Source organism: Motacilla alba, chromosome 4, assembly GCF_015832195.1.
Source record: "Motacilla alba alba isolate MOTALB_02 chromosome 4, Motacilla_alba_V1.0_pri, whole genome shotgun sequence".
NCBI classification, from domain to species: domain Eukaryota; kingdom Metazoa; phylum Chordata; class Aves; order Passeriformes; family Motacillidae; genus Motacilla; species Motacilla alba.
Genome location: NC_052019.1, coordinates 7,214,943 through 7,346,338, shown reverse-complemented (window position 1 = coordinate 7,346,338; position 131,396 = coordinate 7,214,943). Strand labels below are relative to the sequence as shown.

At 42.4% G+C, this 131,396-nt stretch overlaps 1 protein-coding gene across 4 annotated transcripts; it reads left to right on the top strand.

Annotated features, from left to right (window-relative positions):
- Window positions 1-24,340: 24,340 nt before the first annotated feature.
- On the top strand, window positions 24,341-94,607 carry FAM53A (family with sequence similarity 53 member A). 4 transcript variants are annotated; one of them, XM_038134459.1, is made up of 5 exons: window positions 24,341-24,428; window positions 44,998-45,242; window positions 52,048-52,102; window positions 55,800-56,602; window positions 93,413-94,607. In XM_038134459.1, the coding sequence occupies exons 2-5, from the start codon at window positions 45,165-45,167 to the stop codon at window positions 93,734-93,736; spliced, it is 1,260 nt and encodes a 419-aa protein (XP_037990387.1). In that variant the 5' UTR covers window positions 24,341-24,428; window positions 44,998-45,164; the 3' UTR covers window positions 93,737-94,607. The 4 variants fall into 4 exon arrangements, with proteins under 4 accessions (XP_037990387.1, XP_037990390.1, XP_037990388.1 ...); XM_038134460.1 differs by lacking the exon at window positions 24,341-24,428 and adding an exon at window positions 32,908-32,929; XM_038134461.1 differs by lacking the exon at window positions 24,341-24,428 and adding an exon at window positions 43,462-43,483.
- The last annotated feature ends 36,789 nt before the right edge of the window (window positions 94,608-131,396 follow it).

Genomic DNA, 131,396 nt, shown 5'->3' with positions numbered 1-131,396 from the left:
GTGGAGTCACTTAGTGCCATTGCTCCTGTCTGACAGGGACAGTGTTTGACAGAGCAGGTGGGGAGGTCCCTGCTCCATGCAAAAGCCTGGGGTGGTGGTGTTGAAGTCATCAGGGATGTGCGCTCCTGGAGGAGCCGCGTGGATCAGGAGCAGGGCTGCGTTACCCACCTGCACTGCCACAGCTCCTGACGCTGCTGCATCGCCCTCAGCTGGCTCTGCTCCGGGCTCCTTGTGCCCTGGAGACCAGGAGTCAAGTGCCACGTAAAGGAGCGTACAAGCACCTCAAGGAATTGGGAATGAGCCAGGAAGCCACTGGGCTTGCAAGGGATCCCGATGCCCCAACTCATCGTTCTCATCTGGGTGCCATTCTGCTGTTTGCTCACAAAGCAAATCGGGTTGTGTTTGCACTGGTTAGGAAAGGTTTCTGGTATGCCATATTTGGGAGAGAAGGTGGGAGATGTGGTCATAAGAAGGAGGAAAATGAAGCATCAGTTGTTGTTGTGTGGGAATTTAGAACTGAGGTCTGCTGTGCAGGCAGGAGAGATTGACTTGAGAAGAGCCTGACCATGGAAACTTGATTTCTAATTAATAAAGCACAGGAAAACTATGCAGCTTCTGAAATAGAGCAAAATCATCTCAGTTACCCTCTCACAGCTGCACTATCAAAGGAATTACATTTAAATGTTCTGTTTGGACTCTTCCCCCTTTCTCCCTCCCCTCCCAAATCCCTGAGCTCTCACTCCCACATGCACAGAATATATAAACCATGCAGCAAGGGTATGAGGGTCCTGGTGCATGAGCTTTGCAATTGCAGAGAGGAAGGTAAGAAGCTTTTGCTGTACTCCAGATCACTGTTCTTGTAATTGGAACAAATTGTTCACTCATTGACTTAACCAACTTTTTCCAGGAAAACTTGGGCACCCTGTGCAGCAGCCGTGCTTTGTTTGTAGAGGTCTGTTTGCTCTACCAGCAGCCTGCAGTCCAGGGGAAATGGAAGCAAAGGGGGATTCCTTGTAAGACCTCCATTGGCTGAGGCTGCAGCACAGCTTATAGCCTTGCTCTGGTTTTTGGGGAGTCATCTGCTGCCACCCCTTCTGCTTCTTAGCTCTGTCTTCTTTTGAAGAGGGTGTCTTGTGTGGCCTGAGGACAGTGACGTGAGAGGGGAGAGCACGCCGCAACATGAGGACAGGAATTGCAAGACCCACCAGGTGCTTCTAGTAAAAGAGAATTATGTGCAACGCAGAAGATGCTGGCTGCTGGAAAGGTCCTTGGGGAAGAAAGTAAATCCAGACATCCCCTTCTCACAGCAGTATCCCAGTTAACACTCCTGCCCTGTGATGCTGCCAGTTTGCAAGTGATACGATGTGGCACGTCTGGCCAGCTCATGCATTGCCTAGCAGGGAGCAACATGCCTTCATTAATGTCACATTCCTCACGGTTTGGAAGGTGAGCATTTGTTTGATCACCATGGATATGCAGGGCTGTGGTTAACTGTGGAATTGGCTCAAATTGTAGGTACTGTCAGGGTTTTGACATAGAAAAACTGTGGAGTAAGATGGTGGCTTAAATAGGAGTCAGCTGGGCCTTTATCCAGGGTTTGGCTGGGGATTAGTGCATCCCATCAGCTGAGTGTTTTATGTTGACAAACAACTCAGTCTTACTTTTTACTTTTTTCTCATTTTGCTTGCAGAAGACAAACTATCTTTAAAAGGCAAAAAAACCCACCTCCGTAGCTCTGTAATATTGATATTACTTAAATACCTGATTTCTGCTCTTCCATGCAGAAAATGCAGACTTGTACCAAGCAGGGCCAGATAATGAAAAGTGTATTTCCCTTCATCACTTACATGTTCACAACTGGAATAGCCCCTCACAACACCAGCCTGGTGTAAAGGTTCTTTCACTCTGTAGATAAAAATAGTTGTTCACAGAATAAGTCACTTACGTTCTGTGACAGAGCCTAGATTATAAAAACCACACTTCTGCTGTTGCTGCAATAGCAACAGCCACAAATAGATCTATCCAGAACCAGTTGCACCAGCCAAGCCTCTTCCCCTTGATTAGTGGGCAGAATGTGGGTGAAATGATAAGGAGTGCATGGCAAATTGAAATAAAAATGATGCATTGTTCTGTATTTCTGGGGATTCACTTTCTGCATGTGTGCTCTTCATGCCATCATCTTTTCAGGGGAACAATATTCTCATTCCCTCAAAATGCTGGTGGTCACTCAACCATGGTGAGTGTATTTGAATCTTAAGATTTATGATCACAATCCTGTTATCTGCAGTGTCAGGATGATTATCCCAGCAGTCCTGCAGGATCAACCTAAAAATTGTTGGACAAGAAAATTATTTGTCAGAAATTACACCAAGAAGATGATTGGTTCTGAATTTGAAACAGACATAGTTATTTGCAGCTGCTCTGGCTGCCCCCCTCTCATCTTTCCCCTGCTGTCCAAACAAGATGAGGTACATGTTCTTGTTTTGTCAGCATGTGAGGAAGAAACTTTTTATATTCCCACTTATTTTCTTTATTTTGCAGCTGTGAATATGCAATAGCTTCACCATATATTAAATACAAATGAAATATATTTTATCTTCTGTGTCCAAGAATTTAATCAATTGTATTGGGGTGGGCATATATAATACTTGAATGAAATACAGAGGGGTCTCTTGTGACTAGAAGTCTGAAGTATCTCTTTGCCATGCAAAGCTTACCACTGCCTGAATTCTGATCTTTAACCAAACAAAAGACAAGCCCAGTGACAGCTACACTACCTGTTTCAGTATAATTTCTTAAAGCCTCTGACAGCTTTCTGCAGCACTTTCTCAGAAAATAAAAACTGGTCTTCAGACCAATGGAGTATGAAAAACTATGATTTTCCTGGCTATAGGAGAATCACTTTTATACTTTTAAAAGTAATTTTATTAAGATTCCTTCTCTAAGCACTCTCTCCCTTCAATTATGCCTAGACATCAAACTGGAAATCAGCTTAACATCTGTACAAATTTGACCAAGGCAGCAAGTTCTACAGACTTCAAGAACTGAAAGATACTCATATCCCACTGAAAGATACTCATATCCCAATGCTTTTTAGATAACTGGTCTGATATGAGATCTGCAGTAAATGGAAACCCCCCCACTGACTCCAGGTGGCTCCCAGATTAGGTGTTTGGGAAGGCCACAAACACCACCTGTGACACAGAAGTAATTCAAGTGATGTTATGCCAGGTTTCCTGCCTGTCTGCCTTCCCATTCTAGGCTATGGCAGTGTGTTACCTGTGCTGGGCTGCTTTTCTGCTGGACTTACTGAGTATGGTTTCTGAACACCGGGCTTCACCAGGCACCCACCTGGCCCATCTAGGGGCTGAGATCTGAATTCTTGCATCTGTGGTTGTGATCTGGTTGGCTTCAGCATCTCCCATGAACATCCAGGGACGAGGTGAGGATGGCTGTGATGCATCTCACAGCAATTGTCAGCAGACTTGTGGGAAGCTCTGTGAGATCTACAGGCACTTGCTCCTTCATCCTTCACCCTGGATTGCCAAAGAAGTGCAGCAGAGCGGTTTCCTCCTCTGTCCATGTTGCACACATACTCAGGACTGTGCTGTGCTGAAGGTCAGAGCCACTTGAAAACTCTTTACATAAGTCACCCACCCAAGAGAATTTACAACCTGTTATTTTCTTTTGCATTCTTATGGTCTTCACTGCTCCTTATACTCTGGCTATAATTTACAACCACATCTGTTTTGGGGAGTGGGGTGGAAGAGGTGAGTCGAATTCAACAGCTGCAACAAGGTCTAAGTAATACCCAACATCATTTAAGGCTGGAGGAGAGCTCAAGGCAACCACAGGGCCCTGCTGTTTTTGTACCACCACTTGTAGCTGTCAGGTCAGTGAGGATCAGGCTGAGAACATGAAGGCAGCACACAGCCAGTGTCCCTTCTGTGCTGGTTGCTGGAACAGAAAACAAGGACAGCACTACATACAGCTGAGATTTCTCTGGTACACTATCCCACTGCCCAGCCATCCATGGCTTAAAGGCTTCCTGAGTTAGACATCATGCTTTTGTGTTTCGTGGCCCTTGGCATGCCTTCCTCCTGGAAATTTATTTTTCATGTTTTTAAACCCATGAAAGCTTCAGCATGATAATTGATAAAAGATCCCTGGACGAAAAGAACCACAGTGATATAAAAACAGATCTTGCAGGATTTTTCCAGTGTGATGAAAAATTAATGTAAACAACACAAATGGTTTTCCTAGAATATGTGTATATATATATAAATCAAAACAAAGCCAAAGATATTCAAGTATTGGTAAAATCTATACACCTCTTGCAAAATCATTCCTCTGCTTTTCTCTTAACTGAAATAATGAGGATTTTGTTCTATTTATGCTGCCTCTACATGGCCTAAGGTGTTTTGCCCATATTAACAGTGACTCTTGTCTCTCTTCCTGCTGTGATGGAAATTCAGGAGCTGTGGCTGCTGCTAGAGGTGTAGGTACCATGGTGTGGTGCTACAGGTGTAGCTTTGAAGAGCCAGAACCAGCCAGCAGCCACCTACACCAACTCCCAGTCAGGGAGGGGAAAACCAAATTATATCATCACCACCCGCACCACCATCCAGTAACTTCCCAAGCCTAGGACCCACTCAGCAAGCAGGTGGATGCTCAGAAGCTTTCTGTAGGCTTCCAGTGTCCCACTTGCACGTTCCTGATGGAAAATCTTCTGTGTTGCCCCATGGAATTGTACTGCACCAACTGGCACCATTTTGCAGACACACAGGTCTCTTAATATTTTCCTTTTGCCTTCTCTCTTCAGGAAGAGTGAACACCTGGGTAATGGCCAGGTGAATTTACCAGCTGTGTGACTTTGGAACATCAGGAAAGCTGGCTTCAGAAAAGAAATTTCTGCTGTATTTTACTTGAATAAATCAGAATAAGTTGGCAGGGACTTAAAGCCACCAGATCAAACCTTCACCCTCCTGAGAAGACAGATAGCTTCTACACTAGATCAGGCTGTTTGGTGTCTTGTGTGGTTTAGTTTTGATTACCTCCATGGATGGAGATACCACCACCTCTCTGGCCTCCTCGGGTTTAACTGCTCTCATCATTAAGTAACTTATTAATATTGATTGGAATTTTGCTGATGGAGATTGGATTTGCTGCCTCCCATCCTCTCCCAGGCACATGTGAGAGGAATCTCTCCATGTTCTTTGTAGTCCTCATCAAGACTGACAACAGGTGATTCAGTCCTTTCCACTCACTGAAAACAGGGCAGAACCGTGAAACAAAAATGTTCCAGTCCCATCCCTCCCCTTTTCTTTTTGGGCTTATTTTCATTGAATAGTGATTTTCTGTGTGGCTTTGGGGTGGTGTTCCTTGCAATTCTTTCATTTTTTGGCTCCTGCTGACATTGCAGTTTTTCAGGTGACCTACACTTTACCTGGCTCCTTATACAGCCCCTGTTAACCATGGTATGAAAGCACTGGTGTGGCTTTATTACCACCTGCAGGGACACTGGCCAAAAAAGTGCAGACCTGCAGCAGAGCCCCTGGGTTGGGTGAGAGGTGACACCCCCTCAACACAGCCCAGCTCAAGGCTCACGGCCCTGGCTGTATGTTGGAGGCTCATGATGATTTTTATTTTTTTTTTTTTTGGTGGTTGCAATCTCTGCTGAATGTCTGAGCTTGTCCCTGCAGGGAGTGAGCAGCAGAGCTCTGCCAGTGAGAACTGCCTGGCGTGATTTGCATTGCTCTGTTCCATGTGCTCTGTAAAACCAGAGCAAACCTGTCCATGGGCGCTCCTTACTTTGGTTTAGTTTCTCACCAGATTAAAGCAAACCGATAGGAGCCCTGGGTTTAGCACGGGAGCATCCCTCCCTCTGCTCCGGGGTTTGCATTAGTTTAATGAATTGCTTTAAATTAACATCTGCTTGAATGGGTGCAACTCTTTCATGTAGATGAGGCCTGAGGCTACGAGATAAACAAGAGATGAGGTGAGAAGACCTTTAAATTACTCACAGCCCAGCAGAAGCCCGTATGAATGGACTGAGAGCTATTTTTGTCTTTATTCTCCTACCTTTTAAAAGATATCATAAAACGGCTAGAACAACTCTTAGCAAAAAGCCAGGGAGTGGGTGGAGAATGTCACAAGGTTATGGGTGCATTTCTTGGAGCTTGTACCTGTGAGTGCCTCATCCCAAACAAAGCCAGAGGAGCTGCCAGAGAGCTACACATGTGCAGCACATGAATGGGGAAAAAGAGGAAACGAAGGGAAAGGCTGCAGGGCTGAATCCCAATCCCATTTAAAGTTTTAAAGTCAGTGGCAGAGCTCCACTGACTAAGATTGGCCCTCAGCCCTGATTTCATTTGTTCTGAGGGTTTGCTTGTGCAATTGTTACTCTGCGCTGATGAGCAATAATTGCTACAGGAAGGGAAAAGTGAAGAGGAGGCAGCACAAAAGCTGTGGAATCTGTCCTGACCCTGCCTGGACTCGGCATTTCACTGCAGGGTTTCACTCCGCACATCGCTGGAGGGGAGCACCCTCCCTTTGCCAATGCCACATCAAAGTGCAGTGTGTGGAGCAGGATCTCAGCATCCCGGGGTTGCAGACAGTAACAGCCTGAGCTGCCTGTGAAATGAGCTGGGATATGGGACGAAGCGGGACAAAAGGCCCATGTTCCTTCTGGAGATGTCTGGGGAAATGTAAAACCTGGTCAGTCACACAGGGGGGGTCAGGAAACTCTTGCTGTAATGAATGTGACAGTGTGACAGTCACACGTGGGTTTTACGTATCAGTGCTTCCCCAAGAAGGTGGCTGACATCATCCCAGTGGGTGTAACAGGAGCCCAGCTGTCATTGGCAGGGGTCAGATGCAGTCTGGTGGTCAGGGATGATTCTCCTGGACAAGACTGTCCTCTCTCTATTGTCCTCTAACTCCATCACCCAGCTGGGTTTCTGCACTGGGGGTCTTTGTCCATCTCTGGCTGTGCTGGGCCACAGGCACAAATTCCATGGCCCGGGAGGCAGCACAGGACAAGAGCAGCTGTTTCCCCCTTTCCAAACTCCATCCCCTATGTGGAGGAGCTGGCAGGCTCCCATCTTTTATGAATGCCTGAGACTGCATAACTTCTAATCTTGGATATCTGGTGCATTTTCTTCTCCATATCTTCCCTTCCTCCCTCCAGCCAGTCAGCCTTAACATCTGGAGTGGAGTTGGGAAGATTACCAGCGTGCAAAGGCTTGAGATTGCTCTAAACCAGACCAGGGAGCAGGCTGTCCTGTACTGCTGCTTCCCCTTTTCTCAGAAAAACATCCCATCTAGTGTTTGCTGCAAACAGTAGGTAACTCTTTTTGGTCTCTAATGGGACTCTTCATATCCAGCCTTTATTTTCAAACTGGGATGAAAATACCAGTATTGCTTTAATTTGCACGAATAATCTTAGCAGCTGAAAGATTGGGCAGAACTTCTGCAAATGTTAGTTCAAAGTGTGTTTTCATACTTTTGGTTCTTCAGATAAACACCCAAACCAAGTTTTGCTCATGTTCTCTCTCGCTCTCATTTCAAACATTGAAAACACTATAAATACATAACAAAGAAAATAGAAAATATAATTAAAAACTGACTCTTTTAATAAACCTACAAACTTCTGATTTACCCAGAAGAGATCCGCCCACTGAAGCAAATTAACCTTTGCATTTTGTATCACACAGTTTAACAACTAATACTAAACAGCTGTACAGAAGTGTGCCAGAGTTTAAAGATTTTAGTTTTTATATAGGAATAACTTAAAATATTTATAGTCTGGCATTTATTTTCTTTGTTTCTGTGTCTGTCATATAACACTTCTGACTCCCAGGCCTGGTGTTTCATTGCTTCTGACAGTGAGGATGCTGCTCTTGGTTTATGTGGTTTACTTGGCAGTATTAAGGATGTAGAGGAGTGGAGAAAAGACCTGTTGATGATATTTCTGGGTAAATGAGAGGACAGGGCAAAAGGGACATTAAAGGGGGTAGAAAAATGAGACAGAATGGGCTTCCAACAGCCATGGAGGGCAGAGCAAGGAGGAAGATGACAGTCATTTGGAAAACTGCAAGCTGGAGAAACAGTGAGGAACTGGATTCAGCTCCTGGGCATCCTTGCAGAGGCTGGCAGCTTTTTGAAAAGCGGGAAACATGCTTTCCTCATTGACTGTTTTTCACTTCCCCCTCCTCCTGCTCTTGTGCAATAGGAATTGTTTTTCACTGAATGCACTGACCAAAAGTAAGGACTATTCCTGGATGGATTGTTATAAATCTTGTGATTTGGGCCTTTCTTACTCTTCTTACTCTTAAGGTATATAACCTAGTAAGGTTGGCCCACTCAGTTAGTGAAATTGTCCTTTTATTATATACAATGGAGCATTTTCAGAGAAACTTCAGTAATTCCTAGTTATAAGAAAAATCCCTAGAACTCAGTTTGCCAAGGTGTACTTAGTTTTCATTTGTTCTCCAATGTGTTGTTTCCCTCTTTGTGCACCTCTTTCAAACCTGAGCTAATCCATCAAAGGCTCATCTGTGTCTCTGTGTAGTCAAATATTCCAGTGGCCAGTGTTGGTCAGATGAGATCTCATTTTCCTCTGCAGTAGTTGGAAAATGCAAATCACAACAGGAAGACCAGAGCTCCTGTGGTCTCCTGCTTTGGTTGAAGTCTGAGTGGTTTTGCAGCTTTTATTCCTTTACATGCTTTATTTTTTCTTGCCTGGTTACAGCTGAGGGGCAAAGGCAATGCAATGCCCAAGAGTATGAAAAGGAACTGGTGTGACAGAGATAAAGGTTACAATCCATCTCCAGACCAATCCATCTCTGCATGGATGAGGAACATCCCTCACACAGTAATCACACAAGGCATCAGTAGGCTAATGGCCCTCTGTCATTTAGTAGAAGCATTATAATATTTTTTTTATTTTTCCATTCATCCAAGACTACTTTTATGCCATCAGCCATTCCTATCCATCTTCTAACCTCCCTGTTCTCTCTGCCTCAACCAACAGATGAGACCAAGTCTTACACTGTGTTTTTTAGTGTTTTAGATTCGGACTTTGCCCCCTGGTAAGTCCTAGGAGGTGAAAATGTTCCTTTCCGTGGTGACAGCCATGTTGCTAAATACAGCAGAGCAGATGTTGTTCTCAGCCCCAAAGAAAAGTGGCACAGCCAGTCGTGTACAGAAGGTCTGTGGTGCTGCGGTTTCCTCTGGGCCTATGTGTGGCCTTTAGGCCTAAGACACAAAGTGTCCAGAAATCCCTGCCTGTGCTGTGCATCCCATGCAGAAGGCTTTTCACAGGGTGAAACTGCAGGTGTGTGTTTGGTGAGCCCTGGTGTGCAGCGTGAGGAGGGACCAGACATCCCTGAGGATGCAAAGCCTGCTCAGCCAGTCCTGGAGGAGCATGGAGGGATCCAGAGCTGGCTCTGTGCTATCCATACTGCCTTTAAGGAATGGCTGCTGTTCCCCAAGCCATGCCAGGCATTCTCTGGGAAGGGCACAGGGCACAGCTTTATGATGAAAGGCACTGCCAGTTTAGCAGGGTGCACAGTTAATAGGTCCAGAGCTTAAGTCTAATTTGGTCCTGGAATTAAACACACTTGATCTATCTTCAGTAGAGATGACAGTCATTTTCTGGGATGTGATTTTGGGTTGAATTCATCACATGTGATGTTTTGTTAGTGGTACAGACTGACCCAGAGCACACTGCTCATCACAGGTATTGTGACATTTCTGTGGTCAGCCTGTGATGAAAGAGAGGTTTGATGGAGGGATTTTTTCAGGCTTGCTAAACACCTCCACCTGCTCCAAAAAAACTGATGAAGTTGTAGGGAATGGCAATTCTGAGGACTGGGCCTGAAGAAATTATTGTTAAGCATTTTGCTGTGCAAGGGAAGAAAAAGGGAGGGGATGGGAAAAGTGAGATAAGGCTTGTCATTCAAACGAAACACAGAATAGCCTCACCTTAAATCTTTAAATCTGCATCAATTATAATGCCTGGTTCACTTGCAAATTTCACTTTAAGATAAAGAATCGTGGCTGGTTTGTTTGCCATTCCTATAGCCAGAGACAAGCTTCACTTACTCCCCTTTTATTTTCAATGACTAAGACTGAAAGAGCTAAATTACATTTCCTCCCCGCTATGGAAACCTGATGAACCAGTGTGAACCTGCACCTGAGAAGCCCCGGGAACGCCGAGGATTTGGCCACACAGATCGGACAGTTGGATGCTTAATTGCGTTCCAGGCACAAAGCCTGCCTGAATGTGCGTCTTTTATGAAGTGCGTGGGAGGCCAGCACAAAAAATTAGACCCCAAAAAGGTGCCAGAAGGAGGGGAGTGGTGCAAAAGCCTTGCAGCGCCTGTCTCTGCTGTGCTGGGGAGCAGCACCAAGCTGGCCATGTCAGAAGCCCTCTGAAAATTGTACCCTGAGCATCAGCTGGGAGCTCCTAAGAAACACAGAAAGGTTTGCTGCAGGTGCTGGTAGAGACCTGGATGAACAGTTATTTATGGAGCTGATAAATAAGGCTGGTACCAGGAACAAAAGCAGAGCCAGACCTTAGGGAAAGAGAAGCAGAATGGATGTGAGGGGACAAGCAGAGCACAGGAGTAGCTGAAGTGTGCTGGGAGCACATACACCCTACAATGGAGATGATCCTTCAGTACAAGGATTCACCCAGAGATGGAGGTGAAAACTGAATTTTGGTCTAGACAGGGAAGTGAAGAACAAGGACTCGCTGGCATAATCGGATGAGTTCAGGAAGTGCAAATTTTGTCAGATAAAAGGGCCATGATTCTTCAGTTTGCTAAAGGATTAAATTAGCAGTGTATCATCCACTCCAGGTCTGTGTTTGCACTTTCCCAGGCTTTGCAAAAGTAGATGGTACAGAGCCCTTTTCTGGACGGGAGCCTCCTTAATCTGTGTATCCTTTCATGAATTGCTGTGGATTCCTGTAGCTGGAGCAAGATCTGTGCCTCCCAGACAAAACAGCCCCTTGTGTCTGCCCCCTCCTACCACCTTGGTGAAGACACATTACAGCACTGGCACACAGATGCTTGTTCTTGCTTCAGTCACGAACAAGCATAGTGTGGTATAAACAGGCATGTTAATATTTTGAGTTTCGGGACCTTTTCAATCACCTCCTCATTATATTTCGTAGTCGCAACCCAGCTGAAGCACAAAAAGCCAGCATAGTTAGTGTCCAATATATCTTACGGTGCTCACTCAGGATTTGTAACTCGGGGCCGTCCTTGGACTCTAAATCAGGACATGAGTGAAGCGCATTGAATGATCCCATTAATATAAATAGCACTAAAGTTAAAAGCAGGGCTCCGTGAAAGGACTTTTGATACACTGGCTGCCGTCGCCCTCGAGTCAGCAGGTGGCATTATAGAACAATCAGGAATCCCCAAACCTTGGCCGCTTCCCGCCCGCAGCCCCAGACCTGAGCCCACGGGGGAATGAGCATGAAACCCGCCTGTTCAGCGCAGCTGAGGCCGCACAATGAGCCCTTGCCAATTAGGGCCGGCCTATTGTCTGCGAAAGGTCAAGTGCTGGCCTTGCTGAAATCTTTCAACACCGGCTCCAGCGCGATCGGGACTTAAAATATTTCATACAGCTGAAAACTTGCTCGGCCCTAGGCAGGGCAGAGCCAGCCTTTCCTCTGCCCTTCCCCCGAATTCCCCAGGCTGGACATACGTGCTGGGAAACCTCGGCGAGGGAGGAACCTGGCTTTTTAATCTGCTACCACCTCCCTCCCTGTAGGTATTGTGGAAGAATTGAGTTGTTAGCAGGGCGGTGGAAAAGGAGGTGGTTTGGCAACGTGGGCCAGGGGAGGGTGTTTGGGACTGGGTTTGTTTTACCATCTCCCAAGAGATTTTCTTTCTAGCTCTGGTGGTACATGTTTTTACAGCTTACTACTTTTAGTATCTGTCACTTGAAAAGAATAGATGGTCTAGATACATGGGGAAAAAAAACAATGTGCAAGCAGCAACACGTAACCAAGAAAAAGAAAACTTTCCCATGAAATACCCAAGTGATACAGATGATGCAGGGTGTTAAGGAAGCGCGGGTTAGGGAAAGACTCAGCGCCTCTGGCTAGCTTCTGCATCCAGAGGCTGCAGATGAGAGCCTTCCAGCTGCCTCGGGTCGGATGCCAGATGATCCATCAGCCCAATGGCCATGCCAAGACACGGCACCTTCCAGCAGCTGTGGCTGGCAAGGATCTCTTCCCAGACTCCAACCCAGAAACGGGAACTCCACGAGTGCCTTTAGCCCCAGCGCTGTAATGAACCGCTGCGTGGGCCAGCATTGCCCGGCGGGTTCCTGGTGGCACAGGGGTTTCTGCACACAGAGGCAGAGCTGAATCCCCTCCCTCAATTCCCGGTGGAGATGAGCTCCTGGCGTCTATCACTCCTTTTGCCCCTTCATTTGGGGACAACCCTTATTAAAGCAGATGGTGGCTTTGATTCCCAGGCCCCAGTGATTAGTGACTGCGGTGTCCCCGCGGGCTCTGGGCCACCGTGTCCCCTTGGGGGTGCAAGTTCAACCTCTAAAGCCCTGCGCAGGAGCTGACCTTTGTTTCCACCAGTGGCACAATTAGGGTGGACTCAGGGTGGTCCTGGGAAGACCTCAGCCTCCCTGTAATTGCTGATGACAACAACCACAGGCCAGCCTGGACATGGCCCACATTCTTGTGTTGTCACCACTGTGCTGTGTGACTTTGTGAGGACGTTTTCCAGTGGGCATTGGCCGGGAGCCAGACCACAGCCCAAGTTACTGGTTAAACCCATGGTTTTAATGCGCTAATCCCCGAGTTTGAGCTACACGTACTGTGTGTCTGTGTGTGTGGTCTCGAAAACTCACCAGTCTACTTGCAAATAAAAAAAAAAAAAAACACCACTATAATATTTGCCCATTTGTTGCCATGGTGATGAAGGAGTGTGGGACAAAAGAAAGATATTCCGGTTGCCCCCGGGCCTGCGAACGAGCAGAATCAGAGAGAGTGGGTGAGAATGTGCTGTTAATTGTAACCAGAAATGCAGTAGGTCAGCCACCATCACTGCAAAGTGTTCTTCAAACCTCCTTTCATGTCCCAAAATGACATCCTGTAAAAGCTGGTGAAAGCACTGACTGCGGGACTCCCATTGCACCAGGCGAGACTTGGCCCATAAATTAAGCAAACTGAAACCCTCGCCTTGCTCCCTCCAGGTATTCGTTGTCCTCCCTCTATCGATAACCTGGCAGGAGCAGATCTTGAACCAAATGTTATCTGGGCGCTGCCAGGGCTTGCCGGCAGCTGCAGGGGGAAGGCAGCGCTGCTGCCTCCCGGAGATAACAGGTGGAATGCAGCAGGCGCTGCTTTTGTCTGCCGTAACTTGCACTTCAAGCTCTCGGATGCTGCCGGGCCCTTTGCTGTCCCAGCCTGCAGACTTTCCTGCCGGCCTGGACAAACGCATGTGAAAGAAATCCGAGACATTTCACAACTTCCAGGTTCTGACAGCATTGAAAAAATGCATAACTCCCTATAAACCCCTTCCCCCATGCATTTGTTGCGATAAGGAGGCACGTTGCTGCTTCTTGGGTACAGAACATGGGCTCAGAAATTTACTGTAATGGTTGGTTCTCGTTCTGTACGTGCACAACATTTGGCATGAAAAGCGTCTGCATCTTCTGTAAATCCCTCTTCAATTATGTGGAAGTGTTGAGTTTAATTTAAACCATGTCTGCTCCCACCAAGCTTAAAAATAAAATAACATAAAAACAGAACCACCCAAATCAGTCATAGTATCTTGGTCATGTTTTGTCATATATATATTGTTAAATTTGCCCCTATATAAATGGAAACCTGAAGCCCACTCTCAGAGTACCTAGTTTGTAAAGTTTCAAGAGGCTATTGGATCCATGTGTAGTTGGTTCTTCTGAGAAATTATTTTCCTGTCTCAACCTACATTCTTCTATTTGCAAGAACCCAGAAGGTAACACAACCTTCAGACCAATTCCACAACCACAAGAAAGCCAGCACCCTTGGTTCATGGCCACAAGGATACCCAGGCACAGTATTTTTAGAGGCAGTATTACATAGCTCTTGCTTGGTAAAGTGGATTTGTCAGAAATGAAAGAGCAGTGCCTTAAAAATGTCCCCAAATTAAATGCAGTCTTGTTGATGTAGTTTTAAACACAAAGCTGGTCAATATAAAGATCCCAGGATCTGGCTTACAGTCATCAGAGATGGAAAAATACCTATCAGACAAAGCTCTACAAGGGCAGAATCTGGTCCCTCCTAAAAGAGCACTGGCTCTCATCTTTCACTGTTCTTTCTTCCATTAACTTGATCTTTGATCTCAGTTCCTGTTGGAAATATCTGTAAACAGTGATGAAGTCCTAGGTCATTAACCAGATGTTTAACACAGTGAGAAGATCCCTGCATCCAACAGACCATCTGATAAAGAAGACAGATACAAGAGATAATAATAATAATAATAATAATAATAATAATAATAATAATAATAATAATAATAATAATAATAATGAAAGAAGACAGCATTTTCATTTCCTGAAGGATTTGTCTGTCACCTTTGAAGCAAATCAGGCTGCTGGAAATGTGGTCCACATTGCAGAATCATCCCTTTCAGAATCATCAGGCTCAAGCATCCAAAGCCAAGCTAATATTTTAGTTTAACAAATATGAGAGTTCAGTTAAACTCTATTAATTTGGTACTCAATCCACCACCAAGTTCTTGACCTAAAAGATACTTGAAGAACAGATATTACAGATATGACCTTGTAATGGGGTGTTGCAATTATTTCAGTTTAACCATGGTCAATACCGGGTTGAAATCCCTGAAGATTCCAGCCCCACACAGGTGATAAGCTAGGAGCTCCTGGACCGTGGCTAGTGCTGTGGTAAGACTGTGTTCCCAGGGAGAGCTGCCTGGAAAGCCTTCCCAGAAACCATCCACCTTAGCCCAGGCTGATGGTGTTCAGGGAAAACTGCAAAGTGCATTTTTAAATTCATAAAGTCTTCCCCACAAACCCACACTGGCAGTGTGTCACTGAGGAAGGAAGCAAGGAAAAAAAGCCAACAGTTTTATTTTATGTTTTTATAGCCCAGTAATTTTGTACAACATGTAGGAAATACATAAAGGAAAGGTGTGTGGAACCATCAGGTTAGAGAATTAAATTCTATGTGTTATATAGCCATGATTTATAAGCTATGGCTAAGGCATTATTTAGTCCCATTCACAGTCCTGAACATTTAAAAGTTAAAGCCTATCACTGCAAAAATAGGCAGAGAAGGAGATCTGCTTCAAATGTACTCCTAATTACTGCTAGAGAGCTTTTATGAAGAACAGACCACAGCACTTCCTATTGTTTTACATTTTGTCCTGTTTTAGAGCCTCTAAGAGTGAAGTCATAACAGGGGAAAACTTGTCACGGACACACATTAAACCCTGGACACAAGGAGAAGACCTTTGATAACAGATATTCAGATACATAAATGGGTAATTCAATAAGGGGAGAAAATGCTGAATTAAAGACATTTTTGAAGTTATTTATATGCATGTCTCAGAAATTCTACCTCTGTTCCGAGAGGCACATGCTGAACTGCAATCAAATTACTACGTCCAGCTCTGCAATTTCAATCATTTATCCCATTTATAGGGGTCTTTTTGTCTTGAATTAGGCAAAATGTGAGCCCAACAGGAAATTAAGCAACTAAGCAAAATCAGGAAATTCACTCAAGTGGCTTAGTCAGTGGAATGTCACTGCTATCTTCAAACTAAAACTCCAAAGAGGTTGAACTGCAGTTGGATTTATTTTCAAAGTGGTTAATGTGCTTTTAATTTGTACAAGGTTGGTAACCAGGAAAAAAATACATTGCTCTCATGAAGCTTGCCTTTAATTTTTTTCACAGAAGGCCTCAGCATACAGACATACATAATGAGTTTAAAAATGTAAAAAAATCAGTACAGCTATTTTAATGACAAAGTTTGAGATGCTTATTTTAAATAAGTACGCACTGTCTTTAGAACATTAAAAAAGAACTGAAACAGAAAAAAATACACTCGAAGATTAGACTTCTTCCTCAAAACACATATTAGATGATAGTTCTTGGGGTGGGGAGAGAGGAATTATTTTAGCTGTTCACAGTGCCTCCCTGCATTTGGGATCCACAGATCTGTATGCAGAGTATTTAAAGTGATTTTTCTGGGAGTACAAATCACATTTTTTGCTTCACAGAAAACACACCATTGCCCTGAACCCACAAAACAATTTCTTGCTTGCAGATTACCATTATTATTTATCTACCTAAAGTACCTAGGAACTCCTGTGATGGTGCAGGTCCCTGTTGTGCTGGGCAGTGCACCAACACAGAATAAGTGCATAATCCTTGCCAAGAGGCACACAGAAGCCAAGAGGTGCCTTTTTGTAGTTTTAAAAGAAGACAGAGGTACCATGGCTGATCTTTATTATAATTCTGGTTGTCCTCATTGTGTTGATCTATTGCAGTTTGAAATCAGACATTTTCTTGTGATTTTAAATAATTATTGCTGCTTACACAGCAATGCACTGCACTTGCCTTTGATTTAAACTAAGCCATGAGATGCTTCATTAGCTTCAAGAGGAGCCATGGAGCCTCGCCTTGTGGGTAACAGGTTTGGAGCTGGAGGGTTTCACTGCTGCTTTCTGAGCCCAGTACCTGTGTCACACTCCTCCTGCTCAATTCCCTCCCTCTGGGAGTAAGTCTTTGTGGGCAGCCTTTGCTGGACTTGTAACAACTCCTGTTCAGTATTCAAATAACAACTATAATTAAATCTTCTACTTTTAACCAACAGTATTAGAGATGAGGGAGGAAAAAAGAATAGATTTATATTAGATATAAGAATTTTTTTTCATGAGGCTGCTGAAGCACTGGCACAGGTTACCCGGAGGGGGAGGATGCTCCATCCCTGGCTGGTGGCCAGGTGGGCTGGAGCTCTGAGGAACCTGAGCAAGTTGAAGATGTCCCTGATCATTGCAGGGGGGTTGAACTAGACAGCTTTTAGGGGTCCCTTCCAAGCCAAGCCATTCTGTGCTTCTGTGATAACACACAGCCACTGCTGGGTGTCATCTGTGCCTGTCTGTGCATATCTGTACACGATGTAACAGATTTAAAACCAGTTAGGCAACTTCAACTGAATTTGGTAGGGGTTTAGGGACCTTCTGGAGATTGCACAAAATTCATGGAAGTACTCAACTGAATAGAAAACACCCCACAAGTATTTCTGCTGAAGACAAGGCCTCTTAATCAGCTCCTGTGGTTTCAGACAACAGAGAACACAGAAAAAAAAAAGCCAAATTTGTGAGGTTTTCTCCTACCCCAAGTGCAGAATAGATTTCAGCCAGGACTTGCATCTTAGTCAGTCAGCCTTGAAACACATTCAAAAGACACCAAGTTTCATTAAAACAGATTTTAAATTGTACTAGTTCCAGTACCTTCTTCAGAAGCATTCTAGATGTCCCATAGTTCAAAACACAGAACAGTGCTTGGAGGTGATGAGGAAACCCCTCTTGCTACAGGACTGATGGATGTCTCTTGCTCCCTTGCACAGGGTTGAATGGGGGTCAGGAAGACATTTCCCTCCCAGTCAGGGAAGGAGGGACATGAAGATTCATTTGTCTTTTTTTTTATCCCTTTCCTCTACAGCCAGCTGACTGGCTGACCTCCTGAATCAGTCAGGTCATCATAAAAAAGCCTCAGGTCATGGTGATCACTCTTGTTTTCTGCTTGTGAAACACAGGTTACTCTCCTGAGAATGAAAATGCTTTAGTTTAATTGAAACCTTTGGGCTTAATATATGAGTACCTTTGTTAAATGGAAAGGCCTGAGGTGAGCAGAGGTCACACTGGTGCACTTCAGTGTCGGGGGGGCTCGAGAGGAAGAACAGCTTTTGCTTTAGGGAGAGGTAGACAGAGGCACAACAGGCTGTGAAGGGCTTTGAATGAAAAGATGGGAGTTGGTGGCTGATACAACTAAAACAGAGCACAAAACCAGAGCCACCAGAGTTAGGAGGAGGAGGAGGCTCATATGGCCAAAGGACATGGCCAGACAGCCACTGCAGCAGCAGGGAGTGGGTCTGGATGAGGGAGTGGGTCTGGATGGGATAAGATTGTGTTGGTTGAGGGGAAAACAGAGAAAATGAAAAGTTCTGTTTGAAGCACAGCAGGCTTGACCTCCCATGTGTAGGGACAAGATTTCTGACAGGCTGGGATTTCAGCTGGAGCAGAGCAGGCAGGTCTGGGAGCATGAGTAGAAATGTGGTGTTTGAACTGCTTTCTGCATGGGAAAGTATCCAGAAATATAAGATGTAAAAGAAAACCCTTCAATACCTGAACATCACCCATGATTAGTATGCACAAATCTATGTGAAGAATTAATGGTTAAAATCTTGGGTACATATCACTCTGCTTGGCTGAAACACAAGGAAAATTCATCCCTATATTCCTGTCTTGATTTGAGGATTAAAATAGTCCCTGCTTTATCTAACCACAGTCAATTTAGGAATGAGATGAAGTGACATATAGATATTATTGGCTTGCAATCACTTTCTTCTCCAGTGAAGTTTCACATTTGAAAGATCTTTGTTTCCTGAGAAATGGTAAAAGATATTTAGGCCTGACACTGTGACACAGCCCACTGCACATCTTCTACCATTTCACAGCCAAGCTTGAGGCAGAATAAAAGAAAGTAATACCCATGCAGGTATTAACAATTATAACACTAACAAAATCTTTATCCAGTGTATTTCTACAGGAAAATTAATTTGCTAATTGCTCTCTCAGGTTCCTGGGTGAGTAAAAGCAGAAAGGCACTGGAACAGTGCTAAACTACCATCTCCTTGAAACAAAAACCAAAACAAACAAAACAAACAAAAAGCTGCCCAACAACAACGACAAAAAAACAAAAAAAAAAAATCCAAAATTAAGCAAAACCAACCATAACCAGCCCTAACCAAACAAAAAGCCCTCAACCTCAACTCATAAAAAACGAGAAGCAGATGAAATGGCTCATACAGAAATTCTGTACTGAGGATGGTGAACCATAACAAGTGTGGTATCCTGTGCAGAGTGGGCTTTAAGCAACAGGGCTGATTAACCAAATTTTTTTGTTAGTTATATGCCTTCCCTATGCCTGGTATTGGAAATCACTAGAAGAGTTTGTAGGAAGTCTGCAAGCCCTGTCCTGGAGGAAAAACTGCAAACCTGACATCTCCAGCAGCAGGATGCATGTACCTGATGCACTTTGTGGTACTTTTTGTGGCACTTCAGGTACTTTTTTCAAGGAGACACAAACTGGGGAAGAGCTCTGGGCTGAGAAAAAGCTCAGTCAAGAGATGAAAAAGCCATTTGGAAAAGCAGACAAGTGTTGGAAAGAGCTGTACACAGCAAAAAGAACAAGGCACTTGGAAATGCATGTAGGAAGGACTAGAAACTTGAGGAGGCAGAAGATGCTTTGGCTGAACTTGTAGTGGTTTAGAGTTCTCAGGAGCGGGGCTGTTCCTCAGGGACCACAGCGGGAAGCTGAACAATGCTGTATTGGCTCAGCACATGGAGCTGGAGTGGCCCTTTTTGAAAGCTGGTGGCTAACTCATACCCTGAAAAAGGAAGTATATCCTGGCCAGTTGGCTCAATTTAAGAAACAGGCAAGTGTGTAGCTGGAATAACAGGTAATGGAGGTGAAAGGCTGGGTGTAGGAAAAGTTAGCTGTGTGCAGGAGGCACAGGGTAGAGTCACCCATCCATGAAATCTAATAAAAACTGATCTGCTCATGATTAACTCAACATTTTCAAAATCCTTTTAAGAGTTCACAAGGAACATAATATCTAGCCAGCTCGTAGTGGTATGTGAGAGACCCCTAACTCTAATATCCCTGGATGTCAGCCCTCTGCTTGTTTCAGATTTTGATGCTGAACACTGCTCTGCTTCTCAGTTCCAGTTTATTTATTTAGCATTCTTATTGCTTTATCTCATTTATAGCAAGCTTGTGAATGTAAGTAAGGAAAAGTACCTTATACAATAACTTCATTTGTTTGAGCAGTCTGAGCAAGGTCTACATTAAACCCACCAACTGATAGATGTAAGTAGTGGCAGAACTTCCTCTTGTGCCCAGAATCTGTGAAACCACTCAACAGAGAGAATGGAGAAGTGTGAAAAGCAGCTTTGATGGGGCTCAGCCATGCTCAAACATCCCCTCAAAACAGGAAGAACATCACAGTGAACTCAACAGCCAGGCAGTGTCTCCTGTACCTGCTCTGTGTCAGACTCCAAAGTCATCCAGTGTCTTTCTTCACCCCCTGTGTGGGGACTCCCTGAGCTGGGAGATGGAATCCACGTTGCCCTCTTGCTCCTCAGGGGGAGTGCAAAGTGACCCTGAGGGAAACAGGATCAGTGAAGGATTTTATTGGATCTGGACTCTTTCTGACAAGCCTTCATAAACATGTCTTTTAAAACAGAGGCCCCTTTGCCACTATATACAGTTTATGGGGAAGCAGATGAATGGCCAACAGTGATTGCTGCAACAAGACAAATAGCATAATTTGGGGGAAATTTACCTGAGACTTGCTATCCCTTGTTAACCTGCTTGTCTTACTTCTGTAATTCCCTATTAAAAGAACACTGTGTGCAGTAAACACACTGAGTTTTGGCATACTAATGTTGACCTAATCAGTGTCCACAGCAAAACACTTTGCAATCAGTTTGAAACTGTGTTGGAAATGCTCATCTGACCTTTATAAGCAGTTGTGCACGTTACAGAGCGTCTCAACTATTTTTGTACTTCATGACCTTACATCAAATAGCTGCTGAGCTCCTTGTCTACAAACAGTATGAAAATAATAACAAAAAAAAAGAACTGAGTTGCACAGTCTCCTCTGCTTCCCTTCCTGATTTAGGTGGTAATTTGCCTAGATAGGCAGCAGCTTCCTTGTGACACACACCCAGAGCATTCAGGTCTGTCTGTTGTTTTCACCCAAGAGGCAAAGCCAAAGTGTCACTCATGTCTATCTGCCATGCTCTAAGGAAGGGAAAACATTCCCTTTCTTGAATACTTGCATCCATGACCTGGATGTGGAGACAGGAGGTTAGAGGAGCTGCTATTTCTTTATGGAACATGGGGGCAAGATGGACCAAACTCATCCTTCCATATTCTCAATGCAGCAGTTTAGGTGCATAAAATAATGCTCAGAAGGACATCTTAGAGAAGCCATGCCACCCATTGGTTCCTAGGTGAAAACTGTCTCCTGAGGTTCGTTCTGATTGCACCTATTTCAGCTTGTGCTTTATTTTTGTAAAGACAGCTTTGTGTCTCTCTTTAGTTTGTTTTCTTCCCTCCCCCTCTCTATTTTTTTTTATCTTTAATTTAGAAACCTGCCTACATTCGTGTCTCACTGTTTTGTTGGAAACAGATGGCCCTTCCTGAAGACACACAGTTGAGTGAACAGACACGGACCACTTTACCATGTGGTAGCATGTTTGTAATTAGATATTTAAAGTGCTAGACAATTACTATCAAACCTTGTCATGAGGGAAATTTAGGTCTGTGTTTACCAAGATCTGAATTATAAACTGGATCCCTGCCAGGGCTTTACTCTTGGGTATAAAATGAAAGAAGGCTCTGGTGGAATACTGAGTGACATTGATTAGAGCTACCACCTGCCCTGTCTCAGACATGATCACTCACTCCACTCTCCCACCCCATCCTGTAGTTTTTGCTGACCATTGTACCTGGTTTCCATCTGATAAATTTTGGGATCATAGGAGATACCATCTCTGTAACACCTCTAGTTAAAGGCTCATATTCCCACGTGATTTTGGACTACAGAGAGGTAGAAGCATTTCCATCCCAAAAGCAACCAGTACAGAACCATTATCCCATTGGGAAAAAAGCAGATAAAGCTGGAGAGGAGAATGGAAGGTGATAAATCAGGGGAGCATTACAGAACAAGAGAAAGAAGTTCAGGGATTTATCTAATGCATAAGATAGTTTAACTCCTGCAAAGTTTTGCCCTAGATGGGAATACCCAGCCTGTGGAAGCTGAGAGCAGCAGCCCTGGCTGCTGGGGAAGTGCAGCTGTGCCCCTTTCATGTGCCTCCCCCATGCTGCAGCCGTGGCTGTGATGGAACAGTTGCAATCAAGAAACTTCAATTTCAGATACACAGAGTTCACTCTGGCTTCACCCTGCTTGAAAAAGAAATAGAATAGGAGTCTGGAGGAAAGTATCATGGAAACACACATGTTTGCAAACTATGGAAATGGTTAAAGTCATAGGTAAATGAAAACCAGTTTTACATCGAAATCTCACACCTGAGCTGCTCTGTTCCAGTGGAATACTTATAATGGTTGTGAAAGACAAATTATATAATGACTTCATTTAAAAACAAACAAACAAACAAAATTGTTAATGCTAAATTTGGATATGGATTTAGCAACTAAATGCTTCAGGGATAACTTGTTTTCAATGGGGAATTCTGTGAACAAAAACTGATTACAGGATGGAGCCAAATCCCTGCCAAGGATACGAACAGGATCATGGAAGCAGATGAACTACAATTTCCCATGCACCAGAATCCACAACTGGGCCAGGAGCAAAACGAGCACAATTACAAAGCATTTCAAGAGCCAGGACTGAGCAATGGGAGAAAGCTGTGTACTTTCTTCTGTGTACCTGTAATCAGTTGCAAGATCTTTCTGAAGAGAGGTATGTGTTGATCTTACAGAGAACTGGAACACTGATTTAAATATTCATTGTATAATCAGGGGAAGGAATCTTGGAAAACTATGTGAAAAAAGTACTGTGGGGTTGTACAGAGTGCAAAAGATGGGAAAGCGATGACGACCAGCAGTAAAACCTGGTAATGTTGTTTAAAATAAAACTGGGTTTAATTTATTGGTCTCTTAAGGTTCAAATTTGAATGCAAGCTAGCCAAAGTAAGCATTTCCCAGAAAGACAGTTTTGGTTTGGACCCTTCATTGCGATGTTAACTTGGATATCTCTCGCAGCATTGTCCTGTAATTCGGCGAAATCTCCCAGGGAAATAAGGTAAATTCAGCTGAAAAATTCGTGGGTCGAAGGAAAGGTGAGTGAAATACAACTCCAGGTGCAAACTCAGGAGAACGGGTTGCAGAAGGCTGAAACAACAGATGGTTGTCACAGGCACAAGAAGAGCTTGATAACAGTGACGGCGAGTGAGAAATACCTGCACCGCGGTCATGTTAGGCCTGTGGGCAGCAGTAAATCACGCTTTGCTTTCTCATGACGCTGAGGATTAGGCACCCACATAAAGCAGCCTCTGCCCCGACAAGCGCACGGTGCGATCGCTGTCCGAACACACCCCGCTTCCTCGCTGCGGCTGACTCACGGCGGAGCTCGCAGCGGGGCGGCTCTGAGGGGCGGGCGGCGGCTGTGGGCCCGCGCTGTGCCCCCGCTGCGGGGCGACGCGGAGCGCCCGGCGCTGAGGCGGCAGCAGCGAGCGGGCAAGCAGAGGGCAGTGCAGGCACGCGGACACGGCAACGGGAACGGCGGGAGCGGCTCCGGCCGGGGCTCCGGGGGTCCCGCCGCGCCCCGGCCTGCTTGTGACAGGCGAACACAGTAGCGTCACCTCACTCTTATTAAAAAAAAAAAAAAATCTAATATGGATAGGATTTAGCAATGAAATGTTTCAGGGGATGAGTTGTTTTCAATTCTGCGAACAAAAAACTGATTACAGGGATGGAGCCAAATCCCTGCCAAGGATACGGACAAGGATCGGGGGAAGCAGATGAGCTCCAACTTCCCATGCACCAGAGCCCACCGCTGGGCCAGGAGCAAAGGGAGCACAGGTAGAAAGCGTGCCATGAGCCACAGAGAGGAGGAAGAGGAAGAGAAGGAGAAAGAGGAAAAGGAGGAAGAAGAGGAAGAAGCCGCGAAGGAAGATGAGGAAAAGGAAAAGGAGGAGGAGGAGGGTGCGCATCCCCCTTGCGGCTCTATCCGGGCACGCGATGACGTCATCACCCCCACGCGCGAAGCGCGTCTTCCCCTCCGCGCGCCCCCCGCCCCTCCGCACGCGCGCTGCTCAGCCAATGACAGCTGCGCGCCGCCGCAAGGCCTCCTGGGGGCTGTAGTCCAGCGCGCGTCCATCACCCCGCCCGGCACCACAGCTGCGCGTCCCTGCCGCGACCGGGGCAGCGCCCGCCTCCCGCCCCTTTGTGGGCGGGGCCCGACCGCGCCGCCGGCCAATGGCAGAGCGGGTCAAGGTTCGGCGGGCGGGCGGCTCGGCCAATGGGCGCGGGCGGGCGGTGGAGGGGGCGTGGCCGGCGGTGTTTTGTTCGGTTGCCATTGAGCAGCCCGGTCCATACGCACGGGGGAGGCGGCGCGGCCGCTCAGGTACCAGCGCCTGCCGTGTTGGGGGGAGAGCGGGGCGGGGGGGGCAACGAGCGCGGCCGGCAGGTAACAACAGTCGGGCGGGTAGCAGGTAGCAGCCGCGTAGGCAACAGCCGGCCAGGTAATAACAGCCCTGCGGGCAGCAGTCCGACAGGCAGCAGCCCCGCTGTCGGCCCGCAGGCAGTGCGGGGCAGAGGGGAGGCGGCCCGGCCATCCTCGGAGCCCTCGGCGGAGCCCGGGAGGCCGTGCGCACCGCGCAGCTCCGGGCGGGCGGGGCAGCGAGCGCGGCCCGGGGGACCCTGCGGGGCGGGGGTGTCACCCCGAGGCTGCGCTTCCCCGCAGCGGCACCTCCTGCTGCCGCAGGGCTGCGGGCCGCTCATCCCTCCGGTTACCTCGGCAGATAGGTAGAGCGGTGCGGATATCGTGCGTTTTGTTGTCATCGTCCGCGCTCGGCCCGGGCCGCGCTCCCCCCGCCCCGCCGGGGCCGCTGCTGCGCTCCCGCTGGGAGCTGGAGGCGGCCGCCCCGCCGGGAGGCAGCGGAGCCGGGACCCCAGCGGAGCTCTTGCCGTTCCTGGGCGCTGCTGGGGCGCCATCCGGGCCGGCGGCGCTGCCCTCTCTCCCTGGGGCCTGGCCCGGCCCGGCCGTGCGGGGAAGGGAAGGGAAGGTGCCCGGCCGCGGCGGGGCTCGGACATTCCTTTGTGCCGCTGCCCTGGAAACACATGTCTGCAGGCACGTACCCCGGCGATTTTGAGGCGATTCCCCCCTGTCTAGCTCAAGGATAGAGTTACCTCTGTGGAGGTGGCTGTTTTTCCACAATAGCTGCCTTCCATAATGATTCCAGGCTGGGAACAGTGGCTGTTTTCTTCCTTCCCCTCCCCACAGCAATAGGAAAGTTGATTTCTAGTTTATGGCCCCGAAGTGTAAGGACCAGTTGGGCTCAGTGGGCGAGTGAATGGGCTCTTTGTGTTATCCCAGCTTTTCTAAGGGCAGTAACATGGCTTTGTTCTGGTTATTTGGCTTATTAAATGTCTTCTGGCCTGCTGGAAGGCTGGATAGAAGTGTGGTTGAAATTCTGGGTGCTCTCTCAGGAGCTCGCTTTAGGTCCTATGGGATAGGGCAGGCACCCGCTGTGGAGGTTCTCAGGATTGGCGTTCAGGGATCTGAACTCCTGGGGGTAGGATGGAAAAGTTCAGGCCTTTTCCCTTAGGATAGGACATCCCCATGCCAGCATTCAGAAGTTTTGGAGCAGCACCCCAGCTTTGGGGTTGCAGGTTAGGAGGGACTTGGTGATTCTGTCCCTGGCTTTCACCAAGTCCTCTGCCTGGGCATGGGTTGAGCCAGCTGGTCAAATCCATTTTCTGCTTCGCTGTGCCTACCTTAAAATTGGCTCCTGAGAGCAGTTATTAGAGCCTTTGCTGTTGCATTGCCTCCCGTTCATTTGCCTGACTGATAGCAAATATTTTTGTCAGAAAAATTTGCCATTTTTGGCAAGAACCGGTAAGTTTGTATCTCTTGTGGCAAGCTGAAATGTTTCTGGGTGTGTTTTAATTGTGAATGGTCTGCTTGCTTCTAGTAGGGCATATGAAATGTGGAGCACAATGTTTGCTGAATAGCAAAAACTTTCCTGATGAAGCATGTTACTTGATCTGGTTTTATTGGAGGTGCAGTGTACTTGTTCAGGCCCAAAGAGCTTGTTATCCTTACAGTTACTGAGCTTCCAAAAATGTCTGGAAGAATTGCTCTCAGAGGCAGGAGACTAAAACATACATTTTAAGTAGCTCTGCATAAGCTGGTGGAACTCTGAGCTAGAAAATGGGTTCACTGCTCACTCACTTTGAATTTCCTTGAAGTACTGTTCATGTGAACATGTCTGCTATTTTTAATGAGCCCTGGTTTTTTTGCATCAGTAGCAAGATGCTGCTCTTCGTCATATGGAAGTAAATGCTGCCTGTTAGACACAAACTCCAAATAGTGATCTGCAAGATCAGCCCCCAGTGATATGATACCTTTTTGGGATGTTCCTGTGGTAATCTGGCAGTCCTCTAGTGGCCTTTACCTGCCAGTGCCTAACCCATAGTTATTGTCTCTCTAACTGGGGAATTAAAGTTGGTTAAATAATTGCGAAGGGTTATTTTAAGTTCAGGATGGTTAAACTTCCCTACTTCCTTTCAAAAAGCTGTTTTTTGCAGGGTACTACAAGTCAGAAGAATGAGGAGGCTGAAAGAAGAAATATTTATATTTGCAACCATTGTGTTAAGCTTTGGAAGTTTAGTAGAGGTGTAAAACTGTATTTATGAAAATATGGTGGGCAGATAAACTGAAGGCCTGACTGTGCTGAGAAGACTGCAATTTATTGCATGGATTGCTTTATTTAAAACAAAACCTTGAAGGATTTATTCTTTCCTTTAGGAATTCCTTGAGAGTCTGGTAGCCATTACTGTGGCTCCCTTTTTTTAGCTCCTTCTTTTCCCTTCCCTGTGCTTTCTCCCCCTTCCTCTGTTGCCTCCCCCCAATCTACATTCCTTTGTGTTAGCAGTGATGATGGCAGTTCTAGTCACCTCCTGTGGTTTGATAGATTATTCCCTTTAGAATCATGGTGTACTTAAAACTTTCCAAACACAATTCTTTCCTTGCTCCTCCACTTTTTTGATGCTGGCTTTGAGTTTTGTTCTAAAAATTTCTCCTCTGTGGTTCTGCTTTGAGTTGTCTTAAAAACTAGTAAGAAATCTCCTTAAGGCTTTAGTGGAAAATATTAGTATTTATGTTATAATTTACATTTCTTTTTGTGTTTGTTGATGGTCATAATATAAACAGAAATTTTGTGCTTTGGCAACAGGGAGCTTCTCTCTCCCCTGCAAGCTCACAAGTTTGGTGCTTTCTTTTTAGACAAAACTTTGCTTGCTTTAAACTGTCATTTTAATTTTTGTTAAATAAACTTCTTGGACTTTTTTATTACTACATTCTTGAGATCTGGTAGTTACCAGATGTTGCAGGTACTCTGTTTTTAACTCTTAGAAATTTCTGTCCATTGTGGAACTATCTCCAACTTTTACTTTAGATATTGTAACATAACCTTATTGGGGGGGTGAAACTACTCACAAAAACCTGTGGAGGGCTTTATGAGCACTCCTGAAGGAAGGGTTCATCAGCACAAGGAAGCCCTGTTCAGCTCTAGAAATGCAGCTGCTTGAAGTCAGTGCAGTGTCTGATACTTTCTTGGTAGGTAAATTTTAATCTCTTGACTCTACAAACCTGTGAGGGAGCCCCTTACATGGACAATCTGCTTTTTGGTTGTCATAAAGTTTGTGTCCTTGAGGAGATCTTAGCACTGAAGTACTGCAATCCAGTGATGAGTCTTAAAAAAACAAACAAAAAAACCCAACCACCTTCACTTTGATTTCTTTTAATTGTTAAACACTGTTTGGGGAATTGAGACAGTCATATTTTCAGAAAATGGTTTTCTTTAAGGATTTTCTTTTCACTCAAGAGGAGGCCTCTTAAAAAAAAAAGAGGGGTGTGGCATATTTTTTAACTCCTTTCTAGGCTGCTCTACATTTTTTTTGGTGATGATCCAACTGGATATTTTAGTACTGTTAAGTATAGAGAAACCTGAAATCAAGGTAACTGTCTACTCTTAACATAGCCCTTTCTACATTTGGTGCTGTTTTGTCTTTTTTGCTTGTTTTGGGGAATAATACATTAGCAGGCTGGCAAGAAGCTGCTCAGCTAACTGCTAATGCTTTGCAGTGGGTGTAAATAACTTCAGAAGGCCGTGTTGCTGCTAATTTTTAGGTTGAGGGGAGGAAGTAGGCAGGGTTGTTACTAAATACATTATCTGGGTTATGGCTCTCAGTTTACTGACAGCACTTTTTTTAAGCAAGCACTTGAATATTATGCTTTAAGGTAATAGGAAATGTTTCAATTAGGATATTTACTGAGTTATAAAAACAAAACTAATATAATTGGCTTTCTTCTGTTTGAACTTGAGTGTATTCTGGTAAAATGCAGCTCCTAGGCTTTGCAGGTTGGGTGTTAACAGTAAGATCAAGGGTTCTGATCAGCTGGTGTTCACTTCATTGCTCTGAACCTGATAGGACAGCATTGTTTTGAGCTCCTGTGAGAATTAAACTGTAGGAAAGCACTGGGGAGAGTTGTCAGTGATGTATCAGGCCCAGAGCTTGGGACACCCAGTGCCAGTGATGGCATCTGCCCTTCAGTGGGGGGGGGTCTGTCTGTGCAGATAGAGCCAAGGGTGTGAAATCAAACTGGAGCTTTTGATTTGGCCTGGAGCTTTCATTACAAGTGTCGTTTGCAAAACTGACTCTGTACCAAGATCTGCACATTGTTGTGGGGAGGGCATTTGAGCTGCAAGAAAGCTGTTCCTGCATTTGCTGAGCTTCAAAATTGGAGCACCCAGCTGGTACAGGAAATAGTTGAAGAAATAACTGCAGCATCACTCTCTGTACCTTTACTTTTGTGCTTTAGCCTGAGGTGTGTGATGCTGGAAGACAGAAGACAGGATCTGAATTCCATTTTTTTTAAAGGAATACCTGTTTCTCCTTAAGATTCCCCTCATCCAGCCACCCTTGTCAACCAACTTGCTGTTTATTTAATTCACTCCAGTTTTCTTGGGTTATGAAGGATCACATTTTTAACTTGCCCAGTTCTGCATTAAAGTGAAGGTATTAAAAATTAAGGAAAATGTGTGCTGTCCTAATAAGACCTCATATAACAGGGCTGTGGCTTTTCTTCTACTGTCACCTCCCCTTTAGCCATTAATAGGAATAATAGAAACTTCTGTTGGTGTTATATTAACTTTAGGTCCCTAATTTGCATCTCAAATAACATTGTGAACAGCATTAATGCCTTCGAGGGGTTTGGGAGGTTTTTTAATTTGTCGGGTAAATGTATTTTTTAACCTAATTGGGCAGTTCAGATTATTATTGCAGCATGTTTAATTTTTGCTCTGCACAGCTTGTGTTGATGTCAGTGGCTCTAAATCATTCCTTCAGTGCTGTGCACATGTTATGTTTCACCTTCTTAATTGTGGTTTTAGATTTTGGCTTGGTAAAGTACTCATCCATCTCACACACTTACTACTAGATACCCTATGATATTTTTGTTCTTTATTCTACCCTCAAAAGTTTGTTTAGAATGAAAATTCTTATTTTAAAGGTTCTTCTTCCTTTAACTCCCCGATGAAAAGTGCACTTCTCTGTCTTCCTTCAAGGTTTTTGTTGATCTGACCTCCTTTGGTTCTAGAGGGATGAAAGTTTATCGTGTTTAAGGAAGGGGCAAGTGACAAAAGCTGTGTGTCAAACCCTGTGGCATTATCAGCTGCCACTTTCCAAAAGCAGTACACAGAATATGGAAGAGGTTTAAGTTTGGAGCCTCAGGTGTTATGCAGGTTATGAAACAGAATTGTGGGAACATAGCTGAGACAGGATGATGGGTCTGACTCTGGGGTTCTGCCTTCTGCAGCTCAGCATTTCTTGGTCAATATGTAAATGGCCATTGAGGTTGCAGGTGGTTTTTGTATCATGTTGTGTTTTCATAATGTAGGAAACTTCTGATCTGTGGACTGTTTGGGGGTGTGATTTATTGATTTTTTTTTAAGTGCTGGTCTCCATTTAGATACCTGAGGCCTATTTGTATGTTTGTACAGTGTTTTTAATGAACTGACAGGTAAAGTTACAATCCTAGTTTAAAAAAAAAGAAACTTAGCCCAATTAGCCCTGTGTGATAGTAGTGCCAAATGATTCATTGCTGTCAGCTAGAATGGAGGGTACTGGTGTGTGAGCACGTGTCCAGACTACTAGTGCTTTAGAGTGTAATTTGATGCAGTATTTAGCAAACGAGAGGAGAGAGGGGTAATGAAAACAGCATTCAAGAACTACTTACATGAATTGACTAAAGTACAGCATGTATTTCTAGTAGTGGGAAAGGGGGAAAGGAACAAGTACCCAGCACTTCGTGTTTTCATTTCTTAAAAATGAAACATGAAATGAAACAACAGAGTTGAACCTTGATGAATTTGAGACATGTGAGTAACTTGGAGGCTAAACTGAAGTGCTGCTGCCTGTTGTAAGAGGCTCCCAAAGGTGAAGAGGCAACAGGAGTGTCGCTGGTTTGGAGATTGTGCTGGCACTGGAATGTGAGCTAGCATGTTCCAGTGCCAGCCTGGTACTTGGCCTGTTCCCTTCTCAGGATGCACAGCAGTCTGCTTGAGCTTGGCTGCATATGTGCCTGCTGACTTCATCCTGCTCTTCCATTAGCACCCCATCCTGACCAGACTTTTCTGGTTCAATATTTGGGTAAGAAATTACTGAACTGTGGGAGGGTAAGGTGGACTGCTCTTCTGTTTTCATGCTTCACAAATCAGAAGAATGTCCTTTAGTAAAGCAGATAAATACTGGATAACCTGGATAAATACTTGTAGTACCAAACTATTACAGAGGATGAAAAAGGATAGTGGTTTGTCTTGTTTTATGCTTTTTAGGTGGCCTATTTATGCTTGAGCTCTTAAGAGTTAATTCCTCTGTGCTTTATTTAGTGACTTTGGATTTTGCAGTTTAAATGTGACCTCTGGCTGTAACTAATACTCATTGCTTCAACTCCCCATCTGTAAAATGCTGCATATCTTTATTTTTGTTTTGGAGTATTTGGCTGCTGCCTGCAGCATTTTCCATCCTCAGGAAGTCCTAAGCCAGCCTGAGGCAGTGGGTGTAAAAGGTGCACACATGTTTGTGTGACAGTGCCTTGACACCACATCAGTGAAAGCCATTACATCACCCTGCTGGGTTGTTAGAAGGCAAAGCACGCCTGTCTTTCTGAAGTAATAGGTTTCTGGCTTCTCTTGGTCACAAGGAAGATGCAGCAGGATACTGCAATATTGCTGAAACTTGCATGCTGCCATAGGGAGGGGATTGGAGGGGATTTATTTCTTTGTGGAGAAAGTGTGGGGCAGGTATGACTTTCTTTGGTAATAATACAATAACCTGATTGTGCAAATCCTGATGTTTTAAATTGAAAAATCAGAAAAGTAACTTCTAGTCCACTGGAACTCATAAAACGTTATGGGAGGATAAGCAAAAACATTGAAACTGAGTTTGTCATTAAAAAATAAAGTAGAGCTGTGAAAGGTGCAGGCTGGTAGTGAGTCTCCTGCCCCAAACTGGTATTGCACATCTAATGTGATTCATAACAGAAGCCTGAGCAGCTCTTCTTTCTCCTTAGTCCAGTGCTTTGCTGTCCTCAGTATTAAAACTTGTTCTGAATATGAAACCAGACATCTTCCTTACTGCATGTCAAGCTTATTGCCTAATTCCCTGAACATAAGGGACAAATTCCTTCCCCTGTAGTAGGTCATCTTTAAAAAAATATTTGAACTGTTCTTTGCAATGTTCCTGTTTCCTTTGTCTTGCCCTCTACCTCTTGATACATTTGTCTTAAATAAAACCAGTGTATTCAGGTCTTCCTGAGAGATTGGTTTTTTTCAGCTCTGATCATTCCTGTTGTTCTCTGAAGTTAGTTTTAGTTCACATTTAGGCTTCAAGTGTGGCACTCAAAATCCAAGTCTGTAGCACAGCTGAGACTTCTGTGCAGAGTGGAGTGAAAAAATGGCTCCATGTGCCCTGGAGCTGATATTCCTGTTTATGCATCCCCATACACTGGACTTTTTTACACCAGCTTAACACTCATTTCAAGGTCAGCCTGTTGATCCCACCTAACTCACAGCCTTCTTCTGAAGAACTTGCCTTCCTGTTTGTTCATTTAATCCTGCCTGAGCGTGCCTTTCAGAACTCACTTGTATCCTATTATTACTTGCAGAAGAGTTTTCAAACTTGTCAGAGTTATGCGGGATTTTAAGGCTGTCTTGCAGTCCTTTCTGCTGTTCTCCTACATAGAACAAGGCTCCTGTGCCAACAGCAGATCACAGGAAGCACAGAAATGGAACTGAGCTGGGTTCCTGCTCTGGGTTCTCCCACACACCACTGGCAGCTGCTCTCTGGCTGTGATTGTCCCCCAAGGACTGCCTTTGCTTACCTCCCAGCAGCACAAGGCTGTAAAATGTAGGTGTGTGAGCTCACAGGTCTGTCCCTGTCCCTAAACCCTGTTGCACTGATGTCCCACTGAACCAGGTGGGTGCTGCACCCCTGTAGTGCTCACAAAAGGTTCCCACTCTTTCCAGAGATGCTGCTTAAATATAGGGGAATTAAAGACTCATTGCATGAATTTTGACCTTTTTCTTAATGCAGGCATAGAATGAAGACAGGCCCAACCTCAAGCTAATGTCCAAACCCTTCTTTGTTTGCTTGTTTTAAGAAACAACCATGTCCTGTTTCTGTCTGTATTTAAATATATCAAATAACAGCCTGAATCTGGTACCTTGCAAATAATTCCAGGTGCTGGAGAGTGACTGAAATCATCTGTAGTTAGAGTTCTTTGAAGCTGTCCATTCTTGAGATGAAATTGCTCTTTCGTTGCAAGCTGTGTGTTGAAGGGTAAGCTCCACTACTTGAAACAGCTTTTCTTTAAAGTATTTTTCTTGGATTTGTATTTGTAAGTATTTTTTGACATCTCTATAGGTGCAATTTTCTCTGTTTGAAATCTTAGTTCTCATATTATCGCCCCTGTCAAATTTGATGCACATAATAAATGTTGTGCTGCATAGAAATGGATTTTTCTGAGCCCTATCTCTGTTGGGGTTGTTTGACACAGTTCTATAAATGCTATTTGTTGTTTTTTCTCTAGCACCTCCTTCTCTAAACTTTCTTTACATCTCTGCCATTCAGAAATTCCCTTAGACTTGCTCTTCTCATTGCCTTATTTATAGTCCCTGCAGGTGTAGCAGTTTATTCTCATCACACATGTATTTGAGTGTAGTTAGAAATTTTATTGTGCCTGGCTATAGGCTGGAATAATAAGTCTTTCCCCTGGATGCTTTAAGGAGATGGACAGACACACTTTGAAACCATGCTGCAGTGTTAGATTGAGCAGGGGTTTAGAAAGTCTGATGGTCCTTTGCTAAAGACATCGAATGTTTGTTAGATGGGATTACCTCAGTGACCACTCTGAACCCAAGACTGTTACCAGAGCAGTAGGGCAGCATCACCTGGTGTTGGGAAGTTAAAGGCAAGGTGGATGGTGAAATTAGTGCTGAGTGTACTTTAGGTTCATAGTTGCTTGTAAGTGTTAGACCTTAAACAGGATTATGAGGAAGCTATGTTTAGAAAAGCTCTTTCAGGGTGTGTTCATGGCTGTGGCAGGTTTTTCTGTATAAAGTGTGATACTCCAATTGTACTAACAGAGTTGGCTGCAAAACTCCATGTGTTCTTGAGATTAAACTTTATAGTCCTGTTAAATATACCGTTTTAAACTTTGGAACTAGTTTGGGGGGACCTTCCCTTTGTCCTTTTTTCACTGGAGCACAAGCTGATCAAATAATACCAAACCTATTTCAGAGTTCTAATCAGTTGAACTTAACCAAACTGCCATGAAGTAAATGCCTGTTGCACCTGCAGAAAAGGCTGCAGCTGTCAGAAGCTTGTTTATCACTTCAGTTCTTCTTCAGTCCAGGTGCTCAGCCAGTGACTTCCCCTAACACAGTTGTTTGTTTCAGATCTTCAGCAGAAAAGATGTAACTGCTTTATGCTGATTGTGGTGTGCCTAACCTTTGCATGTGTGAAGATTTCAGGAACCCAGGTGTAATTTCAGAGGTTTCTTTTAAAGGAAGCTTAGATGGGTACGCTTTTTGTCAGCATTGAAAGATCATTTGAAAGACCACATCTCTCTTACTGTTGACTTAATCAGATAAATCTTTACTGTTTTGTGCTTCAGCTTGGTTATCAAAGCTCATCTTGTCAGAATGCTAATGTCTGTCAAGGTACCTGCCTAAGTGGGAGGTGCCAACACTCTTGGTCCTGTCCTCCTTTGCACAGTTGCTGTCTGTGAATGTTGCGTGCTGGACTTGCCAGGTGACTTACCTTGTGCCATTCAAAGCTGCTACATTTCTGTCTCAGCCAGAGAAGATTAAAAGTGAAGGCCTTCCTCAACACTCATTTTTCTGTTGGCATTTTTGTGCTCAAATAAAATAGTTATTTTGGTTTATACTGACTCAAGTATGGCCTATAATATTTGTGTACTAATTGGCACCTTGTGCCTGTTTGCTTCCTGTACCAGGGCATGGTTTTACATGAAGGCTTCCTAGCCCATCCTCTGTGAGTGAACTTTGTAATTTGGAGTTCTAGTGACTTCTGTGAATCCCCTTTGACAAGTAAAATTTTTCCATAGAATTTGCTGCTTGAAGTAATGAGCTGTTCATTGACCATCAGGTAGTGTTGAGGTAGTACACAGAAAATATTGAGCTGTTCCATCAAGCAAAGGTGATCTTCCAGTGTTTAAAGAAAAAGCAATCATACTAATGTAGCTAAAATAGGTCGCTGTTTTTCCCTTCTCTGACATGGTGTAACTTTGTCTCATGGAATTTCACTAGTTGATGTAATTGTTACAAATGCTTTTTCTAAATACCTGCTGCAGTTTGTAGCCCTCGGTTTGTGTCTTGACCTCTGCCAGGGCGTTTCCTGAATCCAGCTGTTCAGGGCTGACTGCATTGAGACAAAGTAGTTATCTGGCTTTTCAAATAGTCTAGTGAACTAGTAAGAGCTGCATAGCTCAACTGAACTAACTTTATTGGAGTACCTTTAATAGGTCTGGCAAGAGGGATGTCCCTGGTGACACTTGAAGTAATGTCTGAATTGAATGTTGAAAGCACACACAGTATTGATGTGTACTGCCCTTGTCTTTGTATTTCATTCCCTTATTTTAATGGGCTTTAATTTGTGGTCTGCTCATACTTGGGTCATTTGTGGACTGAGAGGTCACATGTAGTGCAGATTATATGTACTGCAGATCCCTTCAGAGACTTCACCATTCTAAAGCTTGTGGTATGTGCAAAACACAAGTTAGAAACCAAATATTAAGTTGATAGGAACCATAGTTTAGCAAAGTAAAGAGCAACAAGAAGAAATTCTTCAAACTACCACTCAGTTTTGCTATTTGTAGTGTGATAGCAAGACCTCTTTATTTACAAGAAAATTTTTTGCTATTTGAAAGCTGTGTGGTACTTGGGTTCTATTTTCTGGATGCGTTCTAATGGATCTGGTGACTAGATGGGTGTTGTACAACTTGGGATCTTTGTGTGCCACCTCTTGAGGTGGTATCTCCTGCCACATGAGTTAGGGTTTCTTCAGTGACAAATTGCAGATGGTGAGCCATGATAGAGAACAAGTTTGGGCCATGAGATGGAGCTTGGTTGTCAGCTGCACACCATATTTCATATCTGTTCAATGCATTTCCATGGTCTTTCCACACAGATAACATAGCAGCAAACTTTAACTATTTTATGCAAGCCTGTGTAGACTTTACTGTTGTGTAAACTCTTCCTGTAATTTGCTTTCTTTATCCTTTAGTGTTTTATATGAAAATATGTAAACAGTGAACTGCTAAAATAAGGGTACACGCATCCATATGCTCATTCATTATAGCTGCACAATGATCTTCTGGAGAGTTCCAATTTTGAGACAAAGACACACTTTTCTTAAGCTGCTAAATTGGGCATAATACTTTGTCATGAGAAGGAAATATTACTCATAGTATGAAAAATAAGTACAGTGAGGCTTGGAGAAATGTGCTTCGTGTTGCTGTAAGCATTGAGCTGTATGGATATTTACAGAATACTGCTCAGAACTTGAGTTCTAAATTTAGTGCTATCTGCAGTTCACCAGCTGTACTATTTACTGAAGACTATTTGGACTACCATAGGTTCCTCATTTTTAATTTCCATAGTTGTATACAAGCTAATGAAGGGAGACTTCCCTGTGTGCAGATTATATAGCTCATTAGATCCCTGAAATGCCATGAAGTAGCATCTTAACATAAGTGTTTTTCACCTGGCCTGAGGCCTCCAGCAAGAACATTTCACACTTGGGATCATAAAAACAAACCTACTAGTTGGGCTTTTTATTTTAAACAAGCCAACCAGATGTCTGAAACTCCTCAGAATGAACCTGAAGGCAAACAGGAGGAGGTTTATTAGCTGCGTGTGTTTTGGGAGCAGGATGTATGGAAGAGATTTGTATAATCCCTCAGCACCAAGCCCATAGGCTTTGGTAATAGAACAGTACCTCAGTGCTGGTGTTATTCCATTCTGTTGCAGGGAAGCAGGATGTGTGTGGGGTAATCATTGTCACTGCCATACAAGTGAAGGGTCAGTGCTGTTTTTTTCAGCCCTGGGTATTTTTAAAGTATGCATATGTGTCTGTTTTACTTCCCAGTTTTAAGGGCAAGCACTAAGCAAAAGTAGGTGATACTACTCATTATTTTTTTTCCCTTTGGCTTTTCTAACCAGTGGAGTGAAGCAACTATCTTGGTAGTAGGGCCAGTTGATATATTTTTTTTCATTCTTGAAGCCTTAGAAAAAAGTCTCATGGGTCTTGTACAGTCTGGATCACTTGCTTTAGTGAAAGTCTGGTAGATTTCTCCAAACCCTAATATTATCAGTATAAATTACTTCTTGAGTCTGAATTTTGTGTCTTACTGGAGGCTTAGTCTGTGAAGTAAATACTTCCATTGGTTTTAAATAGCATTTTTATAAAAGCAGTATGTGGAGGTGAAAGTAATTTGTGTAGGACATGAGCTTTGAGCTTTTAGTAATATTCACTGAACGTTACAGTAAAAAAGATGGAATTGCTCAGTAGGTTCTGTTCTGAATTGCTTAAACAGGCAAGAGCTCTTGGTTTGAGTAGTGTTGTCTTGAAATAATAACACATAATAATGTTAGCTCATTTAGTTCATAATTAGAACAAATGCCAAGGGCTTGGTGTTCATGTGGTCAAGCCTCAGTAGATCAGAGTTCTGTTTCTCAACATTGCCTTGTAGCCTTGGGCTTTCTGCAGTAGGGCTGAGGAGAAAGAGTCCAAGTCTCGCATTGCAGGGAGATGTCTGGTCATGGGCCAGCACTGATGGCTCATTCAAATGGAACTCCAAACAGAGTAGATGTAAATATTCTTCAGCAAAATTAATGAAATCCTTGCCTTGTCATTGTGGTGGATTATTTTAGGAAAGAGTTTAAGGAACATAAGCATCTTGGAACAGCATGTTTGTGCAGCATCAGACACAAGGCACAGCTCATCTGTTGTCCTGTCTGACAAAGATACTTTAAACGATGCAGGATGGCTTGTCTGCGATATGAGAATTTGGTCTTCATCAGGTCTGAAAAACAGGTTTAAACCTGAGAGACTGACTTCTTACTGATGAGTTGGCAATAAAAAATGCTTTAACCTCTGGCTGAGTTGAGTTCTTAGCCCTAGTTTTCTGTAGTGATATATTCCCTGCTTTAATTAGGTACGACCTGGAAAAAGTCTCTTGAGCTTACTTCACCACTTCTGTTGCTTTGAGAAGTGTACTTTATAAACTGTGACAAAGGTTTAACATTGCCTATCTCCACCCTTCTTTTTCCTTTCTGGAAGGTGACTCTCATCTTGTTTTAAAGCCAAACCCAAACTACTGACAGTAACTTGAGAAGTAAAAGGGAGTATATTTATTACAGACAACAGTTCATCATGTAAAGTATTTTGGTTCTAATTCAAAATGTATTAAGTTATTTTAGGTCTTTGTTTTGTATGTGTTCCTCAGCCAAGCTGAGTGAGTTGTGTAGCTGAGGATGGGAAACCATACCATCAAAGATAATACCAAAGTATTACCTTTAACTTCTTTCCAGCGTATCAGCTGTCTTTTCAAAGTAAAGTGGAATCCAGAGGCTGTGGGTGATGGTTGAGGCTTCCCTTCCTTCTCATAGGAGCTCTTGGATCTGAAGTGTGGGAGATGGAGTAGAAGTGAGTCTGTAGGATGCAGCTTTATTTTAGTAGCAGTTTATATTTTGTCTCAGCTGCCTCAGTGTCCATTTGGTCTTCGTGATGATGCTTAGGGTCAAAACAGTGAAATTCTGGGCTCAGTAGTGATTTTCTGCATTTGAGGTATTAGTTTCATCTGTCTCTGGGGGCATTAATAACCCAGACCCTAATTTTTAACCTCAGAGTGGTGGTCTGTAGTCCTGCCTTGCACATTAATGATATATATTCTTCAGCAGACAGTTTTGAACTCTTGATATTCCTTGTGTTTCCAGAGCCTGTGGAATATCTGAAATTTGTCTCCAATGGCCATAAGCTGATGGAAAGGATGTCTTCTAGCCTATTTTTCTTGTCCCTTCTTGGTGTTCTGTGCTGGAGTTGTGTCAACCTGAATCCAAGCTTGAACACTTCATAATATTGAAGTTTTCTTCTAATAAAAACTGGTTTATGAAAGCACTGAATGGAGAAAGAGAAGAGGTTCTGTAACTCATGAAATCTGTCTTCAGTCCTTTTAGAGAAACTCTAAATTTCTGGGTTCTTTGGTGGGTTTGTTCAGGGTTCTAGAATGTGTAGAGTGTGGTGTTAAGGCTTTGTCACATCTGGACTCTTCAGGGAGCAGAACTACCATTTAAACATAATTTTTTAGATAGATGTGAAACATTTTATACAGAATACAAACTAGGATTATAAGTTCTCTTCTCTTTGTTCCTTTTGGTCAGAAATTGTTACTCTAATGCACTGTTAAAAACTTCTTTGTAAAGAACCTCAGAAAATAAAGGGGTGCTAATTAATGGCATTGAGAGGATGCCTGAAATATAATATCTTGGAAATGGAGGTGTCCCCTTTTGGTACCAGTCCCCCAAAATGTTGATTGATAACTTTATAGCTGTAGGAAACTTTCTAATTAAAACATTTTTTTTTTACTTGATGTGGAATTTTGGAAGGTTTGCAGAATAACCACACTGCAGATTAATGCTGGAAAGGATAGAATCCAAATAATTCTCTTTTAAGTGCCTGCTCTCAACAACTTTTCTGGGCTAAAAGTTATTATTAATAGACTTATATTGTAAGGAATGCTTAGCCTCTCTATGAACTTCTTAGCACAGTAGTAAATATGTATTTTAAGAAATAGAATGTTCTCTTCCCTTTTGGAAGTTGGAATTTTGCATTGCAGGAAACGAGACATTTTGTAGCTTTTTGTCAGATGGCATAAAGTATTAGCTTAGCAGTTTCTGAGAAGCTGGTCTTCCAGCTTAGTTTTGCTTCAAGCATAAGTGGGATGGGACAGATGATGCTCTGTTAAAACTTGATCAGTTTTATGTGGTGGTTCAATTTTCAAATGCTTCTTGGATGCTGCAGAAAGTGCCAGGAGGCAGAAAAATCACATCACCTTTCATCTAGAGTCTAGGAGCAAAATCATCTCGATGTGGAGTTAGTACTGCTGCAGTGATTAGCTCCTTTGGCTTGCTGAAGCAGAGATAATATTTTAAAGGACCTGCTTATCCGAACTGGAATTTTGACTCCCGCTAATCCTTTTCTTCTGCTGGGAGCAAGCTAAGTGCATGTGTGGGATTGTTGGTGATAAAAGTTCCATGTAGCACTCAGAGCAAAGAACAGGAAATAATGTGAAGTAACAGAGGGAGCAACCCTCTGTGTTCTCACAGGTCATTTTAATGCCATAGGCAGAAAAAGAATGGAACAGTGATCACCAAGAAACACCTACATCTGTGTTATGGGGAAGTCATCTAAAAATCTTGTGATCTCTTCTTTATCCAAGATAGAACTTCCAGAAACAGAGAAGAAATTGTTAGGAGTGTTTCAAACAAATGTAAATTTTCCCATTGAGATGAGCTGTTGCTGGAACATTTTGTCCTGCAGGATGCAGAGGAGGAGGAGTGGGCTGGGAATGAGTCTGGCTGCCTTACTTTCTTAGAGCCAAGGAGAGATTTTTTTTTTGGTGTTGGCTTTGTGTTCTTCATCAGGACTCTTCATCTATTTGAAAGTAGCTTGTCAAACTGAATGAGTTTCTGACATCCTTAAATTGACTGGGAGGTTGGATAATCTGTATTTTTAGTAGTCTTCCCCAAAAAAGACACTAGTGATGTCACTGAGAAGATACAGAATTTGTGACATGAGCTCTTCTGTTCTATCTCCACTGTTAATTTTGGCAGAGATTTTACAAGTCATTACTACTTGTAGCTAAACTTTAGAGAAATAACCCCTCTCTCCTTTAATAGTACTATAGAGATATAATAATGAATCTTTACCTTTCTCAGCCTTCAGAATGAATAGAAAAGAACTTTAAATCAGAGACAGTGGTGATACTGATTCCATCACATCTCATTCTCCAGCTTTGAGGAATGTTAGCTTTGGCTTGTGTTTGGCGTTTGGAATTTGATTTTTATATTCCATTTATTCCTTTTGATTAGTCTACCTTTCAACAACAACAAAAAAGTAGTTTCTCTTCCTCCCCACCTCTCACCTCTGCCCCCCAGCTCAAGGAGATCATGTAGGAAGATTAAGTCTCTCCCCAGACAGAGACTGAGTAACATCTTTTGTTGTGTGTGTTTATCTTGGAGGTCTCAGCTTGCTCACTATCCTACCTAATCAGGCTCCACAAAGGATGGGGTGCTCAGGGAAAGATGGCCATAACCTTGTAGGACTCCATCCAACTTGGAGCTCCAAGGCCTATTGTTATCAGCTCAAGGCTTGGAGGATGTTCCTGTTTGAACTGGCAGCCCCTGGCTCTGCTGCTGCCTGTGGAGACGTGGTGACAGCAGAGGTGTGGCACCTGTGGGCTGTGCTTTCAGGCTCTCTGGAGGCTGGGGCAGGACTGGATTGTGCCAAGATCTCTGCCATGAGGCAGCTGAAAGCATGTAAATTCAGCAGCATCCTCGTTGCCCTAACAAGGATGGTCAAATGGTTCATATTACTGAAAATCCAATTAGTGTGAAGTGCTGAGCAGTTTGAGAGGGATTCAGCCTGGTAAGCATAAAGAGAATGATAAGGAGAGACTGAAAAATAAAGTTGGTTGCCTTTAACTAGCTCTAGAAAAACAGCATGGTGGAAAAAGTACATAAAGTAAACAGCTTGCTCTATTCTCTCTGTGGATCCATTAAATACATAACATAGCAGAGAGTCTTGAAATAAATAAACTAAACCCTCAAAAATAGGAAAATTAAGTGAGGAGCTTCCCTCTAGGAGGTACTGAGGGACAAAAAGCTTATAAATACATAATAACAAAGATTTAAAATGACCACAGCTGAGTCAAGTAATTGTGAAGACTCTCTTGTCTCCTGGCAGCCAATATTAATTAGCAAAGATGAGGGAAAGAATTCCTTGTAGAGTATATGTAACTTAACCAGAGTAAACCAGGAGTTTGGTCACTGAGTGAAGGTGCTGAGGCTGCAGGGAGGATTTCAGATCCCTTTGAGCTGGTAAGTTTTGACCAGTCAAAGGAGTACAAATTGGGAAAGGAAGATGGGAGCAAAACATGTTCAAACCATGCTTCAGAAGGAGGTATCTGATTTCTAATTAAAGAAGAATCTTCATGGCTCAGTGTAGGAAATGCTGATGTCAACTGGCTTTCTTGTGCTGGGAATTTCTTTTCTTTCTGGCTCTGTGGCTGGACAGGTACTTGGGACAGGCAGTGTCAGCATCCCACAATGCTCCCAGCAAGCATTTGTGTCCAGTTCATGGCAAACCACGCTGGGGAGCTGATCCAGCTGGAAAACAACATTTCCCAGAAACAAAAGGAAGTGTTTTGGTTTCATCCAGCTATAAAAATTCCTTGATCTAGTTTTCTGTGATGAGCAGAAACACTTGTGCTGGCACACTGCTGTGGGCCACAAATAGCCAGAGAAGAGCATGTGTTGGCAGTTGTGATGGCAGCTGAGGTACATCAAACTGCAACCTAGAATGGCTTTCGTGGTGGGAGTGTGATGGTGACATTTCAGTGGTGGGAGTGTGTTGGTGACATTTTGACCACTTGAAACATTTGTTGTGTCATCCCTAACAAGGAGTGCCCAGTGAGAACAGATTTCTGGTGTAAAACAGTTAATACCAAATGTAGTGATCAAGCACATTTAAGAAGGGTGAGAAGGGAATTCACTTGTGAAGTGTGCTTCTGATCTGAACTACAACCCCTGCTGTCAGGGTTGTGCTTCATCTTGAGAAATGGAATTTACTTGTGATGGGGAGCAGGAGAAAGTGGGAGCAGAAAGATGAAAGCTTTTTGGGCTAACAGCACTTTTTCATCCCTGCCTCATACTTAAAAATAAAACTTTATCAATGGAGTGTGTCTCCATTTGAAAAATTATTATTGTAAGTGTGAGCTGCTAAAATGAAACTTTTTGGGAGGGTTTTCCACATTGCCTGTGTTTCAGAGCTGATTGGGTCCCATGCTGTCAGAAAGGGCCTGAATGGTTGCAGTGCCCATTAATTCAGTAGCTGGTAGGATTTATGAATGTGGATAACTACAGTTCAGCATGATTCTGAAAGTGCTTTGCTTCTGTGATTTCATTTGCTTTCCCTTTATCCTTGGATTCAATTGGTTCATTAACTAAAGTCTACTGTCATTCTGTCTAGTCTCTCCTTATTTTAGCTTGGATTAAGCTGACTTAAAATTGCACTGAAACATTTAAAGATTTGAAGTACTAAGCAAAATATAATTAACTGATTACAGATTAGTTTTTCTCCCATCTTTGGTAGCTTGATTGGATTTTGATTTTTTTGCTTGAGGGAAATAAAAAAATCCAGAAATTCTTCTATGACCCTTCCAAATAGAAGTAACTAAACCTGTGCTGAACTTTTCAGCTGCTTCTTAGTAGTAGCCTCTTACTAGTGCAAACATTCATCCTTAACATGGGTCTGAAAGTCTTTGCACCAGTTATGAAGCTTTTCAGGATGTTTTCAACCTGTAGAGGAAAAACATCTGACCTCCAATCAGCCTTTCTTGTGACTCCTATTCTGGATTTCCTGATTTACTTTCAACTCCACCAGGTTCAAAAGGGGCACAGCAGTGTTGGATTGGGCTGCTCTAGATACAGCTGTGTTCACATGGCTGCCCTCAAACTTGGCTTCAGTGTTTCATGAGCCACCCTTTGCTTTGGCTGCTCACATTGAACGGTGTATGGGCCACCTCTACCAGTGAGTGTGTGAACTTGAGGGTTTTTTAATATTTGACCTGATGTAATGTCAGAACAAGATGTAAATATTTCAAGTTGTGTGCTTTCCTGAAAGATAGGGCGCATGAAGTGAAAGCAGACCAGTTGAATTTCCAGCTATCTGGATAGTCATTATTTGTGGTGGAAGAGCATTTTGAAGCATTCTATCTTAGAGGAAAACAAAAAAATACAAGAACAATGCCAAAAGTTTGGCAGAAGTTATTTATGGGATAGCTTTTAGGCTGAGGGAGGCTGGTGTGTAACAGACTGCTGTGAAGGTGAAATAGTGCATGGTTAGCATATGCAAATCATATTTGAGGATGTACTTAAAGGCAACAGGTTTAAAAGGTAGTCTATCATCACCATTACTAATATTAATACATTAGTTTTAAGTGGGTTTAACTTGACTCATAGCCTCAAGTTGCTTTTTTTCCTTGCTACTGCTGGTTATTTAAACAGCTAATTAGTAGTGGAGAAGAGGCAATATTTTATGGAAACATTATTTGAAAATAATTTTCTGCCTTTTTTTTAAACTGCAGATGTTAAAACTAGAAAATATAAGTTAAACTTACAGTCCTAGTAGCATCAATATTCCTTCCCAAAGCCACATGTTTGAATACCTCTAAGATGATCTCTTCCCACTTTATATTCCATAAGTGGTCCCTGAACATGCTTGGTCAACTTAAATCATCAAGAATGGTTAATGCAGGTCACTAGAGAGAAAATATGTGGAGGGTTTTTAAGATAAAGGGGTAGCTGCTGAACCTAGTGCTTTTGATTTAGATGATTGCTCACAGAATAAAGATATCAAAGCTGTTATCTGTGATACTTTTGTGTGTATGGGAATCTGTCCTGGTTACCAGATCTGGTGTTTGCTGACAGGTAACAATTATGTAACCTTTAAAGAAAAAGCTGAAAAAAACACAGGGCAAGATATTAAAAGTAGCTGAGGGTTTAGGAAGTGGGTATAATGTTTGTTACCAACTGCTTCACTTTTCTTTTTAAGAGGGGATTAGTGATGAAAAAATACAGTGCATTCAGTGCAAATACAGTGCAAATACTGAATGCTTTAACATGCCAAGTAGTGTTAAACATGCAGAGCAGTTTGGTGGGTAAGTGCCTGTGTCATGTGCTGTTCCAATATACCTGGCCTAGGCTTCAGTAGTTTAAATGAGGGAAAGCTTTCCCTCTGCCTTGAATTCAACTCCTAGGGAGAAGCAGTTCAGTAGCAGGAAACAGCCAAATAGTATACTCTGATCTGCACCATTAATGGGTCTCATCTCCTTTCTGAAATTTTAATCAGTGAAATCTCAAATAGGAGTATACTTTCATGAGTAGAGATATGTAATCTGCGATGCCAGGCCATCAGCATTGGTCACAAAGTGATATATTTGCATGAGGGAATAGTCCAAATAAGAGTTGTGTTATTACACTACTAATTATTATATATGTAAGAATTTTTCTGATTTTTTCCTTTTTTCTGTTCCAATTTTACAGGAAACCAGACATGATACACTGACAGCATTTGGAAATAAACTTTGGCAGTAAGATGGAAGCATAAATCTCAAGATTCTAGACCAAAACAGAAATGGCTCATGAGTATTGAAAGAAGAGACTGAAGAGCCTCCAACATTTGTGTGAGCAGTGGAAAAGGAACAACTACCATGGTAACACTAATAACAGAAAAGCTGCAGAACCAGAGCTTGGATGATCTGACCTGTAAAACATACAATATTAATCTGGTAAGGATCTACCAAAACAATATGAAATACATGTGAAATGCCAAGTAACTCACAACTGCATAACAAATTCAAGAATGCAGATCAGCCAGAATTCAGCTATTTATGTTAGGTTTGGTTTGCAAGGTTGGGTGAGAGTTGTAATGGGAAGGAAAAGTGGATCTTCAGTGTTTAGTCCATTTTTGAAGTGATGCTCTTTTACTTTAATGGTCTTTTTAACCTTGCTACTTGATTTTAAATAGCAAAAAGCCAGTTCTCTTCATGAAATAGTGTTCTAATGACTGAAAAGGATTGTCCAAGCTTCTCAGGATTCCTTTTTTACTAGCAAAATGCACACATATTTTTATGGGTTGAAGTTTTCTTCCCATACAGACCAGGTGTTTGATAGCTTTATATCTGACAAGAGTATTTACTTATAAAAATCCTTCACTGCCATGTAGGTAACTATGAGCACTGGGCAGAAGGAAGGCAGATCATCAAGTAAATACAGTTAAACTAAAAGTCAGGTTACTACCAGACTGTTGTTGGTGCTAGTAGAGTGGAGCCTGGCTTTTTCAGTGTCTCAGATGCCTGGTGCTCTGAAAAACTTGGTGGTTTATGGTGTTATTCTTTGCTGGTTAAATCTCTGGGTACATTGTGTGATTCAAACATACAATTCAGGCATGAAAGAATCTTCTCTTCACATCTCTCTTATGAATGAAATACCTACTCCAGAGTGAGTAATGCAGAACAATCTCTTGTCACTTCTAGGTGCCTACCTGAGAACCCTGAAACCATGTTCCAGATGGAATGCACTAATTTTGTTTTACTGACTTTAATTACAGTGGCACCCTTCTGTAGGTTAAACTTTTTTGTTCCAGTGGGACAAAAAAGAACTTGACTAAATGTCAAGGTGCTGTTCAACTCTAGTCTTGTTACTTTTTTAAATAATCAAATATTGGACCTGAAGTATGTCAGTTACTTTTAAATTCTGTGCTGTAACTCAAACAACTGAACTGCTTCCTTATTGATTTCAAGAGCACAAAGCAGGTGAAGTATACCTTGAATGTGGTGAAATTTATGCACAAGCACCTGCAGTTCTCATGTATGCAGTTCCTTGTCCAGTAAGGATATGTTACAGTAGACATTAATCAAACAGTTTTATTTTCAAAACTGTAGCAGGTCCATTTAGAATTCTTCCAATAATTGATTTTACTTTTATTTCACATTCCCCTTAAATATGTGCTATTCTTGAAAGGCAGATTTAAGGTGTTGAAATGATGTTAGCTCTCAGGAGAAGTGCATACTTAGCTTGCATTTTTTTGGTCTGGTTTGATGAAGCATTTGGGCCATTCAGTTTGTAGGAGAATCTGCTGTATCTGTGAACTGGCAAAGTCATCATTTGTAACTAAACTCTGGGACCTAATTGGGGGCCAGTAATGACTTTGCCAGTAGCAGTGTTTAGTGACAAACATGTAGCAGCACCTTGTAATTTCCAGTCTTTTTACCAATAGTCACTGAAAGTTTTAGACCACCGACCTCTAATAGCAGAGAAGGGCATGTTACTGCTTTTACACCGTGTGGAGTCTGTACAGGAGTGTGTTGGCATGCTGTAATGTGTTGTAGGTTGGTTGTTTTTTATTCCTCTCCTTATCTGGACTTACAATAAAGCATGAAAAAGAGCAAGTAGAGCGGAAAATGGCACATGATGTCTCATCAGTTGTTTCGTCCTCAGCCTTCTCCTGTTCCTCTCCTCCTTTTATCTGTCAAGTAATTGGTTTTGTAAGTGCTTTAGTTCTTACAGAAAATAGGTTCCAAGGACAGGCACAGGTTCTGTTTGTACACAGTGGCACCCTGAAAAAGTGTGGAAATTGCATAGTGAGGTGTGGAAATAGAGAAGCAAGTGTGAATAAAAGTGTGCAAGTAGGTTGCTCCCTACTAAAAAAGATTCATAGAAGCAAGTTATGACTTCCTGACTAAAATGTGAATCTAAAATGATAAAAAGTATGCTTTTTCCACTGGTGAAGCCAATTGCTAAATGTCACTGAGAGAAAAAGACTGCTGGTGATAGTCTGGTATCACTGCTAGCACATTTAGGCTTTTTGGCAAGAAGTTCAGGTTAATGCTGTAGTTTCTTCTAATAGCAGCAGCAGTTTGGAGCAATTCTGAAGTGATCTTGGCTACACCTTTTGTTACTTGTGCTGGCACAAAATTCTGTGACACCATGTGGTGAACCTCATTGTGAGCTGATTGAGGATTAAGACCAACTTTTCTTGCCTGGGTTAATGTAGTTAAACCTTATCAGTTTTGTGATACCTTTTGCTGTGCATCTGCACAAGTGTCTGGGGACAAGTAGATAAAATAGCTGGGGAAAAGCTATTCTGTTATACAGCTCATGAATGAGGGTTATAAAAGAAGAAAGAATGGCTCTTTCAAAGCTATGTACTGTGCAGCCGAACTGGGCACAAAGACAACATGTATAGGACATAGTACACTTTTTCATTTGTGTAAGCTGTGTGGTGACCAAGTACCTCTCCTTTATGTTGTAAAATACTGGCTGCAGCTTTTTACTGCTCTGTTAAATGGCATGCTAATTTTCCAAGCTGGTGTAATTCAGCCAGTGCATGCTCAGTGGTGTTGTACAGCCTTGTCCTGCACCTGCCTTCAGGAAAATGACTGAGTGATTTGCTGTACAAGCAGGAAGGTTTTCCCAAGCTTTTCTCTTCTCCTCTAGTTTGAGTTCTGTAGCTCACAAGGTAGTGTCCCTGGTTGTTCAACTGTACCTCACAAAAGAGGTGAGAAGTGTGAGCACATTGTGGCTTTCATGGGTTGACAGCAGCACTAAATCAAATAGTTGGTCTCCAGTCCCTTGAACTCTCAGAACCTTCATGGAACTCAAAAGTCTTGGATTTTTCTGTATTCTGACTAAACTTGTACCTTTTTTATATTGCTGTATAGAATCCCATGTTGGTTTGTGAAGTAACAGTATGTGAGCTGTAAGGCTTCAAGGTGTGGTATTGAGAGGGAAACATGAGCACTGCCTGTCAAGGATTTGTGAGAGAAACAAGTTTTACTGTAAAATCCCTTCCAGGCATGTGGAGTTTTGTTATTTTTAATTTTTGAGGCTTATTTATGTTGAAAGATGTAGAATTAGATTCTCTTCCTCAGAGGAAAAGCCACTGGTCAGACTACTTGACTTAATCACTTCTTTGCATGCTGAGAGAAGGTCAGAATATTCCTCCTTACTATTTCATATCCAGTCATATTTGGAGGATATTTGGTGGAGAATAGGCATGGCCTATTCAGACTGAGTCACATCTGTATGGTGGTGGTTAAATTAGTATTTGAATGATAAACAATGGCTTCCCTGTGGTTTGGAAAGGATGCTGATAAATTGGAGGAACTCAAATATACTTGGAAGCTGGAAAAAAAAAACAACCTTGAAATTAAAGCCATTAATTTTAAAAGTATGAAGATGAAGTTGTCATTCTGAGTATAATGAGGAGGGATAGCACAGGCTGTGAAGTCCTTAATGCAGTACATTGGAGTATAGAAGAATAGCCAGAATTATTTTTGTTACAGTTGGCTTCTGCTAGCAAAGACCACTTAAAATTAGTGATGTAAATTATAATTCATTTTCAGCCTTACTTGCACAGCTCTTCCACTTACTCAGTTCAGCTTAGGTGTCTTTTTGAGTGAGTATTTTAATGAAAGAGCAGCTGTTAAGATTCAGAAAACCAGCTGAAACTTGCAGCACTGTCCTAAATGTTTCCTTTCCTTTTGGACACACTGTCCAGCTGCACAAAAGAGATTCTAATTATGAACAAGCATTTCAAAGTAGTTCCACTTCTTGGCATGAAGCAAACAATTTTAACCTCAGGTGAAACTTGTAGTTTCATTGTTTTATGTGTCTATCTTAAAATATGCCATTATTTCCCTAATCAATTCTCCAGAAGCATGAGATCTTGGTGGATGTTTTAACATCTATTCAAAAAGCAGTAGTTGCAAGATGGATGCGTTTCCTCTTCAGGAAAGTGACCTTGTTGAATAATTTGGCCTTATTCTAAGGAAAATTACCTTCACACAGAGAGTAGCCGACTTCCCTGTCAAGGTTCTTAGCAATTGCGAGCTCTTTTCAAGCTTATAATCACAAAATAAAGTATTAATTGAGGAAGCTTCAGGTAGCTCCTAGCACAAAGGGAATGAGTGGGGGAGGATAGAGTGTGGCCAGCCCAGGAGAGCTGATAAACTGGTTTGGTGCCCTGTTACAGTAATATCTAGTGGGACTTGTGCCATGTGCTGTATAGATAAAAAAAAAAATCCTCCCTCCTATAAAGAATTTACAGCCTGACAGGGTCTTCTCAAGTTTGGGCTTTCAGACATTGTTAAAATACACCAGCGGACACTGTTTCCAAGTATTTTTGTTTCAGTTATAGAAAGCCAAGCATGTATTGTGAAGGAGATTTGTTACTTACTGTCCTCTTAGTCACTCAACCCTTATTTCAGTGCCTTGAGCTTTTGCTGGAAATAGTGCAGCTCACTCTCCCTTTTGGCATGTGATGTCACATGTCATGTTCTTGCAGTTTTTGGTCTGAATCTCCAAAGAATTAGCAAAGAATTTTTTTGTGACTTTGCAGGATTCTATGTAAAAGATCCCAAGTTGCAGAGGAGATGTGTCTGCTTTGTCATGGAACTGAGCACTAACTTCTCCAGAACCTGGTCAGAAATAGCTGGAAGGACAAGGTTACTCTCTGAGATGGAGAACATTGCAGTTCTCCAGGACAGATAGTCTATGTGTATGTGACCCTGCTTTTTTCATGGTCCCCCTGACAAATGGTTTCAGTGCTCTGCAGTTGTCAAAGATGAAGTTGTTTAGTCTCTAACTAATGGACAAGGCTGTTTAAGGTGGTAAAAGTACAGGTAATCAAATAACTTGGACACTCATGAAGAGAACCTTTTTAAAGATGCATTTGGCTGAAAACTGTAGAAACTAAGTATCAACTGCCATATAGATTGTCCTTGAGGTCCTTTTCATTATGGACATTGAATATCTTGGCCTCTGTGAATAAATAGTCTTTTAAACATCCCTAACTATTATGCCCATATTAACGCATCTTATTACTCTTTTCATCTGGCTCAGGATAAATCAGCTGTAAGACTTTTTGATATGGTATTTTGATAAGAAAACACATTTTCTGTAGCTTCTCTCTGATAGTTGAATACATTGATCTTGCCTTTTATTTGGGAAATAATGGAAAGGAAGAATTTGTTGGAAGACCTTATCTTTATGTCTCTAATTTGTCCATTTCCCCTTCAGGGACAGCTGAAATGTAGCTACTGTTACCTTAATGTGCTCCTGTGTTTCACATGAAGCTGGTACCTGAATAAAGTAAATTATGGGTACTGGCTTTTTAAATGTGAATTCTGTGGAACTGGCAAGTTGCAGACTTCAAATGGTTTGAATTGGACTAATTACAGCAGATTCAATGGAGGTTTAAACTTGGGGTTCTGCTCTTTACTCAGAATAGCTTCTTTAAAAGGAAGTTATAAATGCATCTACAGATGCATTTACCAAGTAAAAATGAAATGGTTTGTGTCATATGCAGATGCTGATAAAAAATAAGATTAAAAATCTCATTGCTGTCCTATCCTTTAATCTGTTCTGTTATTTCCTACCTGTGACACAATAACACCAAGGGAATATTACCACAGCTCAGTGTTTGTCTCTGTGGGGCTCAAGGATATAAAGTTGTCACTAGCACTATGTGCTGCTGTACAGAAAAAAAAAAAGAAAAAGCTTTGTAGCCCAAGGATGTTTGTTTAAAAATTGACTTTGTATCTGGAAAGGAAGTGTATGTACAATGCTATCTTCTTTAGCTATACACAAAGAACAATGTTCACATAAAGTGTGTTGCTGTTTTTTAAAGCAATCTTCCTCTCCATCCTGAGGTGGTGGTGGGGGAGTGAATAATGACCCTTGGCTTGATGGAGCTATGAGCCTCTTATTTATAGCTCCTTTATAGCATGCTGGATTTGCAAGGTCTGTGCTTTGTCTGAGAAATCTAGACCATTAAGAACGCCTTTGTAGTAATATTTTTTTAGGTAAATTTGTTACAAACTTGTCTTACTGTGTAGATGCTACTGATGAGGCTCAATTGAAGGCCTTTACCCACAGACCTTGTTTTAAGCATGGCTGTTATGTTGAGAGATTTTAAAAAGCAGTCAGTCTGCTAAAGATGTTTTTATGATAGGGAAGATATTTTTCAATGGCTTTTCTATTTTGAAGAAGTAAAACAAAAAATTCACTGCATTGATTGTAAGAAAATGTAAAATACTAATAAAGCCTGATTGCAACACTGTTCATGGTGGTCAACTTCAAGACCTTGTATATTTAATTTAGATAAAGCTATTCCTGTCCCTTAGTTGAAGATGAAGTGTTTTGCCTTCTAGCCTTAAGATTGAAAATGGAAACCCAACTGCCAGATTGTAATTTCCTCTCTGCTGAAATGAGAATTGGATCAAAGCTCTTTCATTAAGGATGAATTATCACTCTTAATTTTCCAGTTTATTCGCATGGGCTAATGTTGTAACTCTTGAAACAGTTTGATACTTAGCAATATATCAGAAAACATTCCAAATAATTAGGTGCCAGAGGCTTATTTATAAATATCAGCTGTTCAGGAATTTCTTCAAGTTATATTGGAAAACCCTATCTTTTAAAGGCATTTTTAACTGCGCATACAGGAAAACTAAAAACTGCATGCAGTTTTCTCGAAGTGAATGCTGACTCTTTCCACAGTTAAAACTTTTTTTTTCTGATTGATTTCAGTACTCATCTGAGAAGCTGAACAAAAGTGGCAGCTTGTTCCCTTTCGAAATCAATGGTAAGTTCTTCAGAAACCTTAGCTGTGTTTTACTGAGGTAATTGGTATAGCAAGCAGCCTTTCTTTTGTAAATAAGGTGAGGGGGATGGAGCATGCTGCTGTAGAGCCTGCTGGTTTAAGCTGGTCTTTGAACAATACTGGGAATAGCTGGTTGTTAGTTTTGTACTTGTGATCTGCTTTGCATAGTAAAAAGCCCGTGTAACACATTTTTTTGTTAAATATCTGCCTTGGTGTGCAGAAGCACACTAATGCTGTTTTTCATGTTAAACATCTTCAGATTCCTCAGCTAGTAGAAATCTTTGTACACCTTATATTCTTTGCCACACAGACCATCCAGCATGATGCAAACCAGAAGTTGAAGTCCAGTGCCCTCATAGAAGTGTTATTTGCTTTTATTCCCCCTTGGCCCTATTAGAATAAGTTTCATCTTGCAAAAAGAAGAGTTCCAGTTATTGATATGTGAACTTTATACTGCCTTATTAAGGCGGGGAGTTGAAATTTTGCATGTTATGTTTTCTCTGAGCAAGGAGGACTTTTATTTGCTCAGTGGGATTCCTCATAAAACGTGAATCTTGGTTTGTGAGAAGTTTCAAATGGTGCTTTGTGTGAATAGCATTACCAACTAGGCAGGTATCCTGGTGGGAGTCTGTTATGGGCCGCCCAACTAGGGTGAAGAGAGGCAGACAAAATACTCTGTAAGCAGCTGGGAGAAGCCTCACAATTGCTGGTCCTTGTTGTCACGGGGGACTTCAACTTACCAGATGTCTGCTGGAAATACAATACAGCAGAGAGGAAGCAGTCCAGGAGGTTCCTGGACTTTGTGGAAGAAAACTCCCTGATGCAGCTGCTGAGTGAGCTCAGCCAGGGGAGAGACCCTGCTGGTTTTAGCAGGGAAGGACTGGTGGTGTTGTGATCAGAGGCTGCCTGGGGTGTTTGATCCTTGGAGAAAGGAGGAGGCAGGGATTAGGAGAACTGCCACCTGGAACTTCTGGAGGGCAGGCTTCAGCCTGTGTAGGAGGCTGGTTGGCAGAATCCCTTGGGAGGCAGTCCTGAATGACAGAGGAGTCCAGGAAGGCTGGATGTGCTTTAAGAAGGAAATGTTAAAGGTGCTGTTGAAAGATGAGCCAGTGGGGAAGATGATTGGCCTGATTGAACAGAGAGCTTTGGCTGGAGCTCAAGGCTAAGAAAAAAAAACCAGGAGAGGTGACCTTTGGAGGGAGGGGAAGGCAACTCGGGAGGACTGTAAGGATGTTGTCAGGTTATGCAGGGAGACAGTTAGAAGGGCTGGACTTCAGCAAGAAGTTAATCTGGCTACTGCCATAAAACACAGTTAAAAATGTTTCTATAAATGCATCAGCAGCAAAAGGAGGGCTAAGGAGAACGTCCATCCTTTACTGGATGCAAGGAGGATATAGGGACAAAGGATGATGTAAGCTGAGATAGTTAATGCCTTCTTTGCCACAGTCTTTAACAGTTGTTCCCTGGGTACTCGGCCCCTTGAGGTGGGAGACAGGGATGGGGAGCAGAATGAAGCCCCCATAATCCAAGGGGAAATGGTCAGAGATCTGCTACATCACTGAGACCCACACAGGTCTGTGGGGCTGGATGGGATCCATCCAGGAGGGACTGAGGGAGTCACGGATGGACTCACTGAGCCACTCTGGCATTTACCAGCAGTCCTGGTCCCCTGGGGAGGTCCCAGGTGACTGGGACCACCAAATGTGACACTCATCTATCCCAAGGGCCTGGAGGAGGATCTGGGAGCTGCAGGCTTTATGAAAGGCAGGTCCTGCTTGACCAACTCAGTCTCCTTCTCTGACAAGGTGACCTATCTTGTGCATGAGGGAAAGGCTTCTCCTGAATAGCAGGTGACAGGAGAAGAGGAAATGGCCTCAAATTGCCCAAGGGGAGGCCTAGATTGGATGTTAGGAAAAATTTCTTCACTGGAGGGGTTGTCATATATGGGAACTAGCTGCCCAGGGCAATGGTCGAGTCACCATCCCTGCAGGTATTTAAAATACATGTGGATGTGGCACTTGGGACATGGTGTAGTGGTGGACTTGGTGGATTTAAGTTAATGGTTGAACTCTGATCTTAGAGCTGTTTTCCAGACTAAATTATTAGGTGATTCATGTAAACAAAACACAGATTCTAGACTTCTTTTTTTACATTAAGCTTTTAAATAAGTCTCCTAGCCTTGAAGAAAGCTTCCTAAGACTTTTAAAAAAATCAGGTGAGTTTCAGCTAGGAAATTGTCCTACAGTAGATGGTAAGAGTTTCATACATTAGCTGGACCCCATTGTGTTGGCTCTTTTACTTGCATTGAATTATGGATGGTCCCTGCCTTGAAGAGCTTGCATGCTTAAGGCAAAGCACAGTATGTGGTTGTACCCATCTGAAAGAATGGAGGAGGAAGGACAGAGGAATTCTAATAAAACATGTTTGAATAGGCCAGCTGTCTGCACAGTTAAATGATTTTGAGACAATAGGGTGTTCTTTAAATAAGATCCAAATAAACAGGATAATCCATGACATACTTTGGGCATGGAACATGTACAACTATTTGGGTTTGCAACTTTTAAAGCTACTCAGCAAGTCTTTTAGCTGTTTATTACTCTAAAACTTAGTTTAGAAAGTCAACCATAAGAATATACTAGTATTCAGAGTTTAGGCTCTATCTAGGTTCTTAAAATAGGTGTATGGGAAAAAATGGGTATTTTAAATATTCTTTCTTTAAAGCCAGGATAAGTGAAACTTATTTGGCTAATTGGTTTAAATTAGCAAATTTTCTAACCAAGCATGAAGCACTGTTAGCTGGCCAACAGTTTTGCTGCTTTTCAATTTGCAAATCCAAAGTCTGCTGTAGTTCTTCTTACACTTCATTGTATAATGTGGAGGAACAGCTGTAAAATGTGCAGAATGTTCTCAAAGAAACGCTTCACAAAAGAGTGAGAGGCTGCACTGGCAGACTGCTTTTAACCCAGCATTGCCACTTCAGATGAGAAGTTGTGCACTGTGTCTGCATTCACAGTAAGACTTGCAGGAGGTTATTAAGGGATACTTTATGCATTAAATTAAGATTTGGGGTTTTTTTCTTACAGTCATAGTATAAGGGGGGAAGCAACAGTCTTCAGTCTGATTTAACTTTATAGTGTTTCTAATTTAAAGTAAAGCTTTACAGAGCAGAGAATGTGAACACCCTTTGAAAGTTTTCTTTAATAAGGTGTTTTTAATAGAGAAGCATAAGAACTAAATGAAGAACAGCAGTCTGAAGTGATTATCTTGCTCTTGCATAAAAAAATAAAAGTTCTCTGATGGCTTCTCATGTTGTTAATCTGTTCTGGCTGTACCTGAGGTTGTTCACTATTCTATGGTTTAATTGTGGTGTGTGCTGTGCACTAGGAAACTGTCCTGTTGCTCACTGAAAAAAAAAAAAATTTTAGTTGTTTAGTGTAAAGGAAAAAGTATGAACAAGGTACATGTATATTGGAATGCCTGGATTGGTTCCCGATTAAATACTTGGTCTTTGTGTTTTTGAATTTTCTACTTTTTTTTATAGTGTGAAATTTTGATTAGGAACTGAGTATTTATGGCTCATCCTACTAAAGATGATTTTGATGGCTTTGCATTAAACTAGGTTTAACACAAATCGTTCTTTCCCCTTTCATCTCTCACCTGTATCTTTTCTTGCTTTCAGAAGACAGTCCTTGGAAAGCTTTAAATGGGGGTTACCCAATCCAGCCTGACACAACCAGGAATTCAGCTTACCCTTTCCCAGTGTGCCCGTTCAGCACCGGCGCTGCCAGCAATGGCAGCCTGCCGTGGCAGCAGGAGCCCTCCAGCACGTCCATGGTGTCGGGATGGATAAGCGAGTTGAACCTGAACGAGAACTCGGGCCAGCCGCTGGCGCCGCCCACCAAGCGCCACTGCCGCTCGCTGTCGGAGCCGGACGAGCTGGCTCGCTGCCGCTCTCCCTGGAAGCCCGGCAGCTCCAAGGTTTGGACTCCTGTGTCAAAGAGACGCTGTAACAGCGGCGGCAGCGCTACCTTGCAGCGCTGCAACAGCCACGGAAGTGCCACCTTGCAGAGAAGCACAAGCATCAGCCTGCCACAAAACATCCTGTCCCTAAACAACGTCTTCACCATCACCAGCTTCAACACCTCTCCGGTACCCAGACCTTCCTCTGCCAGCAGCGGGTTTGTGGACAGCAGCGAGGGCAGCACGAGCTCCAGCGCCCGCTGGAATTCCGGAGGCCCTTGTGACTTTAACCCAAGGCGCCGCCTGTCCCTCTCCCAGGAGCACATCACCGAGACGGGGTGTCTCTTGCCTTCAGCCAGCAGCACTCCCACCTCCACACCCGAGCTCAGCCGGCGGCAGGGCCTGCTCAGGTGCCGCTCGCAGCCCTGCGTGCTGAACGAAAAGAAAAGCCGGCTGAAGCGCAGACGGGAGGAGGATGTGCGATGGAACAGGCCATCCTTAGACTTTTTTAAAATGACACGGGTGAGATTTTGCTTTGCTCAGTGTGGGAAAGGGAGCTCTTGCAGAAAGGCTGTTTTAGGATCAGCAGCACTAATTTGTAGTTGTTGCAGATTTGCTTGTGCCCTGTGTCCATCACCTCTGGCAGGAGAGCGTGTTGCTTGCACCATTCCCTAAAGCAACTTTTAGGTTCTGCCTGTGAAACCCAGTTCTTGAAGTGCATTCTACTTGATACAGAATGCTGAGAGCTCTGAAAAGATGCTTAAAAGCAGAGGCCACAGAAAAAATGGCTTGCTTTTTGAAAAGCAAGGAAGCCACGGGGAATGGAGTAGACATGGTAGCAAAAAGTTGATACCACTGTGTTTCCCAATGCAATTATTTCTGAGTAATCTTACTGCAAATCTATTTGATTAAGCCTTCCCTTGATTTGACTAATTCTGTGAAGCTAAATAAGAGCAAGCAAACCCCTGTATAAATGGATTAACTAAAGAACCTGCAAATAAGCAGTTGGAAAGAGACAGTATTCTAACATGGCAACTACAGCTGCTCTAGCTCTATGGAGAGATGTTTTACTCCAAATTTTATTTAGAATTCTACTTCCCTCCTCATTAGAGTAGAGGTGCTGATTCAAGAACTAGAAAACTTCAGTTCATTCCTATACTTTGTATGTAATACAAATGTATAACAGAACTCACTTCTTTGGAGTTTCTTGGCCAACAGAGTTGAGTGCTACAGTTAAAAAAGTAAAACTGAATCTAATAGTATGGTCAGAGAACGCTTTGTGCTTGTGAATATAACCCTACTGCCTTCAGTAGAGGGCTTGGGAGGCTTGTGTGCTAGTTCTGTTATGACTAGTGGTGAGGAGGCAGTTTGCAGAAGTAGCAGTAAAATTGTAAGGAAGGGACATACTTGTGCACCAGTGTCCCTCTGTGTGATGCACTCCACAAAAGAAAAGCTGAATAGGACACAGTGTTGGCTAAAACATGCTGTTTCTGGTACCCCAGTATTGGTAGGTTTTACATCAAAACACCAGTAAGACAGATACTGGAACTATCTGATGCTAACTGATTTATATCCACTAGCTAAAGGTCTCTGTGATGACAACTGTCCTTCCCTTGTACTTTTTTGAAACAACTTCCTTATATCTTAAAGGATTTTCCTCTTTAAAAATACATTTTTGTATTTTTTATTTAAATACATTTTTTGTATTCTTTAAAAATGCATTTTTGGTGGAGCTGTGGGGGTAAAGCAATCTGTTTAGTTACTGATAATGTTGGTAACCACTTCTGTTCTAGATATGACTAGACAGTGTTCTAAGTTTTGGCTAAGATGCAAGTTTACTAGTTAGCTGATCAGATCTTACCTGTTTCTCTGTGTTAATCACTGTTGGGATTAGTTTGCTAATCTAGACCAGAAGTATTATTGGATTTGCCTTTCAACTGCCTGTGTGGTCTAATGCAGGTTTCTTGATGTAAAATTGAAAACCTGCCCCTTTTTTTGGCTAGGCTCAATGCTTGCATTCTTCAAGCTCTGGAGGTGAGATGCAATATTTCAGGCTACTGAATAGCTTCAGTTGCTCAGATCTTACACCTTTTAAGTAATCCATATAGCAGTGTGTATGGAGGAAACCTGTTACAGCCCATGTCTATAGGAAGTTTTTTGGCTGTTTAGAGTTGCTGAAGAATTTTATATGGCACTAATATTTAGCCAGTCTTGACTACTTTTTCCTGTAAGACTATTTTGAAGTGGTGATTTCTTGATGAGTAGTTTCTTCTGCAGTGTCAAGACCTGATGCTTTATTTCCAGCTATTTCAGTAGAATCCTCCTATTAAGATACTACTGTGTTTTTTATCAAAGGCACAAACTATAGCTTGGAAATGCATCAATTTCCAAACACACTAAACTTTAATGAAAGCATCTGTTAGAAAATGAGTCAAGTACTGGAAACATTTGAAGTAAAAATTGAATTAAGTTTCCAAGGAATATCAGGGCTTTTTAGAATGTCAGCTTGCTTACCCATTTTATTGTTAGAAGTCTTCTTATCTTACCCTCTCTGTGTGCCCCAAATCCTAGCAGATGTATATGCTTTGAAATTTACTTTGTGGTCTTAAGCAAAATTACTGCTGTGCAAAATGTCATGAGCTAATACTACAGAAGGCTTGTTTTGAAGTGTCATGCAAGATGTCCTTTATCTGCATAGAGCTCAGTGAAGATCAGGGCTACCATTAGGGAAAGTTCAGTAAGACCTTCCTTTCATCTATCTTGATGGCTCCTTATTGTTTCCAAAAATACTTTTTCTGTGATTTCAAATTCACTTCCAAGTCAGTTTATGAAAGACCTCTGTTGAAAACAAGCGCTTTTAAGGATTTTTGTTTTAAGCTTCACTGCAAATATTTTGATGTTCTCAAATCTTCCTGAAAAGCTCTACTTACCAAGTGGTTGCTCAAAACCAGGTCAGCAGTTAAATAATACTGCTTATGGAGAACTTAACATGGGGCAGATATGATTTATGATAGATCTGAAGGTGGTCTATTGGTGCCACAACTGCTCAAAGGTGAAAGTTTTGGGGCTGCAGACATTTCTGCCAATGCTCTGGTGTCCTGAGAGGTTTACACAAACACCTGCTAAAGTTGTAGAAGGCTTCTTAGCAAGGAATTCTCTCAAATCAGTATTTATCAGCACTAAATGATTTATTTATTTTAGTTTGAAGCAAGGGCTCTTATATCTTATATCTGAAGGAAGATCTTGAATAGCTGTGGTCAGGTGAAGCTTTAGAGGCAGAAGGGGATGAAAAGTGTGTTTTGGTTTGATGTGTTTTATTTTCTTGGTTTTGTTTTGGTGTTGATTTTTTTGCTTTGGGCTTTTTTTCATTACTGAACTGGGTTGTTTGCTAGTTGAGTTCTGAATATGTACTTGTTGGTTATTGCTTCAGTCTCTATTAATTTGAGAAATATTAGTGCTAGAAAATCAAAAGACTAATTCTGAAAGCAAAGTTTCCAGTGCCATTGCTTTTTAAGTTCAGAAAATTCAGATTATTAATTTATCCATGCCTGTTCTTAATGTCTGTCCTTATTTGTGGCTTGCTCCTTCCACTGTTGCATCTTTAATATTCTGATTTCCGCCTTTATTTAGGAAAGGTAAAGAAATTGGGCAGCTCTGAATACCATAAACTGTTTATTTCTGTGTACTTTGTTTTATTCTTACACAGACCTTCACATTTCACTGCACTCCCCCTCTGGCTTAGGTTTTCATGCCCTCTTGTAAGGAATATGCCATATCTTCAATTCTCTTGGAAAATCCTACATTAATATCCAGTAAAGTGAGTGATTCATGTTTGCAGAAGGAGATTGAAGTGTTCAGGCAGATTGCTGTACACGCCTGCTTAGCTCTCACGTAGTGCTAAATTTGGGAAGGATCTTTTTCTGCGATAGAAGCTGAAAATTCAAACTTGTGAAACATCAGACCTTCTAGGACATAAAGACAGCTGTAAAAACAAGTGGAAAAGACTGTAAGAAAAGATAACAGAAGCAATAGCTGTTTCCAGCCCCTGAAGGCTCAAAATTGCTTTCTCCATTCAGTTTTGTGAGCAAGGAGAGCTGTAGGAGTTGTAGCACAGCAGAACGCAGTGTCTGTGCTCTCTGAGTATTTGTTCACAACCAAATCAGAAAGAAGAATCAAAGAGAAGCTGGCTGCAGTGAGCAGTGTCAGCCCTCCTCCCTGGCAGCAGACATCCCGTCACCCTGCTGTTTGGAGATGGCTGAGCGTGGCCAAGAGCCTCTCTGGGCTTGTGCTCTCCTGCAGCAAATTCATTCTGTCTCAGAGGCTGCCACAGAATGAGTCAAGGTGGTGTTTAGACTGCTAGCTGCAGACTGAGGAGAGAAATGTTTCTTTACTGAAGTGGAAACTGCTGAGTTTTTTCCAGTGTTCTGCTTTGTGAGTTATGTCAGTTGATCCTGAGGTGCGACAAGGAAAGAGCAGCCAAGAGGTTGCATGTGTTTTTCTGGTGTGTAAGCAAGTTTTACTGTGACAGTGAGATTTAATTCTGTTTTAGATCAAACAACACACTGTAGTTTGAAGTCTTTCTGGTGTTCAACATTCTTGTGTTACTCCTCCCCCGGTGTGGTGGCATGAGGTTCCAGAAAGTAATAATCCTGGTAGCATACTTTAAAATCCCAAACTATTTGTGTCTTCTGTGAAGTGGTGCTTGGTCTGTTTAAGTAGTTAACACCAAATACCTGGCTTTATCTACATAAGTAATAGTTTCAACTGTTGAATCCTGGGGCATCTCATGCATTAATTAACATTAGACTGATAAGACAACACAATGAAGAGTTTTAAGGGTCTCTAAACAGTCAAATAACTCAAGGACTGAAGCTGTAATTTCCTAGTACAGGGTGCTTCTTTTCTAAGAAAATGCTTGAAAGTCGTCTGGAATTTCTACTACTGGATTTTCTTGGTACTGAGAGAGATCCTAAGTGCCACACCAGGTCAGGTCAAAGCTGCAGCTGGCACCCTGCCCAGCCAGAACAGCTGCTTTGAGGGATGCAGGAACAATGAATGTGCAATGTGATACTTCCTCCAGCATGGCCTGGCTCCTGCCAGTGTGCATCTTGGGGGTTTCAGAGTGTGCATCAGTGGTTCAAACTCTGACAACTACTGATAGAGCTATTTTCTACTGATAATCAACTTTTTTAATCCCATATCTTGCACCTCCATGTGTTGGGCAACAATTTCATTTTTGTAGGCAGTTCTTCATCACCTGCAACACCTGAATGCTTGATTTAGTCTTTCTGGAAGTTTCAGCTTGTCAGCATGCAAAACATTTGGATAACTTTGATCCTTAAAGTAAATTGAGCTAAAATTGCTTTATGACTATTGCCTTTATGCTGCAGATAGCAGTGATGTATGGCTCTGTATAGGAATGAGGGCTTCTCACAGGGTGAGTGTGAACAAATGAGTCAAATACATCAACTTTGACCAAAACAGCAAAATTAGTATCACTTACATGTGAGAATAAGCAGCAGGACTAGTTGGTAGTGATTTCAACCAACAGCAGTTGGTTGAAACAGCAGTTTAAAAACATATACAAAAGCAGAGGTGAATTTTGGGGGTGGATATGTGAAGGGTGGGAGGAGAAGGCAGTACTTAATAAAGGGCAGAGCACATCAGCAGTGTTGCAACTGAACTTGGGTCAGATTGCTGCTGCTTTTATTACAGAGACTTTCCTGGTAACTCCTGATCTCTATTGTGCAATCTCTACATCCACTTACTTGTTTCACTTTGTGTGGGCCAGTTTGTAGAAGCCATTGTGAATAGCTGCAAGGGTGAGCTGTAATACTAATTGTTTAGTTATATAAGCCAGGGTAACAAAATGTGTGGTTGCAGCCTGAGAACTACCAGGCAATGGCTGGGTTTTGACCTTTGAGGTTACTGTAGTGGTTAGTATGGGCACAGGTTTATGCATTGGCCATACTGGGACCTCACTAAGTTTAAGCAAAGTAGATGTGGAAGCATTCTTCTTGATTCTTTGAATTCTTGTTGTGATTAGTGTAGTGAAGGAGCTGCTCCCTTTTGTTAAGCTCTCTCCCAGGTTGCTGTTTTAGCACGTACAAGATAAAGAAGTGATATCAAGTCCCTCACTAAGCTCACAGGGTGCCTGCCCTGTGAGTCAGGGCTGCACTGGCTAAAGTAGGTTAAGTGCTGGCTCATGAAGTTCATTCAGATTGTGTTCTGGAAATAGTAAACATGTTGCTTTAAATAGCTTGAGATGCTTATGTAAAGCTTGTCTCCCGTAGCCTCCTGTCTAAATGGGAACAAACAGGTTATTTGGGGTAGATGTAGTTTCTGCTTGTGGAGTCAGCAAAGGCTGTTCTGTGCTCTGCACACGAGTGCAGGGTGATTTGGGGAGGGTCTTTAATTCCAACTGCAGCACGTCATCACTTCAGCTCTTGTGATTCACTTGCAAGATGTACTACAGCATCTCGTGGTCAGAATGTAGGTCTGGGTTTTCTGCCTGTGTCTGACGTGTTGCAGTTCAGTGGTGCATGGATGGTGCAGCACTGCTCAGATGAAATAGCTGGTACATGTCCTTGCACTACATGTGGGTATCTTGCTCTGCAGGGCACCCTCAGTGCCTTTGGGTTTTGGAATATGGTTTGTGGAAAATACAATACAGATGAGTAATGTGTACGGAAGGATTGGGCTGGGGTTGATTGGGATCAATAAAATGGTGGCAAATATAGATGTATAACAGTAGTAGTTTCCCCTTGTATAAGATTGAGACCAAAAAGAACAGCTATGAATGAAGCAATTGAGCCAGGAACAAAATTCCAGTTCTTTTTTGAAAATTAAATACCTATTACCAGGGGAGCCTTTAACTTCACATTTGAAAAATAGAACTAATCCTGGCCTACCTTTACTTTGAAAAACACTCTGGGGACTTGTTGGGCTTTTTTTTTCTTCCTGTGGTGGTAATTTCTGTAAGTGATCATAAACCAAGAAAGCAAAAGATAACATGATTTGTATTTCAAATATCAACATTGTATCAAAATTGCCCAGCTAAGTAAAACAGTGTTTTAAATCCATTTTGTGTAATTCTAGGCATAAACATAATTTATAGCTGGAAATAAATTGTGAGCAGTGAACCTCAAGAATAATTTTCCTACTCTTTGCCCATGCAGCGTCTCCCTGTGTGCAAGAGGCTAAAGACTTCAATATTTCAGTGTAGTTTTTCTTTAAGAGTAATCTAGTCTTGGAGGACAAATGTTTGAATGAAAACGAGTACAGTAAGGTATTTGCAGGTTCTCCAAGCTTCAGTAGAGCTAAGATAAACTCCTGCTATGCCTGCAGGAGTTTGAACAATGAAGTGCAAGTCAGCTTCAACCTGCTAGAGGTTGGTCAAGCTATATATGTTTGACATAAATCAGTCAGGAGGCCAGAGAATTGCTAAGATCAGGAAGCAATTCTCTTTGGAGAGGAACAGGTATGTGGACGGTAGGAGCAGTTTCTTGAGATGCCTCTTGTGGTATTTACTTCTTGAGCAAACTTCAGTGATGACGAGTGGCAGTCCCAGCACCACTCACTGCTGGAAGAGCACAGGTATTCCTGAGCTCTGCACCTCTCTGCACAGCAGATGTCTAATAAATTTCCAAGTATTTTAACTTGGACTGTGTGTTAAACTTGCCTCTCTGAAGTTAAGCAATATGCATCTGCTATGTACTGTGATGAAAGCTCCCATAATCTCAAATTAAATAAAAAATTGTGTACAGCAGTTTGAATCAAATTCTATGTGTGCAGCTATTTACATTTGGCTGTCAATCTGTAAAAAACAATTGTGGAAATCATGGCTGAGGAAAGATGTCCTAAATCATCTTGTCTCATTCTCTGTTCATGCATGATTATTTCCCACAATATATATTTTTCTAGTATTTGGTCCAGTATAGCCTTTTAAATGCCTCCAGGGATGTGGTTTCCTTAGCAGATAAAAGAGTCTTTTGTGGGGAGCAGAGGCAATTTTGCCTAAGCTGGAAAAGTTATTCCGACTCACTTAAGATAGTGTCATGTATTTTTGGACCTCTTTCCTACTGTCATGATAATATTTCATGGAAATAGAATTTTAATCTTCCTGATCCTCTAGTTAATAAAAACATGTGATGTCTTAGTCTCCATTTGAAAACAACTTCTGCAGGAGCAAGAGGAGGAATAGCAGATATTAAATGTGGTACCTAGAGCCTGGGAGCCTGTATCCAGCTACACTTCTCTGCTTTGTGAAAAATTTATGAATGACTCTGCTTTTTTGGCCTGGAATATTTTTTTTTCATGAGTTAGAGAATTACACATGAACAGGAGTTTTTTCTCTGAGAAATAATAGCCAGAGATGAGAGCTTCAAGGACTTGAGTCGTGCCAGCTGAGGTTCTGCTAGATCTCCATTTCCAGTCAGACATTTAGACTATTCCTCTCCCTAATAGTGAGGTCTCTTAATTTAAACCTCTTCAAAGTACTCCAGTAAAATAGGTTAATGAAATGAATATTTTGTAGAAACTGATGAACTTTTTGCAGTCATCTTAAGCTTTATTTGCCCTACTTGTGTAAGGTGTTATACAGATGCTACTTCCTATATTGAAGTACTTCTGTTAGAAATACTCCACTGCTGGTTTCAAAACTAAAAAGAAATTCTTTAACATGTATTGCATCAGAATAAAAAGCCTGTAAATGGGTTTAAGCTCCAAATATTTAAAAGAAACCCCAAACAACCAAAACAACACTCCCCATCACAACTTTATTTTATGGCATGATAAATCAGTACAGCATTATTCTAAACTTCTTAATCATATGTAGCAGCTACCACTTGTCTCTTTCTGTGTCCATTGTTTGAGCAGGAATTTGTTTAAATAACAGTAGTATTTTCAGGGGAGTATGAGAACTATTTTTAGAGTATGCATTTGTGTCATAAGTAGTTGACTTAAGCTTAAAGACAGCTTTTTAACCTTGTCAAAAATCTGTATTTTCCACTGGGCGTTATGTTACTATCTGACAATCAGTTTTGAGTTGGATTTTGTCATTTCAGGCATAGTTGTATGGCTCTTTTATCCTTCTAATCCTAAATAGATGAACTGCACATCTGTTGTGTGAAAGTAACGTAGGAGGTCTCTAAATTTTTCTATTTCAAGAGTGACTTTGTTAACATCAGTTAAAAGGCTTATCTATAATTACACAGTTCCTATTAACACTGTAGTGTTGCAAAACTGATGTTCATTTTCCATCCCTTCCCAGATGGTTTTTAATGTGAAGCATGTTAAAATCTTTATTTTTAAAACTGGGTATGATGCTTAATAACTAGCAAAGCAACACAGCAAAATTAAGCTTTACTTTTAAAAGTAAGTTCAGGCACTGTACCAGGTGAAAACAGAAGTACTCTTGTACAAAGAGCTGAGAATTTTCACCAAAATGTGTGTAGCAGCAGTGCCTAAGGACAACACTAGTGCCATGACTGACTTTAAAGGGCCTTTGGGGGAGCAAACATTAGGCACTTTCTCTGCTAGTGGGGAGGTGCAGAGACTTAAGTGTGGGTTTTAGTTCTTTAATTTGTTGTGATGAATTTTTGTGGAAGCAAGAAGAACAGTTTCTTAAAATGAAGAATGGTATCTAATCTAATAATTTTTTTTTCAGGAGGCAAACACTGTTTAAACCTTCCAACATCTGCCTATAAGAAAGGCAGGACAGGTCGTAACTTAATTTGACAGTGAATTTTGTAGGGCTTAAAATCCCAGATGGTGTCAATGGAGTGTAGCTACTGAACTGACTTGTGTGAGCTTTTCATGTAGAACTTGTGGGCTCTATCCAAGCAACATGTAACTCAGCTCAGAGTGGATTTAGTTGTCAGAGAGACACTGCCCTGTGGAATTCACTTTGCTTTTGAGCAGTCTGTGTGCACCTTTATGGCTGCAGTGTGAGGTAGATGGTGTAAGCCAGAGCAGGGCTGCCTTTGGAGTGTAGTTATTGCAAGGAGACTCTGTGGCAGCAGACTGGGGTGATGAGTTTGGGTGCTCTAGGCTTGTTCAATTAAACTGAGAGGGATGCTTGAATTTCAAGGTTTTCCGTATTTCAGATTTTCCTTAAAAAAATATTTTTTAAACTGACGTAGAAGCATCTGTAATAGCAATTAATGTTTGCTCTATCAATTTCTTGAACTTAACAGTTCAAATAATTCTGCAATTGAATGAAACTAGAGAAAAGGGCATGTGTAATTAAATATGAAATGAGATCATGAAGCTACTACTTCTCAGCTTCCTCCCAGTTCTTTTTGAATCTGGGATGTAACTGAGACTGCTCCTGCTCCATCCAATGAAATGTTTATTGGGAACCTGAATTAATTTTTTCAGGTAAGTTCTATAGGTGGAAAAAAAAGTAATTTAAACAGTATCCTTTTTTGTTCTGAATTACAGACCTTCATCACTTGCTGCTTTAGTTTTCTTGTGTTTTATGTCGATGAAGATGTGCTAACTGTGAAATACTTTTTTTCACAACCTCTATTGTGTAATTTGAAGTTTGGGCTCTCCAGCTACTTGAATTTTTGTTGTTTAAGGATGTCCTGAAGCAAATGGCAGTGTGCAAGGCACTGGTATAAGGCATTATCTTCCCTGAAGCTGTGCTTTCCTGTGGTCAATCTGCAGCATGTTAATGTCATGCTTTGAAATTATGGAGGGTTTGGTTATAGAAACCACTTCAGCATTTGTTTTTCCCTTCCTCACTCCCCTCCCTTTGCCACCCCTGTGGTTTGAGTTTTGTATGAGGAGGGCTCAGAGGAAGGGAAGCTGAATTCCTTTTCCTTGTTTTCCTCTTTCAAATACAATGGTGATTACAATGTCTGTATGAAACAGGCATTATATTTTGGTAATAATGTTTTGTCTCAAAGTGAGTGAGTCATCTTCTGACTGCCAGGCTTCAGAATATGACAGTCCTTAAGAACTTGCCATATGAGGAGGCAATAACAGATTTGTGGGATGGCTAATGAATCATGGATAATTAATGTCCTGGTCCTGCTAAGCTTTAGCATCTGACAGGTATTTTTACTTTCAGTGGGGTGGTTTAGAGAAACATTCTCTACCCAGTTTATAATTTGATCTAATATGTGAAAGCTTTAAATGCTAGCTTTTTATATCGTGGTACAAAAACAATATGAATTGATATCACATGGTAACCTTCTGGATTTTTTTTTATTTGCCTAGTTCTTGTGGGTATATTTTAGGGCATCACAGATCAAGCTGCAATCTATTAAAAATAAAACTGTAGTGTGTTAAAAAGTAATTATTGTTATAGTGAAGGGGACAAGTCACATATTTTGCCTGTATGGTTGTGCATGTAGTGCTAGCTTCATACTGATTTAGATGAGAAGAAGGATCCTTGATATATCAAAGACTATGTATTTTTAGCTTAGTTCAAAGTACTACAAATAATTACTTCAGTAAGCTAGAAGTTTCCAGTTGCCAGTATTTGGCTGCTTCTGAGAGTAGCCTGGGGCATTTAATCACCAGAGCTCACACTTGTGGGAGAGTCCTGCCCATAGCATTTGGTATCTGCTGAACATGAGTGGTCTCCAAATCCCTGCCATTTAAGGCATCTGATGTTGTTCATCTATAGCTCTGTGCCTGGTACAAAACTAGTGAAATTCCTTTGGTTATTGATGGTTTTTTTGACACCAGAACTGTTAGTCTTTGTACCTTGTCCAAGGAACAGCCATTTTTGAGAAGGAAAGCCTTTCAAAATAGGTGTTGCAGAAACAGGAAAGCTTTTCTTAAGAGCTCCAGGGCACATCTGAGGCTTCTTGGATAGTCTCAGACTTATGGGAGCAACTGTTCATATTGATGACAGATCCCTCAGGCAGGACCAGCAGGTCCTGTCCCAATACCTTCAACTTCTACAAGGCTTGAATTTAAACATGCTTTTAATTTTTCCAGTCCTGATTTAGTAAATCAGCCCAGTTAACTGAGACTTGATGTACTCTGGTATCAGTGTAAGTACCTGAGGATTCATCTGCAGTTTGCCAAGTTGCTGGAGATAATGTCAGACTTAAATTTGATGCTTTCACCTCTTCCTGCCATGAACAAGATGAATATCTAGGTAGCTTAAATAAGGGGAGGGAAGGGGGCTGGGAATTGCTATCCATCTAGGTCTCCACTTCAGATGCATCTGAGCTTGGCTAATCCAGATCTTGGGTAATTCCCTCCCTTCATTATGATGGAAAAGGTCCTTTACTTACAGCTGTAATTTCTAATTAATGGAGTCCTTAATTTGTTAGAAAAAACTTTTTTAGGTTGAGCAGTCTTAAGAGGGGGAACATACTTTTTCCAGTCTTGGTCCATAAAATGATCTTGCTGTCACAAACAGATTTAAGTTTCCTGTGCTGAAACATAACTGATAACTACATTCCAAACTGGAGTTACATGGGTCATAAAGTTTGTCAAGAAGTGGCCTTGTGGGTTTTTTCTAACCACAGCAGAGTATTTTCTTGACCTAGTTATTTTTCAAAGACAGATGACTGTTTTTCTTACCTTAAACATTGTTGCCTGAAGGGGTTAGTCTGGTTTGACACAGTTTGGAGAACCTCTAGTCCCTGCCTCTGATACTGTTGAATTTGGATGCTATTCTGCACAGCTGTGTTCTTAAAAAAAGTAAGATTCTTGAACTTGAAAAGCTCCTTCAGTAACAGGCCTTGAAAAAGGAAACCTTTGTTTGCACATAAGGCTTTTTCCTCTAGGATGAATCTTACATGGTACAAACCTACAGTGTGGAACTGTTCTACTGGGAATCAGTATTTTTTTCAGATGGTATTTAAGCATCTTTACTAAATGCGTGTTTGTGTTTACTGGGAATTGGCAACCCAGCATGGTGTCTGCTGGCTAATTTCACATGGTCTGAAAACTTTTTTCCTCCTAAATGTTGCCATTTTCTTTCCCTGTTGCTGTATCTGTGTGCTCCTGCATGTGTTTATGTTTTGTAGGGATGTTATGGACTATTACTTGCTGCTGTAAGCTCTTTCTTTTGGAGGAAGGACAGCAGAACTGAATGTTGGAAGTGAGAGTGATTCTTTGTCTATTACTGTGTGAGAACAGGACATGTGCAGAATTAAATAGTTTACACAGCTTGCCACTCCTCAGGTTCTGCTTCATGTAGATTGCTCTTCTGTGAGTCCCTTTGGCTTTGTTCTGAGTTATTTTTGCAGCTCTGCTCTGCTGCTTTCTGTTTAGGATTTTTTTTTCAAGTTCTTTGGTCTCGTGTCAAAATCCTGTTTAGATCCTTGTGGAGAATAACTGTCCAGAAAACCAACTGTCCATCCTAGTGCTGAGCATCCCTAAGTCTTGCTCTACTTTCATTATGGCAGTAAGGAATATTCTATGACTTGTAGCAGAAAGATGCAGCGGAACTGAGTTCTGCTGATCCTCTTGTGTGCTGGCATGACCCACAGTTAGTCCTGTATAAATACACTAAACTGTTCTTAGGCTACTGCAGAAGCTGCCTTATACAAAACATTCCCTGACTAGGTAGGTTTGGGTGCTAGTGAGCCTGATGTGTGCTGGGTGTTGCAGTCATGGCATATCTGAGGGCCAGGGCTTGAGAGTATCCAGCATCTGTGAATCCATGTGAATTCACTCAAACATCTCCCTGTCCCCTCTTTGCTCCCTGACACACAGGACATCCTTCTGCTAATGTGATCAACTTTTTTTATGGCTTGTACTTGTATGTTTTAGTGAATCTGCTTCTGCAATCAATGACTGTGGTTTTGAATTTTTAACATTACCATATTAAACTGAAATCCACTTAGTGTAGTTCTGGCTTTTTCTGTCTTAATACATATTCTGAAAAATATGAAGACCTCTGGGGAGCCATGAGACAAGTGTGGCAGTCAGCAGGTAGAGGATGGTGGCAAAAAGGTGAAAACTGCCCAAAAGGTCTGCTCCCAAGCAGAATTTGGGGGATATCTTTCTCTTTTTTCATTGCCACTGTCAGCAGTTTGATAACTGGAAGTTAGTGCCTTGAAGCTATGGGTTAAAAAAAGCGTGCTAGTGTACTTGAGGAGGGGATGCCAGAGTTTGAGGGGGAAGGAAGGAGTGTCCTCTGCAACCTTTTTTAGTGTGTGCTCTAGGTCTATGAATAGCTCTCAATGCCTGTCTCTTCCAATTATTAATTCCCTGAGCAGCGCTATTTGTAAAGCCGATGTTCTTGAGATGGCCTTTGGTTTCAGATTCTGTTTAGGCATAAATGCTGTTTTTTTTTTTATTCAGATATGAGTCTACCGATAGATGCTGGATCTTCTACTTTAGGAGTTCCTCATGTACCTGTGAAATAACTTCAGTTAAGATTCCTCTTCTCCTTAGTAGTGATGAAACCAAGTGTCAGTTACACAAAGCAAAAATCGATATACTGCCACGTTCCCTGCAAGTAATAGCAGCAATGTGAGGTGTTTCTCTGTCCTACAGTGTAACTTGTGGGAGTAGCAGGAGCTGTGACCTAAATAGAAAGGAGATTCAAACTAGTGCTACAACATATTGTCTGCAGAGTGTAACGAGTGACAGGTTTGGGACACTTTGAGCTTCTCCTCTGTTTATCTAAAAACAAAACAAAACCTTTTTTTTTTGCTTTGATATCTTACAGGAGATGTTGCAAGCAGTACTGCTTGGCTGATTTACCTGCTGTCATACGGGGTTGGTTTTTTTCTTCTGTTGTGGTGAAGCCTTTCCCTTGCTGTGAAACAGATTTCATCGTGTCTTCCATGGGGGGATCATTTGATCTATATTCATTCAGACTGAGGGTCAAGTCCAGTTCTGTAATGGTGATATAGTTTGTAATGCCTATTAGTGGTTTTACCTTTGAGTTACAGCAGAAATAACTTCATCCTTGAAGTTCATGTTTGGAAACTGTAAACCAAAGGATTACAGAGAGGAAATGAAGGAGGGGCAGGATGTTGAAATGCATTTTTAGTGAACAGTCGTACTTGTAATAACCTCTAATCTGTGAGAACAACCCTCAGTGGAACTGTTAGTGAACTATGAGTGCTGCTGTTAACTCCCTCTGTTTTAAACCTCCTTCCCCTTCTACATGTCAATTCCAAAGCAGTCATATTTAAATTCTTTAATGTGACTCACACCCACTTCGAGTTTTTTCTTCTCTCCATCTGAAAAGGTTTTGTGTACACAGAATAAGGCTACTTTCACAGTTCACTGGCCAGCTTGTGGTCAAAATATTTTTCTGTGATCTATTTAAATATGTCCTGAGATTTATGATAAATTTGTTCTTGTGTAACATTCCCCACCCTGCTAGTTTCTCTTCCTTAACCTTCTTTGTTAGGTTTATATACTGTGGAAGCATCAATTTCCAAGAAGTACCAACTGTCAGATGTATGGCCAAGCTGAAGTCTCTTGTTGAAAGGGATTACACAGGTTCCTGGGCTTCAGTATCCTATAAAAATCAAGTGAATATTGCAGAAGTTGCTGTGGTTTGTTTCATTTTACTTTAGGATTAGCACATGAGCACCATCTAACATGGATTTTAATTGGTTCTGGATTTTACTGTTCATTTCCAACATGGTTGGTTTGTGTTAGAAAACTGCCATGAAGAAGCAGGTTGTGAGTGATTTTTTAAAACTTACTCATGGCTGATCATACCATGTGTCCGTATCAAGTGTGTTTGTGCCCTGGAGCTGGTTCTTGAGCTCTTCCTTCCAGCTGATCCCTCTGTGCCTGCTTAGAGAAGGTTATTGCTGATGGTCTCTTTTGCCATGCTGTGTATTAAACCAGGCTCTGCTGAAGCGCACGGTGAACCTTCCCTACCTCTGACTACTATTTTTTTCTATTTGCTTTTATTCTCTCTCCTTTTACGGCTATTTTGTGTTGGTGACTGCAGTCGCTTGTTTTTCTTGTCCTGCTCTGACCCTTCCAACTGATTAATTCCTCGTGATGCAGTTTGATGGTGTGACCTTGTGCTTTTCTATAAATGTGCCCATGATATCATTTCAGTCAAGTTCATGAATATTCCAGCCTTCCCTTATGTGGCTGATGTCACTCAGCTTAAACTCATAAAGTATGTTAATATAATGTACTCTTTGGGGCATATTTTTTCCCTTTTTTTAAGCAGTCTTCAGATGCATTGTCACAAAGGTGTATTGCCACCATCTTTGAGCAGTTGTTTTGTGTGTTGATTGCATTTCTGCTCTGTAGAGGGTCTCAGTATTGCTGCACTCATAAATGATGATTGAGCTGGTCATGGAGGACAGCATTAGAGTTGGGAGCAGGTTTGTGTGCTACACTTCAGATAAACATACCAGTGCTATTAAGTACATGAAACTAGAAGAAATACATTTCTTAAAAAACTGTCTGATCATGATGAAGAAACAACAGTTATTCTCTTCTGGGCTTGTCTTTCTGTGTACTTTCCTGGAGTAAGCAATTGAGGTCCAATGTTTAGTTTATTTTTTGTAGGCAGTGCAAGTTTGTTGCTGTTAGGGCCTTTAGTACAGACTGTAACTTGACTTTTTATTCCAAGTGCTGTGTCATAGCATGGTTTTGAATAACTCACTCCTTTCCTTTTGGGACAAGGTGTAACTTCCAAGAGTAGTTATGTCATGCTGCTGTTCTGGGCTCCCTTGGACTGGATTCTGGTCACTCAGCTCCCTTACTTGTCTTACTTGTGGAAAAGTCTTTTAACCTGCTTTGATTGTCAGTTAAGGGTAAGTAGAATATGACATTGATTGCTCTGCTGAGTGGGGTGTGTGATCTCAGCTCTAAGGGCATGAAGATATGCCAGGGCAGAGGTTTTTCTCTGGAACTGTATTCTGGTTTAAGGTCTGTTTGGATGGCAGAAAGCGGGCATGTGCAATAAAACCAAACTAGTAATTCAGATACAGTTCAGAGGCTTTTGAAAACTTTCTCAAGTCTCCACCCAAGAAACTTCCTGTGAGATCAGTGCACACAAGAAGATAAGAAAGTACTAGGTTTAAACTGAATTACTGCAGAAGACTCACCTTCTTTGGGGTTTTTGATGTTCAAAAAGACTTTAAATTCAGTGTGGTATATAAACATATTAGGGAAAATAACTTGCTTCAAACTTGTATGTGTAAGACTACTTGAGTGTAATGACTGCTGGGGATTTTCGGTGAAGGAAGAAAATTGGCTTCCAGCAAATGCAGCTGCAATCCTGATGTGAAATGAGCTTTTGTTGCAAATGCTGCAAAAATTACAAGGCTGAGGACTTGTGTGTGTGTGTGTGTGTGTGTAGGGGAGAATTTCCATTTTGAAATGAGAATGTTTTAAGTTTGCAAAAAGCGAGAGGAACCTTGTCTGTTTTAGAAGAATTACCCAGGAATAGACAGTGCCAAGAAGCCTCTAAAATCTGGGGACTTTTTTGGTGTGGTTGAAGGGAGGGAACAACAGGAAGGTCACTCAGTGCTGGTGGGCAGTCCTGTGGTGTGGATTTTGAGTGGTTTTGGAATCTCTGTGGGGATTTACCAGCATTCAAGTGGTCAGGTGTATGAGGTTTTTACTGTGCATTTTGAAGCAAAAAGATTAAAGAATTTTTTGTTGAATGAAAAGTATTATTAATGGTAGAAGTTAGTACAGTTACTTTCGGATGAGTCTAAAGAAAATCAGGACTAAATGAGACTAATTTTCTTTCAAATCTTGCTTGTTTCTTTGTATCCAGATGTTTGGAGTTGTCCAATTTGCTATGCAAGCAGAGATTAAAAAATTATTTATTTTAACACGCTTTTCTTTAGGTCCTGGAGTCTTTGGTTTTCTTTGGGTTTGAATAATTATCTAAATTGATTCACTTTTATTTATATAAATTATTCATTTATGTGTAGCAGAAGGAGCTGGTTTCACATTTGCTCTTGAGATCAAGATTGAAAGTGTCAGCTTGGAGTGAAAAGCACTGCTTGTATTTGGGCGGTGCAGGATGAAGTTAGGACTCGATGTTGTTTTGATATCAGGAGGTGTTGCAGCCTTTTTCTCTAGGTGATTTGCTGTTGTCATGGTTATAGTTTCTCTGCACTGTTCCCAGTGTTGGAGATCCCACCACAGATTTTGAGGTTGCTTTGCCACGTGAACACATTGCTGTGTTGTGTATCTGACTTTCAGGAAAATACTTTGATCAGACATCACCTGTCTGGTTTAAAAATGCAATTAAATAGTTCAAGTAAATATTTGCATTAGCTGGGAAATAAGGTGGTACCTTGGAGATTAGGTCTGTTGTAATAATGAAATGATAGAGAGCAAAATGAAGCTCCTGAGCAGGAGTTCTTAACTCTGACATGCAGTAAAAAGTAAAAAGGGATTAAATAAAATTTCTAGTCAAAGTCATCAACTGGATAAGTAGTAGATAGGTCCCTTTGTGTTAAGATTAATTTTGCTATGTCAAAAGATGTATCTTGCTGACAGGGTGTTTTTAAAAACCTGGAGTGGTTCATATGCTCTGACTTAACAATAAAACAGTGGAAATGTGAAGAGCTTGTCTTAGCCCAAACCTTTTGGAGTCTGAGCTGCAGCACCCTGTGTGTAACAGAAAGCTGGGTAGTTTTCCATTAGTTGTTCTTGTTGCAATACTGGTGTGACACACTTCATCCGCCCAACAGCCTTTTTTAAGAATCTTGAACTTGCAGTAGTTAAAAAATAACTTGGTTCATTCAGTGCTCTGTGAAATGACTGTTCCATCGATCCGGATGTTTGCTTAACAGCATTTCCATTTTAACTGTCTTCCTATGCCTTTGAGAAAATAGCAAATGCATCCTCAGTTCTCACATGCAACTGTTTCAGCTTGCTTCCAGTACTGCTGGGCAGCCAGCAGTGTGCTGATAACTCAGTTATTAATGTGGCCACCTTTTAAACTTCAACCAAGTGACTAAGTACTCAAGTACTCAAATTAGATATAGAAACTGATAAACTGATGTAAACTAAAATAATTTCAACAACTACTTTGTCAAGTGTAACTGAAACATTTTAGAGCTAATCTTGGCAGTTCATTTTTTTTTGATCCAAAAGAATATCCTTTCTTATAGGCATTATAAAGAAGGAAATTTAGGGAAACAAAAATGCAGAGTACTTTGGAAAATGGGAAAGGATAGAGGGTCAATTCACTGAACTTTTTTTTCAGATATTTGTACAAATTTGTCTTTCTCTGACCAAAGACCATTGCTTCCAGCTGCATGAAATGCTGTGTACTCATCTGAACTGTACTTATGTTTAATTCAACTGTGCTTTATTCATGCAAGGTATACAGGGTGATTTGACAAGGGCTATCTTCATTCTGTCTAACATGTTTCTCCTGTAGTAGGGAAACATGCTCTGGTTTTAATTTGAAAACAGCACTAACATTTTTTCACGTGAATTATTTTGCAGTATTACCAAAGGAAGCCTGGACTTAATTTTTTTCCTAATCATACCACCAATTTGACAACTCATTACTTTGAGGGGACAAGTTGTAGGAAGGCCCCATGTATGAGTTGAGGCTTGCCTATGTAGCAGTTACCAAGTGAGAAGGGTGTGAAGGACCATGACAATTGTAGAATAGCTGAATGCAGACACTCTTCTCTCAGTGTAGTGCCTATTCCCAGTTCATTCTTTGTAAATGCCAACCCGTAATAATTTCAGTTTTCCTCTAAAAAAAAGAAGGGGCATATCTTGGTATTTTGGGGGTTGCAAAAGTGGGCCCTTTTACTCAGTTGGTAGAATTTTTTGAACAAGTATGTCCAGCACAAAAGTGTTTTCATGATGTGTTTCAGTGGGATAAAATACTGAGCTATATTTTGGAGGCCTGTTGAAAATTTTTTACACTCCCTATTTGCAGTACCCCAGTGTTCCAGATATCATTGCACAGTGTGCCTTGATCAGAAATATCAAAGTGTTGAAATTCTACTTGCAGATTTTGTTTGTAACCATTTCATTTTCAAAAGGACATGCTGTTCTAGTGCAATAGGAGAACAACATCCTGTGCCTGTCAGTGGAAGGAGAAGTGGTAGATCTCACTCTTGGGTAGATCTTTAGGTCTGCATTAGACCCAAGGCCTGGCTCAGAGTGTCCCTTCTGGGGTCACTGGTGCTTCACTGGGGTCACTGGTGCCTGCTGTAGGTCAGGTCTCTCCTCCTTCCACCTGACCCAGGAAGGATGCATGTAGCAGAGGGCTGCAATATCACACTTAGTAACATTTCTAGCTCCCTGCTAGAAACTGCCTTCCTTCAGCCAAGCCTGAATAGTAAAACCAGAAGGTATGTAACCTCTGTGGTCCTTTTTCTCATGCAAGAGGTAGGCTAGTTTGTCACAACTCAAAAATTCTGTGTATCATTGCATTTGTAAAACCTTTGGAGGCCCAAGTAGAGTTCAAAAGAGCCTTTAAGACCAGAGGTTGAGCAATTTAGCTCTACTAAGATACTGTCCTTCTGGGAAAGGGTTTTGCATATTCCCAGTGTTCTTCAGGTGTGGCTTTTGATACTGTATGAGACTTTTTTCCTTTGTCTAGTTATATTTTAACTATCTCAGTTTTCAGTTCTGTTTTACGTTGATCTACGTGGTGCTTTGCTTGTCTTCTAGACTAATTCACATGACCAGTAAAGAGCAGGAGGACTATGTGGTCTTGGCAGTATTGGAACAAGAATAATGGTGGTATGAATTGCTTAGCAGGACTGAAAGTTTTCTGAACTTCAGCTAATGCTGGGTAATTTTATTTGAGCCAGTGTGTTGAAGATTGTCCCTTTTAAAAGCTGTATGTTACAAGGGTATTTGAGTTTGAACTGGTAGGTTAAAATAAGTGATACGAAGTAGTGTTATGATGTACAAATAGTATGAAAGATCTTAAAACACATATGACAGGTGCTTGTGGCTTAACTGTCATGTCCTATTTTGTAGAGCTTCAAGGTTCCTTGTAACTGCTGTAGTGTGTGCTGAGAGTGGCAGAAATCAGATGTGCTTGAAGCATAGTCAACACAGAGCCTCACTGAAATTCTTCATTAGTGCACAAAACCAAAACTGATCCAGAGGCTTGAGACTCTTGATGTGCTCCAAACCTCTCAAATATAAACTTAGTGTGAGCTTTTTTTTCACTTCTTTCCTTTCAGCATTTAATTAGAGTTTACTTTTGCATAATAGCTGCCTAGCATGTTTTTGTTTTTGAGAATCTTATTCTTCATTCCTGTTTTAAGGATACTTTCCTGAATAAAAATATGGACTTGAAGGCTTCAGGGATTTCAGAGTGTACTGTCCTGAAGTGCAATGCACAGGCCATTGTGTTAAACATTTAATATTTTAGTTGTGTAACTCTTGTAACTTGAGCCTGTGTTACTATAGAACCAAAAACTCTTTTTAGTTGAATTTCCAAGGCTTGTTAAAATTGCATGTCCCAGAGCAGTAAGCTTGTTCTTTTCAATTTTGAAAAGCTCACATAGTTGGCACAGTGAGGTGTGTTTTCAGGGCATGCAAGTGTGCAGTTGGGTTAGTAAATGGCCCTTAAGCTTGTTAAATAGAAGTATTTGTCAGGTGAGTAGGAGTGTAATAATGGAATTTATTATGAACAGAAATACTTTGCAGTGGAGTGTGTTTCACTTCCAGACTCACCACAGACTTACAACTAAAGTATATATATGCTCCATGTTGAAAAATACTATTATCTGGTATTGATATTCTAAAAGAACTGAATTCTTTCTGCTCTCCTGGGGAGAGGACACTTCATGGAGAGTTGAAATAACCATAAGAAGAAATGAGAATTTTCTGTATTTTCTGTTACTGAGCCTAAGGCCCTTAAATAGCAGAAAGCATGGAGCCTGAGTAGTTAGGTGGTAATTAATAATCTTGAATGGCTTCAGCATACTGCAAAGAACTGAATTGATTCTCATCTTTTGGGGCACCAATAAACTCTTGGACATCCAAACTGTCTGGTTGTTTTCAGAACAACCCTGTAACAGAACCCTGGTTGAAATTCAGCTTATTTTACCTCTGTTCTGTGGTGGTTGAGCTCTGCAGGAGGTGTCTTCTCCCTGCAAGAGTGGGCAGCAGAAACAATTCAGTTTTAAGAGAAATGGGTCCTCAAGTCTATGGGGTGCCTTCATGTCAAGCATAGTGTTTTTGTTGCATCTAGTGATATAGTCTGATTCAAAACCAATCAGATTAAACTTTAGGCTGTGGTTAATCTGGTAAATGTTATTCTCTGTTTGATGGGGGAAGGAGGAGTTCTTTGTAGTGCATACTTGCAATACCTGAAGTGTGTATCCGCTTCTTAAATCCTAACAATTAAAGAGTTGGACTCCCACCGTTTAGCTTGAGTAAAGTGTAACAAACTGGTTCAGATGGCCTGCAGACACTGGTGGTGGACACAAGCCAGTGTGTGCTTCTGTAAATACAGCCCTTGTAGAAAATGGTCAACTCTTGCATATTGTCAGGGAATTTTGTGTACCTGTCATGATAAAATGTTTCTACTAGGAGGAACAAGGGGGTTACCACTCTAAATCAGGAGTTAACACTGAATAAGTTAATTTTAGTGACCTTGCAGGCTAGTATTGATGTGTTTATTCTGACTGGTGTTGGGAGACAAAGATTTGTTTGTGGCTGCTTACAGGGCACATACACAATTCATGTATATATTAAAAGGCCTTTCTGTACTTTTTTCACTGTGCTCTGCCATGGAAACATGTTGCTGAATAATGATCATCATGAGGACTGAAGTAATACTGTTCAAAATGCTGAGTAGCAGTAACAAACTTTTTGAGGTTTAAAAAATGCATGTATTGTGTGACTTTTTAAAAAAGCCACATTTTGTTCAAACTACCTCAATGCTTTTGGAGCATTATTTTTAAAAGTAATAGAAGTTCAAGACTTGTAAGATCAGACTTTACTTATGGATTATTAGCTACTTAAGTAGGGTAAAATACAAATCTCCTAATGGTTCCTGGTTTTTGCCAATATATAACTTGATACAGTTAGAACCAGCTGCAGATCCATTTCACATAGGCTTGATATGCAAGAATATTGACTGAGAGAGGGTTTCAGTGTTGGAGCTGTGGATCCCAGTTGCTCAGATCCCTTAGTCACTGGGGTGGAGGGGAGAGATCCCTGAATGGACTAGGATATAAATGGAGTTTGTACAGATTCTTCTGGCTTGCCACAGTTCCTTTCACTGGCACACAGCCACCCCTCTAATGGGTATGGACTTGAGAGTTAATCATGAAGCCTTTTCTTTGTGATCACTGATTTTTAAGGACAGATAACTGTTGTCTTTCCAGAGCCATCTGGTGTGTAAGGGAAGGGTGGATGGGCAGATCCTAGTGAGCCTGATCCTGGATCGTTTTGCCATCATCTTCTCCAGCTGCTTTCTGAGACTGTGATTCATCTGTCCCTATAGTAATGTCTGAAAGCAGAATCATACTAAATGTGCATATGTACTAGCTAGTAAAGTGTCAGCTTTTTAAAAGGAATCGGGTAGGTTACACCTTCCACATCTTCACAGAAGTGTCTGTTTATGTGCAAGTAAGCATCCTTGCCCCCAGGAAAGTCGGATGCTTTGCTGTAAGGCTTGCAACAAGCTGCATTTTTGAAGATTTCCAGATCCTCTGATTATATTCCTGGTTAATCACCAGTATTAGTTTGCTCTCATGTTGTAATATATTTGCAGGTTATGCAACAGCCTTAGGGAATTGAACTACAAGTTGTAATCTCCATTTTTACTCTTAAACATACTTGGCAATAAATCTTAAATTTATTGCGACAGTTACTGTATGTGCTGGCTTTTGTCCATGTGCTTTGCATGGCCACTCAAAGTACTGCAGCCTGATTCTGTCCTTGGAATGGCTTTTATTGAGCTCTCCCAGCTGAGGCAGACTGTTCCTTGAGAGGTGTCCTCTTGCAAGCAGCCCTTTTGGAGCTTTTTTCCCCTGGAGAGGGACAGACCACTTGTCACATGAGTGGGGAGCTTTGGCAGATGGGACACAGTAGTTGCTGCTGGGGCTTGTGGAGAGGCTTCTCAGCAGGAGCAGACTTCACCATCCTGGCTCTGATCCTGGGAATGGCCTCTCCTTGTATTGTGCTGCCAAGGAGCCTTTCCATGTACCTGGCATTTGCTGTACTTGCTGTTTGAAGTGCTGTGTCCCTTTTCCTCCACTGGAGAGAAAAAAAAAGCCAGTGAAGTGGAAGGAAACATCCCAGGGGCTGCTGGGTGGGCAGCACTGTTGTATTTCCTTCACACTGAAATTATTGTTGCATAATGCCAGTGCCAAGTGAATGTTCTATTAATAACACTGATTGCTTGAAATTTCAAAGCCCTCAAGACTTTGTTGGAGCCCATTATAGTGGCTGCATGTTTCTGTTGTGCATTTGTAGAATTTAATTTTGACCTATGTACTACATGCTGGGAATTTTTTTGGTTTTCTGCTGCACACAGTCTGCTTCCTAGGAATGCTTGACCTGTGCTGCAAGGCCTAGGAAACCAGCTTGCAACCCTTATTGCTGCTGCCCTTTGTAACAAGTAAGAACCCTATGAGCTCATATTTTACATGAGTTTTCTGCCTTGCTCTACAGTAACATTTCTTTATCTGACACAACAGCAAAATTTTTGAATATTTGTGCTGCTGTTTGGGTAAAACCAAAACTTTTATGAGCCAAGAGGTTAAGATGAATATATTGCTGCTATCAAGTGCATTTCTGAGAATTTTATCTGCATGAAATACCCAAAGCCTTGCTTTTCTCAGAGTTCAAGGAACCAGCAATCCCTTCATTCTGTCCCTTGTCATGCTGCAGAGGCCTCTAGTGTTGTGTCACATACTAAAAGCAGAATATCAATGTAAACTCAAAGAGTTAATTTGAGGTTTGGGGGAGTTTTTGAGTGGGTAACAGCTGCAGTTTGAAACTCATCTCTGAAACAAGGTGCTTGCAGCAGCTGCTTATGATTCCTCTCCCCCTCTAGCAGCAGCGTGGCCTAGCAGAATGTACTTGTGGCCAAAAAAAAAAAAATCTATGTGTTTAATGAGGGTGAAACTTGGCAACTATGTCCCAGAAAAGCACTGCCAGGAGTTGTGAACCACTTTTCAGATGGCTTAATGCAGTTAATGATCAGTTGTTTCTTTCCAGATAGTAACCTCCTTTGTGTGAAACACATTGCCCCTTACATTAAAAAAATCTGCTCTGTTCTGTGAAGACAACATATATAGTGTTACATCAGCTCAAGACTGTCCTTAGTCAGCAGGTTTGATTTCCAGAACATGATTAGAAGGATTGCTGCACAATAAATATTCTGAGTGATCCCAACTCGTGTTTCAGTTTAAACTCTGTGGATACTTTTAAATGGGCAAGGAAGAAGGAGCTGGATAAAAGTATGCTCTTGCCTAAGCAAGGGAACAAGCTAGAAAAACAGATGGTGCTAAAAATAGATTATTACCAAGGTCTAAATATGGTTCTGTGATTCTTCCCCCCCCCCCCCCCCCCCCCCCCCTTATAAATAATGCAGCTATAAATCCAGCTAGGTATCAATAAGTATTGAATTAACTCCAAACTGCTGAGTGTTACAGAACCTTTTGGCAGCTTTCCAAGCTTGGTGTTGCCCTTCATTCACAGGATCAACATTTAATTCCTTAACAGGGGAAACCTGAAGAATTCATCCTCTTTGAATGGAAACACAGACACAGGGAGCTTGAATGAGTGGCTCCAGGCTCAGGCATCCCGTTGCAATGGAAGAGGAGCTGTGCTTGATGAGTTTCTGCTAGGTCGCAGCCAGGATGAATCTCCTCCTTTCTTCTCTGCAACGCATGAACAATCAAAGGCTCCTTTTTTATCTATTGTTGCCATGGAGGGCGTCCATTTAAAGTTCAAATTCCAGCAGGCTTGGGAAGAAGGAAAGGAGATAGGAGTAGGCTGGGCTGGGAGATGATAGGCAAGCATCAAAAGTGAGCTGAAGACAAGCCAGCACTTTGTCCTGTGACAGGACAGAGCAGGCTGGGGGTACTTGGTTTTGAATGGATGCCTGGAAGTTTTTTGGAGCAGTGAATGAAACGCTGCTGAGGTAGCAGGCACAGAGAGCATCTGGTGTTTTGCTTTCTTTGCCTCGGCAGAGTGGCTCCCAATGTGAAATTAGGCCCGAAATGGCATTTAATGAAGTTGAGCCCTTGTGCTGGAGGTTCCCTGTGCTGTGACAGTGAGGGAGTGTAAGCTCTGAGGAGAGTGAAGAAAAGGAAATCTCATTATGGATGGAGATTTTCCCCCTCTTTTGTGAATGGCTCCTGTAACAAATTTCTTGCAGCTCCCCAGAGCTGCTCATCACTGTGTTGCTTTGCCATACCTGCAGGCAGCTCTGCATGGATGTTTATGGTTCTTTCCTGTAAGCGCGGTGCTGAGAAGAAGAGGAGGCAGCTCAGTATCTGCTGCAGAGTTGCTGTTCCTTTCTTGCAAGTTTCCTGTATGTACAATAAGTATTTGTTGCTGAAAGAGCTAATGAGTACCAGACCAGCTGCATTTGACATTATGAGAAAAGAAAGGGGCCATCTATTGACTCCAATGCCAGGTTTCAGCCAGCTGTGGATATTTCTTTTTTAATTATTACGTATCCTCATCAGAAGATTGGATTATGCTAAAATTATTGGTGATGTTGTTTGGAAAACAATACAATACTGAGTTAAGAGCTATGGTTCAGTGTTAAATATAGGGTGCTTATAGTTAATGTGCCTAAGCTGCACCAGAGGCTTTAAAGAGAGGTGAGAGCACTTTTCTCAGGTTTTACCATCTGGGTTTTGGCAGGTGGCAGAGGATTAAGTTATTTTTTTCCCCGTGCTCTAAATTGCAAGAGATGATGGCTAGCAGAAGTGCTGAGTAGTGTTTCATCATTGATACGGGAACTTTTTCCAGATTTTTTGGCAACAAATGAAATCCCAGTGTAATTTCTAAAATTTATTAGAAACAATAGTTGTACATATTTGAATTTAACTCAGGGTAATTCAGGGAGTTTAAACAGTGTCTTTAAATATTCAGTATTTTTGTAATAGCATGTTAATCAAATTAATAGATTAGTACATTTATGTGGAACTTGAATGCAAGGACTTAAGTCTTAAACTAGACTTTGTTCTTCCATACTCTTATCTGCTGTGAAACTTCCCTTGCTTTTTGACAGTCACTTTTTGACTCGATATATCATCATCTAAAAGATCTTAAACCAAGTTGATTCATCTGAGGCTTTTCTCTGCAGAGAAGTTTCTTAAAATCACTTGGAAAAGTCTTAAACTTAACTGTCACTCGTCTTTTGTTAGACTTGCATTGCACTGATCAATTCCTGCTCCATGTATGCACTGGTGCATAGATGTGATAAAAGCAGAACAGATGTCTCAAGCCTGTGAAAATGAACTGATGGGAGTTTCTCTGCATCTCTTAGTGAGGTCAACTTTTCCATTAGGATGGGAAATACTAACTTGTTTACATGTTTTTTCAAGTACATGAAAATTGAAGAGAAGTTTGTTCTGTTCTTAAGTTGCTGTTAGATGCAAATTCTAATGGAATATAGTTAATTAGGAGATGTTTTCTGCATAACTGATCTGGGAGGTGATGGTTTAGTTGTTAAGGTGAGCTGCAGATAATCTAATAGCTCGTCTATTTGAAAGTACTCATTTATTTTTATTCTGATGACATGTGCTTTGCAATAAAACTTAAGTATTAGCAGAAAAGGAGTTTTAAATAAATGAGACTTCTGATGAGTTTCCTGATTTCAGTTTTCATTGTATTAGTAACCATGTGACTAACACTCAAAAGGCCTTCATGGTATGCTAGGAAGTTTGCAAGCTGGGGTAGCATAAACAGATCCTCATCTTTAAAACAAAGCACATGTAGTAATTGAATCACAGGTTTTTTGAATGTTGCAGCTTTTTCATGCAAACTCTGGATTTACTACACAAGAGAGGAAAACTGAGGCCGTACAGTGAGAGGTTGAGCTCAGTTTTAGTGTTACCTCAACGTTTTGGGAATGTGAGTGTTGACTGCCTTACACAAGTTGTGTATACTTTGCTTCTCCTCTGACTTGGCATGATGTGTTTTAAAACATGTATTACTCTGAAGGATAAAGGACCACATATATGGTTTCCTGACTTTAAAAAAAACATACTGAGCATCAGCTGCTGACATGTTGTCAGCTTTGGTATTTGAACCAACAAACTTGTCTGGATTTTATTTAGCAAAAAGAAGTTTTAGTACAAGTTGACTAAGTATTAAAAATATATAGCAATCTTGTCACTTAATGTCAAGACCACTTCCTGAACCACATTATTTCAAAAAAGTTCAAGTAGTCCAGAATCAGATACTGAGCTCGAAAAATGCAGTCCTTGCACCATTCACCTTCAGTCTCTGGTACTAATTCTTAAACTCATTGTCTTCAATTTAACTTGTCTCTGGAAATAATTAGTGGTAAAGGTCCACCTGCAGTTTGAATTGCTACTCCTGGAAGAATTTACTGTTAAATTGTGGATTTTGCATTGAGCTGAGCAAAAGATTCATAGCAGCACTTGTGCTTTGTCTGTGTCTGTGCCCATGTGTCCCTCTATGCACTTGCATAGCAAGATCTTAGGGCTTTGTTTTGGGCAAGTGTTTCTGTAGTGGAAAATTGGTTTGAAGAAGGGGGAACTGTTCCCAAGCTGATGGGGTAGTTTTCCCCTTTTTTCCCCATCCCCCTCCCCTGGCAGAAGTGAACTTTATGGCCCAATTATAGAATCCCTTAAAATGCTAGTTATGATGGAGTTCCTGCATAATGCAATAATATAGGTGAGTCTGACGTCTGTCAGTAACTAATGAGGGCAGCATTGGGATCAGGACTTGGGGTTTACTTCTCTAATTTCTTCTAAGTTTGACCCATCACATCAATTTAATATTGGACCTGAAGATAAAAATGAAATGAAAGGAGAACATGCGTGAAATGAAAGGAGAATTTGAAGAGAAGCTGGTACATGGGTGTACACTGCAGCAATTGGTGCATATGTGATTCAGTTGTTAAAGTAATTGTTTGCAGCTCATAGCATGGTCATGAAGGAATAAGACCTAGGCTAAACTTCTCAGGAATAGAACTTCTCTATAAAAATAGATGACACATAAATGGCAGGAAATGAAGCCAATATGGTCGTGTTTTGAAGCCACAGGGTTCAAATCCTGTCCTGTGTTACTCCAGTGCATAATCAGTCAACTTAAACCTTATTACTTGAGAGCAGAGTTTGGCATGGCAAAGCAAACTTTGAAATGTCACTTTTTATTTGGAGTTTTGTGGAAGCACAGGTTGAGCTTTTTCTCTTCTTGTCTAAATGTGCCTAGTTAGAAACCGAGAAACTTATTAAAACTCCTGGGGTTGGAGGTAACTTTTTTATGTTGTTTCAGAGCTGATTGTAGTCTGTTAATTCTTCTGTCAGAGGAATAATACATCAGAAGGCTTTGACCACTCAGGGTGGTCTTTGTTTTTGGATCCTGAATGCTGAACGCTGAGAGATGGTACTGCAAGCAATCATAGTCTTGTTAAGCAGTTGTCTTGTGCTGCTCCTTTTGTGCCTGTGTTTCTGTTTGGGGCTGTGTGTGTAGCTCATGTTAATGATGTGTGCGTGCCTTCTTATTTCCCAGTCTAAAATGTGGAAAAATAGATGGATCTTTCATCTGTATTAATTAGTTTGGTTTAACTAAGTCTTCATGAAATTTTTTTATCATATTACTGCAGAAGGTGGTAATACACAGTTTAAGTTGTTTGTTGTTTCTGCAGCCTGCTTTCTTTCTGAAAGGAAAGGTAATAGTTCTTGAATAGGAAAAGAGGGAACAACTCTGGCAAAGCATGAATCACTTCTTCTGGGAGAGAGCATGTGCTTACATTGTTTCCCTCTGTGTCCTTCTCCTACAAAACCAGATGTGTTTATCATCCCTGTATGCACACAAGTGGTGCAGCTGTTTGTTCATCACACCATTGCTCATTATTGCTGTTGGCTGATTGGATTTGCCAGACCAAAGCCTCTTGAGCCTATGCAGCTCAAGCACAGTGGAGCCCAATTCCATATTGTCCAGCTCTTTGGTCTGTTCATAAGGTAAATAAATTCATGATCCATAATAGTCATGTGCTTAGGGTCAAGCAGAGAGTAGTAAAATAATCTGGATAAAGGGGTGCAAAGACAGTGGTTTACCTTAAGGCAGAAGAATTTTCTGGGACCCCTGACTGAAGCTGTTGTTGAAGCAGGACCAGAGCAAGAACCCATCATCCAGGCCCTTTCCCTGCTCTTTCAGTGCCTTTTGGAATAATGGTTTTTTTTTCCTGTGGTGCTTCTTTGCCTTTGCAGAAAGCTCTGTTTTAGTGCATGGATGCATTTCAGATGAACACTGTTGCTATATCAGGAATTGTCCTATTTGGCTTAAACCTCCTCCTCCCTGGCCCAAGCCTTGTGCTGTATTATGCTGCTGAACAAAGCAATGCCACTGTGTTCCACGTTGGCACTGTATTGGTTATTGGACACTTCAGAAGAGTTAAATCCTCTGTGTGAGCCCCCTCTGTTGTAGCTAATGGCATAATTCATAGCATCTGTAGGTGCCTGCTGGACTGCTCCTAAGAATAGCTGAAACTTTCTCTGCTTAATTACATGCAGGTGAAATAGGTAGGCCTGATGTTTGTAGAGTGCAATTCCACATTCTTACAATAAAAGCTTGCATGATTTATACTTACTCAGACAGGGAAGGTAAAAGGTTGCAGTTCACAGATCCACTAAGAGGCTAGCATCTTGATTAAAATTCCATACTGCAAACTTTTAAAAATGTGGTTTAATGTTGGTTTGGGCTTTATAAAAGGGAAAATTGCCATATATGTTCACCCTCTCCATGTTAGCACTAGTGTTGAATCATGTTCTTGACTGTATCACATTAAGTACTGCATTAACTTGCTTAGCTTTCAATTTGTCTTTAAAAGCAAACAAAAGTTAACCCCTGAGATGAATGGTCCTGAACTTGCAGAAGCTGCTGAACCCTAGCACTGAGTTTCCTGCACTAAATTGCCCCATCTGACCAAAATTTAATTTTTAAAGGAATAACTACAAAATTATAGTAGCGGTTTGGCAGCTGAAATTCAGTTTTTAAACACTTTAGGCTGGCAAACTTTTCTTTAATCTGCTTTAATTCCTTAGTTTCTTATGTTACTTAATGATGGGACTTCCCTGAGTGCATGTAAGCCATGAGAGGGGTGAGCTGATAGCTCTGAGGGGGGCTGGGGATGCTCTCAGTTGTTCAGATCATCTTGCAAACCACTAAAAGGAAAAGATGCTTTGTTTGAGGAGATACTTAGCTTGAGTGTGAAATTTCCTACTGTATGTGCAGTGCCCATGATGGATGATTTCTAAGCCTGAGTTTGGGGCAGGGGGCAGTAGGTATTTGGGTTGAACTCAATCCATGCTGTTTGTAATCCCTGATGTATTTGGGATCTGCTGTGCCTCCAGCTTGGCTCTTTGGATTGGGGTGGGATAGCAGTGATGGTAACTGGGTCTACAGGTTTCCTGGCTAGGTGAGTAGGCTGCTTTACAGCTCTGAGGGATGCAGTGCTTGAGTTCTGAGATCCCCTCTCCAGTGCTGGGGACCCTGTGTGAGTGCAGTGATGTTCAGTCAGGGAATTGCACCCCGATTTCCCTTCCTGTCCCCCAGGCTTTGTGCATTTTATCGTTTTTCACTTGGAGAGTTTAACTGTTCCAGTGGTCTCTCTCAGTTTACACAATGAGCAGCCTTGTATTCTGGCATATCTGAGCATAATTAGGTAAATTCAGCATTTCACTTAAATATTACTTTAAGACATATTTTTTTCAACTAATAGCACTAAATAGCCAAATTAAATCACAGGTTTGTGCAGCTTGTAAACAAAACTTATAAGGATACTGTGGCACAATTTAGAATATAAGCATAAATATCTAGGCCAATAAATAGATCAACTTTCATGGTAGACTACACCAGAAAACTGCACGCTTAAATCTAGAACAGTCTGGCTAGTGGGAGATGAAAGCCTGTTACATCATGATGCTGTTTAGCATCTGATGTGAAATGAGTTGATGGCAGTTTCCTTCCCTCCCTGGGCACCTACATCTAAAAAAATTGAAATAATCTTTGAAGATACAGCAGAGACAAAGCACTGAACAGTTGTCATTTCAAGTTATAGCCATATTGCTGTGTATTGCTGTCAGCTTGTACTGAGTTTTAACTGGGTCTTTGGCATTGCAAATAGAGTTTTACCTTATTTGACTACAAGAATTGCAGCAGTAATTCTTTCTCTGCTGGAAGGAAGGAATGGTTATTATAGTTCAGTGTCTCATTACGTGGCAGAATGTTAGAGGCTGTTTGCTCTTTCACATTCATATCCAGTATTCCAGTTCTTTTCTGATTACTAGATATAGATGATGACATAAACATTGCCTTTTTAATATGTAAAAGTACATGTCAGATTTCCAGGAAAATGAGGGATAAGTGCAGAGCTAAAAAAAGAGAACAGCATCTTTGCTGTTCCCAAATCAATTAGAACAGAGATTTGATTTTGCTCGTGAAGGTGTCAGGAGTTTTCTTGGGATTTGATGGTTTCCACATAATACATAAATAGAAATGGTTTTGTTCATTACTTGTTTTTCTACCTGGTGCAAGAAAATTAATTACAGCTCTTTTGATTTACTTCAAATGCATAACTTCAAAATCTTCAGTGGCTTTGGACCTGAAGTATTTTCCTAGACACTTGAATTATAAAATCTAATGTATTTCTACACCTTTTAATTTCTTGTTTGAACAGGGAGAGATTCTTTACCACTTATAATTTCTCGTGCGTTAGCAAGCCTCAAGCATTTAACATGATGGAGAATACTATGTTGTTTTCCTCCTGTCAGCACCACTTTGTACCAGTGAAGCAGCATTTCTGCACAGCTGCAAGTTTCTTGAAAGCAGAGGTTATCTGCAAACACTGGAGTGTTCACAAAGTGCTCAGTGCAATTCAAGACAGTCAGAGTCAAATGTCAAGAGATTTTACTCTACAGAAGGATTAGTAGCTTGTTATATGAGCACAGCATTTTTATTAATATTTTTCACTTCATGCATAGTAGGAAATTCAGGGATTAGGATTGTGATGGGATATTTTTTAATCTGTACAACAAGTTGACATTTGTAATTGTTTACAGTAGACACTGTACATATCTCCAGCTTGAATGGTCACAGGTGGAGGTACTAATGTAATTGGGTGCCTGAAGTGAAAATTCAGTTTACAGGGAGGGACACCCTTCACACCTGCGTGTGCTTGGGTGTGATGTCAGCCAGGTGATGGTTTGTTCCGTGTGATTGAGACCTGCTCAGCACCAGGCTTTTTTGTCAGTTTGTACAAAGTCCTTCCTTAAGCCTCCCCTTTAGCTTCGCTGAATGGAGTCTGTTCAAATAACAAATTTGTTCTGTGGTTGGGTTTTGTTGTTGCTGAGACTCAGCTGTGACCTCTTTGGGGACAGGTTGGTCTGAGACACAAATGCATTGTGCTGTTTGTGGTGCTTCTGATCTGAAGTTTAGCTATGAATTAACCATCAGTAAAGGCATTTTTTAAGCCACTAATCTACAGGAAACCTAATTCAAGGAAGTGAAGTAAGGACCCATGAAGCTCTCAAAGGGAGAAGTGCAGCCCATCTAACTTGCCCCATCCCCATCAACTGGCTAGATACAGGGAAGGAACAAAAAAGCCACATGTTGCTCCATGCTTGGGTTCTGCTACTTCAGTGTTTTGCTCTTGGATTAGATGCTGATACTCCTGGAAATTCTGGAGTCTTCTCATCTTGAGGACCACTGCACCATCCATGTATTTCATATTACTGGTAGAGAGACCTCAACAGTCAGGAAATCCTTTGTGCAGGTCTTAAAGCAGCATCTCTTGTGCCATTGCAGGCAGAAGTGTCTGGATGAGACAGGAAGCAAGCCAAATAACCAGTCTGACGAATTCCCTCTCTGCCTAAGCCTGTGCCTTCAGGGAGCAGCCCATCAGTGATAACTGGTGCTGAGAAAGAAATAGGATGGGCTGAGGGCTGATGGTGGTTTCAGGCTTCCTCTGCTCCTCAGTGTGTGCCAGCTGCTGCAGCTGCACCTCTTCAGAGCAGCTGGATCTTCACCCCCACTCAAAGCCAAGGGGTGGACTTGGAGGATGATGGGGGCTTGGGGGAGAAGCATGAGAACTGCTGCTCCCATTATGCACTGGGTTTTCATGCACATAAATGTCTTATTTTTCCCCTTGACTACTGTAGCAAATGCTCTAGTTTTGTTAGTAAAACAAAAACAACCTTTTTATTGCTTCTTATATTTGGAAAGTGATGTATTATGGGTTTCTGAAGTGAAGGTTTAATAAAGAGTACAGACATTAGCTTCCTTTCAAGCTGCTCTGGGCCTTTCTTGTTTGCTTTGTATGGCAAGGGTCTAGAGAGATTTCTTTTATTTCCTTCTCCACCATTGTTTTTGGTACAAAGTTGGGGTTTTTTCCTTAATATTCAGACATTTTATCGCCTCACTTCTTTTAAAACTCTGAGGGTTTTTCCCCCCCTTTTTTTCCATCACACAAAAGAATACTTCTAGCTGATTGAGTTCTATCCATTGCCAACTGTGGACTCTTTTGTCTTGCTAGTCCAGCATCCTTTATAAAATGAGGACCATTGAGCAAGTACTCGCAGGCTCCCCACTGAGCACAATTGTTCTTGAAAGGTGTGGTACTGTACCAGTGTAACATGGAAAGCTGCAGTTCAGAGGGCCTGAATGCATTGCAATTTCTACCTTTTGCTTTGTGAAAGGCGCTGGATTGTGCTGCGAGATAATAAATCCACCTATTTTTAGTTTGGTGAGGTTGTGACAAGTGGGTGAACAAAGAACCAGTTGAATGCACTTGCTGTTGTGTTGAAACCAGCTAAAAGTTCCCATTCAAGTGGTTTCAGCACAGTACAGCTAACAGGCAATTTTCCATTTATGTACACAAACCTTCTAGAAAGACAGCTGTGTGGTTGGATTAATTTCTAGCAGTAAATTGAATAAAAGATATTTTGAAGGGGGACTCAGGAATTCCTTTCTAAGACACTGAAAGCAGAACTTTCAAAGCTTCTCTTTATTTGGTTCCTTTTCTTCCCAGTTCCTACTAAAAGTTTAAAGAACTGAAAATATTGTCCCCTATATGGAGATAGAACAAATCTTGTGTTTTTCAAAGCAGTGAGGTAGACTTAGGATTAATATATACTTTAATGTTTTTTATTTTAAAAATACACTGGTTTGCTTTTAAGTAAATAGGAGAGAAATTTGTACCTGTTAGTCATAGAAAGAAACTTAAATGTTCTCAAATGTTTCTACTTGAATAAAATGTAAGTGAGCTATGTGGAAGCATTTTGAAAGCAGGAATGTATATTACACTGAAGCTGTTTTCACTAGGGAGTGAAATTTGAAAATAGAAGTCTTTTTGATCATGCAAGGTTATTTATCTTGTTGGTGTTAGTCACATGCAAAATTGGATATGGGCTTTACCACGGCTAACAAAAACTTTGAATTCCTCCTGACAGAACTATGACTAGCAGTAATTTTTTTTCTGAGAGCTCGTTTTTGGATGCAGGCCTTGGAGTTATATAAATCAGCTCCTAGATGAGCTCTTGTTTGTCTGTTCAAACAAATTAGATTATCTCTTATAGCTCTTTCTGCCTGGAAATGCATCACTTGTTAACTAACCATCTAATGTGTGTTGTGAGATATGGAAGCTGTTTGAGCAGGGGAAGAGCAAAACAAACCTCTGATCAGTAGAGGAATGTGTTGCATTGGTGTGTTAAATGTGGTGCAGGCTCAGGGAATGCTGCTGCAGTGCCTTTCCTGTGGAGGGACACCAGTGATGGGGCCACCATCCCATCCCAGTGCTGCTGGTCACCCTCAGCCTCCCTGTGCTGTGACTGAGCTCCAAACCTTGAGTGCTCTGTTTTTTACCTTTACCTGAACTTTCCATGCAGATTTGATGTAGGTATGTCCAAGGAACTCTGTGACCTTGCAGCATGGCAATGGGATTGTCTGCAAGGTGTTCCACATGCAACATCAGTCTAAGGGATCAGGCTAACCCCCTCCCCCTGGTGAGCTTTCCTCATTTAGCCAGCTGTATAAAGACAAGGCTAATTCAAATTTCTTCTGAATTTGTGAAGTTTTGTTTAAAAACTACCCAGAGATGCTAGTGTGCATTGGTGGAGTAGGAACCATTACACTGTTGTCTGGAAGAGCATCTGGAATACAGCATACTAGGAATGTTGCAATGTTCCCATTTCAAATAAACAAATATGAAATACTTAAGAAATGACAAATTGGGGGAGGAAGCTAGAAATGGGTGTGAAAGTTGGTCCTGTTCCCTGTGGATCTCCTTGTAATACAATGATTGCTGTCTGTGAGGCTGGAGTCACTTAACCAGGGAGAGACTGCAAATGAGTGTGACATTATTCTGTCTTGCACCACTTCTCGGAGCAGCCCTGGCTGTTTCACCTTCCTCTCACTGGGTGCTTCCATGAGGCACAATTTGGAAGTTTCTCACTTGTTAAAATTTAAGTTCTACTCTCTGTATATTTGTTTTTTTTCTTGAATGCTCTCCCTGGATTCTAGCCAGGGATTCCTTACAGCCCCTATGAGGAGCATAGGCATTTTTCCTTTACCTCTGGTATACAGAGGTAGCACATTTACTGAGTGTTTCTTTTTTTTTTTTTGCCATTGTACAAATAAAGATAAGCGCCCCTCTAGTTTTAATATCCTTTGAATTTAAGCAGAATTGCTCCTGAGCTCTTGTTCAGACAGTACCCAGCTGAAAGACTAAGCAAGATGCTCCCAGTAGAGGCTTGGGTTTCTTCTGTTTGAGATTACCCAAATGTGCCAGTTGTCCTGGCAGTCTGAGGTGACGCCTGAGGGCTCATTGTCTGCAGGGGAAATTAATTGTTGACCAGGCTGCAAGGCAGCTGTCTGACCTAAATGCTGGTGTCACCAAATGCTCTGCTCTGGATTTGCCAGAAACCCAATACAGCAAACTGGGTGGGTGTCTCTCTTTCCTCATGTAGTTGACCAAGGGTAGGTTTTTGGCTCTTCCTGCATAAAAAAAGGGTCTGTTTTTCTCACAGATGGGAATCTAGGCAAAATATCCATGCAAAGCCTGACTGTGCAGTAAGTAAATACCATTCTTCCTCTTTCTTCATGCCTCTCATTTCAAGGATTACTTTAAACACGTGGCACTCTTGAGTACATACACTCAAACCATTCAAGAATTTAAAGAATTTTTTCTGTTCTCCTGTCCAGTCATGTTTAATATAGTCATGGTTTCTCTTTTTTTTTTTTTTATTGCAGACTTTAAAAAATTCCAAAAGTCTTTGCTCCCTTGACTATGAAGATGATGATGATGACACACAAATGAAGACAATTGTGTCATCCCCATGTGACTCAAATGATCTTATGAACATCATCACGCCCGGCTCCAGCCCGATGAAAGAGCAGCTGGATGAAGGGAGGCACCACGGGTCATGCCAGCGTAGCTTCAAAACAAGGGATTATGAGAAAGCGGACGCGGTGTGCGAAAGCGACGAGGACACGAGTGATTGTGAGAGCACTGAAGAAGGAATCTTCCCTCTAGACTGTGGGGACTTGGACCTAGAGCAGATCGAAAACAACTGAGACTCCAAGTTGTGTGCTAGAATCAGAATTGTTCTAAATTAAAGTGATAGAGGATTACCTTTGCCATGCATAATCCATGTCCCTGAATCTCTGTATTGCCTATCTTTGGGCCTGTGTTAGAAGAAATGTTTCAGGTGGGGGAAAAACGTGAACCATTGTTACCTGTTTAGTCTATTGGTCAATATGTGGATGACAACAACAACAAAAAAGTAGGAGGTTAAATGTTATTTTGAACATTAAGGAATAATTTTGATTAAAAATTTCCTAACAACTATTTTGCATTTTTATGGCTTTTACAGTTCTGGAGAAAAAGCATCTCTATTTTGAAACGAATTTTCAGAAGGGCATTCTATAAAACTAAATCTGTCTACAGTGATTCTGGTGCGGGTCTATGTTGCTTTTGTTAAAGAGCTTAATGTGAAAAGTGAATTGCATAATGAAATTGGTAATAAACCTTCAGATAGAACTCTTAAATATCTGGTTGACAACTGGTCCAAAATATTTAACTGCCATCTTTGACAGTGTCTGGTTAAAAAACAACTTCATAACATGTACAAATGTTCTTTTCATACATTCAGGACTTTTTTGATCAAAATATGGTAGTGACCTTAAAGGTTAACATTTTTCATTATTTTACTACTTGAATTGTTTTCTAGCCTGAAGCAATGCTAATTTAGGTGGGCCAAAACTGCAAGTAGCTGCCCACCTACCTGGTCATTATGTTTTCTGTGTTTCAAAAGAATGTACAACAAGAGCACTTGAACTTTTAGACAGGGACTTTGTAATGATCAATTCCCCAGGAGGTGATCCCTTCAGCAATACTAGAAGGAAAATAGTCCTTGAATTAAATAAAATGACATTTTGCTTTGCACTTGTGTCTGTTCATGGATTTTACTGGTGAAAAATGTGGTAGATTCTGTCATGGGGTATTTATGTGTGGAATTTGGTGGAGGGGAAGGGCAGATTTCTGGTCATCTGAAACAAAAGTGATGTCAGGTTTGTCTGGAGCTCTGTGAAATAGCTCTCATGCTGGATCCCAAAAGTGTCTCAATGATTACATACTCTGGAATCATCTCAAATGGCATATGCACTCATTGGAGACTATTGCAACACATACTTTTTTTTTCTAGTTCAGCTACAATAAGGAACTTCCTCAATATGGGGTTAAAATGGTTAAATGGGGTAGGAAACTCAGATAATGGTATTTGAGTCCGTCGTGTTAGTGTGCTTAAATGAGCCAACTCCTTCTGGAACTTGTGCCATATAACCAAAATACAGCAACCAGTCAGCTAATGGAATATGATTAAAATATGAAAAAAATATCTTGAGGGATGTGCCAAAGTCTGTGGCAAGGTGTGATACAGGATCCAGCCCTGTGGTTAGCGTCAGCCTTTCCTCATGAAGGGATTGGCCCTTAATTGCTGAACAAGTGCACATAACTCAATCTAACCAAAATTTTAAAATTCAGTGAGATGCTCTAAACTTTTTCTTTTACAGCTCCCACTGCAAGTGGCAATGGTGTGTGCTATTGATACTGGCATGTGTGCGTAGTGAGGTGCAAGAACACTGCAGAGACTTGCCAGGGTCTTGGTGTGCTCCTGCATATTGTGGGGGAGCAGCGAAGCCTCTCTCTGTTGGTGAAAATCATTCTCCTTTTTCTAGGTGAGTAAATAAAGGAGTTGCTGCTGGAGCAAGGACTTGAGTTCCTTCAGGAGCTCCTGTTGGGAGCCTCACCCTACAGATGCTTGCTGTGGGGCAGCACAGAGCAGACAGGTGCTGGCACAGCCAGCCATTTGGAATAATCCTGTGTGATGGAGGATCACTATTCTTGGTGCTTTTCCTCCAGAAACAGTGAGTGAGGTACAGCCAGTTCCCCTCACTGTAGATGGGAAAATGCTGCAGTGTGGTGATGAGCCACTGTGGGTGATGGAACAGCCCGGCTCTCTCCTGGACTGCAGTTGCTGGCTGCAGAACTGCTTTTCCTCTCTGAGTACTCTTAATTGAGCAGTAGAGGTAAGTAAAAGTGAATCAGCTTTAATGCAGGATTGTAGCAAAGGCCAATGGTACAACTGGGATCACTTAAAAGCTAATTTACCTATTTGAAAGCACTAGTTAAAAGTGTAATGGCATGGAATGAGAAAGCTAATGTGGCAATCCATTTAGCTTTTCCTCCCCCAAGGAAGACAAGCTTCTGGAAGAAGTAAAAGAAGAAAATACCTCAGAGGACACAGAAGGAGGTTAAGATGTGCACAGTCAATGAAAAAATAACAAAAGCTGAAGCTATCAATAAGATGGTGATAAAGCAAAGGTAGGGGTAGACAACCAGATAATATTTGTTCTAGCTTTGAAATACAGCCTGCCTGTGGTGTTGATGAATTGCTTTTGTAGGTGTGCTGTTTTCAGTCAACACAAAGCTACATTCCTACCCCTCCTTAGAGTAGGAAGGGGTTTCCCAAGGGAAGTTACAGATACATTTGCTCATGGTAACACAGGACTCAGTCTCCTGCTAAGCCAGCTGTTAAAACTCTAAATAGCCCTTTCATGGAAGCAAACAGAAAGGAGTGGATTTGGATACTGAAGAATGAATTTCATGACAGTAGGAAGTAGTAATTATCTAGTTTAGGGTTGTGTTAGTCGGTGACAGGAAAATAAGCAGTTGAACAGCTGTGCAGTGACACTGGCAAATGAAGAAATCTGCTGGAAGGAATCTGTGCACTTTGTCTGCAGATTCCAGTGTAATCCCCCATGAGAACCAACAGCAAAAGGAATTAAACTTCCTTCACATGGGGCAGGCTTGGACTTTGCATCCACCCCATGAGATCAGAAGTCCCGCTCTAAAACAAAATCACAGATGATGAACATGGCCTCTTTGCACTTGCTTATAGGATGGTGTAGGGGCTGTTGGGCAAACAGAGGATGGTTTGCCAGAAGGAAAAGTGTGGTTTCAGAGACTGAATTGTGCTTGGAAGCAGCTGAGTGGGCTGTAAGCAGCTCTGCTCTGGGAGTGGTTTCCTTCCATCTTGAACCCAGTGTCAGAACGGAAGGCTGTGTTGCGTGGGGCTGAGGGAGTAGCTCTAGGTCACTTATCTTTCATTTTTATTACAACCTGGATAACAAAGTAGTAAGCACGTTAAATCTACAGTCAACAGGAAACTGGACAGATGTGAAAGATAAGATAGCATTAGAATTCAAAATAATCTTGTAGAAATGGTTGCAGCAGGGAGGAGATGGTGGGGAAAGACAAGATCCTTTTTAGCAAGGCACTAAATTTAGGTAGGGTAAAACAACTGCACAAATTCAGAGTTGTGACAGCTTGTAAGCACTGTTTCTCATAAAGCTGGTTCTACTGGTGGTAGAAAAGCTTCAGGCTGGGGTTCACAAATGGTAGTGCATTTGGTGAGATCCAAGGTAATCCTGTACTTTAGAGGTGCAACTTGAGACACTGCACATAGGGCAGGAAATGGCAGTGGAGAGTGGTGTGACTGATACCTTGAAAATGTGGGGAAAGGCACTTGTGAGGATGCAGTGAAAGGACTGAGCTTGGAATCATATGGTAGATGGGGCTTAAACTGTAGCTAGGATGAGTGGTAGTTTCTTCTAAGGCTAAATATTAAAAAAAAAAAAAAAAGGGTAGGGAGTCACTGAAGAGGTGTGTGGGGAGCCAGTAGTGACCGTTCCAGAAATGGAGATTTGTTAAAAGCAAGCATCTGTCAGCTGCAATAGCTGTGCTGCAGCTTGCTTTGGGGCAGGGGACATGGCTGGCTGACTTTCCACACTCCTTTTCCTCTGCATCCTGTCCCATTTTCCTCTGGATCTGTGCAGCATGCGTCTCCAAGCAAGCCTTGATGTTTCAAGGTAAATAACTGCTGGAGGAAGAGCACCTGAAAATAAGGTGGCAAGGAGAGCACTCTGGAGCAGAAAGGAAGGAGCTCCCATGCATGCAACCTGCATCTGTGGATCCTGCTCAGCGCTGACATTGTTAGAATATAGGCCTCTGTGGTGTAATGTTGGGCTAAATCATCTCTCAGAAAAACATAAATATATATTTTTGTGTATGCAGGTCCATTCTGAGGGGTGGTGCCTAGTGAATTTACCTTTGCTCTCAAATCATAGGTGAAGTTGCTGCTTACCTGTTGGTGTAGAGATGGCCTCTGCCATTCCTCTGGAAAGCCACAGGTTTGTTGGAAAGCCCTCAGTGGAGGCTGGCAAATGCCAGAATAATTTTTCCCAATCTGTTCACTGTGTTTATTTTGCAAAAGACACATTGTTTGTTTTCAAAAGTACCCGAGCCTAGATCTGTGTGCTTGCAATTGGGCTCTCACAGCAGGACTCATCCTTTCATTAGGAATCATCCAGTGCTGCTCAGCAGATCACCTGGGATGTTTCCTTCAAGGTATTGTCATTAGAAGAGGTGACACAGCTGCGCTGGTGGCACGTGTGACACATGCTCCCCTTCCCTGGATGTGGTCCAGGAGCTGCAGGCTGGCACTTCCACCACATCTCTGCACCTTTTCATCACCATTATAAAGGGATGAGCATCAAATGGTTGGGATCTGGGGCCCTGCTTGCTGTGGCTGCTCGTCCTTGGACCCCTTGGTGGAGCTTGTTGTTTAAAGGACACAAAATGCAGTTTCAGTGGAGCGTTGCTGCCATATGCTGAGCAGCCCAATCAGGTGTGTTTTCAAAATGAGTTTGGACATCAGTTGTTTTGGAGTTTGTGTGCAGTTAACATCATCCAACTTACTGCTCCCACCACCATCTGGTCATCACAATAGTCACTGGCATGCTGAAGTGCTGGGTATTTACTAGGAGAAAATGAGGCTGCTTTCACTATCTGCAGCTTCTTGGACCCACCAGCAGTACTGCTTTTATGGATTTTTGCTGTTGTAAAATGCCTTTGAGATCTACTCTGTGAGTGCTTTGAGCCAGGGAAGTATGGCATGAACTCCATGGAAACAAGTTTAAAACTTCCTTAGAGCGGCATTTCATTTTGTCAACTCTTTAAAACCCAAACCATAAGTTTAAATGTTTCATGGTGCCTCAGTTTGGATGAAGAGCTGTGGTCTCCTCATTCAGGTAAGCTTGTGTGATGTGAATTGGAAGGGAGGTTCTGTAGAGTACTCAAAACTTGTGTCCCAGTTTCCCAAACACACTTGGCTGAACTCCTCCCTGCAGCAGCATGGAGTGAGGATGTACTCCCAGAGCACTCAGGTATAGCCTGGGATGGTGTTCAGCTGCCCCAGCTCCACATTTTTTGGATCGTTTTTGTTTTGGTTTGTTTTTTTTGTGTGTTTTGGGTTTTTTTTTTGTTTGGTTGGGTTTTTTTGTTTTGTTTGTTGGTTTTTTTTTTTGGTTGGTTGGTTGGGTTTTTTTTTTTTTTGGGGGGGGGGGCAGGGGTTGGGGTTTTTTTTTGTTTCTTTTTTTCCTCTTCCTTGCTTCATCTCCCGCTACTCTGCATCAGGTGAGGCTTTGGGACACTGTCTGAACAGGTTTCTGGAAGTGTCAGAGCTCATGATGAGGTGGGAACAGCAAAGGAAAGGTCACTGCTGTAGCCCTTGCTTGTGATTTTGTTGCATGACTCTGCTTCATTCTCCCAAAGCTCTTTCCATGCATTGAGATGTGTTCCCATGGAAAATGGAGCATGTTGTTACATGAATGGACAATCTTGCATAATGCAGAGAGGTGCACAAGAGCAAACCATGGCTCTGTAGGCAGTCTTGTCTCTGCTGTTTGCTAATTCTGAGGGACTTTTCAGTGTTCATCTACCACTAGCACAGTTTTGAAAACATTATGTGATATAAATCCTCCACTGAAACAAGACAGGAAAATATGCTAATAGTACAGATTTAGTCATCAGCATTGTTATGAGCTTTGTAAGTCCTATGAGAAGCAGCTGAGGGAGTTGGAGAGAAAAAGCCTGGAGAAAAAGAGGCTGAAGAGACCTTGTCACTCTACAGGTCCCTGTGAGGAGGTCAGAGCCAGGTGGGGACCACCCTCTTCTCCCAGACAACCAGTGAGAGGATGAGAGGACAGAGCCTCAAGCTGTTCCAGGGGAGGTTCAGTTTAAACATCAGGAAAAAAATTCTTCATACAAAAGTTGTTTAGCCTTGGAACAGACTGCCCAGGGAGGTGGTGGAGTCACTGTCCCTGAGGTGTCCAAGAAATGTCTGACCACGGCAGTCAGCGCTGTGTCCATTTGACAAGGGGGTGGTTGGTCAGAAGTTGGACTCAATGATCTTGGAGGTTTTCTCCAGCCCAAATGACTCTGTGTCATTCTGTGTGGCCACATCAGAGTCAGTCTCTATGCAAGCATACAGCCTAAGATTACTGAGTTCATTGTCTGATAGAATGGATCCACCAGAGAGGAAGTAAGAGACATGTTTTGCAGATGTCTTCATAGCTTTTTACTTGCCAAGAAAGCAATGTCCATGCCTAGGGAGCAAAGGATTTACTCTGGAATTTAGTCTGGCTATTACAAGATGATCTAGTTCTGGTTTTCCCCTCTGACTCACAAGCATCCCTAGTGTCTCCCCATCCCCATCATTCTGTTCTATCCTCTGTACTGCTCAGTTACATCCATTATCCTCTCCCAGTTTGGAAAATTATGTCCAGAGCTGGTTTGTTGGATGGATTTGGGTGGTGTGTGAGCTACCTGGGCCGTGAGAGAGAGCTGGGACAGCAGGTGCGTGCCCATCCCATGCCAAATGTTTAGAGAGCTGAGGTGCTGAAATTTCCAATCTCAAATAAGAGTTTACAAACTGCTGTGTTTCTACACCTTCAAGGAAAGGTCAAAATTGGATGAAACTTTATAGGAATCACAAATGCTGATTTGTGACATGGGTGTTGTGAGTCCCTATAGATTCTTAGGCTTCTTACCTAGATGGTTGGTGGTTTGTTTTGGTTTTGGTGTTGAACCAGTTTAGCTCTTTATCAACAAATGGAAAGAATTAAGCCAAAGCAAATACCTGTCATGGAAGAACTTCAGCCTGAACACCTTGAAGTCATTTGAAACAACTCTAAAATCAGGGTCTTGTAACAAAAATGTTGTTGGTCTGGAAGCTTCTCTCCATCATGTAGGGCAGGGTGAGTGTGACTTGCATGCCTGCTGTGGATGTTCTGCTTTCAAATGTCATTATTCTGGAGTCTGTCTAGGCAGATGAGAAAATGGTGACAGAAACAAAGAGGGAAAACACACAAAATTCAACAGAAATAGCAAAATTTGAATAGAAAAAAAAAAGTCCAATATAGGCAATCATAATTTAAACCAAAAGGGTTGTGGCACAATGTTTGAACTGTAGCAAATGCAAGTTGTTCTACCCAGCATATTTTTGGTCTGAAACACACATTCATTCTAAAGGAAGGAATTTGTTTAAGTCAGCCTTACTCAAGGCTAGTGGGAATGGCTGGGATAGTCTTTAGGCACCAATTTCTTTGAGTTCTTGCCAAGAGAAGTTTCCTAAAACTATTGCCCTTGAGAAAAATAATGTGAATTTAGCCCATAGGCAGGAAAGCACTGGGACTGTTCATTTTATTTGTGCATACACAAAGCTGTTGAGACCTTGAACTCCTGAAGACACCTGTATCTTGCGCAGCGCAAGCTGTTCAGAATGGTAGCAGTGACTCTCAGACAGAAAAAGAGCAACTTCAAAATGTACCTTTTTGCCTAATTTGTGTAGTGCTGCGTTTTCACAGCTCCAGTATTCAGGGTTACACCTGTTCCTAAATCCGCTTGCAAAGGGGAACATCCAACCTCATTTCCATGCTCCCAGCTTCCCTCCCAGTGAGGGCTCTGTCCCAGTGGATCTGTTCCCATCCTCCTCACTGGGATATTTGTAAACCCGAACAAACTGAATTGCTGGAGAGGGGCTCAGCCGGGAGCACTTCAAGTTCCCGGCACAGGAGATGCCCGGGTGGGGGAAAAAGCTTGAATATGCAAACGGGGAGAGCCAGACATGGGGACAAAAGGGTGAAATAATCCATTTTGCCAATGGCCAGCTGTTCGGCTGCGGGGCTGCCCTGCTCCTCCCGTGGATAGTCATGCAAATTGAGGGGGGCACAGGAAGGCAGCTGGACCACGGCTGAGGCTGGAAGCTGGGCTTTGTATCCTGAGCCTGCTCCTCAGCCAGGCTGTTCTGTGTCCTTTGCCATTTGCTTGCTGAGAGTTTACCTTCAGCATGCCCCAAAACTCCAGTTGTTTGGGGGAGAAATGCTGGATTCCCAAGGCTGGATTCCCTGCTTTGGTAAAGCAGGCTGGGTGACTCCCCCTGCTCCTCCCTCCCACCCTCATCTCTTCCATGCAAAAGCTCTTTTCTTTAATGAGAAAAGTTTTGTTTGAAACTAGGCACAGGGGTGTGAAAAACTGTGATGTTTCAGCAAACATCCTGGCTCTGCCACAGCGAGTTGGCTTGTCCTGTGTTGATATTAGCCCTGTTTTAATCCCTCTGACCATGTGCTGAGGTTCCTGGGGTGGTGTTCCCACCTCTCCTCATTGCCCTGGTGTCAGATTTGCTGTGCAGTGAGGTGGAAAGCTCCCGGTTTGGGAGACAGCTGGGTGGGTGCTGAGCTCAGCTATCTGAGCTCAGCTCCCATGGGGTGTGTGGGGTTCCAGCATGGGGGCAGCTGCATCCCCCTGCTGGGTGTGAAATGGGGTCAGGCTTGGACATCAATGCTGGGGACGAGGGCTGGGTCACCCCAGCCAGGGAGTGGGACAGCCCAGGCACAGTCTGGATGGGACAGAACATCAGCCTGCATGACCGTCCTGGCTCCAGTGTCCCTGGTGAGGAGCTGTGGTCTGGCACCTACAGCATCACTGGGACAGGGACTGGTGGCCTTGGGCTGGGCTGAAGCAGGGTCAGGATGCCTCACAGACCTTTCACAAAGGGCTGGGCCTCTTCCCTCCTCCCTACCTTGTGGCTCCCTGTCAGTCATTGTGTTTCTCATCCCTTGGCAAACACACATCAGTGCCTGGGATCTCTCTCCACAGAAGCCATAAAACAAAATCTCCCCAGAGCTGCCCACTGGGAGTGGCAGAGCTGCAGCAGCACCTCTCTCTTTGTATTGCACATGAGTGGTTGCACAACATGCACTCCTGCAGAATTGTTCCTGGAAAGCCCTCCATGTGTCCAACACCGACATCAAAACCCCCATCATGGCTCAATGGGTGACAAGGGCAGGGATGCTCTGCCCTCAGTGCAGCTAGGGCACCGGGCACAAGGATGCAGGGAATTCACCACCCTCCTTTTGGACAGAGGTGGGAGAAAGGCTGGGAAAACAGGATCAACAATTCATCTGGCCAAAGGCCCAGCACCGTTTCAGGTGTTGAAATCCTCTCCTGCAAACTTTGAACTGCAATTTGGCGTGTAAATTGTTGGGTTCTTGAACAATAAATCGCATTGCTTGGAGAGGGGGAATCAGGAGGGACAGATAGGCAGTGGGGGCTCATGGGGGGCTGGGCAAAGCTGCTCATGGTGAGATGTCTGTGGGGAAAGAAGGTTGTCTTGGATGGGTCAGTATATGGGTTTCCAAAGCCAAAGGAAAAGAGTGAATCATAGACAGAAAGCATGGAAGAGTTCCACCTCTAAAGACATTGAGCCAGGTTTGAGCAGTGCAACTCACAGAGAAATTGGCAGCAATATCAGCTGTGTGTATCAACACTTTCAGATGTGTAGTGAACCTTGTTCTCCCACAGTCTTCCTATCCTAAATATTAACTGGATGCATCTTTCAGATCCTCACTGTGCCGTCCTAGGGAGAAATCCAATGAGGTGGTGGCAAAGAATGAAGAAAAATCTCACCATCATCTGTAAAGGGTAGGTGCTTTCCCCAGAAACACTCTTTTTGACTTGTCAAAACCTTGTTTGAAACCTGACTCATTCTCCATGTCTCACTTTCTCACCAGAAAGTTGGTGCTTCTACCAATGATAATCCTTGCAAATAGCTTTTACAGTCTAATTTTAATACATTTTGTGAGTAGTCCATCTGAAAACACAACAGATTACTATGGAGACAGTCCAGACTACTGGGAAAATAATGTGTCTTTACTGCCTGGTAGATTGTTGAAAGTTTTTAGTAAAAGGTCTTTCAGAATCACAGTTAGTTCCCGTTTTTAGTCTTTCCTTTGTAAGTGAAATGGAAGGTCTGATTAGAGGAGAAATCTGTAATTTCCCTAATGAGGTTAAGTGATTAGATGAAGGAAATTCATGACCACAGTATGTCCTGGCCTACAAGCTCCATGCAGCAGTGTGTGCTTTCCAGACTGGGAGCAATTCAGTCTCCTGGCCATCATTTGATATTTTTGCAGCTGGGATAGAAATATGCTTATTTCAGTGACCACAAGACTGTCAGGATGATTCTTGGCTGTGGACACCAAGGGAAGATCTCCTCCAAGAGGCTGTGCTTTCCTGGTTGTGCCTGCTTGGACACCGCCATGCCAGTGCACACAATTTTCAATATTTTCTTGTACGCTCTGGGACTGTGCACTGCTGACAGAGCCTGCAGCAGAGCTGGGGGCAGACTCAAGAGTGCTTCAGTCTCCCCTGTGCTGCTGAGTTGTGCCAGAGAGCTGGTCCTCAGGACTTTTAACATCTGGCATTTCCTCTCCCCTGGTTTTCCCAGCAGGACCCATGTGCCACAGCACCCTTGGCATGCTGGTTGCAGCTACTTTCTCTAACTGTAACACAAGGTTTCCCTAATGGATTTTCTGCACTGTTTTGTAGCCTGACTGTTTTATTTTTTAATTTTCCCGCTCTGACTGGAAGCTGACAAGGTCTGTCTCCTCTCTGCCCGCTCAGCCTCAGCGGATTTCAGTTGGAGCAGTTTAACGAACGTCAGCCGTGGCCTCATTGTGCTGCATTGTTTTTGTGGGTGCCTGCACCTTTCAAACCAGCCCCAATTAGAAGAGCGGGGGAGAGAAGAGGGGGGAAAAGAAAGGAAGTAAATAGAGGCAAAATGATTCAGTTTTCAGCAAATGTGCAGCTTGTTTGTCAGACAGATGGAGCCACGTAGCGGATGGCTTTGCTGCAGCCTGGCCCCCGAGCAGGTGGGTATTTTGGAAACGAGGAGCGGCTTGTCCCGCTAATTCGTGGCCACGCAGCTCACACAGGACATATGTTGATTACAACTTGCCTCAGCTCCTGCTGTTGCAGGCACCAGAACGTGTCCACCCCTCCCCACCGGGCTTTAAAGAGAAATTGCTGGAATAAAAACAAAGAGGAAAAGTTACAGACACTTGTTGCATTGGAGTGGGAAGGACAAATGAGGGTTCAGAGCCACCCAGGCACGATTTCACTGAAGTACTAATTGCCAAGTGCCTTTCATTAAGAGACCATCGTGGTTGTCCCAGCAGCATTTTGAACATACATGCAGATGGGCAGATGGCCCTTTGCTGTGGTAGAGGCAGACGCATCTAGTGTTACAGATGGATTATTATGTTGATTTATCACGAAAAAGAAAAACTTATCTCACAACAGGGCACTTGTTGGAGCACAGTTTATGTTGAGCTTATGTTTCTTCTCAGTATTGTCAGCTTTTACTGCTTGAAACACAGTTTTCAATCAGCAAGGCTAGTGTTTTCCCTTCTACGCAGCATAAAAGAAAAAGTTCAAGGGCCTGTCTAAGAGTAAAAGGGTCATTAGGGAAACCTAGAAGATGCTGTATAACTTTAACTGCAGCTGGGCAGGGAGGGCACCTTTCCTAAGTGGTACCAACTCTTCATCTTTCTTACTTGTGCTGAGCTGTGGTCATTTCTATGTCATTCTCATCAGGAACAGAAACATCAGGTTGCCCTTATGGGAGAGGAATCAGTTTAAAGCTGAAGTCAACTTGCCCAAAAGATGATGGTTTAGCCTCAAGCACCATCTATTGGGTTGGTAGATACGGTAGATATGAATCATAGATATTGGGCTGGGAGATACGAGTCTAAATGCCTGATCCAACACTATGGTGGGATGAAAGTAGAACTTCCACAATGAATGCTGAGAAGATGCAAAGGCTGCATGGAGTCTTGCCTGGTTATTTTGAAGGATAGCACTTCATGCAGTGTGGGGGCAGAGGAAATGTGAGGCCTGCTTTTCCCAGGTCCAAGGGAAACAAGACAATGAAAGAGGTGGATGGGTGAGCTATGTCAGACCATGGCTTTCCTTGGGAAATCAGTCTTTTTGCTGTTCCCATGGTGATCATCCTGGGCGGCATATTTTGTCAGAGTCTTCTATAAGGTAGTTCTTTTCCTGTGGACAACCTCCATGGGACACTGGAGAGTCAAGTACAGCCTCTCATGTCTCTCATCACCAGCCACATTGCAGTTGTGACAAGAATATCACACTCGTTTCACCCTGTTTAAAAAAAAATGGAGGGGGAAAAATCTCATTTTCTGTTTGACCTTGATATCTGGATTTTGAATTTTGTATCCATTAAAGAAACTCATTTCCTGCTCCTTATCTAACCAGTTTTTGTAACTGGGTGCTGTCACCCTGGGCAGAGCTCTACCAGAAGTTTGGCCAACAAGAGACAAGCAAACAGAAGATGAACTTGGAGATATGAAATCTGGAGCTGCACCTGTTGCAAACAAGGTTATTCTGAAGCTGGCTGTCATTGCACACTTCAGTAATGAAGCAGCAGCAGAAGGCCCCAATAATACAAGTAGAAATTGCCCCACAACTGAGATATGCATCCCTGTGGTTGTGTCACTCTGCAGTAGCTGTCTGTCCTGAGATCACAGCTTTTCCCTTTATGAGGTGTGGTTTAACACACCCACCACCCTAGGGAGGTCCGGGGAGTTGAAAATCCTCTGATCACGCTGGCATTTCTCCAAATAAAGGGGGAATTTTTGTGCCAAACCCTGAAAATTAGCCTCCAGAGACAGCTTAAATTTGCCAGTTGTTACTTGGGCAGATGTGCCTCCCACCCGGGCTGGATGCAGGATTTCAGATTTCCAGATGTGTCTAGACAGTCATTAGGTATATGAGTGTCTGGTTCACAGGCTGTCTCAATGATATCTGTCAGGGTTTGGGTCCAAACAATCCCCCTGAGCTCCTGCACATGGGGCTTGGTGCTGCTCTGAGGGGCTGGAGCTGCTGGGGACTCCAGCAAGTGATGAAAGCCTGCAGATAAGGGATATCTTCAATAAATAAGCAGGACACTTATCTGTGGTTGCAGAACTGACAACCATGGAAGGCAGAGAATTTAGGATAGACACACATGTAAAATACCAGGAAAAAGTGGTTATATAACATGAAGAAATATTGCACAATGCAGGGAAAGTGATATAGTCCTTAAAACAGAAAATGACCTTTTGGTTTTAGTTTCTGAATGACATCAGCTGAGATTATGCAACGGTCAACCTGTCTGTAAAACAGGGCAGTTGATATTTACCTGCATCCCCACCACACGAGTCGACAATTAATGTTTGCCCGGCAGTTGGAGGACTTTGGATGAGTGACTCTGCAGAACAAAGACAGGCTTTAGAGCCTCCTTGCTGAGGAGCAGCAGTCAGTGCCTTCACGTGTCTGTGCACAGCCACACGTGCCCACCAGCAGCTTTCCCAAAGGAGCCTTGTGGTTCCAAACGCGCACGAAGCACAGTCCACTGTTAATTAGTTAACCTCACCCTACAATGCCTTGTACCTGGAGACTCTGGGGCCACCCTACAGATGTGTTTGTCATACTCAAAGAAGGAAATGGTTTTTGTACATACAAATCCAGGCTAGACACCTGCTATGGGTCTTCCTGGCCTTGGTTTCATCCTATCAGAGCATGAAAATATATCTGCTAAATGTGTCTCCTGTACCTAACAACATTAACTTCAGAGGTCCCTACCCCCTGCAGCTGTCTGATGCTGTCAGTGTGACATTATTTCCCAAGCTCCATGGGAGGCAGAAAAGTGTAGTGACTGTTGGCACAGGAAGCTGTTTAGGGCAAGGTTTGGTAGAAGGTCCTTGCCTTCAGCTGCTCCCGCTCTCACTTTTATGACCTGATTTTTCAAAGAGCCTCTCGGATCTAGGGAAAAATCCAGGCTGTTTATTTGCTGTGACTACTTGGGATTTGAAATACATTTTGAAAATATGGCCAAATATTTCTTCTATAACTAAAAAGAGGAAAAATTGTATTTCTTAGATTTATAATTGTCAAGGAAATGCTGGTGTCTTTGTTATCTGAGGCAGAGCCCTTGAGACTTCTCACGTCTATATTTTGCTGAGAGGGACTATCTTCCCATATGGCTCAGGAAAACAAGGCAGTCAAAGCAAAGACTGAGGGAATCAGTAGGATAGCAGTGATAACATCTTCTGTGGAGTTTATAGTGACCTCATTGCTTTGCACTGTGATTTGGTTGGGTGTTTTGAAAAAGAGTGAATAAACCAGGGGGAAACAAGCAGCCCATCAGTTTGAGGAAAAAGACAAGAAAAACTCTTGCTAGGAGCTTGTTTCTGTAAAAAGGAGAACCCTTAGCTGTCTGCAAAGGATGGGCTTGAGCTGGCAACAAGCTTTGATGGTGAAAGATAGCATGAGCATTGGGGTTCTGCTGCCTTTGAAGCCATCTTTGTGCCAGTGAGAACTGGAGCATCTCTAAAAAAAAAAAAACCAAAAAAAATTGCAGGCTGGTGTTTCACAGAGAGAGCTGATAAGAGCAAGTGGTTTGCAGCTAAACCAGGAGATAAGCAGGTGTCTCAAAATGCCTTCTATGTATCCAGGCCAGGATGAGAAAAGGGAGGTCTTTTCTCTGCTGACTGTAAAATCAGGAAGCAACATCTGCAAAGTAGAAGTTATGTTAATGTTTGGTAGGGTCCTATCCACTCTGGCTGAGGTCTCCTTTTTTCTAGGTGATTCACATCATCCACAGCCTCCATCCTCCTCTCCTGCTTGCAGAATTCCAGTTTCCAAGCTGTCAGCCCCACTGCATAAAGGAAGACGCTGGCTCAGTTTGTTAAGACCGTGCTGAACATTTATAGTTAGAATGAAAAAGTAAAGGTGAAATGTGCAGCCCAGGGCTCCCAGTTCTTTCTTGTGTGCTCCTGGGAATGGAATTTTTGTCCATTGGACTTGAGCTGCTCTAAAAAGCACAGAACAAAAGCTGATCTTAAAAGTGATCCGCAAAGGAATAAATGGCAGGCTCACTCTTTGTTATTCATGTATGGCGCTCAAAGAGCACTTGAAATAGTTGGGATTTTCTGCTGAACATTTTCTTTTTTTAAAATTCTGCTTGGGTTTTGTGGGGTTTGGGTATTTGTTTTAGCAGTGGTTCAAGCATATGTCCCTCCTGAAAAACATTATGGCTGGCTGGGAAACCCGTACATTAATAACATGAGGGGACACATGAGAGTGAAATGGGCAGAAATGGGAAAAGCCGGGTGGTTGGAGGGGTGATATTCTCCAAGAGGCAGCCTGGCTTTTGTCTCTTACTTAATTTTATTCCTGCCTGCCCTGTGCTCTGTGCCACACAATTTACTCACTGAATCATGCTCAGCAGCTGTATTCACAAGCTGGCATAAATTTATTTTCGTCTGCTGGCCAATTACACCAACTGCCTCAACTGTTGTTTATTTTCTTCTGTTGCATCCTCTTGAGTTACTGTTAACAGTGTCCCTTTTGAGTAGAGATGGGCTTTTTGGCACGGGGGCCTGTCGGCCTGCCAAACTAATGGACCATATCTGTTATTTAACTAGTTGTAAAGGCTCCAGTTTCAGGACAGCTTGCAGTTGCTGTGGCCACCTGTAGCACACTGGCAGGGCTGGACGCCACTGCCCATGTGGGACGTATCACCCCAGCTCAAGAGTGTCCCTTGGCACTGATCTGCCCTCAGGGGGACACCTTTGGGGTTTGCCTTTGTGGGAACAACTGCCCTTCTGTGGCTGTCACCTCCCTGGACTGGGTGGCACAAACTGGGCTGTGCCAGGGGAGCCTTGCTGCCCAGCTCACAGCTGCTCTGGAGGCTGCTCCTCTGGCCAGAGAGGGACTTGACCATGGAGAGGCTGTGGGAGGGAAGAGCCCCACAAGGGAACAGCCCCTGAATGCCCAGGACTGGGGAAGTGGTTCAATTAAAGGAGAAACTGGTCAGCCTGAAAAGCTGATTAGGGTAAGGACGTCTTTCATGCAGTGCAGCTGTGACTCTGTCCCATTTTGGTACCATCTCTGTGTACCAGTGAGACCAGCAAGGATGAGCTCCTACCTTTGCAGGATGCTTTGAGCACAGAGTGCTTGGACCCTACAGGGTCTCCTCTGATTATTTCTCTTATCTTTGTAGGATCTGCACTTGTGCTCCTAAACTAGGCCTCACAACCACATTTGCCTGTTTCAAGGGAAAAGTGGCTCTTGTGGTTGCAAACTGAGGTTTGGCTCCTATTTAAAAAAATAATCTTAAACAAGAGCCCTACAAGCATTACTGCAGGAACAAGGTCTCTGCAAGTGCCGCAGCAAATGCTGCCTCCTTGCCAATGCAAGCTGGACAGGGCAACGTCTTTCCATAACTATTTGGCCACATGCCTGAGGTTTGTAAGCTAAAAGTGTTCACAGATGAGCATGACAAGCAAACTCAGCAGCTTCGAGGGGTGAGATCTTCATTCCCTTTGAGTCACTTTCATGAGAAACCCTGTGTGATCCCATGGCAGAAGGGCCTCATTTCTAGATGTGCTGTTGGCTCCTTGACAGCCGTGACTCTGCTGGACATGAGTTCCCTGCATCCTTTTAAGAGCCACAGTTTCAGTGGATGTTTTCCTTTGCTTGGAGGCCTGTGGCAAAAAAGCTGGCTTTCTGTCCCCCAGAGAGAGGCAGGACACTCCAGCAAAGTCGGGCCTCGCGCTGCCATGTTCAGAGTAATTTTCTTCTCCCAAGTGCTCGAGGCTCTCTGGAGCAGAGGTTGCACTGGAGGCTCACCTGCAGCCCTCAGAAAAGTTTCCAATAAACAGGAAAGACCCGCAGGGAGGCCGACAAGATGGAAATCAGTCTCACTCTGACCTTTTGTTCTTCCCCTCCCCTTTTGTCTTCAAACTAACAAGGTGTTGCTTGATTTGTTGCTCCCAGAGCCGGCAGATGGAAGTGGAACTCCTCCTTCCTTCAGAGCTCGTGGTGGGGCTCAGCAAGGCCTGAGGTGAGCAGGGAGGCTTGGGGGGCTCAGCTCCCTGCATGGCTGTGGATGGACCCCATTTCCAGCTGGGGACATGCCACCTGCCAGCCACACTCTGGCTGCAATGACACGTTTAGAAGAGGACAGACTCAGAACCCCCACAGCCACTGTCTGTAGTGGGGTTTTGGGGTACAAGGGTGCAGGGCATTATCTCAGCCCACTGTCACTTTTTGTTTTGTTTCCTTCCATAATGTTGCTGATGTGAAGGGGAGGGAAGCCTTTTGTTTATGAAATGTTCTCTCCATCATTTCACTGCAGTCTCCCAGAGCACCAGAAGGTGGTCAGGAAATCTTCCCCTGTGCTAATGAGGCTTATCCTGCTCTGAGGGGACAAAGAGACATGGCAGGAAGCAGCCCTCTCAAAGTACAACTCTTCAAAATTAGGCAAAAAGGGCTGGTCCTCTTCTGTGTGATCTATTCCATCCCTTCCAGATTTAACTGGCCTCTGAAAATATGAATGGATGAGAAAATGATGTGATATAGAATTTGTCCTGGAGACTGGAGGCATGGTATAGTGATAAGGATACACAACTTAAGTTGTGTATCCTTAAGCTGTAAGCAAGAAGGGGGAGTGAAAGCTCTGCTGCATGCCTGAATTACCAGGTCTCATTTCTCTCCACTTGGCCCCTCTCTGTCCCCATGACTCCCTCCTATGAGGGTACATGCCCTGATCCCCTGTGTCTGAGACATCTTCCAAGCACCATGGGGCTTTGAGCCTTTTCCAGGTGGAAGAAGAGCTCTTTTCTCATGCCCTAGGTAAGCTGCTGCCAGCAGGCAGTGCCACAGAATGCAGCTCCCAGCAGCTGTTCTCAGGTTCTGTAATGCTTCAGCTGACTTTCTGTAACTCACCTCCAGCACTTGGCTCTGCACCCAAAGACTCCTGACTCCTCTTTGTCACCTGGAGTCCCATTGAAACCATGAAGGGAGCTTCCTTCCAAGACCCCTTCTTTTCCTCCTGCCCAAGACTCCAAAAAAGTGTGTGAGGATTTGGATCCATTACACATCTGCAAGACACTTGGCTGCAGAGAGCCAAGGTTGTGATGCTTGTGTGGCTCAGTGGGGGTGAGGTGGTTAATGACTAACTTGTAAAACTGCTCGCTGCATGGGTGAACCTGAGTAGGTGTTTTCAGAAACAGCTGAGCCAGTTTCCCCTGTCAGGATGGGCTTGGGTGCTAGCCAACTTTCCTGTCACACTCTCTGCTTGCAAAACTTTGTGGGGTTGAGTTTTGGTTTCTGAAACCTGTCAGGCACAACTAAAACGCAGAAGTGGCATTGCTCGGTTTTGCAGGACTCCGTAACAACATTCTGTAAGAAGCAGAAACAACATTCTGTAAGAAGTAGAAGTCAAAATACCACTGCCAAAAATACTACTGCATCCATGATTACACATTGGTTATACTAGGAGCAGAAGCCCAAATCCGTCTGGATGATGGTTATCATACCAAGAGCTCAAGGGCGTGTACAAAGTGCCTGGAAATCTGGGTTTGAGAATGGGTGGGAGCTCTAAGCCTGACCATTTTGACATCCAAGCTCTTAATAACCTACATTGTAAATCTTCCAGTATATTTAAGCACTTTGTATGAAAATCCTCCTAGAAAGGATTGTCCATCAGGCACAAATTTGTTCAGAAAAACACCTGGCAGTTCAGGTCTCTGCCTCTTAGGGCAACATGTGGCCCAGAGATGGAGAAAGTTCTTCATGATCCAAGAGGCAGACAGCTTTTCTTTCACTGGACTCATTACCTGGGAACCGTTACAGTTGAGTCAAATTTTGTGCACCAGGCCTGATTTGGCCCATGGTCTATATAGATTATATAATATAGTGTGCCCAGGCCTTGTCCTCCAGGCTGTTGAACCTGCCACAGCCTCTGACACTAATTTTTCTGCAGAGAGCAGAGATTTCTAGAGCAATTAGTTCTCTTACAAAACTGGAAATAGGAGTTTCCACCCACTGATACTATTAATAAGTAAGCAATAGTGGCCTTGAACTGGAATCCCTGCTGTTCCTGATGCCACTTGAAGACTACACGGTTGTTACAGTCCCATCATGGAGCCTGTGGGTGTGAAAGATGCATCTTATGTTGAGCCATTTCTCCTTCACTCTTATCACACTGGAGCACTTGTGAGTCAGAGGTCTGTCTCTTGCTTTCTTCCCTTCTCTCACTCTCCCTCTGCAGGCTGAAATGGGGGGTTTCTGGTGGACCTTGTCACACATGAAATTTGGCCATGCAGAAGGAAAATATTTAAGTGGTGTAAGGCTGCTAAATTGTCCTGTCTTCTGCACATGTTATGGGGGGCACCTGGGTATGAATTGTGCATAATTATGCTTTTTGCAAGGAACCTATGCCAGGGTCAGGGGAAAGCCAACCTACAGAGGGAGCAGCAAGTTTCTGGTGTCACTGCATGTGGGGACACACCCCACCATCAGCTCTTTGCAAGCTGCAGAGCTCATGCAGTCACTTGGCACACAAATGCCACTCCAGGTCTGTGATCAATTTGAGGGTGTGTAATAGACTTTTAATTTTGTTCTCTGCCCTCTTCTGATAAATGCTATCACTCTCTTTTCCAAAGCCTCTGGCCTGGAATTTTCAGAAAATTATTCACAATTATGCCCGTTCTTTGTCTTTGTATGGCTAGGATGATTTCTCCCACATAAATTAATCTGTGTTTATTGATACTGACTATTAACTGTGGCTTCATTGCCTGGCTATTCATTGTCATCTTTGCACCATAACTCACATTCAGGCTTAGATCAGAAGATCTTGGACAACTTTTAATACTTGATCATTGATCATTTCCCCCCTCACTAATTCTCTTTCCAGATGACTGTGATTGCACTAATCACCTGAAATTCCAGCACAAGTTACAAGGTGTTGGGGGACTTTCCAGGAACTCTTCTTCTGTTACACATGTCAGAATGTACAAATAAATGCAAAAATATGGACTCATATGTGTATGTGTGCATTCATACCAACATTTATTCTTCTTTTAACTTCCTATGTTTTTATCTGGTATGAGTTTATGATAGTCCATGACAATAAATTATTTGGAGACTTTACCACTTATTAGTGTTTTTCGAAACCCAGGTGCAGTGAATCAACCCAGCTGCTCTGTCCCTCATGGTTGGCAATCCTTCCAAAATATGTGATAGAATTTTGAGGTACAACTTTGCAAAAACTATGTTTGCTTCCATTGATTGATCCACTGAACAACCTGTTGACAGAATCACAGACACACTGGTTGGGAGGGACCTCTGGTGATCTCTAACCCAAACTCTATTCAAAGCAGGCCATAGGAGGTGAGGCCAGCACCTTTGTGCCACCTGCTCAGGAAAACCTCCAAGGGTGGAGTTTACACCCCATCTCCAGTTACATGTCCCAAAGCTGCCAGTCTGAGCCTTCTGAGCTGCAGCTGGGAACCTCCTCTGCTCCCCTTTATTACTGCCTCTTGCTCTACCCGCTGCCACTGGCAAGAAGAGTTTGCTTTCATTACTTATGGCTCTTCTTTCAGTAGTTTCAGTTTGGGGATTCTCCATGCTTGAAGACACTTAAAAGTGGAGCAAACAGTTCTGAAAGTGACCCTATTTCAAACAAGGATTGGTGTAGGGGTCTCCAGAGGTGCTTTGCATCCTAAATTATTTCATGATTTTGCAATTAGGCTGAACTCTAATAGGTTCCTCCACAAGAGACATCAGTCCAAGGTGACATACTAGGAGGTATCATCTACTAAGGCACAATTCTGGCATCCCAGGTACTGTTGGAAATCTTCCAGGCACGTAGACTTTAGAATCCTTGGCATGTTGGAGCAATGTGAACAAGCAGTTCGTCCATGTGTTCTGTTCGTGTTTCTGGGATGTGCCTCTCTTGAGCAAGAAGCTGTTAATTGATATTTTGCCACACTCTTATCTTGGATTGTCAGTCCATTTCTGGATCTGGTACTCTATATAATAACATGGTGTCTAGAAGACAAAGCTCATGTCAGCCCTTCCCAGCAGGGCATTCTCCTGAAGATAAAGAGATGGAAAGCAGCATGTAGGAGCACAGAATCCTATCAGAGCCAGCAGCAAAACACTTAAATGCTGAAATAATTCAACATCTGCTTGAAGCAAGAACTATCCATATGAAAGACACTGATCTTTCACAGACTTTCAGGCTGGAAGGGACTATGATGTTGTTTCAGTCTGACCTCCCCCATGGTTCAATCATACAACATCATTTTGTACTAAGCTCAGAGTTCACAAGTGAGCTTGTGTTAAAATTCTTAAATGAAGGACTGAAGAACCCCATTTTTCGGAGATCTTGGTAAGGTTATCCTCACAGCGGGGAAAAATACTCTCCATTTCAGTGCTTTAATTGGGCTTCCACCTTCTGGGATTTGTGTTGGTGGTTTGGTTCCATTTGCTGGTTTTTGTTTTATTTTTTTTTCTGGATTAAGCATTCTTCTACTGCCAGGGTAATTTTGGTTTCCAAGAAATATTTTGACCAACTTTCTTACCTTTTTAATACCCTCCATGGAACCCAGAAGAACTATTTGTGGCTGGGGTGTAGACATTGCTGATAACCTTGACCTTAGCTTGTTTCTGCTAATAGTGATCCTCTGTAAAACAGAGATAATACCACTTCCCTCCCTCTCACAGGTGTTGGCTGTTCAAAAAAAAGAGACCATTAACATTTCTCAAATGCTACAGTGGGAAGCCAATATTAAAGAAGTCAAAGATCAGAGGCTGGATATTGCATTCCCAAACGTGGTTGAGTGCAGCAATCTTATCTACTAGAAACTAAATTCTCTGATAGCACTGGAAGATATGAGCTGTATTTTCATATATGGATATTGTTATTCTGAATGAAAAGACATAATCTAAAAATGCTTGTGTACATCAATAACTGCATACACTTGAAAAAGAGAAGGTATTTGGTGAAAGTAGGGGTTAATTGTTTCACTTGTAAGGGACCTTGGGATAAGGCATTGCAGACCTTGTTAAGAGTACTTCTCATAGGAAAAGCCTTTTAAAAATGTAAAAACAGAAGCTGGTCTGTTTGAGTCAGTTCATCTGTTTACTCTAGATGGGTCTTTTACTTGTAATGGAGCCAGTCATCTCAGCTATCAGCCACACCATTTACAGTCAAAGGGTAGACCAAAATAACTCCTAGGTCCTTCTGATTTTCTATTTTTGTCAATGATCTACTTAAATGCTGACTATATCCCACTTAGGGCTCTCGGATCAATCTAATTGGCTAAGCATCACTGAGCTGCACGGCGGCGAGAGCGTGGATCACCTCTCTATATTTAAAATGAATGTCTATGAGGTGTCCTTGTGGTGAGTGGCTGTGGGCAGGCCTGGCACTGCAGAGCCATGCCTGGGGACAGGGGAAGATGTTCCACCTCAAAACAGGACTGGTGTCTCCCACACTGTTGCTCTGTGGTGCAAAGTGCTACACAGGGATGAGTCAAGGAAGGGGATGCTCTCCCTCTGCCACCTTCCATGCTGGAGTCACCTCGTCCTGAGAAGTCACCAGGGGTGGATTTTGCTTTCCTGGTGATGGGGAATGACTCAGTGGTGTGGGAGTGCTCTCAGCCATGTGTCAGGGAGCAGTCTCTACTCTCAGCTCAGCTATGGCCCTTGCCTGAAGGCCTGAGGAGGTGCTCCCTGTTGTCCACCATTTTTGGTTATTCATAAGTGATGTAGGTGGCTTTATTTATCTGGTGCTCCAAACACAGTGCAGAGCTGGTATTCAGGCTTGAGCAGCAGCCCAGAAATCCATACACATTTCCATACACAGGGACTGAAAGGCTAATGCCTTTGCCTTTCTGCTACTCTGTTGACAAGTTATCATCAGCAGAGCTGTCTCCAAGTCTGTATTGCAGAAATAATTTATCCTCTGTGGCAAAAACAGATATTGAATCAGAAATATGAGCCTTCTTCCAGATTATTCCAAGGTGAAGGCTTTGGTCATGTGTCTTGTGTAGCTCCTGTAGATCATTTGTAGGTTGACACAAAGTGGTTCAGCATTAACCAGCATTAATCAGTAATTATTTAGTTGATTAGTTTCAGCTAAGTAGAAATGCAGAAGAGGTTGGGTCCAGCTATCAAAGTGATTCTCTGCACACTTGCCTGTGTAGTGTCAAAGAGTCTCACTTCTGACTTTCAAAGCAGGAGATTTTTTTAAATCCTCCTAGAGCCCAACATCTTTGTTTATGAGACTACATAGACTCTAAAGGAAAGTTATGGAAAAGCAAACATCTTTATATTTAAATGTAACCAGCTAAAAAAGATGAGTCCTCATGTTGTCTTTGGGGAAGGGATTGGGCCAGCTGTGTGTTTGGGAGCTGTTGGGCACTGAGTACTCACAGCCTTGGTTTTGTGTGGAGAGCACCTGCAGACTGTGCAGAGTTACTTAACAAACACCAAATCCCAGCACCTTGGGACCAGACACAAGAAAGTCCTGGTAGTTAGGTCACAGGTCCCATGCAAGGTCATAACTGACCCTGGCAAAACAAACAAGTTCTTTAATGTTGTTCTGTATTACTTTAATTAATTACACACTGAGAAACCCAACTCATAACCTAGGTCTCTCCTGGGTTAGTAATTACAAAAACTGCTTTGTCAGGATCATAAGTAGCTAGGATTTTTCCTTTCCTTTCCTTTCCTTTCCTTTCCTTTCCTTTCCTTTCCTTTCCTTTCCTTTCCTTTCCTTTCCTTTCCTTTCCTTTCCTTTCCAATCACTAGTTCTTTTCAGAAATTTTTTGAAGAAGAAATAAAAGAGTCTGGCATTTTCCCACCCACCCATCTTGGATTTAATTCAAAAGTGCTGTGTCCAGGATAATATTTTGTCATTGCCAAACAGGAAAATTTTGGATACCATTGTGGAATATGGGTGTGTTTTGTCTCTTCCTTCTGCTGAGGACATGCCCTATGTTTTTGTTAATGGTGTTCTTCCTGTTTTGGGCTTTTCTAGTATCCTATCAACAATATACCACACGATATTTTAATTAGCAGTGTTAGTTATAGGCAGTATGTAAAGGGATTTTTTCTCAAAAGTTCTGCTTCTGATACATGACAAAAGAAATGTATTAAATGGGTAACGATCCCCAGCCCATGCAGTGTGAAAACTAAACCCTTAATTACTTTGCACCAGTAACTTTCCTGGTGTTATCCTACATGTCATTCCAGTGGCATTAGTGCAGGATGGAAAAGGAATGGAAATTCAGTTTTATTTGGTTATATGATACAGAGAAAACCTGTGTGGCATTGCTGGTCTGAATTTTATAGCACGGGCTCAGCTGATGGGCTGTTTCATTGCTCTTCACTGACCTGTCCTGCAGCTGAGGATTCAGGAGGTCTGAGCAGACATTTCCTCTGTCTCTCTCAGAAAAAGGAAAAGCATTTGCCAAGGATATCTGCACTCAGAAAAATATAACATTTGTGAAGTTATCCTCTCTTTGGGAACAGCTTTGGTTTAAGCTGTTTGGTTTTTGCAAGCCTTAATTTAGTGGAGAAGGTACCCCATGGCTGCCCAAGGTCCCAGAGAGCTGGACAACCTGCAGGTCCTTAACAATTTCTGGAGACTGTGAGCACACCTCACCAGCAAATTTATTGCATTTTTCTGTCCTTTCCCATGCAGTAGTGGTTGGGTGCCCCTGGCACACTGCCTGCTCCAGAGGTCAGGGGGTGTTCTGGAGGGGTGGGTGGTCACCAGGTGAACAGGTTGAAAATAAATAAATAAGTGCCTGGGGGGGTATATCAAATTCAGGTCGCCGTGTGTGTGACAGGGAAGAGCACGGCAGGCAGAACAGACAGGAACATATTTTGTTTAAATTTAGCTGCAGTGTTGTGGTTGGAAAAGGCTGATGAGAACTTGGCACTTAACTCCCCACCTCGTACTGCTCCCCCCAGTAGGGTTGTCAGTCTCCAAACACAGCATTGCTGGTGCAGAGCCTGGGCAAACACCCTTTAAATAACCTCTTCCCTCCTGCAGACTGTTTTGCTGAGCTGTTCTGTTTCTTAGCATCCACAATAGTGGCCAATATTTTAGCATGCGGAGGGGGGAAGTCTCACACCACAAGCAGGTGGATCATGAACTGCTGTGAACCTCCCTGTCAGGCAACCACCATCTGCAATTTTGGGTATGTTCCATGGTTCCTCTCTCACCATGTGGTCCAGGTAGGAGATACACCCGGTAAGACAGGCCCATCTCCCATCTCTTGAAGCTAACTGCACCATGATGCCACTCTGGAATGCATAGGAGCTGATCCCAGCTTCCTGTTCTCCTTGCTCTCTCCCAGCCCTCTCACTGCACAGGGCAGGTGGGATCTGGGCTTGTTGTTGACAGCTGTTTATCTCCTCAGCTCTACTTCCCATGCCAAGCCCCTCTGTTTGTCTTCTGGGATATGAGGCCTCCAAGTATCCTCAGTGTAACCTTAGGTCAGGAAAAGCTGGCACAAGATTTTGGCATCTGGTGACTCCAGGTCCCCCACGACTACCCCCTCTGTGCAGGTCTGTGAACTTTCTTCACTCACAGCAAGTAAGGGGGCCACTGGAAAATGTGCTGCCATCAGCTTCCTGTCCGCAGGGAAATTATGGATTCCCCCAAACTGGTATTTTGCCAGAAAGTTACAGGGGAAACATTACCTTCCCCAAAACTAGGAGAATTCCATGCTCATCTGTATCCCAGGTAGAAGGGAAGCAAGCAAAGAGAAAAACTTTGTTCCCTGTCCATCCTTCCCACCTCAAAGGAAATAGTCCTCTGAGTTTTCCTATGCTGGCATATCATAAGCACCAATAATGTAATTTTTTCTTAGCTACATCCTGAGCCTCTGATTTTCACAATGAAAATGCCAGGGCTTTCCCTGTCACCATCTTCAAACCTGCTAAACATGGCTGTTGTCCCCATTCATGGGATGGGGACAGGGCTATCTATTTTGTGTAGTCCTACAGAAAGCACATCATTTCCAGTGGAAACAAGCAATGGATTTCACTGGAGAGGAGTACTGCAGACTGTCATCTCATCATGGCTGTTTTCCATGCTGCTATATTTGTTCTGGTTTTGGTGACAGAATTAACGACCCCTCAAATGAGTATTTAAAGCTTCATTTCTTTTTCAGTTTAATTGGAAAAATAAAGGTCTTTTCAAAAAGTTATGTGCCCCTGTTTTATGAAGTAGCAACCTGTTTTTCATCCCCTATCCTTCCAGGTTACATCCACCATGCCCAGTGTTTGTTTTCTGCCCTAAGTATTCAATTGCAGATTGTGTTAAGCACCCTGAAGAAAGAATCCTCACTTGTGTCTGTGCTGCTCAGGTCAGCAGGGCTTGCAATAGAGATGGACCTTGAAATGGACCTTGGATGTGTTGCTGATATCTTTAGACCTTCTTCCAGGAAAGAAAGGAGAACGCTTGGTCTCTCCTTTCTGTGCCAAGATGAAATCAAAATGGTGCACTGAAAAATGAGTAATTGCTTCTGGTCTGAAGTTTTTGGAAGCCTAATGCTGAAAATATGAAGGTTTGGGACAGTGTTTTTGTTCACACTGTAATGGCCAGGAATTGTGTCCTCACTGAGGCTGCAGGACTGAATGCCAGTGAACTGTGCACTGTAGGAGCTGGGGGAGCTGGGGGTGTTACTCCACTCCCAGTGTTTAAGTCCCTTTTCCCTCTCTTCCTCCCTGCCCAAGAGACGAGCCCAGCTGCCTGCCTGGGGAGAAGACCTCTGTCAAAGCACGCTCACTGACAAATGAAAGCCCCCTGTGCTGAGATTATGAGGAACTCTCTGGTCGTGGGAACCTTTAGACAAGGATATATGAGCCTCCCCCTCCTGCCCTGGCAGTGACCCCGGCTCCAATCCCAGTCCTGCAGCGTGACCACAACTGGGGCAGCTCGTGACTGCTCTTGGCCATGGACCCCAGGGCCCCAAGGGTGAAATGTGAGGACAGAGGTCTAGACATGACCTCACCTGATGGACATAAGGTGGGAAGAGCTGCTGGAGCATCCTTGTGCTGTGACCTTCGAGGAGCAACGTCCCAGAGAAGTGCCATGGCATGGTGGGGAATGGCATTGAGAGCTGCTGGCCATCAGGAAGGAGTCTAAGGAAAGGGGACCACCTTTCCAAAACAGAGCATGTTGCAGCTGCCTGTGGCACTGCCTTGAAAAAGTGATGGGTTATGTGTGTAGTGGGAAAAAACTATTGAAAATAATAGCATAATTGGCTGTCTGGCAGGCTCAAACTTCAGCAGAAGCTGTGATTATACTTGTCACTATCTGTTAACCTTCAAAACAGGTGTTGGGCATTTGAGGTGCCAAATCAGTGCTCAGGCTGCAATCTGTGTGTGTGACAGGAGCATGGGCTGGAGGAAGGGCTGGGGGCCCTGCCAAATGGGCACAGGGGCAGAAAGGGGATGGTCCAGGGCAGGCAGAGCATGTGACACAAATGGATTTGGCTGGCTTTGAAAGGGGAGCACATCCCAGCAGCGCTGGGACCCAGCAGGACGTGTCCGCAGCTGATGGCAGACGTGCTTCAGTGGGGACCCTGGCAAAGGGGTTCTCTTTTGTAGGCTGATTTAGCAGCTGAAGGGTTTGGGCTAGGTTCATTAAAGTTCCCAGATTACTGAAATCTGTAGTAATCAGCTGGAGGAACCTTGACTCCCACCACAATATTGAATTTTTACTTGGTCTTAGGAATTAGGACTATAATGCTTTGTTGCACTCTCGGTCCTGCTCAGTGTCTTGCTTTAATATGTTTATTCTTGTAAGAGTCATAAAAATTGTTAACATTTTGTGTTTAATACTATTTTAAATAAACAAATTAAAATGCAGTATTTCAGCAAAATGAAAGAAAAAAGAAAAATAAGTGTTTTCTTTTTTCTTCCATGGAGTATTTTCATTATAAACTTCATTATGATAAGTGTGTTGGGGTCTTGCAAGGCTGCATTGCTAAGTCAACAAGCATGTAATGCCTGGCATGTGTGGAAGGTGAGTGAACAACATTATATGGGAAGATTAGGTAGGGCTCTGTAGAATACCTAAAGAATTTGAAATACAAGACTTTGAAGAAAAATGTTGGGAATGAAGATCAGAAGATTGTAAGGTGCTAGTCACTGGCATTTGGCATGGCTTGCAAAGCAAGAAGACTGTCAGCACACTTAAAAATCTCCTCATCTTGTCTAACTTAATGTAATTAACTTTAAAATTCAAATTCAATCAGGGATGAAAATATGCTGACACCACATGTATGAGCAAGATAACTTTGTGTCGGAGTTCCAGGAGAGTTCTTTAAAAGCAACCCATGTCAGGTTATCTGAGTTCTTTTAGAATTACACCTGTATCATGCCCTTGTCCCAAATAAGAACAACTCAGAAAGATTCTCATGTGAATGTGTGTGACAGTCATCAAGCAGAAATAGCCGATTGTTGAAATCACAACAAGTTTATTCTAATTGTTGATGAAACTCCAGAGCTGGTATTTTTTATTCCTGCCACTGTTTATTAAACAGATGTGGGTTTGGGTGTGAAGCTAGCAGGTGTGGAAAATCTGTTTCTACCATCAGAGTTGGTGCTGTGGGGCATTGTCTCAGTTTGGGGTCTTCTTTTATACTGTATTTTGGAATATTGCAATCATAATGCGATAACCAAGTACCCATAAACAGTCTCCTGGCAGCTTATCTTGATGATCAGAGATGTGGTGCAAATGTGCCTCCTTCCCTCAGGCGTTCTCATGCACCTCCCACCCTGCTCCTGAAAGCGGGGGAGTTCACACCAAAGGTTATGATAGCTCAGGTTGTGACCTGAGCAAACCTGCTGTCATTTCCAGGCTCTCTGCTGCAGGACAGGGGTGGCTGGGCTTCCTCTGTCCGAGGAGCAGTCTTGGTGCAAGGGATTTGCAGCCCCTGCAAGCCTGGCTCCAATGCTGTTATTTCCCAGCTGGAGGTGGAATGGCACACACAGCATTTGGGAGAAGGCCGTCCTTTTCCTTCCTTCAAGAGAGCCAATAGGCACATCTAGAATTAAGGTGGAGTGAAATTTCGTAGAGAGCCAAAAGCAGACTGACATCAATGCAAAGCTTTGTTTTTACTAATTCTTGAGTGGTGCTTGCAAAAAATCTTGGTGTAGCTGCACCTCTAAGACATCGAGATTTGAGAGGACAGAGCTGTGAAGCAGAGGACTTTATAAAGGCTGAGGAACTGAGGGGTCTTTAAAAGAACATTTCGTTTAAAGCAAAGAGCAATGCCTTCTCTATGGCCCTAGGGAGAAATTTTATTAAAGAGAAACATAGATTGAAGTATTGCCTTGGAAAAGAGGGCTCTGTTGTCCTGCTGCAAAACATTGGATCAATTTCTCTGAAAAAAAATTAGATGTTAAAGAGACTTGTGTGGAATTTAACCTGCTGATAAGAGTGAGTGCCTCCTACAGGCAAATAGCTCTCAGACTGTGTTGATTCCATTTCCACTGACCACAATGGAAATTAAGGCATTTTGCTGTGGTCCCGTGTCTTAATCTTGGCTCTCAATCTCACCCCTCAAGTCACAGACAGTTTTAAAGCAGGTGTGATGGTTCAGAGACTGAAAGTGAGTTTCATCTCCATATGGTGAAAGGGCTGTTGGGAACCGCAGAAATCGCGGCACGAAGCGATCGGCAGCACGAGCCACAGAATTCCCTGAACTCCGTAACCTGCCATTGCACGCTCCATCTGGGAGTGGGGATTATTTCAGAAAGTTCAGGACAAAAAGGGAATTTATCTCTTCACCTCTAGGAATTGATGTGCCTTATTTCAGCAAAGAAATGACAGATTTAAAAGAAAAAAAAAAAGGGGGGGAAGAATTTCAGTTATTTTTGGAGACCATGCTTCATGCCTGTTTCTGACTTGGGTGGAAATGAGATGGAATTGACTGTTTCTCTTGCTCTTCCTTCACAAATTCTTTATTTCTTTATATCAGGTGTTAATGACTGAAACCTATGTAACAATAGAGAGAAGAGTATTTTGTATCAGCTGTGGATGTCTACAGGTGTTTTGGATTGCACTGCTTTAAACCATTCTTAAAACAGTATATTGACAAAAAAACTATTACTTCATCACCATAACTAAATAAACACTTTACAGAGTACAGCTGGTAATTTTAAATTAAAAATTAGGTCAAATTGTACAAGCACTAATTAGGACCTCCTTCATCCTTCTGAGATTGATAACAAATATTTTTCAAAGAAAGTAAGTCTGTGTTTTGTGTCACATTTTTCTAAACCCGAAATATTTCTTACTTGGTGAATACACGGAATATTTCCCGTCTTTTCTGGAGATGGGGACAAGTGAGATCAACAGGTCTTATCTGTCTCTGTCTTTGGCAGTGATTTTAACAGCAGCTTTTAGAAGCTCTGTTTTCCATAAATTGCACAATATTTAGAATACTTCCTTGAAATCTTTAGTAGTTAAGTCCTGTAAAAATTTTCTGTTATTGCAGCCCTTAGTGAGTGCCAGGATGACAGATTTATACTTATTTGATCATTTCCTTCACCCTGTCCAAACATTGCAATAGTATTTGCTTTCTCTCATGTTTCTGCCACTGCTGGGCCTGAGTTACTAAAAGCAGCCTCCAGAGGAACTTGCTAACCTGCACTTTTAGTAGCCCTGGTGCCACGTATCTGGTTGTTAAAAAGTTACTTTAGTAGTGACTATTTCCCTTCCATTTTGATTATGGCCTGAGTAGAAAATATTCATTCTTTGCTTATGATATGAACATGTCTGGTTTATTCCTGGGAAGAGAATGAATACATTTCTTAAACACTTCTGATTTTCTGCATTATTATCGACTATTCTGGTGCTCTTACTATTCATGGACTTTCAGTATTAGTAGGGTTACTCTTGGTCCCAATGGACTCAAACATCTGCTCCTTACTGTCTTTTTTTTTTTTTTTTTTTTTTTTTTTTGTCCATATATATTTCCTTGCATCCCTTTGCTTCCTTATTAATTCTGTGTAGCTCCAGGATGTATTTTCAATGTTTACAACATCTGTTTTATAAACATCCATCCATTATTATTGCTTATTTTGCATCCTCTTCTATTCTAGATTTTTGGAGCCATGCTTGCTTCCTTACTTGTAGTTTTAGTCTGATTTTGTTGGTGGTGGTGGGTTATTTTTACATCTAGCTAAATAATTTTAAACTATTCACTGCCTGCATCATATTTAGTCTTCAATCCTTCCTTACAACTGGCTTGTACTTCTTTCAGCTTTGTAAACCTGGTTGTGTTCAATACCATGTGTTTTTAACTGGCTCAGACAGGGATCCAACATAATCATTTCCACCTTGGTTACCGTTAGCTTTTATTTCTTGGTTAGAAAATTGTCATCCATGATTTGTAGAAATTCCAGAGGAGTTACTACTGCCAGCAGGAGATTTTTATATCTATCATCCTGAGTCAATTTTCCTGTGACAGTCCTGCACCCATGGTAGATAAATGGCTTTGGAGCTGCCCCACCTAATTTTGAGGGTGGTTTAGCATTGAGGCAGGCAGCTATTATAACCTCATTTTGTGCTTTACCCATCTGGACATGATCAACAAGCAGTCAAAATCATTTGCTCCTGAGCTATCGCTGCTACAGAAGAAATTAATGCCAGCCTTGGTCTCTTTTGCACACCTGATGCTGCTCTGGAAGGTTACAGTCACTGCCTCCACCTCACTCAAAAAAGTAGATAATTTCACTGGGTCTCATCAGCAGCAATTAACAACAACAGTTTGACAAAGAATTTTGAGATAATTCACAAATGTTGATGAGCATTTTAAATTGTTCTTCCAAGGTTATACTTTTGCACATGAAATCTGTGTTTCCCCACCTGTCACTAACTTTAGTTATAACATCTGAAAAATGCTTTATCTTTTCATAAAAGGTTTTTTTGAAAAGTTGTGAGTGAGGGAGATATAAGTCAATTGTTTCCACAAGGCTTCTTTCTGAACTGTGCTCTTAAAACAAGGTAAGGATGGAAGCAGTGATAACTTCACAGGCTGAGTTCCAGTTGGTGTGATGATTGTGTTCATCAGCAAAGGCAAGAAGAAACTGTGTAATCAGAAAAAACTGAAGAAATTTAAGTGATCCAGAGCAGGATCCTTTTGCACCCTGCTTTTGCTTATTGGTAAGCCCAGGCTCTCACCACCTCTTTGGGTTCAGCAGACCACACATGGAAGAATTCAGAGCATTTAGTGTCAATTTTCAGCATTTGAAACTGCTGGTCCAGAAGGGGGATACAGTAGAGGGGGGGTGACATCTCTGGGAGCAGGAGGCCCCATGGAGACACTGCTGTCCCCAGGTGGTAACTTTCAAGCCCCATGCCCAGGGGCTAAATGTTACTGAAAGACAAATATTGACTTCTGACAGAGTTTGGAGAAATTCATGTGGGTATTTCCAAGAGTTTATGAATTAACCAGAAATGGAGATAAGTCCTAGGCTATCTATTTCATCAGCTAAGAAACTGTTGACTGAAGCCTAGCATGAGCCAAGTACCTACATGCACTGTGTTTCAAAGAATTAATCATATCTTCAGATGTGGAGCTTGCTAGTTAGTTTAATTACTGTCTTTTTTTTTTTTTCTTTCTTTCTTTAGCTAAATGGATCTGATGACAATTCATTTTTTTAATAGATGAAAGAGAAGCAGGCTTCAAAACAGATAATGAATTTCTTCTAACTCGTTTGGAGACTGAAGAGCCATAATTCTGATTGATCAGATATGGTCTGCTTCAGAGAGGCACCAGATGTGGTCCAGATTTTAAATAGATGCTGCTACTGTCAAAATGCATTCGCTCCCTCCTGGTGTAACAAAGTGAAGTCCATCTGTCTGGAGTTGTGCACTTTTTTAGTGGTAATAACAGTTAACATCAACAATAAGCTTTGTCTCATTAGTATCACATAATCCCTACTACCAAGTCCCCAGTTTCTGGTCTCCATATTATCTGCCATGGAAAAAATAAAGACCACAGCAGGAGCTAAGAAGGTCAGTGCATTCTCAGGGTAATCAGCTGTAGTAAATTCAATTCTGACAAGACAAGGCTTGCAAATGTCTGGGGAATTAAGGGATCATCTATAATTTCATATGTTGAGTGGGAAAGTGTCCTTCCAAACATTTATTAATTACAGATGAGGGTGTGTATGGTGATCATCCTTGGAGAAATTTCTGCTGAAGCAAAGCAAGAAAAAAATAGATTGAACTGTTTGCTGCTATTTCTAAAGAACAAATACTGATCTTCTCACTTGGCCTTGCAATGGTTTCAGCCAGTATTCTTTCTCTCCCAGTGTTTATTGCTCTGTCTAAGCAACAGATGCCTGTCACCCCTTATGAAACCTTTTGCATGAAGGGTTCCCACTGCAGTCAATGGAGGAACTTGCCTTGGCTTTAATCTGGCTCAGTGCCCTCCCTCCAGGGTTTGCACTGCTTAAGAAGTAACAAGTAAAGAACAACAGACTAAAGAGCTTCACATTTAGAACTGAGCTTTTCACTTGAAGATCTTGGAGCACTTTGGAAAACTTAATTACACCCCTTTGAGGTCTGTGTTGTTCTTTCTGTTTTACAGATGAGGAAATTAAAGCACAGGGAGGTCAGAAGCTAACATTTTCCAACTTGGGCAACTGAAGGTAAGTGCTTACATCCACACCTTCCTTCCTTGAGAGGACGTCCTCAACACTTTCACACTCTTTCTGCATCTGTTTTTTGAAAGTGTGGGCTATACCTTAGCCAAGAGCTCTCCCAAAGTCACCAGAATTGCTGAAAAGGCCATTAAATTGTATTAAAAATAAGAGATGTAAAGTGTGTAGCTCATTTCCCTTAGCGCAACCAAGACTGAGGAGGAGCAATGTAAACAAAATACACTGGGGACTAAATATCCAGGGAGGAAAAGAACTTTTTAAGTAAAAAAATAAACTTGCCATGAGAACAGATTGATCTCAGTTAAACACAAAGCATGTGTTTAAGCATGGATTGAAAATTAGGAGATTTGTTATAATCAGAGGAGTGAGGTCTGAGGACAAATAGGGCCCTTGGGGGAGAATAATGTCACTCAGGTTGAGATGAAGTTGGATCAGAATCTAAGAGAGAAGAAGGGATGCTGTACCAGCATTTCCAAGAGACTGGGCTTGATGGTCCAGCACGTGGTTCCATGCTGTGCTCACAGTATTGCCAACCAGGTTCTTAACCCACACATAAACTCCAGGACAAACCAGTCTTCCTCCTTGCAGGGGCCCCTGGGTGCTTCTTCTTTAGGATTTAGGTCATTTGGGTAGGAAAATGCTATTGGTGCCACAGTAAAAAAATGAGTACCTGGTGACATCAAATACTGCTCTCCCTTCAGACCTGCAGTGCCTCATATGCCAGATTGCAGCTATTGTATGAAGAATTTTCAGTTCCTTTTTGTGCCTGGCGGCTGATTGAAAGTTCATATTATTTATGGCAGAAAACAGCAGTGTACTTTTGAGCCTGAGGAAGCTGGGAAAGTGCAGTGGGTGTCAATCAATTAAGCTATTCAACTTATTTATGAAACAGGACAAAACAATGTCTAGGATATGAATTCCCATCTCAATGGGATCCCCCCTGATATAAAATGTCAGAGCTGAAAAAGGGTCAGCTCATGACCCTTGAATATTCTTTTAAACTATTTGCAAATCAATACCTCTTCTCTGGGTTTGTGCAGGGACCATCGTTCCCTTTTATTATAAGTCACAGGGCATAGACTGCTTATCAGGGAGTATGGAGACAGATCACTGCACTAAAGCAGCAGCTGGCTTTGGAGACTGGGCCTGACTCTCATTTCTTGGGGGGGCTCACTTCACTCTGCTCTGGTAGAGCAAAAGATTTTAAAGTGAGCACAATTACAGGTTTTGCTGACTCTTGGGCTCCCTCATATCTGCTGGAAGAACAAAGAAGTCCTTTGCCATGCATGCAGTTGGGCTTGTCTCCCTCTTACTAGTGCCTATATCAGCCAGGAACATCATCTGCCATTTTCTGTTCCAAGTTTTTTGTGTCAGGAGAATGCTGTGTCCCTGGGTTTTGGGGCTGCAGTCCCAAATTGTCACCCTCTCTCTCTTAGCAATAACCTGCTGTACAGGTAGAGCTTGAATGGACAGATGGCCTGATCCTCAGCTGAGCATCTGGCCTATTAAGCTCTCTAAAAAAGCATCATCTTTACAAATCCCAGTCTTAATCTCCTTGCCCACTGTGTGACCCATGGGGGTTTCAGAGCAGTGCCAAAGAGGGGAAGAGGAGGAGAAGGAGGGCAGCTGGAGGATCTGTGGGTCAGGGGAAGGGAGGTGCCTGCAGGGCAGGACTCTGAGCTGAGTGCTGGGGATGTGACCATTTCTCACCATGAGGAGCTGGAGAAGGTCAACAGCCCTGGCTGCCTCGAGCTCTCCTGCAAGGAGGACGTGCACAAAATGAATCCTTGAAATAGTGCTCCTGGAGTTTGGAGAGGTTTGTCTAAGGGACCTCCCATGGAATCTTCTCCTGGCATCTTCTTTATCCATGCAAAAACATGGCATCATCCCAGTGCCTTTCAGCAGCCCTTGGGCCAGCTCAGGCTGACACAGGTGAACTGAGGATAGAACAACAGAGCCCAGCTGCCTGCTGAGGTTTATCAATGAGAGCTTTTTGCCAAAAGAAGATGAAGAAGACAGCAATTTGCAAGGAAGGGGGTTGTTCATGCCAATGATCCCATCTCCAACAGCATGCCATTCCTCACGGGTTATCAGTGTACTCAGCTCTTGTCTAGAAGGCCAGCAGTGTGGTATATCCTCTGAAAAAGGGGCTCTTCCTTTCACTTTGCCTGTTAAAGAGCAAACCTTGAGGTCAAAATTTGATAGTGTTAATATCACGTGAAAAAGGAAAGAATTTCCAAGATGAACTGGCATAGCACTTGGTGACCTGAAAATGGTCAACTATGGACAGGTTTCAAGGTAGATCAGGTCCAAATATAAAATAATTTAGAGCAGACTTGGATCTCATTCCATTAGAATTAAAGACATTACATTTACCGTTTGACTTCCCTGAGATTTTCCCCTCAAAAAATTCAGAATGAATTTCTTAAAAAAGGAACAGCCACAGATGCATTAAGTGCTTTATGGTAACTAAGCATAGAGATGGCCCCTTTCTGTTTTTCAAATCTAAAATATTTTTATGTACTTTTGAAAGACCAATGTAGCAATCTTTTTTTTTTTAATTCAATCCATTTTAATACCTGAAAAAGTGAGTAATTCTGATATTTTGAGTTTGTGCTGCTTGAAAAAATGCATCAGTGAAAGTCTCCCCTACATCTGTAAAAGAAAATTTGGACACTACTTCATCTGCAGCTTTGTTTGCAGTAATTCTGGTACAGGCCTGTAATGATGGATGGTAGGAAATGTGAAACAAAAACACCCAAAGAATCTGAATCTCTTGTTGTTTGGATTTTTTTAAACAACATTTTCCTTTAATTAGTGAATCTTGGAGAAATCACTATTCACTTGGGTCTAAGACCTGCAGTGAAATCCTACATCAACCCAAAAGGAAAATAAACCTCTAGGCATGAGCAGGGATGTAATACAAGTTTTTTCCATTTATTGCAGACAGACACTCTTCAAATTTAAGTCAATCATTCTAAATTTCTGTTTCAGACTTTCCTCTAGACACGTTATTTTGGGACATTCTTAACTTTAAATGCATATAGAGTTCTCTAAAATACTATTCAAAAGGACAATTCACAGATACAGCTTAACTCTGATATGCCTAGGAAGGAGATACAAATATATTTCCCCCAAATAATCAATCAAAATTGTTCATTATCAAAATAAGAAACAAGGAGTTCATTAGCTATCAATTCACAATTAAGAGAAAGTCCAAGAATAAGAAAGAAATGTCTATGTTCTATTTATAGGCACATAAGCAATATCTTTAATATGAGATTCACTGGAAAACTTTCTGGATAGTTCTTTCATTGAAAAGTGGAACAAAATTGGGGGGAAACATCTAAAAAAACTAGAATATGAATACAGAAAAGGAAATTTCCAGTCAGCCCAAGGTTTGTTATTAATAGACACTTGCCACACAATACTTCTTAGAAATAGATTAGGAGTTGAAAGTTCACCATGATGTAGCTATAATAAAAAAAAAAAAAAAAAGAGCAGAAGCTGATGAATCGCAGTTGTTTCCATCTAAATAAAGAGTAACTAACCAAGGAACCATCTGTCAGTGTATGATTACCAACTTTCTTTTTGTCTTTCAAAGCAGCCTGAGAAATCAAGGGCACTGGGAGTAGAGGGGAGAGCACACACACGCTGCAGGCTTGCCAGCAGCCAGCCCAGAGGGTCTGATCTGATCCTTGCCTTTTTCTCTTGGTGCACTGATTTCACACTGCTGGTTTTCATCTGGCATGCCTCTATATTTCAAATACATGCTACACACTGACAGGGCTATTCTGCAGTACATGTGGGTAATTTTGGTGCAGTTGAGAGCTGAAAAGCAAAACTTTTCTAAGGGGGGAAAGCCTCAAAGTCCCCTCTCTCAGTTTGTGAAACCAACAGAATAATATTAATTCATTTTTTTCCTCTGTTATTGAA

Excerpts from the sequence above, each read along its gene's own strand:
- FAM53A (XM_038134459.1), top strand. The coding sequence starts at position 45,165 with ATGGTAACACTAATAACAGAAAAGCTGCAGAACCAGAGCTTGGATGAT. Across the intron at positions 45,243-52,047 it reads AAACATACAATATTAATCTG|TACTCATCTGAGAAGCTGAA; the intron begins GTAAGGATCTAC and ends GATTGATTTCAG. Across the intron at positions 52,103-55,799 it reads GTTCCCTTTCGAAATCAATG|AAGACAGTCCTTGGAAAGCT; the intron begins GTAAGTTCTTCA and ends TCTTGCTTTCAG.